Here is a 129,655-nt window from a genome sequence, read left to right as displayed (position 1 = left end):
TGAATTGAATTGAACAGGTGTTCCTAATAAAGTGGTCAGTTCAGTCAACTTGAACTAACAAACTTGGTTCTGTTGGAGTTTCTGGTTCACATTTTCTCTGAGTGACAGAAGTCTATGTTGATTCTGTGTGATTTGTTTGCATAGGAACTTAAAAATAAGATGTTCTTTCAGGAAGGCACCTGGATGTGGAGTGATGGTTCCAAGTTTATGTTTCATCACTGGGGCCTCGGTGAACCAAGCAATAGCGGTGGAAACCAAAACTGCATGGACATCAACTTTGCAGGTATTTATTACTGGGAAATGATTACTTGTAATTTTATTCAAGTAATGATATTATATTTTTATAATATCTTTGTGTCTGGTGGCTTAGTAAGTAGGAGTTTGTCCTGTAATCGGTGGGTTCCTGGTTCGAACCCCCACTCCATTCATGTCTGTTGTGTTTTTGGGCAAGACACTTCATCTGCCCTGCATGCTTTCTGCAACTGATCCAATCATGTCCAAGTCTTTGTCAAAGGTTTGCAGTCAGGATTTGTCTCTTTGTCTCTTTACAGGACGAGACCATGTGAATGATAATGTCTGTGGCGTGTTGCTCCCCTTCGTCTGTGCCAGACACGTCAAAGCTCTTCATGTCATTTAATCTGAAATGCCCATATGGCTTTCCTACTGGTCATGTCACTTCCCCCTGGATGTCAAGCCTTGATGACATCACTGCTGGAAGAACCTGATTTCACTTCAGTTGATCATTTAAATAAATATTTTCTTTCTATGAAATCTGATTGATTTAATTATAGGATTTAAAATATGTAAAAATTCCAATTAAGCAGCAACTTATAAATTAATTGGTAATAGTTCTAAATCTCAGCTATAACTTTATGCTGAAAATCATCAGAATATCAGTGCATCAGTATAGTAATAACAATCTATGAAATATGAACAGTTTTCATAAACTCTGTACCACCTGTTTTGAACAAATTCACTAGTGTCACAAATATTTTACACCTAATGAAACCTTGTAAAAATGTTTGTCATCATAAACCTCTGAAACACCAGAGCATCTTTAGTTAAAAATCTGTTGACCCAACCAGAATACTGCAGATGGGTCGTTATTAGGTTTTACAGCAGGACGATGATCCAAAACACACATGAATACAGACATTTTTCAGCAGACGGAGAATCAACTTCCTAACGCTGGAGATATGAGTTTAATTATGCTTGTTTTTAGTAGGCCTCAGTTTAGGTTCGATTTATACTCATGGTTTAATCAATATACAACTTAGTCAGTAGGGCTTTTTTCTTTACATATAATAATCATGATTTGATTAGAATCAGTCTATGTAGCGCAGTGTTTTATAGTACATCAGTTTAAGAGTTTAAGTAATCTATTCATCTGAAAAATGTTTCTAGTTCATTATAATCAAAGAAGTAGAAAACTAATCAGAAAATATTGAGTGTAATAGTTGTCTTAGTGTTGAAATTGCTCATGTCTGTTATAGGAGTTTAAAGATATTATATGAATCAAATCAATCAAAATCTGCTGTTTAATGTAGTAATGCACTGGGTCAAAGGAGAGTTCAGGAAAGCTCTGTGCAGACTCAGCAGCTAGTTTGGAGCTGTTTGAACAGATGAAAGTAAATTCTGTCCCACGCTCTTTGAGTAGAAAATGTTTCTGCATTGAATAGCACATCCATTTTTCTTAGCTTGGGAAAACTATGGTAAGGAGGTGTGAGAGGATGGCTTGGATAGAGGATAGATTCATTCTGTGACCTTTGGTAGAATTGTTTTCTTATAAAATGACACCTGCATTGGATCCGGGCAGAAGTCTCCCGCGTTGCCTACGTGCAGCAGATTTCTGCTGGGATGTAGGATGAGTCCACCTCTAAACGATAACATCAGAAAGCAAAAACACACCTTGATGTACTTTGATATAAAAGTAACTGAGCTAAGACAGTTAGTTTAGATCACTGATGTGGGACTGTTTTTTTCCTGGGTCGCACAGCGCTCTCTGGAGAAATGTCTTCATATTTTGCATTTTTCTAAGGTAATTAATGCTTTCTTTTAGATTTGGTTTCTAATGGCCATGTTGAGACATTACATGACTTATCGTGCAGCATTACTGTCCATTGAGTCAGGAATATCAGTGGTCAGAAAAATACCACAATCACGGAAAAATCAGAAAAAAGGACACAATGTTTAGCGGTTCAAAGCTACGACAGCCATAGACACAGCGCCTTGCGAAAGTATTCAACCCCCTTGAACTTTTCAACCTTTTTCCACTTTTCAGGCTTCAAACATAAAGACCTAACTGTCAGGATCTGTGTTTTTCTGTGTGTTTATTTAGAGTTTTCTGTGTCTCTGAGTCTCCGTGTTGTCCTGTCTCCCTTTGATTAGTCCCCAGGTGTTTCTCGTTCCCTGATTACCTCCTGTGTATTTAGTGTCACCTGTGTGTCTGTGTCTTTGTCGGGTCCTTGTCGTGTGTCTAAGCAAGTCGTGTGTTGTCGTTTGTCCTCGTATGTCCTGTTGCTACCAGTGCTGAGCCTCTGCCTTCCGCTCTGCTGTGCTGCCAGGATTTTGGACTGTTTTTTGGATTTGTTTGCACCTCGTTCTAATGATTAAATCTCCATTATCATCTCATCCTGGGTCTGCTGCGTCTGCCTCACCATTCACATCACCGCACTTCCATCCATCCATCCATCTTCTTCCGCTTATCCGGGGTCGGGTTGCGGGGGTAGCAGCTTCAGAAGGGAGGCCCAGACTTCCCTCTCCCCGGTCACTTCTTCCAGCTCTTCCGGGGGAATCCCGAGGCGTTCCCAGGCCAGCCGAGAGACATAGTCCCTCCAGCGTGTCCTGGGTCTTCCCTGGGGCCTCCTCCCGGTGGGACGTGCCCGGAACACCTCACCAGGGAGGCGTCCAGGAGGCATCCTGACCAGATGCCCGAGCCACCTCAACTGGCTCCTCTCGATGTGAAGGAGCAGCGACTCTACTCTGAGTCCCTCCCGGATGACTGAGCTTCTCACCCTATCTCTAAGGGAGAGCCCAGCCACCCTACGGAGAAAACCCATTTCGGCCGCTTGTATCCGCGATCTCGTTCTTTCGGTCATGACCCAAAGCTCATGACCATAGATGAGGGTGGGAACGTAGATCGACCGGTAAATCAAGAGCTTCGCTTTTTGGCTCAGCTCTCTCTTCACCACGACGGACCGGTACAGCGCCCGCTTAACGGCAGACGCTGCACCAATCCGCCTGTCGACCTCCCGGTCAGCAGCACACCATCCCCACTATAAACAGTGTTGGTGCTGTACTGCTTCCCCCCCCGAGACGCCGGATGGTGGACCAGAATCGCCTCGAAGCCGTATGGAAGTCTTTCTCCATGGCCTCTCCAAACTCCTCCCACGCCCGAGTTTTTGCCTCAGCAACCACCCGAGCTGCATGTCGCTTCGCCCGCCGGTACCCATCAGCTGCTTCCGGAGTCCCACAGGCCAAAAAGGTCCGATAGGACTCCTTCTTCAGCCTGACGGCATCCCTCACCGAAGGTGTCCACCAACGGGTTCGAGGGTTGCCGCCGCGACAGGCACCGACAACCTTGTGGCCACAGCTCCGATCGGCCGCCTCGACAATGGAGGCACGGAACACGGTCCACTCAGACTCCATGTCCCCCACCTCCCCCGGGACGTGTTCGAAGTTTTGCCGGAGATGGGAGTTAAAGCTCCGTCTCACAGGGGATTCCGCCAGACGTTCCCAGAAGACCCTCACAACACTGTTTGGGCCTGCCAGGTCTGACCGGCTTCCTCCCCCACCACCTGGAGCCAACTCACCACCAGGTAGTGGTCAGTGGACAACTCCGCACCTCTCTTCACCCGAGTGTCCAAGACATACGGCCGCAGATCCGATGAAACGATGACAAAGTCGATCATCGAACTGCTGCCTAGGGTGTCCTGGTGCCAAGTGCGCATATGGACACCCTTATGCTTGAACATGGTGTTCATTATGGACAATCCATGACGAGCACAGAAGTCCAACAACAGAACACCGCTTGAGTTCAGATCGGGGGGGCCGTTCCTCCCAACCACGCCCCTCCAGGTCTCACTGTCATTGCCCACGTGAGCGTTGAAGTCCCCCAGCAGAACAAGGGAGTCCCCAGGAGGAGCACTCTCCAGTACCCCCTCTAAGGACTCCAAGAAGGGTGGGTAATCTGAACTGTTCGTTCGGCCCGTAAGCACAAACGACAGTCAGGACCCGTCCCCCCACCTGTAGGCGGAGGGAGGCTACCCTCTCACTCACCGGGGTAAACCCCAACGTACAGGCGCCGAGATGGGGAGCAACAAGTATGCCCACTCCTGCCCGACGCCTCTCACCCTGGGCAACTCCAGAGTGGAAGTATGTCCAGCCCCTCTCAAGGAGACTGGTTCCAGAACCAGAGCCATGTGTCGAGGTGAGACCGACTATTTCTAGTCGGAACCTCTCGACCTCACACACTAGCTCCAGCTCCTTCCCCACCAGAGAGGTGACATTCCACGTCCCAAGAGCTTCTGCAACCGAGGATCGGACCGCCAGGGTCCCCTCCCTTGGCCGCCACCCATCACACAATGCACCCGACCCCTTTGGCCCCTCCCACGGGTGGTGGGCCCATGGGAGGGGGGGCCCATGTTTCCTCTTCGGGCTGAGCCCGGCCGGGCTCCATGGGTAAAAGCCCGGCCACCAGGCGCTCGCCATCGTGCCCCCCCTCCAGGCCTGGCTCCAGAGTGGGGCCCCGGTGACCCGCGTCCGGGCGAGGGAACACCAAGTCCAAGGTTTTCATTCATCATTGGGGTCTTCGGGCTGAGCTTTGTCTGGTCCCTCACCTAGGACCTGTCTGCCTTGGGTGACCCTACCAGGGGCATGAAGCCCCAGACAGCATAGCTCCTAGGATCATTGGGGACACTCAAACCCCTCCACCACGATAAGGTGGCAGCCCAAGGAGAGGCATCACCGCACTTCATGACACTAAAATTGTTACTATTTTGTGAAGAATCAACAAGTAGGACACAATTGTGAGGTAGAACAAAATTTATTGGATAAGCAGGTCCCAGGTACTGCTGTGGAGAATTTAAAGCCGGATTTGGATACAAAAAGATTTCCCACGCTTTAAACATCTCAAGGAGCACTGAGCAAGTGATCATATTGAAATGGAAGGAGTATCAGACCAAATCCACCAAGACCCGGCCGTCCCTCTAAACTTTCTTCTGGAACAAGGAGAAGAAAGATCAGAGATGCAGCCAAGAGGCATATGATCACTCTGGAAGAACTGCAGAGATCAACTGCTGAGGCGGGAGAGTCTGTCCATAGGACAACAATCAGTGGTACACTGCACAAATCTGACCTTTATGGAAGAGCTGCAAGAAGAAAGCCATTTCTCAAAGATATCCAAAAATGTCTGGTTTAAAATTTGCCACAAGTGATGTGGGAGACACAGCAAACATGTGGAAGAAGGAGCTCTGGTCAGATAAAACCAAAATCAAACTTTTTGGTCACAATCCAAAACGAAAGACAGCTCATCACCCTGAACACACCATCCCCACTGTCCATCATGGTTTGGGCCTGCTTTTCTTCAGCAGGGACAGGGAAGATGGTTAAAATTGATGGGAAGCTGGATGGAGCCAAATACAGAACCATTCTGGACGAAAACCTGTTAGAGTCTGCAAAAGACCTGAGACTGGGATGGAGATTTACCTTCCAACAAGACGAAGATGCCAAACATAAAGCAAAACCTACAATTCAATGGTTCACAAATAAACGTATCCAGGTGTTAGAATGGCCAAGTCAAAGTCCAGACCTGAATCCAATCGAGAATCTGTGGAAAGAGCTTAAAACTGCTGTTCACAAGCGTTCTCCATCCAACCTCACTGAGCTCCAGATGTTCTGCAAGGAAGAATGGGCAAGAATTTCAGTCTCTTGGTGTGTAAAACTGATAGAGACAAAACCAAACAACTTGCAGCTGTAATCGCAACAAAAGGTGGCACTACAGAGTATTAACGCAAGAGGGCCGAATAATATTGCAGCCCCCACTTTGCAGCTTTTTATTTGTTAAAAAGTTTAAAATACCTAATAAATTTTGTTCCACCTCATGATTGTGTCCCACTTGTTGTTGGTTCTTCACAAAATAATAAACATTTTAGATCTTTATGTCTGGAGGCTGAAAAGCGGCAAAAGGTTGAATACTTTCGCAAGGCACTGTAACAATGTTCAAGGGTTTCACATTTAACAGGTGAGAAAAAAGTTTTCATTTAAAGAAAATATTGAAAAAGTGCACAGTACATCAGTTATGGTAGCCTAACTGTTGCTAATCTACTATTGACTCTGATAACCTACAGTATATGCTGCACAGTTTGGTGTGTTTTGGTTTTGTTAGCACTGAAATAAGACAATCCACACACCAACTCATTATGTAGAGCAGGTGTTTAAATCAGCTAATCAACCACCGCAGGTGGTCAGGAGAAAACTAATCACAATTTAGACAGCAAGCCTGACAGCATAATGTAACGGACTAGATGTTCTGTTTTGGTGTTTCAGGTACATATTGTGTGGGAAATGTTTGCTTTTTGGTATCGCTTTCCCCTCATACGTTTGAATGTAATCTCTGCTCTATCTGCTCGTTGAGCTGTTGTCTGTCGGTTTCCCATGGCAACAGATCAGCGTTTAGGATAATGCTGACAGAGTGAGAAAAGGCAGAATGAAAGTGGGTTTGCCTAGTTTTGTTCTTCACCTGTTTATCAGCTTTATTGTGGCACACTGCAGTCACTGCAATTTCTTAAACAAACGACAAAAACTGAACTTATTCCCTCCTTTGTATGTAGAGCATGGCGATGTTTATAACAGTCATCAAACTGTGGCTCCTACAGCATATTTAAGACAAAATGGTTGAACAATATAAGAAAAATTTGTCCTTTCTTGCATCTTGATAGAACTAACAGAAAGAATCATCTCTAGACCTCTGTGACAGGATTGTCTTGAGACATAAATCTAGAGAAGGATCCAGAACCTGCCCTGTTTTTAACACAGGAGGACTGAAGCTGGTTTTTGAGTCTTCAGGATGGCCGAATGCTCTTGTCCTCTGCCACAGAGTCCTTCTGGCATGACAGATCCCACTTCTGACACCAAGAATGTGTTGAAATATGAAGCAGTAATTTGTTCAATGATTAATGGAGAGGCTGTTATGCTGCCATCTGCTGTGTCTTCTGAGTACTGCAGTTGTATTGTACCGTTCTGAGAAAGACAATAAATGAACGCACGTTGAAACGCCTGTTCTCTTCAGGTTATGGGCCCAGAGCGTCGCAAAAAGTTCTGTAAGTGAAGTTTTTTGAGTCAGATAGACGGAATTGTGGGATTCACAATGGATGATAAGATGTTTATCGACAAGCTGAGCGGACCAGAGAACTGGGCAACGTGGAAGTTTCAGATGGAGCATTTGCTAAAAGCTAAAGGACTATGGGGTAGTGATGGTGAGATGAAGCCTCATGAGGCATTGAACCACTTGAGCCAACTGGTTCAGAAAGGGTTCATTTCTTGAGGCTTCATGTGCACACGAAACCACCTACTGGCCAGGTGTATAATCACAGCCAGCTGTATCTTAACAGGTGTGATGCATTGAATTTTTGTCTATTATGGCTCTTGGGAATGACGTCACAAAAGGTGTAGGACGAAATCATTTGTCTACATAAATTATGTATACACATATGTGTATAATAAAATATTGTTTGAATGTATTCTCTGTGTGTAATTATTCCCAAAATAGTAGTGTCATGTGATATGGCATGTTGTGTAATAATGTTTTTCTGTGACTCTAGAAAAATGGCCTGGGCTTAATCAGGCAGAGGACAGTGAAAGTGCTTGTGGAACTAGGGAGGGGGTAGTGAATAGGCTAATGCTTGTGTAACTTGGATGATTTCATGCATTTTTATTAAGAAACAACAATTTCTCCACAGTTTTTGGTTTCAAACGATTTCTCTTTTTTGACACTACATGGATGAGGTGTTATTATTGTACCCCAACTCCTTAGGAGCACAATAAACACCTCACCTTTACAGAAAATAACAAACAGTGAAAAATACAGTTCCTCATAAGCAAACATAATGCATCTGCAAATGTTCAGTTCACCTTACCTTGTTAGGGCTTATCAAATCAAAATGTTCCCACATAGGGGAAATCCTCCTCTTTCTCGCTGGCTCCATCCATCCATCCATCCATCCATCCATCCATCCATCCATCCCCTAAACTCTCCAAACACCAAACTAACTGTCTCAAACTAAATAACCACTATCCAAACTCTGCTATCCAAACTATCAAAACTCTATCCACTCTCTCAACTGACCGCAACTCGCCTACAACAACCCACATTTTGAATGGAGCCTGTGGGGTTTCTAAAGCTGTCAAACCCCGCGCCAAACATCTGAGCCACTTCCCGAAGCAGTCACGTGGTACAGCCGGGCAGCGAGGCTTCGGACGTCATCGTCTTCGGCTCCTCCCCTAAATGAAGCAAGCCTCGATACGCGCCTCGAAGCCTCGGCACATCACGTAACATCACTACTATGGGGCATGCTAACGGAGACGGATATGCTAACTCCGGACGCTAGCGCACAAGCTCAGGAAGAATTCGAGAGACGGAGAGAAAGAGCATTTTCCATGTTAGTGCTAAATGTGAGTACACCCCAGTTGTATTTAATAACAAGCTGTCAAACTCCAAAAGAGGCTTGGGACATGCTAAAAGGACATTTTGAGAGAGACACTTTAGCAAATAAACTGTTCTTGAAGAAGAAATATTTCAGATGTGAAATGAAAGAAAAGGACAGCTTAAATGACCATTTAAAACGAATGAAGGAACTGACTGATCAGCTAAGAGCAATAGGTGCTGTAATTGAAGAGGAAGATCAGATTGTAACACTCCTGGGTAGCTTACCACCAAGCTATGCTACGATTGTCACTGCTCTAGAAACAAAGATGGACAATTTGACATTGCGGTTTGTTCAGCAAGCATTAATCAATGAAGAGCAAAAAAGAGTCAATGTTAATGATGTCTACAGTGCTGCTACGTCAGGTGGTGCATTAGCCATGTCAACACAAGTTCACAGAGAAATGCAGGACCATTCAAAAGTAGGGGGAGCTGAAAGACAGAGTTCATGGAGATGTTACAAGTGTGGCAAAGAAGGACACATAAAGCGTAACTGTCCAAGCTGGGAAAAACAAATCAAAAATCACAAAGCCAAAAATGCGGTATGTGAAAATGAAGAAGACCCATCTGAGAGTGCCTTTGTTGCAGAAAATGCAAATCTAACTGAAGGACCAGTACAAGATGAGTGGTTGATTGATTCTGGAGCATCAAAACACATGACCTGTGACAAAGAAATCCTTCAAAACTACCAGCAGTTTTCAAAAACACAGTCTGTAAAACTGGGTGATGGCAGGGTGGTGGAAGCTCAAGGATTTGGCATTGTTAAATTGAACATGACCTTCAAAATAAGTGATGCTAAACCTGCCACAATGTATGATGTGTTATACGTCCCAAAGTTGTCTGGAAATCTTTTTTCAGTGGGAGCTGCTACAAGAAAAGGAAATACAGTGCAGTTCAAAAACTCTCGGTGCTACATACGCGGCAAGGATGGAACTCTTCAAGGAATGGGAACACAAAGATCTGATGGACTGTATCAGTTGGATATTAAAGGATCTACGCCGGTCTGTCATAGTGCATCAAGTGCATCAGTAACAACTAATCTGTGGCATCAGCGCTTAGGTCACACCACCAAACTAAAGAAACTAGAAGCTCTGGTGAATGGAGTGAAATTCTCTACAGACAAAGAACTTTCTTTCTGTGAAGCCTGTGTGGAAGGAAAGCTCACAAGACAGTAAGGCAGTGGGAAAAATCCGTTCCAGACGTAAGCTGCAACTGATCCATAGTGATGTCTGTGGACCCATGCAGACTGAATCCATCGGTGGGTCAAAATACTTTGTAACCTTCATTGATGACTTTTCTCGCTGTTGTAAGGTTTACTTCATGAAACAAAAAAGTGAAGTCTTAAGCAAATTCAAGGAATTTGAGAGAACATTCTCCAATGAGTGTGGACACAAAGTTGCAAGACTGAGATCAGATAATGGTGGGGAGTACATTTCAAGTGAGCATGTTGTCACATACTAAGCTACCAAAGATGCACTGGGCTGAAGAAGCAGCAACAGCAGCCTACATACAAAACAGATTGCCAACATCTGTTCTGAAGCAAGAGACACCCTACCAACGATGGTCTGGTAAAAAACCTGACATGAACCATGTGAGAGTGTTTGGTTGTGTTGCTTGTGCACATGTTCCAGATGCTGAAAGATGAAAACTTGACAAGAAAGCTGTAAAGCTCAGGTTTGTGGGATATGCAAACAACGCAAAAGGATATCATCTGTTTGATGAAGAAAAAAGAAGAATTCTGATTCGAAAGGATGTCATCTTTAATGAGTCGGACTTTGACTGGAAACAGAAGGAGGAAGTTTCCTGTCCAGAGAAAGAGGTGATTACCATCACAGAAGAAAAGGAAACAACTGATGATGACGTCACTGTCGATGAAACTATTAAAAGAGGAAGCAGAATCAGAAAGGCTCCAAAGAGATATGGATATGACGAGTTTGCAGATATGGTGACTGTTGATCATTGTGCTAATGTGTGTTCTGTCATGGAGCCAATCACACTGAAAGAAGCATTAAAGAGTCCAAATGCAAAAGAATGGCAAGAAGCGGCTGATTTGGAATACCAGTCACTGGAAGAAAATGAAACATGGGACCTGGTGGATCTACCAAAGGACAAAGAGGTCATTGGATCAAGATGGGTGTTCAAAGTCAAGCATCAAAGTGATGGAGAAGTGGAGCGATACAAGTGCAGACTTGTTGCCAAAGGCTACTCACAGCTCTATGGTGCTGACTACTATGAAACGTTTTCGCCTGTAGTACGTTTTAGCTCAATTCGTACGTTATTGTCCTTTGCCATCCAGAATAACCTACATGTACATCAAATGGATGTTGTCACTGCATTCTTAAATGGACACCTGGAGGAAGAAATATACATGGAACAACCTGAGGGATACATCAAACCAGGTCAGGAGCATCTTGTATGCAAACTAAAAAAATCAATCTACGGATTAAAACAGTCTCCTCGTTGTTGGAACAAAGAGTTCACAAAATTCATGATGGATCTTGGATTTAAGCAGAGCACCTCAGATCCCTGTGTGTTTGTGAGGTCATCACAGGAGCTGGAGATGATTGCAGTTTATGTAGATGATCTGATGCTGATTACAGAGTCAACTGAAAGCATGGATGAGTTAAAACAGACTCTCCAAGAGCGCTACAAAATGAAGGACTTGGGTGAACTGTCCTACATCCTCGGCATCTCAGTTATTCAAGACAAAGCAAAAAACTGCATCTTTCTTCACCAGAAACAGTACATTGAAAATATTCTTCAGAAATATGGGATGGATAAAGCAAATCCTGTTGCAACCCCTGCTGACGTCAGTGTAAAGCTGAAAAAGGATGATGCTGTCAGTAATCCTGTCAATCCAAGCACATATCAGTCCATGGTTGGAAGTCTACTGTATGCGGCGATGACAACAAGACCAGACATAGCACAAGCAGTGAGTGCAGTGTCAAAGTTCAATGCAAATCCAAATACTGCACATCTGACTGCTGTGAAGAGGATTCTTCAATACCTGAAGGGAACTGTTAACCTTGCTCTAAAGTATGACTGTTCAGGGGACAAAGATTTGACTGGTTCTTCTGATGCTGACTGGGCTGGAGATCAAGACGACCGCCGTTCAACAACAGGCAACATATTTCTACTCAGCGGAGGAGCAGTGAGCTGGCTAAGCAAAAAACAAGCAACGGTTGCACTTTCAACAGCAGAAGCTGAGTATGTTGCTCTCAGTCAAGCAGCTCAAGAAGGAACCTGGCTGAGAAGATTACTGAACGATCTGGGTTTGGTCACAAAGCCCACAGTGATTCTGGAGGACAAACAAGGAGCCATTGCAATAGCAAAGAATCCGGTGGACCATTCAAGAACCAAGCACATAGATATTCGTTACCATTACATTCGTGAATGTGTGCAGAATGGTGAAGTCAAGTTAGAATATTGTCCAACCGATGACATGAAGGCAGATATCTTGACAAAGCCTCTTGCAAGACAGAAGTTTGAGTATTTTAGAAAAAAGATTGGACTTTTTCCAATGTAAATCTGTGATAGAATGTCTTGCTTTGTAGTTTTCATTATAAAGTTGACTATTTTTTGTTGAGTACAGCAAGACAAAAAGTAAACTATAAACAGAAAAGGACTAATACGTTAGTCTTGCAAGTTGAGTTAAAATTTATTTCAGCACTATCTTGTATCTTAATACCATTGTAAAAATTAAGTGGGAGTGTTGAAATATGAAGCAGTAATTTGTTCAATGATTAATGGAGAGGCTGTTATGCTGCCATCTGCTGTGTCTTCTGAGTACTGCAGTTGTATTGTACCGTTCTGAGAAAGACAATAAATGAACGCACGTTGAAACGCCTGTTCTCTTCAGAATGTGGTGGAAATTCCTTATCAAACAGCAAGAGAAACCACTCAAGAATTGATAAAGTTTCAACTTTATCTTTCAAGTGTTTTATTTGAAGGCAGTCAAAGGACTTTGAATCCAACAGAGTCTGGAAAAGCAGAGCAACATCTAACAGATACGTCCATTTTTAATACACTTCTGTTATCAGAGAGTACATTCCATACAAGAACACTGTTCTGGACAGAGAAGCAGAAGTGGCAACATCAGCCGGTTTGGTCCGGTTCTAATCAGTTCTTATGGTAAGTAACTCTTCACGCTACCAGGAAAACGTCCTTGGCCGAATCCTGGAAGATTCTGCAACAACTTGAACACTTTGTAAAAAAGTGACAAAAACGAGAACAGACAGTGACTTACTCAAAGATTTCCACTTCACAGACAAACAAACTGAAGGTATATAAAGTCTGTGTTTCCATCTCTGAGACATCCTGTGACCAGAAACTGCTGCTGGAACAGACTCTTCAACTAATCATCAAAACAAGGTGACATTTAAAGTCCTACTGCTCATCATGATGCTTTATGTCTTGATTGAGTTGATCAGCTTCTATGCACCACAAATCTGGAACAAACTGCCAGAATATTGCAGCTGAAACATTTAGTTCCTTTAAATCTTGACTGACACGTCACCTTTTAGAGTTGCTCTGAGAAAATCACTTGACTAAATGTAATGTTTCAATTGTTGACTGTGTGTTTTTATGACTGTGTGTTTTTGTGATGTAAGCACTTTGAAATGACTTTTTGCTGAAATCAAATAAAATTTGATTTTGATTTGTGACACTAATTATGAACTTTCCTAACGATTCTTTCTACAGATGGCTGCCGGTCTTGTCTTCACTCTGCTTCTTGGTCTGAGCTTTGGACTCTGGGATGGAGCTGATGTAAGTATGGAGAAGGACTTAAATGGAAAAGATGACTGGTATGCTGGGGTGAAAGTAGTTTTAAATTCTTGCTGGTACTATGAGAAAAATTATCAGTGGCTCATTGTGCAAACCAAAATAAATAAAGTCATAAATATTTTACTGTACTATAGGCTACCCGTATGGATAACACAGAAGGAGAAGCACTTCACAATGTGGAAAAGATATGTATTTTGGTTCTGCCATACAGGGTGGAAAGCAATTAATTCCATTTATATCAATTGCTGTAATACCAGTAAAACAACTTGTCTAATTTGTCCTTTAAGTTGTTTCCAAAACCCGAACTTTTAATTTTACTTGAATTTGTTTTGAGTGCAGTTACTCAGTTACATTTGAATTAATAACCATCAATGAGTAAAGATAAACATCAGAAAACACCAGAAACATTTTCTTTAATGAGCAGAACTTTGTTTTGCTCATCACAAAGTAACTGAAGTAAAATTTTAATGAGGCACATGACGCTTTTAATTTTAGTAACTACATATTTAAGTGCAATTTTAAAATCCAAAATAACTGTAGTTTTACTTGAGTAGCCTAATTTTTTTGTGCTATTTCCACTGGCATGTATTAACACTGATAATTTCATCTAGTAGCATCTGCAGTAACGTTTTATCTTCAGCATCGCTATCTTTTCTTTTGAACAAATGATAATTGTTTTCTGCACTTTTACCAGGTTTTTATTTCGCTTCAATTAAAAATTCACTGTCCCGCGGTGTTTTCCTGGTTTTTATTTTAAAGTCTAGACATGATAAACTATTTATTGTTTGTCTTGTCCCAGAGCAAGCAGCATTTTGTACGTTTGTATAGCACCTGTGTAAAGTGAAGAAACTTTGTTTTGTTGGGAATTTTATTCTAAAACTTTGGGTTTTCCATCCACAGGCATGTCAACTGGAAGGTGCGTGCTTCTTTTATTTTTGAAGTTTCTAACACCTAAAAGACAACAATATAAGATAAGAAACTTTTACATAGATCGGCTATATTGGGTCATCCTTTCAGCAAAAGTACAGGACTTAATTTCTTTACAAAGTAAATTAATAAATTGTTTAGTCAGTACATATTGTATAGAAACATCCCATCCCACAAGGTGGATAGGTCCCAGTAGTTTTTACAGAAGGCAGCTAGAAACGCTAAGAAGGCAAATTATTTTCTGAATAAAATATCTGAATCAGAACCAATAAATGTGTCATTTCAGAGGTTTTTCATCTGAATATATTTTGTAATAACTGTCATCTGATAAAATCTTTGGTTGAAGTACAGTATTTTTAGTTGACTATTGATTTAACATTGATTATGCTTTTTTCATAATTATTAATTGACATAATTCCCATTTTCATAAGCTGTAATTTGGATTAATTTATTATATTTTTAATGTATTTTTTACCATAATGTTTGATGAAGCTGAACCTCTTGACTGTGTTTGGTGTTGAAATGATGATGATCATCAGGTGGATGTATTTACTTTCTCTCTTAATATTTCCCAGTTGCCGACTGTGATGAGTGCACTCCTGGTTGGGCTTGGTACGACGGTCGATGTTTCCTGTATGTGAATGTCAAACAGTCCTGGGCTGATGCAGAGGTACAACAGATGTGATGGTCACAGCAGATTTGCTACATTAAAAAGAATGTAAATTTATTGATATAACACAATAAGATTCACCAACAACAAGGTTATAGAAACTGATTTCCGTTAAACAAATAGAACCATAATTTCTAAAGGTCGATATTCAGCTGCACCAACTGTCTCACTGCACAGAGGAAAGTTTAACCAGTGTTTGCCTTTTTCAGATATTGTGTCTCAAATTGGATGGAAATCTGGCCTCAGTGACCAGTAGAAATGAGTACGACTTCGTCAGAAACCTTATCTACAATGAAACTGGACAAAACACACAAACTTGGGTTGGAGCTCATGATTCAGTAGCGGTGAGAATTTAAAACCATATAAATAACTCTGTTTGGTTGATCACTTTTTATGTCAAGATGCATTTCTCATGGCACTTTTTGTAAATGCTTTGAGACGACCTTTGTTGTGAATTGTTGTTATATAAATAAACTGAATTGAATTGAACAGGTGTTCCTAATAAAGTGGTCAGTTCAGTCAAATACATTCCAGTTGATCCTGGTTATAACACGATGCAGTTAATTGCAGATTAGAATAGCAATTGGTCAACAGTTATCTCAGGAAACCCAGTTAGTTGTATTGAATAACTGACTATGCTAAACTCCCTCATGCTGAGGAAGCATGTGGCAACAGTGCAGAGGAATGAGAGGAGACCTCCAACAGAACCAGAACCTGCCTCTGTTTTCCACCGGCTGCTCTGACCAGCTGAGGGTTTTAAATATAAACGATCCAAACACAGTTCATGTTTTCTATAATGAGTGACAGAAGTCTAGGTTGGTTCTGTGTGATTTGTTTGCATAGGAACTTAAAACTAAATGTTCTTTCAGGAAGGCTACTGGATGTGGAGTGATGGTTCCAAGTTTTTGTTTGATCAGTGGTCCTACGGTCAGCCAAATAATTTTGGTGGAGTCGAACACTGCATGGACATCAACTTACATGGTATTAATTACTGGAAAATTACAATCTGTAATTTAATAATTTTGTATAAATGTATGTATCTGGTGGCTTAGTAAGTAGGAGTTTGTCCTGTAATCGGTGGGTTCCTGGTTCGAACCCCCACTCCATTCATGTCTGTTGTGTTTTTGGGCAAGACACTTCATCTGCCCTGCATGCTTTCTGCAACTGATCAAATCATGTCCAAGTCTTTGTCAAAGGTTTGCAGTCAGGATTTGTCTCTTTACAGGACGAGACCATGTGAATGATGATGTCTGTTCCAAGGAGCTTCCCTTCATCTGTGTCAGACCCCTGTACCCTTCTCATGCCTTTTAATCTGAAATGCCCATATGGCTTTCCTGCTGGTGATGTCACTTCCACCTGGATGTCAAGCCTCGATGACATCACTGCTGGAAGAACCTGATTTCACTTTATTTAAATAAATATTTTCTTTCTATGAAATCTGATTGATTTAATTATAGAATTTAAAATATGTCAAGATTCCAATTAAGCAGCAACTTATAAATTAATTGGAAATAGTTCTAAATCTCAGCTATAACTTTATGCTGAAAATCATCAGAATATCAGCGCATCAGTATAGTAATAACAATCTATGAAATATGAAGTTGTCATGAAATGGTGGTGTATGGTGGTGAGGAAAACGCAGCAGGCTCAGGATGAGATGAGATATGGCGGTTTAATAATAATCCATGAAATAAACACAGTCCAAAAACGGTCCAAAAGCCGGGCAGCACGGCCGAGCTGAAGCCAGGGCTCGACGCCGGTAGCAACCCGTAAACGAGGGACGAGAAAACAGACTGGGCACATGGAACGAACAAACGCCAAGAGCGGCAAATACCGACAAGGACCCGACAACGACACAGAGACACACAGGTGACACTAAATACACAAGAGGTAATCAGGGAACGAGAAACACCTGGGGACTAATCAAAGGGAGACAGGACAACACGGAGACTCAGATACACAGGAAAACACGGATCCTGACAGAACTTGACTTAATGCTGTGTTTTGATTGTTGATTCTATGTTGCTTTGTGTTTCTGTGTTTGTAATGATGTAAAGCACTTTGAAATGCCTTGCTGCTGAAATGTGCTATACAAATAAAATTTGATTGATTGATTAGCACCCCCACCCAAGCTATTGGAAACTTGGTGCTTCTAATTGATTTCAGCTTGTCTTCATGCAGACGTAGTCGTAGGTGGAGTGACAGTCACGTTTGGTGGTGTGGAAATATTGTAAAGTGATTTTTGTTGAATGTCACATTGATATATAATCATGAATTTACCTTATGTATGCGTATGGTGTGTGTGAGGGTTAAAATAAAGTATTTTTTGCATGAAACTTTTTCTATTTGTCTTAATAGGTGCACTCTACATATAAATTGAAAATTTATTCATTTTACACATTTGTACCAACCCCTGCGTCTACTTTTTACATAGATACTGTTCGGGTCAATTTGACCCGGCAGTCAGGTTAGTGCAAAAAAAGATTAAAAAATGTCCAATTTTAGCTTGGCAAGACATAAGGAAATACTTGAATATTCCCTCCTTTATCTCAATTAGATCCCCCCTGACTTTAAACCCAGACCTACCAACTTCTATTAGAAGTATTGGCCTATTGAACTGGTCTTGTTCTGGTCTGAATGATTTCTCTGATTTGTTGATTTCCGGTGCTATGAAATCATTTAATCAAATCAGGGACAAGAGCAACATTCCTCAGAAAGATTTTTATAAATATCTCCAGATTCGACATTTTATGGATTCATTATTTCGGTCCAATGCATTCCGTAGGGAACTGACAGACTTAGAAAATGTTCTGGTTTCCACCAATTCTCCTAAAGGTCTGATTTCCAAATTCTATGCATTCTTCCTCTGCTCTGTACCATCAAACTTTGACTCTGTCAAGCGCTTGTGGGAGCGTGATCTGGAGATGAAATTCAGCCCTTTAGATTGGCTTAAGATTTGCAATGGAACCTTTCCTCAATGCACTTCTATTTCTATACAAGAACAGAATTTCAAACTTTTCTATAGATCCTACTATACCCCTGTTCGTCTTCAGAGAATGTTCCCCAACCGTTCCAATCTGTGCTGCAAATGTTTGAGGCACAGAGGTACTTTTCTCCATCTATTCTGGTCATGTGATTTATGAAGGACCTTTTGGAGGGACGTACATTTGGTGATTGAAAAGGTTTTGGGTGTTCGCTTTTCTTTGTCTCCTGTGTTCTATCTTCTAAATGTTTCCCTCAATCATTTGGATGCACGTTCTAAATCCTTGTTTACAATTCTTCAATTTCTTGCCAAGAAATGTATTTTGTTACAATGGACTTCTCCTTCTGCCCCCACAGTAAATACGTGGCTCACACAGATATCTGTTATCCTTCCTTTGGAAAAGCTGACCCATGATCTTAATCACAAATCAGATACATTTTGACACTTTGGGGTCCCCTTGAGTCTTTTCTGCTTGGTCCCTAGGATTTTATTTTATTTTTATTTTTTATTATTATTATTTTGTTTTATAGCTCTATTTATTCTTGCCTGCTTTTGTTTCTCTGCTCTTGATGGCTGAGGGTTGACGTGGACTGGAGGAGAGGATTGACACCCTGTTTCTCGTGCATGTGGGGCATTTTGTTGTAGTTTTTTTTTTGTTTGTTTTTATGTGTGTATGTGTGTGGCGGCACAGGTTTCTTCTTTGTTCTTTATATTGTAACGAATCTAAAATTAATAGAAATAATATATATTAAAAAAAAAAGTCCAATTTTATATGTTTCCTTGCAGCTATGAACCATATTTCACCACACACACACAAACACAACATACAACACACATGCAAGCCCACTTTCTCACTATTCTCTTTACTTGACTAAGGAACTGCGAGAAAGCAGGTGTTCACACAACTTTTGACGGGAATCTTTTCTGTTCCTGTGGACAAACTCCACCCACTCTGAGTGACACTCAGCAGAAATGGAGGAAAACATAAATACTCTCTACATGACTCATTTGTCTTGATTTTAATCAGGGTTGAAAGTTTCTTTGTTTTATAGAGTATGGAAAGCACCTAAATAAGGAAAAAATAAAGGAAAACGGGAACAAGAGATATAAGGAAGCTGACGTCATTTTAAATGATCTTTTTAGTGTTTATGGAGGAAGATGACCTCACTGCATATTTGAGTGTTTATGGAGGGAAATTATCTCATTGTATTAATTTATGCACTTTGTGTGTGTTGGTGTGAGAAGTGTCAGGCCTGTGTGTGTATGCATGTGTCTTGGTACAGAAAGTGACAACAATGCAGATCTGTGTACTCATGTACCTATCTAACAGAACCATTGAGTTGTGTGTCTGAGTATGTGTGTTGCTGCAGCTGGGATCTGAGCTCTGTTATATATATATTTTTTGTTATTTTGTTTGTCTCAGTATTGTCTGTGTTGGCGGGTTGTGAATAAAATATGGAAGGAGAATGTGATGGAGCTGGGCAGACCCAGGGAATTGGAAACATTTGGGAAAGCAGATTATTAGCTTAGTTAACACAGTACTGGATGTACCAGAAGGGGGAAAAAGAAAAGAAAGAAAAGGAGGTGAGAGAGAATTTAGAGAAGCTAATTATTCAAGAAGGGAAACAGGTTACTGATGAAGTTCCATTAGGACCTTTGTTATGGGCCAGAGACCAGGGACGTGCTGAAAAATATGAGGAGGCAGGAAAAAATAAAGAGGGAGCTAGATTCTGGCAAAAGAATAAACTTAAAAAACAGAAAGAGATCCAGGAGAAAAATAGAAAGTACTGGTCAGAGCTGGCAGTGCTTTGGCAAGGGACTTCACATTTACAAAAGCATGGTGAATTTATTCAAAAAAGTCATGATCTTGAACCCCCTCCTTATAATTGTTCAACTCCTAGCTTGTATCCTGTTTTAACTGTTACAGGGGGTCCATGAGTCTTAGTTCAAACAATCCATTTACTTCAACTGGATCTCAGGGACCTTCTTTACCACAAACTCTGTCAGGTATCTCCAAGGGAACATCTAGTAGTCAGGGAGGCTATATACAGCCATTTCATGATAGAATAGAAAGAGAAAATGCCGTTGAGAGCACAACCATTTTACAAAATGTTGGGCCGCCATTTTTTCCAGTAATCCCTCCCGTTCCACCACTGCAGAGTGTTCCACCCAGAGGACCTCCCTCCAGGGAGTCCCCACCTCAACTGACTGGTAGTACAGCCCCTGTAATAGTGGAGGCTAATCTGCAGGGGCACTGGTTCCTAGATTCACTGATACAGCAGTTAACAGGGTTACAGAGTCAGCATTCAGCAGCATCACATGAAAAACCAATAGGAAGGGAATTGTCTAAGCACTCATTATCTTCAGGATGATTTAATAATAAGGATGAAAAGCTAGTTTTCAGGAATCCAGGGGATGAGGACACAGAGGAAAGGTATAGGGAAATTTCACCAATGGAGCATGAACCTGATGGGGGAGAACTGATAGAACAAGCTGAAGATGCAACTGAGCAAAAGTTAATGGAGTTTAATTCTGACAGGTGTTAAGGAAGAATAATTTATAAATTAACTTTGGAAAAAAGTTTCGCTCTCTCTTCCTCTAGATCCCAGGTACTCTCAGCGGGCGACGTGCGGCCACAAGGAAAAACAACAATGCGTGTTGACGTCACAGAATTACAGAGTTTAATCCCATACAAAGCAACGTATGACTCAACAACAAAACTGCAGAGGAACAGAGATATACATTCATTACCTTGAGACAGGAAAAAATAGAGAAAGAAAAAACAAAGAAAAGGCAAAGACGCGTCAAAGACAAGACAAAGACAAACAAAGACAGACAAGGACGCGTCTTTGGAGAGAGCTGATGCAAAAAAGCAAAATAGTGGCAGCTATCTGAATTATTACTCCTGTGCACGAACTCTTATACTGAAGGTGTGTCTTTCCTTTTTAATATATTCAATTAAGGCGTACCTCTGGTTGACCAACTGGAAGCTACCTTAGGCACTCAGAAAAACTTAGAACTCCCCCCAATTTACGCCAAAGATCAAAGGCCATTTGCTCTCCGGTAAAACAAAAGAGCCAACAGCTGCATCCTGGCCTTCTGGATTCTACGGTCATTTGGGTAAAGAAAAACATAAGATAAGATTTCACAGATACCTGTGAAATCCGAAGTCTCTCCCGTTATCTCTCCTCCAGGCTCAAGTGATACTGCCCTTCAGCAGATGCTAATTTTACGGCCTCCTGTGCTCTGATAACACAGCAGGAGCCCCAATTGAGAGATCCCCTCTGATCTGCATTTGGTTCCTGTAGTTTGAATACCTGCCCATCTGGTTTATTTTAAATCCTTAACACAAACCTGTTCAAAATTAAGAAATTTGTTCAAAATAAGAATGTTCAATATACCTTTTACACATGCCGTAAGATTAACTGTATTAAGCACTAAAAATAATCATTTTTCCTCAACAGTCCCCCTTTTGAGGTCTGAGACACACAGACCTCACAAAAAATTGATTAAGCCTTCTAATAGAGGAACCAAAAACTATGTAGTATACTAAAAAAAAAACTAAAAGAGTAGCCTAATTATATAACAGTCCCCCTATTTAAACAGTAAAAACTAAGAGTAAGAAATACCTATCATTTTAAAAATATGAAAAATCATAAAACTCAATTATCACAATACAACCAAAAACACAGTACAAACAACAGCCCAAAGTAGAAAATGCAAAAAATAAGACAACGATATATATATAAAAATTACTAAGAAATGCTCTGCAAACTTAAAAGACAATATTCGCCACAAAATTACAATTTGTCAAAAAATCATAAACACATAAAAATTACAAAATACTTTTTTTTTTTTTTCTTCTCAATTCAATGTCCTTTGATAGTCCCACAAAAAACAAAATATGAAGTCTTCGTCAGGAAATGATCAAAAAATACGCGCAAAAAAGAAACAGAAGTTCTTTTAGAGTTCGCAAAAACGAAAACACGCAATAAAAAGAGAAGTTAATGTTGATCCTCCTGTAGCCTGATCCTTCGTGTACCCGTCTTCCTCCTCGGTTGTAAACCTCAGGTTTCCACCTGAGCGTCCGTCGCTCACTGAAAATTGGATTATTATGCCAATATAACAGTGAGTTTTAAGGAGAGGGTGAAATCTCCTTTTCTCAATGAAAGGACATCGGAACAGGATTATTGTGCCTGTTCGAGCCTTTTAAGCCTTGAATTTCAGGAATATGAAGTGGTCGTGGCAGGAATCCCTGCTACACTCCCTCCTGGAACTGCAGATCCTCCTCGGTTCCTGGAAGTGCCTGGAGATGCTCCTCGTCCGAAGATTGAAGCTGCAGATCTTCTTGTATGTCTCGGAGCGCGCGTTGTGGCTCCTCGGCTGCTGTGCACTGACTCCAATGGAACCAGGTGTCTCCTTTCCCTTGTAGACGGACAGCATGAGACGTCCTCTCCACGACTCTGTATGGTCCGGTGAAGCGAGGTTCAGACCACTTTCTTTTGATGACCTTCAGGCGCACCCAGTCGATTCCTGGAACTGGTCCTGAGCCTAGACGTTCCTGTGTCGTCTGGTATTTTTGAACTTCCACTGCCAGGATCTGTCCGAGTCCGTGAGCTTCCTGAAGAACCTGGATTCTCATATTTGGAGGAAGAATTACTTTACCATTCAGTCCCCGCCAGAGTTTTCCACGGACCCTGACCATAGGAATGGCCTATAACATCTTTTGCAACTCAGTGTCCAAAATAACTTTACAATAAAAATGCAGCAAAAATAAACTCAAATCCACACAAACAGCGCTTTTCAAACACAACGTTCCACTCAGAGCAATCAGCACACACACACACAGAGCTCAGCAGATTCAAACACCACACTCCACGGCAGCAAGCTCAAAAAAATCGACACAAACAGAGAAATACAGAGAACACAAACACAGTTTCAGACAAATGTAAAAAACAGAGAGGAAAAAATAAAAAATAAGGCGCCGGCAACAAGAATGTAAGATGTATCATTTTCCCAACTGCACTCTTAGTCCTTAATTTTCTACCACAGAAAAAGGTGATACAACCTATTTTAGTCCTTTGTTTTCCACGAGTGATACAACTCGGTCCAATTATAAGTCCACTGGAGATGAGTCAAAATCTCCGGGCTGATTCAAGCCCAAACTACCTGAATACACAACTTCCAAAATTCTTTTTTAAAGAGGCCCAGGCATTGATCCTCCGGGAAAAGAACATAAATAAGAAACCCAGCTTTAGGACAGAGGTAACGTAAACTCCTTCTGCCTGGATCCGCCACTATCCCCTGTAATGTGTATTTATTCAAATTTCTAAACAACAGACTCTTTTAGGAAAAATCTATATACCTCTGTAGCTTCTAAACTATGTGTGGCCGCACACACCGACAACTATCAGCTCTGGCCCGGCCACACGGCGCTGCAGACGACCAAAAAGTAATTAAATAGTGTCTTACCGCACCGAACCGTCGGGCCGAAACAGATCGATCCGGGACGAACAGCCACCCGCCAAAATTCCAGAACCGGCACGAGCCCCCAAATGTTAAGGAAGAATAATTTATAAATTAACTTTGGAAAAAAGTTTCGCTCTCTCTTCCTCTAGATCCCAGGTACTCTCAGCGGGCGACGTGCGGCCACAAGGAAAAACAACAATGCGTGTTGACGTCACAGAATTACAGAGTTTAATCCCATACAAAGCAACGTATGACTCAACAACAAAACTGCAGAGGAACAGAGATATACATTCATTACCTTGAGACAGGAAAAAATAGAGAAAGAAAAAACAAAGAAAAGGCAAAGACGCGTCAAAGACAAGACAAAGACAAACAAAGACAGACAAAGACAGACAAGGACGCGTCTTTGGAGAGAGCTGATGCAAAAAAGCAAAATAGTGGCAGCTGTCTGAATTATTACTCCTGTGCACGAACTCTTATACTGAAGGTGTGTCTTTCCTTTTTAATATATTCAATTAAGGCGTACCTCTGGTTGACCAACTGGAAGCTACCTTAGGCACTCAGAAAAACTTAGAACTCCCCCCAATTTACGCCAAAGATCAAAGGCCATTTGCTCTCCGGTAAAACAAAAGAGCCAACAGCTGCATCCTGGCCTTCTGGATTCTACGGTCATTTGGGTAAAGAAAAACATAAGATAAGATTTCACAGATACCTGTGAAATCCGAAGTCTCTCCCGTTATCTCTCCTCCAGGCTCAAGTGATAATGCCCTTCAGCAGATGCTAATTTTACGGCCTCCTGTGCTCTGATAACACAGCAGGAGCCCCAATTGAGAGACCCCTTTGATCTGCATTTGGTTTCCTATAGTTTGAATACCTGCCCATCAATAGTTTATTTTAAATCCTTAACACAAACCTGTTCAAAATTAAGAAATTTGTTCAAAATAAGAATGTTCAATATACCTTTTACACATGCCGTAAGATTAACTGTATTAAGCACTAAAAATAATCATTTTTCCTCAACACAGGGAAGCAGAGACTGACGAGGAAAACTCCAGGACTAATCAAACAACACAAGACTTAAATTGTGATAAACAGAGAGGGAAAAAGCTTCGCCCCCTTTCAATTTCATTTGACTCTCCACGTCATTATAATTTATGATCTAGTCAAAAGCAAATGATTGCTGGGCAGTGGCCTTTGTTAGCTAGCGTTTATGGGGATAAATATAAGCCTTTTGCTTTTGGAGATGTGCAGGTCATTGTGGACAAATTGCCATCTATTGCAAGAAGTAGCACATTGTGGTTGGAAAAGCTAGATATTTTGACAAAAGGGCTAACCCTAGCACTGGGCGCCTACAGAGCTATTTTGGGCAGATGTGTCACTAGGACCACAGGAAATGAAATAGAAGTGTCTGTCCAGACACTCACATGTCCAGATGACACCAGATTAACTGTGGTACTAACTGCATTTGGATGAGCAATCAGAGAAAAATGTCCTTTACCTACCCTAACAGCTGTTCCTAAATTTCAGTGGGACCCTGACATGCATCCTAAAGAGTTCCTGGATAGGGCCATGTGGGCGTGGCTCAGATGATGAAGAATTTGGAACATTGGTAGCATCCATATCTGAAAGATATGTTAAAGATCATCTTAAATCATGTACTTTGTACTCACAGTTCAACGTCAGCCCAACTGTTAAGCCAGACCAGGGTAGATTTCCGTTAGAGCTGAAAACGGGAAAGGAAATCATTATTGATTTCACAGACAAGATTACACCGGTCAGAGGGTTCAGGTATGTTTTGATGTGTTTAGATGCTTATTCTGGGTGGCCAGAGGCCTGGCCGGCAAGGAAAGAAGACAGTAAAACTGTAATTAAATGTTTGATTAATCATTATATTCCTAGGCATGGTTTTCCTGAAAAGGTCAGATCTGATAATGGCATCAATTTTAAGAACCGTGATCTGCAACAGGTGGAAGCAATGTTGGGGCTCACGCATGCCTTTGGTACTGTATATCACCCTCAATCACAGGGTAAAGTGGAAAGATTGAATCAAACGGTCAAAAATATATTGGCAAAAATTTGTAAACAGACTAAAATGAACTAGGTTGATCTGTCACCAATTGCTTTGATGTCTGTGAGGTGTTCTGTTAATCAGAGTACAGTGAACCCTCGCTATAACGTGGTTCATCTTTCACGGCCTCGCTGCTTCACCGAGTGTTTTGGGTAGTTTTTTTTCACAGTGCATTGTGATCTGCGTCCTGATTGGCTAAACAGTCTCTGCGCTTCTTCTCTACCTGTGTGCCCATAATGTTACGGTATTTAAATATACGTAATACAGCTTGGCAAATTTTGGCAAATGTTTTTGCCCAGAAGAAAAAAGAGCGACAACAACTACCGATAACTATGTTCTTCTCTCGATAAAGCACACCTGCACCTCAGGCTTCAGAAGAAAAAGCCACTAGAGAGCGGAGTCAGGCCGCGGCGTCACAGTCAGAGGAACAGTGAAATACGTGAGTCACAATTTGTCCTTCTGCACTTCGTACTGATGATTAAAATGATTATTTTACTGTAGTTATTTGTAAGAAAGCGTTATATTTGTTAAAAAATGCTTAGGCCTGAAAACAGGTTTTGTTCTTTGGTTTCAATGTAGAGTATTTAAATATGCTGTATAATAATTGTAAAAAAATAAAGGTAACTACCTTTCATGGATTTCGCCTATCATGGGTTCTTTTCAGAACGCAACACCGGCGAAAAAAAGGGGTTCACTGTACAGGTTTCACTCCACATGAGCTCCAATCAGGAAGGCCGTTTCTTGGACCACTGACCAGACTACCTGGATTGACAGGTGACACACAGCATCTGACACATAAAGCATATTATGGTGAACTACAAACTCAGCCCAGGTCACGATGGTAGCCTGGGCTGAGCCAGTGTGATAGCTCATGATATTCTTCTGGTTTACAATGTCCCTGTTAAACAGCGCAATAAGCACATTTCCCCCGCTAACTATGAGGTGGTAAAGGTCCACGTCAACCAGTTACTTGCTTCACAGATTATTAGGGAGAGTAGCAGCCTGTATGCATCTCCCGTAGTTTGGGTAAGAAAGAAAGGTGGGAGTATTTGTATGTGTGCTGACGATAGACTGCTAATTAGCAAGACCCGAAAAGATTCTTTTCCTCTTCCACAAATAGAAGAGCCATTGGATGCATTGTCTGGCGCATGCTGATTTTCTACCTTTGATGTAGCTAACGGGTATAATCAGGTTCCAGTTGAGGAGGCAGATGGTCCAAAAACTGCCTTTTGTATCCCATTTGGGCTGTTTGAATGGAACCGAATGCCTTTTGGGCTTTGTAATGTACCTAGCACATTCCAGCGGCTAATGCAGCGGATCTTTTTTGGATCATTTGAAGGTGGTGCTGGGTTGACTACAAGAACAGGGGCTTAAAGCAAAGCTCAGTAAATTTTCCTTCTTTCAAAAAGGTATGTTACCTACAACATGTGATTTCTGGTGAAGGGGTTAGGAAGATTGAAGTAAAATTGAAGTCGTAGCCAAAAGGTCAACTCCCACAGATTTATTTCTTTGTGTTTAGTTTCTTCATTTTTTCTAGGGCTTTTCCCCTTTGCTTTAGAGCAGGGATGGGCAATCCTGGTCCTGGAGGATCAGTGTCCTGCAACTCTTAGATGTCTCCCTGGTCTAACACACTTGAATCCAATAGCTGAATCACCTCCTCAGTGCAATCAGAGTCCTGCTAATGACATCATTATTTGACTCAGGTGTGTTGAAGTACAGATACATCTAAAAGTTGCAGGAGCCCGTCCCTCGGGGCCTGGAGTTGCCCACCCCTGCTTTAGATCATCCTTGTATGTTCCTTGTATTTCAGCATCCTATGGTAATCATTCACCTTCCTTAAGTTTGGATATTATGTAAATAGATAGACCATCACGAACCACACTCCATACCAATAAGTGGCGGTAATGTTACTAACAGTTTGTTGCCAACCGCCAGTAAAACCAACAAGAAGAAGTTTAGATATTTGATGTCTTCCACAGCTGTTCCTTATCCAATAATCAATTCCTTTGAATTCAATGTCATTTTCTCTTTATCACTCAGTAGAAAAGGTCACTTGTTTTCAATTTACTCACATGGCTCAGCTCTATTTGCAGGTGTTGTGGTGACTTCTACCATTTGCATGTTTTATACTATACTTTAAACATTATTTTGTAACATCCCAAGGTTATCACTGGCCCCCTTTTAGGCCTCTTGTTACGTGCAGTGGTGACTGCATGCATGTTTCCCCATTTCAAGTTGCTGCTAAGCTCTTAAGCAGGTGCAGCTGGTTATACGCTGCCTCTTGACGAGCTGACTATAAAGCTAGGTGGGACAGTGACCTCAGGGTCAATTGGACAGCAAGTGAGCTGCAGCTTTGTGGAAATGTGTGCACTTGTTTTTTTTTCCCCAAGCTTGTAGATGATTGGGTCCTTGTTTATGAAGATGCCAGGTTCATGGCTTCTCCCAGGTTAGATTGCTGGAGAATTGTCTCTTATTAGAAACCCTGGATTTTGTTATTTACACTCATTTTTTCATTAGGTTTTTCCCTGTCACCTTTAAGATTCTTCCTGGCTTATTTTTAAATAAAACTTTAACAATGCTCTCCTGTTTTTGAATCCCATTCCCTGGTTATTTGTTACGCTCCCCCTCAAAACCCTAGACTGCATTGGGGATGTAACACCTTTTTAAAAACTTCCTGGACATACCCCTGCTCAATAGTCTTCAGGAGGCATTTCATATAAACATAAACAAGCATTAATACAAATTAAACCTCACTCAAATATCGTTAATTTAAACTAAAAAAGGAGTCTCTGTTTCGCTTTGATTTTTCTCACTTTCGTTCTGTTTCTCTTCTACTTTTTGCCGTTAAAATCACTCCATATCTGAGATCCATGAACCTGCCACTCTGCTCGTCACCGTGATGTGCATGGCATTGATTGTGTTCATGTGATCAGAACGGGTTTGCTTTTCCCCTGAGTGGCACCAGAACCTGCTGCACAATCTCTGACTTGCTTCTATCTTATTTGCGCAGCAGCAGCTTGCTTTGCTTCACTCCCACCTGTGTGCCATGATCCTCTGAGCATGGATGTGGCGCAAAGTGCACCGACATGAAATTATGCAGAAAATACAGATACCTGTTGAGGAAAGCTGTTACCATGGAAACAGATTTTATTCTTAAATGATTCAGTCTATCACCTCTCACCTAAAGTCTCTTCTTAGACTGAAACTGCTGCACATCTGTAGCACTACCTTAACATTTCACATACTGCGCTGCACCGTTATACTTTTGTCAATGCTGCCTTCAGTGAGTGTGGGAAACTTTGGTATCCAAGAGCAGGATCCATCAAAGAGTCGCATCGCTACCCCTGCACCGGAACATCATTAAGACTGCAGAAGCTTTCTAATTGTTTCCAAAAAAGGCAAGGTGAACACAGCTAATCAAAAGGAATCATCTCTAGACCTCTGTGAGAGGATTGTCTTGAGACATAAATCTGGAGAAGGATCCAGAACCTGCCCTGTTTTTAACACAGGAGGACTGAAGCTGGTTTTTGAGTCTTCAGGATGGCCGAATGCTCTTGTCCTCTGCCACAGAGTCCTTCTGGCATGACAGATCCCACTTCTGACACCAGGAATCTGGTGGAAATTCCTTATCAAACAGCAAGAGAAACCACTCAAGAATTGATAAAGTTTCAACTTTATCTTTCAAGTGTTTTATTTGAAGGCAGTCAAAGAACTTTGAATACAACAGAGTCAGGAAAAGCAGAGCAACATCTCACAGATACGTCCATTTTTAATACACTTCTGTTATCAGAGAGTACATTCCATACAAGAACACTGTTCTGGACAGAGAAGCAGAAGTGGCAACATCAGCCGGTTTGGTCCGGTTCTAATCAGTTCTTATGGTAAGTAACTCTTCACGCTACCAGGAAAACGTCCTTGGCCGAATCCTGGAAGATTCTGCAACAACTTGAACACTTTGTAAAAAAGTGACAAAAACGAGAACAGACAGTGACTTACTCAAAGATTTCCACTTCACAGACAAACAAACTGAAGGTATATAAAGTCTGTGTTTCCATCTCTGAGACATCCTGTGACCAGAAACTGCTGCTGGAACAGACTCTTCAACTAATCATCAAAACAAGGTGACATTTAAAGTCCTACTGCTCATCATGATGCTTTATGTCTTGATTGAGATGATTTGTGATACTAATTATGAACTTTCCTAACGATTCTTTCTACAGATGGCTGCCGGTCTTGTCTTCACTCTGCTTCTTGGTCTGAGCTTTGGACTCTGGGATGGAGCTGATGTAAGTATGGAGAAGGACTTAAAACAATGACTGGTATGTCCCTGTTGTGAGCTTTGGCTGACTGATGTAGATCAGATGGAGCAATCTGAGCCATCATTTGGTTGAAGTTCAATGAGGAAACTTTGTTTTGTTGGGAATTTTGTGCTAAAACTTTGGGTTTTTCCGTCCACAGGCCGGATGTCGACTGAGAGGTACGTGCTTCTTTTATTGTTGGAGTTTCTATAATCTAAAAAACGACAATTACTTTGTGAGAAATTCTTTAAAAAGATAGGAAACTTTTGCTTTAATGGGTCATCCTTTCAGCAAAAGTACAGGACTTTATTTCTGTATAAAGTGAATTAATAAATTGTTTAGTCAGTACATATTGTATGGAAACATCCCATCCCACAAGGTGGATAGGTCCCAGTAGTTTTTACAGAAGGCAACTAAAATAACTGAATCAGAACCAATAAATGTGTCATTTCAGAGTTTTTATTATGTGAATATATTTTCTCATAACTTTAATGTATTTTTACCATAATGTTTGATGCAGCTGAACTTCTGGACTGTGTTCGGTGTTAAAATGATGCTGATTATCAGAGCTACGTATTTACCTTCTCTCATTTCCCAGCTCCCACAGCACTTGACTGCCCTGCAGGCTGGAGTTGGTTTGACCGTCGCTGTTTCATGTTTCTGTCTAATGAAATGTCCTGGGCCTCAGCAGAGGTACAACAGATGTGATGGTCACAGCAGATTTCCTACATTCAAAAGAATGTAAATTTATTGATATAAGACAATAAGATTAACCAACAACAAGGTTACAGAAACTGATTTCCGTTAAACAAATAGAACCATAATTTCTAAAGGTCGATAATCAGCTGCACCAACTGTCTCACTGCACAGAGGAAAGTTTAAACCTGTGTTGCCTTTTTTAGAAACATTGCCTCCAATTGGATTCACATCTGGCCTCATACCACAGTACAGGGGAGTACAACTTCATCAGAGAGAATATCTTCTATGCAACTGGAAAACACACACAAACTTGGGTTGGAGCTCATGATTCAGCAGAGGTGAGAATTTAAAACCATATAAATAACTCTGTTTGGTTGATGACTTTTTATGTCAAGATGCATTTCTCATGGCACTTTTTGTAAATGCTTTGAGACGACCTTTGTTGTGAATTGTTGTTATATAAATAAACTGAATTGAATTGAACAGGTGTTCCTAATAAAGTGGTCAGTTCAGTCAAATACATTCCAGTTGATCCTGGTTATAACACGATGCAGTTAATTGCAGATTAGAATAGCAATTGGTCAACAGTTATCTCAGGAAACCCAGTTAGTTGTATTGAATAACTGACTATGCTAAACTCCCTCATGCTGAGGAAGCATGTGGCAACAGTGGAGAGGAATGAGAGGAAGACCTCCAACAGAACCAGAACCTGCCTCTGTTTTCCACCGGCTGCTCTGACCAGCTGAGGGTTTTAAATATAAACGATCCAAACACAGTTCATGTTTTCTATAATGAGTGACAGAAGTCTAGGTTGGTTCTGTGTGATTTGTTTGCATAGGAACTTAAAACTAAATGTTCTTTCAGGAAAACATCTGGATGTGGAGTGATGGTTCCAAGTTTATTTTTTCCAACTGGGCAGCTGGTGAGCCAAAGAATGATGGTGGAGTCGAACACTGCATGAACATCAATGTAGGAGGTATTTATTACTGGAGTTACACAATCTGTAATTTAGTCATTTCGTTTAAAAGTATGTTTTTATAATATCTCTGTGTCCAGTGGGTTAGTAGGTAAGCGTTTGTCTTGTAATTGGTGGGTTCCTGGTTTGAATTGGATCCCACCAATTACAGTGGATAATTGGTGGGTTCGAACTGTTGGAGACTTTCACGTCTCAAGTTATGGTTCGCCGATGCAGGAGATTCCAGAAGAATCGGTGAGATAAAATCAACCAAAGTTTATTAAAAGTACAAGATGTATCTTGGAGATCCACTTAAGTTTCAAACATGCATACAGTTACCCAAAGACAATCCCAGTGAGATCTAAAGTCCTTTGTCTGTGTCTCCTAATATGCAGCCCCACAATGACTGTCCTGAACCGCTCTGCACCCCCCTTTAGCTAAGAGCACGGTCATCCATTTGTTTTAAGGCCAGTAGTCAAAGAGTTTTATTGGGCTACAGAGCAAAGATGACCACATCGAAGCAAACATCTCTGATCAGTAACCACATTTCCTGACCTGGGACAAAGTTATGAAGTTTGCGACCATTTGTTTCACCTCCTCTTTGATCCACATTTTGGTTCCTGTCTTCTAGCCTGGTTAAGGCTGCAGTGTGCCGTTATCACTTCCCTATGCAAATCCATCTTAAAGGCTATCAAAGGCCAGACTCACCATGGGGGAGGGAACGCAGAACAAAGCAAGACCCCACTTGTAGTCTCCTTGTAATTTATCAAGGCAAATTCATGCTTATACATCAATGTAACATTCAACAAAAATAATTTTATAATAGTTCAACAGAACCCCCACTCCATTCATGTCTGTTGTGTCCTTGGGCAAGACACTTCATCTGCCCTGCATGCTTTCTGTAACTGATCAAATCATGACCAAGTCTTTGTCAAAGGTTTGCAGTCAGGATTTGTCTCTTTGTCTCTGCAGAAGCAGAACATGTGAATGATGAGGACTGTGCCAAGAAGCTTCCCTTCATCTGTGCTATACATGTCTAACCTTTCTCTTCTTATATCTAATAATCTGAAATGCCCATATGGCTTTCCTGCTGGTGATGTCACTTCCACCTGGATGTCAAGCCTCGATGACATCACTGCTGGAAGAACCTGATTTCACTTCATTTGATCACTTAAATAAATGTTTTCTTTCTAAGAAATCTGATTGATTTAATTATAGGATTTAAAATATGTCAAAATTCCAATTAAGCAGCAACTTATAAATTAATTGGTAATAGTTCTAAATCTCAGCTATAACTTTATGCTGAAAATCATCAGAATATCAGTGCATCAGTATAGTAATAACAATCTATGAAATATGAACAGTTTTCATAAACTCTGTACCACCTGTTTTGAACAAATTCACTAGTGTCACAAATATTTTATACCTAATGAAACCTTGTAAAAATGTTTGTCATCATAAACCTCTGAAACACCAGAGCATCTTTAGTTAAAAATCTGTTGACCCAACCAGAATACTGCAGTTGGGTCGTTATTAGGTTTTACAGCAGGACGATGATCCAAAACACACATGAATACAGACATTTTTCAGCAGACGGAGAATCAACTTTCTACCATGGTAATCCCATCGCTCAGACCAAAATCCTACAGAACCCCAGTGTGCTTAGCTGAATATAACCACAAAGAGAATACAGAACATACAGTAGACTGCTTAAAAATAAAGGAATGTCAGGACTCATTAAGTAAAAACCTAGATTTCTCAAAATAAATGCAATGTGTCTTAAACTCTTGTGGCTACGTTTACATGTTTGAAAGTTAACTAGAAACCTAAAAATGTACATGCCAAACTATTTTCAATTCCTTTATTTAAACTGCATTATTTTTTTATCATTCATCCTTCCATTGTCTACACCTGCTTGTCCTGGAAGGGCCGAAGAGGGCCTGCTGCACCTGGTCAGAGGTTTGTTTCCTATTAGAAGCTGTTGGTGAAAACAGCTACATCCACAACCTCCTCCTCATCTCAGGTCATCAGAGGCATTTGGCTGGCAGCCTTTGTTAACAGAGTTTTTCTCACTGTAAATGACACTTTTGCTGATATCTGCACATCTCTGCTGTGCACACTTCAGGGAACCTGTAATTCCATGGTTCTATTAAGGAAGAATAATTTATAAATTAACTTTGGAAAATAGTTTGGCTCTCTCTTCCTCTAGATCCCAGGCCCTCTCAGCGGGCGACGTGCAGCCACAAGGAAACAACAATGCGTGTTGACGTCACAGAATTACAGAGTTTAATCCCATACAAAGCAACGTATGAATTAACAACAAAACTGCAGAGGAACAGAGATATACATTCATTACCTGAGACAGGAAAAAATAGAGAAAGAAAAAAACAAAGAAAAGGCAAAGACGCGTCTTTGGAGAGAGCTGATGCAAAAAGCAAAATAGTGGCAGCCATCTGAATTGTTACTCCTGTGCACGAACTCTTATACTGAAGGTGTGTCTTTCCTTTTTAATATATTCAATTAAGGCGTACCTCTGGTTGACCAACTGGAAGCTACCTTGGACCCTCAGAGAAACTTAGAACTCCCCCTAATTTACGCCAAAGATCAAAGGCCATTTGCTCTCTGTTTCATCAAAAGAGCAAACAGCTGCATCCTGGCCTCCTGGATTCCTACGGTCATTTGGGTAAAGAAAAACATAAGATAAGATTTCACAGATACCTGTGGAATCCGGAGTCTCTCCCGTTATCTCTCCTCCAGGCTCAGTGCCTTGCAGGAGATGCTAATTTTATGGCCTCCTGTTCTCTGACAACACAGCAGGAGCACCATTGAGAGATCCCCTCTGATCTGCATTTGGTTCCTGTAGTTTGAATACCTGCCCATCTGGTTTATTTTAAATCCTTAACACAAACCTGTTCAAAATTAAGAAATTTCTTCAAAATAAGAATGTTCAATATACCTTTTACACATGCCGTAGGATTAACTGTATTAAGCACTAAAAATAATCATTTTTCCTCAACAGTTCCTTCTGCAGAATCCTAAGTAAACCTGGGTGATGGTTTATTCCTTTGGCTGGGATTAAGTACTGGATGCACTAACAGTAACCTTTATTTTTGAATCTTTAGCTCCTGGGACATGGAGGAGCCTTCTCTCTGCCAGTGAGCATACTGTCTCCCCAGTGTTGCCATCCAAAATGGAGGATGACAGAGAATGTCTGTCCTAGTTGTGGGGTTTTTAGGTCTCCATGACATCACAGGGTTTCCTTCCTGAAACTCCTCCCCTTCCTACTGCTGGAACCCAGGTTAACACAGTATATTATTGAATTATCATACAAGTCTTAATTCGGTCCTTCGTGGCTGGAGGGAAGGGTGTAGGAACGAGTTTATCATTGGGTGGAACATATATTGGCAACCTGACAAATCTGTAAATAGCTTGAGCAGAAATGTCATAAACAACGGCATCATCAACACATTAGTTAGTAATGCGTTACTCAACATGTGAACTAGGCTTTAGCGGGCACATCAACATGCAGAAGCCTATTGTGACAATTCTCCCACCCTCAACCCCCGCTGGGCCACAGTAAAATGGCCAAGACCGTCCGCAGTTATAAAAAGGTTGGGGACCACTGATTTACACTACCCTTAATATTATGGCTAATTTTATTCTCTAATGTTTGCAAACTGAATGGAGCTATTTTTATGTTAGACTACATGCTACTCTCATTCTACTGGTAGTATTGACATGCTAGTGACTCAATATGCTAGTGGTAGCCCTCATGCTAGCATTAGCCAAGTACCTAAGAAAGCATTTAAGCTCATTTTTTGATTTATGTCAGGTTCATTTATCCTAAACACTTTCAAACAGACAAAAAGAAGAAAGACAAATGATTAAATCTCAATCAAGGAGAGAAAGTAAGGAGGGGAAGTAAGGAGAGTGTTTATTTCAGCCTCCAAACTCGCTCTGACATTCCTCTCTTCCTGCTCCTCTTTTATTAGAATCAGGGAGCCCTGGTTACATTAGTTAGCAGCTGCTGGAAGGAGTGGGGCAAACAAACACCCATCTGCTAACACACACTCATAAATCTTTTCTATAAAAAGGTTGGGGACCACAAAGGTTGAGACCTCACCAGCACTAAGACACCTCTTAGTGCTGGTGAGGTCTCAAGGCAGTTCCCGTGTCATAAGCTTTGACCTTTAGCCTTTGGGTGTTTTTCTTATCAGGCCAGCTCTTAGTTTTGTCTCCAGAGTGGTTGGCATCTGCTTCCAATTTGGCACATTTATCAGCTTCCTGCAGACATCTCTCTCAAAAACACACATTACAGAAGAAAACAAAAGAATCTCACAGTCCTTAAAGTTAATTTTGAGTATATACTGTATATCTGGAATATTATTTCCAAATCTAACAATTTATTAATTATGTTTATCATACTGAATGGATTAAGTCAATGTAAATCAACATGCTGGTGATACCACAGATGGTACAGAGAACATTTAGGCCAGTGGTCCCCTAAGTCAGTCCTCAAGGGCCGGCATCCTGCATGTTTTAGTTCCCTCTCTGTTGGTAGTAACAACATCCTCTGCATGTTAATGTTTTTCTTAGGCCTTCTAATGAGCCATCATTTGACACAGGTGTTAAACCAGGGAGAGAACTAAAACACGCAGGATTCTGGCCCTCCAGAACCGATTTTGGGCACCACTGATTTAGGCTAACCTTAGCATTTTGGCAAATTTTACCTTATACACTAATGTTTGTATACTAAGTGGAGTAAGCCTATGCTAGTCAATAAAATAATGATACTCCACATGCTACTAAATACATTTTAGTTCACATTAGCACTCCTGCTAATTTTCAGCATCAGAACACTGGGTTCCAACCAACACACACGCTGCAGCAAGCCCCCTTTAAAATTTCTGAAATTTTAAATTTCAGAAATTTTCTAGTATTATCCTTATTATTCTTTTCCTTGCAGAAATACAAATTCGGGGTCCTGAACATATTCAAACACTCAAATTGTTCCCCGCATGAAATTAAATTATTTCAATGGAATCACAAGTGGGTGTGGTCAAACTGCTCTACAGCGCCCCCTAATGTGAAATCAGACATGCTATGTATCGTATAAATTTGAAATTCGGTTCTTTGGTACATTCCCTCCCCCACCCAAACACAGAAAAACGTCTCATGGAAGTATGTCTTAAAATGTTAAGGAAAACGACCATTTTGAGTCTGAGCGCAAACTTTCATTCAAAATGGTGCAAACGGCCATTTTTCACATTTATATTACTTGTACTTTAATGAAATCCTTGTAGGGATTTTGAACTATCGGCTTGATTTTGAGTATGCAGTTAAGGGATGGAGATTAAAAGTTATAAAAATCGTGAGTTTTTAAACACATTTAGGGGGTGTGGCCAAGTGGCAAACTTTGCAAGTTCTCTTCTGTTACTATATAATTCATAAGGACTTACACCTGTGTTTCAGGACATAGAAAAATATGAAGTTAAATCCTTCTGTCAACAATGGCCGGATGACTAGAGCATGTGGACGTGGCTGATCACGCATTTATTTTGAAAACCGACATGCAAAATGAAGCAGTCACGCGATTCATGCAATGCGATGGATCATGTGACTGGCATCGTTTGTTGCCAGTCACATGGTTTTTCGGCAAGACAACACAAGCAGTGAAGCGGGGCTTCATCTGACACGCCCCCTTTTTACTAGGTACATGCCTCGAAGCCTGGCTTCACATGGCTCATCACTAGCAGCATGTGTGCTGCAGCTTTGTGGAAATGTGTGCACTTATTATTTTTTCCAAGCTTGTAGATGATTGGGTCCTTGTTTATGAAGATGCCAGGTTCATGGCTCCTCCCAGGTTAGATTGCTGGAGAATTGTCTCTTATTAGAAACCCTGGATTTTGTTATTTACACTCATTTTTCATTAGGATTTTCCCTGTCACCTTCAAGATTCTTCGCAGCATATTTTTAAATAAAACGTATGCTTTTATTATGACATACCCCTGCTCAATAGTCTTAAGGAAGCATTTAAAAGAAACATAAACAAGCATTAATACAAATTAAACCTCACTCAAATATCGTTAATTTAAACTAAAAAAGGAGTCTCTGTTTCGCTTTGATTTTTCTCACTTTCGTTCTGTTTCTCTTCTACTTTTTGCCGTTAAAATCACTCCATATCTGAGATCCATGAACCTGCCACTCTGCTCGTCACCGTGATGTGCATGGCATTGATTGTGTTCATGTGATCAGAACGGGTTTGCTTTTCCCCTGAGTGGCACCAGAACCTGCTGCACAATCTCTGACTTGCTTCTATCTTATTTGCGCAGCAGCAGCTTGCTTTGCTTCACTCCCACCTGTGTGCCATGATCCTCTGAGCATGGATGTGGCGCAAAGTGCACCGACATGAAATTATGCAGAAAATACAGATACCTGTTGAGGAAAGCTGTTACCATGGAAACAGATTTTATTCTTAAATGATTCAGTCTATCACCTCTCACCTAAAGTCTCTTCTTAGACTGAAACTGCTGCACATCTGTAGCACTACCTTAACATTTCACATACTGCGCTGCACCGTTATACTTTTGTCAATGCTGCCTTCAGTGAGTGTGGGAAACTTTGGTATCCAAGAGCAGGATCCATCAAAGAGTCGCATCGCTACCCCTGCACCGGAACATCATTAAGACTGCAGAAGCTTTCTAATTGTTTCCAAAAAAGGCAAGGTGAACACAGCTAATCAAAAGGAATCATCTCTAGACCTCTGTGACAGGATTGTCTTGAGACATAAATCTGGAGAAGGATCCAGAACCTGCCCTGTTTTTAACACAGGAGGACTGAAGCTGGTTTTTGAGTCTTCAGGATGGCCGAATGCTCTTGTCCTCTGCCACAGAGTCCTTCTGGCATGACAGATCCCACTTCTGACACCATGAATGTGGTGGAAATTCCTTATCAAACAGCAAGAGAAACCACTCAAGAATTGATAAAGTTTCAACTTTATCTTTCAAGTGTTTTATTTGAAGGCAGTCAAAGAACTTTGAATACAACAGAGTCAGGAAAAGCAGAGCAACATCTCACAGATACGTCCATTTTTAATACACTTCTGTTATCAGAGAGTACATTCCATACAAGAACACTGTTCTGGACAGAGAAGCAGAAGTGGCAACATCAGCCGGTTTGGTCCGGTTCTAATCAGTTCTTATGGTAAGTAACTCTTCACGCTACCAGGAAAACGTCCTTGGCCGAATCCTGGAAGATTCTGCAACAACTTGAACACTTTGTAAAAAAGTGACAAAAACGAGAACAGACAGTGACTTACTCAAAGATTTCCACTTCACAGACAAACAAACTGAAGGTATATAAAGTCTGTGTTTCCATCTCTGAGACATCCTGTGACCAGAAACTGCTGCTGGAACAGACTCTTCAACTAATCATCAAAACAAGGTGACATTTAAAGTCCTACTGCTCATCATGATGCTTTATGTCTTGATTGAGATGATTTGTGATACTAATTATGAACTTTCCTAACGATTCTTTCTACAGATGGCTGCCGGTCTTGTCTTCACTCTGCTTCTTGGTCTGAGCTTTGGACTCTGGGATGGAGCTGATGTAAGTATGGAGAAGGACTTAAAACAATGACTGGTATGTCCCTGTTGTGAGCTTTGGCTGACTGATGTAGATCAGATGGAGCAATCTGAGCCATCATTTGGTTGAAGTTCAATGAGGAAACTTTGTTTTATTGGGAATTTTGTCCTAAAACTTTGGGTTTTTCCGTCCACAGGCCGGATGTCAACTGAGAGGTACGTGCTTCTTTTATTGTTGGAGTTTCTATAATCTAAAAAACAACAATTACTTTGTGAGAAATTCTTTAAAAAGATAGGAAACTTTTGCTTTAATGGGTCATCCTTTCAGCAAAAGTACAGGACTTATTTCTGTATAACGTAAATTAATAAATTGTTTAGTCAGTACATATTGTATAGAAACATCCCATCCCACAAGGTGGATAGGTCCCAGTAGTTTTTACAGAAGGCAACTAAAATAACTGAATCAGAACCAATAAATGTGTCATTTCAGAGTTTTTATTATGTGAATATATTTTCTCATAACTTTAATGTATTTTTACCATAATGTTTGATGCAGCTGAACTTCTGGACTGTGTTCGGTGTTAAAATGATGCTGATTATCAGAGCTACGTATTTACCTTCTCTCATTTCCCAGCTCCCACAGCACTTGACTGCCCTGCAGGCTGGAGGTTGTTCAACCGTCGCTGTTTCTTGGTTGTGAATTTTCAATTACCCTGGGTTTTAGCTGAGGTACAACAGATGTGATGGTCACAGCATATTGTCCTACATTCCAAAAAAAGAATGTAAATTTATTGATATAACACAATAAGATTCACCAACAACAAGGTTATAGAAACTGATTTCCATTAAACAAATAGAACCATAATTTCTAAAGGTCGATATTCAGCTGCACCAACTGTCTCACTGCACAGAGGAAAGTTTAAACCTGTTTTGTCTTTTTCAGCAACATTGCCTCCAATTGGATTCACATCTGGCCTCATACCACAGTACAGGAGAGTACAACTTCATGAGACATGTTATCCACCAAAAAACTGAAAGTCACACAACAACTTGGGTTGGTGGTTATGATACAACACAGGTGAGAATTTAAAACCATATAAATAACTCTGTTTGGTTGATGACTTTTTATGTCAAGATGCATTTCTCATGGCACTTTTTGTAAATGCTTTGAGACGACCTTTGTTGTGAATATTTGTTATATAAATAAACTGAATTGAATTGAACAGGTGTTCCTAATAAAGTGGTCAGTTCAGTCAAATACATTCCAGTTGATCCTGGTTATAACACGATGCAGTTAATTGCAGATTAGAATAGCAATTGGTCAACAGTTATCTCAGGAAACCCAGTTAGTTGTATTGAATAACTGACTATGCTAAACTCCCTCATGCTGAGGAAGCATGTGGCAACAGTGGAGAGGAATGAGAGGAGACCTCCAACAGAACCAGAACCTGCCTCTGTTTTCCACCGGCTGCTCTGACCAGCTGAGGGTTTTAAATATAAACGATCCAAACACAGTTCATGTTTTCTATAATGAGTGACAGAAGTCTAGGTTGGTTCTGTGTGATTTGTTTGCATAGGAACTTAAAACTAAATGTTCTTTCAGGAAGGCAAGTGGTTTTGGACTGACGGTTCCAAGTTTTGGTTTTCTAACTGGAGCCCCAATCAGCCAAAGAATGATGGTGGAGTCGAAGCACTGCATGATCATCAACTTACGTGGTATTTATTACTGGAGATACACAACTTGTAATTTAATAATTTTGTATAAATGTATGTATCTGGTGGCTTAGTAAGTAGGAGTTTGTCCTGTAATCGGTGGGTTCCTGGTTCGAACCCCCACTCCATTCATGTCTGTTGTGTTTTTGGGCAAGACACTTCATCTGCCCTGCATGCTTTCTGCAACTGATCAAATCATGTACCAAGTCTTTGTCAAAGGTTTGCAGTCAGGATTTGTCTCTTTGTCTCTTTACAGGAGTAGAGTTTGTGGGTGATGCTGACTGTGATAACAAACTTGCCTTCATCTGTGTCAGACCCCTATAACCTTCTCATGCCTTTTAATCTGAAATGCCCACATGGCTTTCCTACTGGTGATGTCACTTCCACCTGGATGTCAAGCCTCGATGACATCACTGCTGGAAGAACCTGATTTCACTTCATTTGATCACTTAAATAAATGTTTTCTTTCTCTGAAATCTGATTGATTTAAAATGTGTCAAAATTCCAATTAAGCAGCAACTTATAAATTAATTGGTAATAGTTCTAAATCTCAGCTATAACTTTATGCTGAAAATCATCAGAATATCAGTGCATCAGTATAGTAATAACAATCTATGAAATATGAACAGTTTTCATAAACTCTGTACCACCTGTTTTGAACAAATTCACTAGTGTCACAAATATTTTATACCTAATGAAACCTTGTAAAAATGTTTGTCATCATAAACCTCTGAAACACCAGAGCATCTTTAGTTAAAAATCTGTTGACCCAACCAGAATACTGCAGTTGGGTCGTTATTAGGTTTTACAGCAATCAGTCAATCAATCAAGTTTATTCACTCAACACATTTTGTCACCAATGTACAAAAACTTTGTCTTGTAACAATTCATCTACATGAGTGAAAACTGGCTGTTATAACGATCCCTTATTAGAGTGTGTGGCATCGTAAATATCTGACATCCTTGGAAATTTAAGTAGAAATCTGGTGATGTGTGAAGATGGGTTGCCACTGGGTCCAACTAAGGTCAAAGATCAAAGATGCCTTCCTGCTGTTCTGTGATACTGAGGAGTATTTCTGTGTGAGGCCAACTCAGAGCTTGTGTGCATTATGTCATTATGATTGTCTCTCCCTTTATACAAAATTGACAATTTGTTCACTTGACATTGGTTATTTAACACTAATTTGCACCAGAATCTTGGCGCTGTCAGCAGGATCCTCCCTGTGGCCACTGGGACATACTGAGCTACTGAAATATTGTCCTGCTATTTTTTGTTAGACATCTCAGCTAGTTTGAACTCTTCTGTTGTTTTCACATTGTGGGCATTCAACTTTTTACCAGTAGTGGGCACTCTTGTATGTTCCAGCCTCCAACTTTGACAGAGTACAGAGCTGTGTGGACTAAGCACAAAGACTATCATGGACACGATTCATGTAAAAATAAAAATAAAGCAAAGATTCTTTATAATTATCCTTTTAAATTATTTAAGGATACAGTAGTACTGGAGGGATATAGTGGGTAGTGGTTTAGTATGCTACCAGGCTGTGGTCTTTGGACTTGTTGGAATTATTATAATCAGTTTTTTGAATAGCAAATCAAGAGGACAGAGGATAAAGAGCTTGTTGGAAGAGAGTTCTTGTAAAGCCCCAGCTAACTGTGGATAAAACAGGAGTTACTGTTTAGTGCATAAGAACAAACAACAGTCCGAACACGTCACAAACTGCTTCATCACCAGCCTCTCCCACAGAGGGCTTTGTGAAGGAACACAATGTGCAAACTGGTTTGTTCACATTTGTGCACATAAAAAACACAAGAAACTGTTTTTACCATGTTTGAATCTTTTGACAAACCTGATGCTTTTTGTACTTTTCAGCAACTGAACATTAAAATGAATTATTTTTTCCTACATCTAACAAGATCTAATAAAATCCAGGAAAAATCTGACCGTCAGCAAGTTGAAGCCAGGTGCTTGGTGAATACATGACATGCAAACAACCCCGGAGAATGCAACAATTCATGCAAATATTTAATGGAAAATAACAGCTGATTTGATTCTAGTTAATATAATATGGTTAATTTATTAGAAAACCTTTTCTCTGGTAATATTTTCTCTTTACAGTTTTTAAAGACACCTTATTTTAGGAAGCTGTCATTAACTACAGATACCAACTTATATTTAGAAAGCATATGATGCATTTCAGTAGGTTGCAGAACCATCAGCTGCTGCTGGAGGCGTCGCTGCAAACCGTGGAGATTCTCACAGGAACAGATTTCATAAACTCATAGTCTTCAAGAAAAAAGGAAATTCATTTCTCTGCATTTCGGACAGTTTTAGAACATTTGAAGTTCTTCACACTCACCTCAACAGCAAGAAAAACAGACCAGAAGATTCAGAAACCTGCTTTCAGAACATCAACTTCTGCACAGGCTCTTCCTAAAATCTGAACATAAATGACCCTAAGTTTAGCTCTACATATGTAACAAGTGGACAGGACATAAACGTCTGACCAACAGTTAATATCAGGACTTCCTGTGAGGTTCTGCAGTGAAATCACAGCTTTTAGTTTTGACCCTTAAATGTTGCAGCTTGTTTGATTTTAACAATCAAACTTTAACTGTTACATTTTGACCACCAGAAAGTTTTGATGTTTTAGACTAAAGGAAAATAAAAAGCTTTGAAAACAGAAAACTCAAAATTAAAAGTAAAGGTTATTTTAAGGTAGAAACCCTAAAACAGGAAGTTGAGGTGAAGGCGTCTAAACGCTCAACTGAATGTTAGAAACTTCAGTGACAGTTTCTGTTCACATGATTCGATTCAGAAATAGCTGATACCAGTTTATTTTTTAAGATATTTTTGCTCTAATGGTCCTTATTGAACAATAAATTAACAGATTATTGGGTAGAGGTCAAAGTGGAAATAATCCCAGACTGAGAATCGAACCACTGAGCCACCCAGAGCTGAAAACGGGTCAGTTTAATGGGAAAAGAATAAAAAGAATGTGATGGCTACGCAGTCTTAGAGTTACACCATTTATGTTCGGCCCTGAAGCAGTTTTCTGTTTATTAATAGAGTCAAAAAGAACCTTTGAGATATGACAAGAGGCAGTTTGGTAACTGTGGAAATAATTTATTAACCAGAAGTTTGTAACAAAACCAGAGAAATAACAGACATTTTTACAGAGCAGAGACGGGTTCATCCGCCCATCAGGCAAAGACGATCTCTGACAAAACCAGAAGTTGTTCTGATCTGAATGAATCAGAAAGAAAGTCGACTTGAAAGATCAAAGGTTACATTTAAATTCAATATAATAACAAATAACAATAATAAATGGATAAAAATAAGTTAAAGTGGATCATCTGCCCGTTTCAGCTTGGACCAGACTAAAGCCGGTTTCTCTCTGCGGTCCTGAAGTTACGCCGTATTGGAGTACAGAGACTCTTCTGCAACATGGCTGCCAACAGCAACCCGAGGAACAGAGTAAACCACGTCGTCTGAAGGTCTCAGCGGATAGTCCGAGCTTCTGCTGGAGAAGCTCACCTGGGCGTAGGTTGGTCTAGTCAAATCATCTTCAGCCTGAAGAAAGAAAAGCAAGTGGTCAAGATGAGCTGCTGGTCAGAGCAACAAGAGATTCCTGATCATTAAACTGGATCTGAAAAACACAAAGCGGGTTTTGGACACCAAGGCACTCAGATCATCTCCATACCATTCAATCATCTTTTAAATTTATTTATTTTTGTCATGAATGAATGAATGAATGAATGAATGAATGTGAGTTTTTGTAAGTTTTCAGGTCAAAGTTCAGCTTACCTTGTCCAGAGGAAGAGCTGCCGTCGCCAGGCTGTAGACGCCATCAGCTGCAGCTGGTTTACTGTAGGAGGCGTAGCTGTAAACTGTGGAGATTTCCACTGGAACAGATTTCATCTCATCTCCTCTGATTTCTTCATAAACTCTGTTAGTCTTCAGGAGAAAAAGGGAAATTGATGCATCTTTATTTCTGACAGTTTTACAGCATTTCTGCTGAACTGTGAAGCTCCTCAAACTCACCTCAACAGCAGGAGTTTTCTTTGTTTTCACAGCAGGATCTGAAAAACAGACCAGAAGATTCAGAAACCTGCTTCCATAACCACCTTCTGCACAGGTTCTTTTTAAGGAGGAGTAACTAACTGAACCTCAACAGTCCTTGATCTGTCTTCGACCAGCTGAAACTGGGCTGGACTGAAACAGATGAACCAACCTGGACCTCCTCTTGCTCACCAGATTCTCCCTCCTCCTCAACTTGGGGGAACTGAAATGCTTTTGTAGAAAGCTGAGCGACATGATCTCCAGGTGAGTCCTGGGTTTTCACTGAGGTCTCCTCTCACTGAGATGTGTCTAAAAGATCTTGCTGAGGAATCATCCAGCAACCAAATCACCTCAACCTGAACTCCAACTCTGGTTGTTCTGGTCACATCCTGCAGACTGACCTCAGATCTGCTGCATGCTGGGCTCATCAGAAGGTGGAGAGTCACCAGAATCCCATCTGAAAGGTGTTGAGCGTTCAGGTGAGCTGATCTCTGAATCTTCTCCTCTTTCTGAGTCGGAGCTTTCATTCCAACTGCAGACTCTCTTTTTCCACCTGCCCACACTCACTCCACACCTGGGAATCCTGTGTGTTCGTCCTCTTCCTGCCTTCTCAACAAAGATCTATCAGACTAAACACCAGAACATCTCCAACACCTTCCACCAACATCAGTCCTGTCTGACCTGCAGCTTCAGCTCCTGAACGCTCAAACTTTAAGATCCCAGTAAGAACCAGTCAACCTACAATACCTGTCATACTTAAATTAGACTGAAATATTGAAAAAAAAACAAAAAAAAAACAACTTTGGAGTTTTGGTAAATGTTGCAGGTTACCATGGTAACCAGGTATCTGAGTGTTTATTCTGTTTCCTACCTTTGCCATGCTTCTGTGATCGGTTTCTGCAGAAAACCAGCAGAGCCACAGTTAAGATGATGATGATGAAGGCCAGAGCCAGACCCACAATCATCAGAACGTCTGAAAACAGGAAGTTATGTTGGGTTATTAGTGTTAATGTTGTGGGTTTCACAGCCCAGGAGACAAATATTCATCTCAAACATCCAAAACTGTTTTATGTTCCTAATATAACTTCATTATTTTTATTATATAAAGTGTGATAATTGTGTATTTATGAATTATGTGTTATGTTTCTAATATGTTTGTGTTTTTGTAATTAATGTTTTAATGATGTGGACCCCAGGAGGAGAAGCCATTGTTATGGCAATGGCTGCTGGGGATCCAAACAAACAAATCCTAAAAACACAAATTAGCATCAAACTGAGCATTTCTGTGGTAACAGAGTAAAAACTCTGCATGTCCAGCAGGTAGAGTGGTTGGACCTGGAGATGATTTATTGCCATCACTCAGAGCTGAATGGTCGGTGGGTGCAGAGGAACCTGAAGATGTGAAACTTGATGCACTGGAGCTGAAACTCCTGGTTGTTGCTGAAACATTTCAAACAAGTCAGACTGGAAGAAAAGACTACAGACTACAGTGAGGCAACGAATATTTCCTTCTGTGGAGACTCACTAGAAGTAAAATTTGCTGAACTGGAGCTGAAACTCCTGGTTGTTGCTGTTGTTGTTGTCAGTTTGACTGCTGGGAATTGGAAAAAAAGTTTAGCTCCAAATGAAAAAGAATGAATTTAAAATGAGCTGAGCTGAGAAAAACACATCCGTTGCTGGAAATAATCAATCAACAGTGTCATAATTTACATTAAAATAAAAGCAAGTTTCATAATATAAGTTCAAGTTATAAGGTAGAATGTTTTTAACACAAGCATTGTTACATATTTATCTTGGATTGAAGATTTAATTTTTATTTAATGGAAACTCACCGTCTGTAACGTTGATATAAAAGCCTCTGTATGGATCTCGGCCAAACGCCATGTCCAGGTAACATCGGTACCATCCTGAGTCAGACTGGGTCAGCGCTGAGATGCTCACATACAGAACTTCTCCTGAGGTTTCAATGCTGTATCTGCCTCTTTTAGCTCTGACTCCATCAGTCTCAACAAGAACTTTTTCACATTTTCCTCTGCAGAACCGTCGTTTTCTCCCAGAGTCTTTAAAGGAACAGGCGACTGTCACTGAGCTGCCAGCTTCTTTAAAAAGGTGAGGAACGTCGTTTCCATCCAACACAGCTGTTAAAATAATCATCTGTTAGTTTCTGATCCCATCATAATAATCTGATCACATTATTATACTGGGAGCTGCCCAGTTCAACCATGGATGAAATGTAGAATTAAAACTATGAGGTGATGAACTGTTCACTCAGTCATTAGTGACTGGATTCAATCAGACGGGATCGTTAACGTCTGTAGCAGCTTTCAGACTCACCTTCAGCAACAACCAGTTCAAAGTCCTGGTATGAATATCTGGATGAAGTTGTCCATAATCCACATCGGTACCATCCTGAGTCAGACTGGGTCAGTGCTGAGATGCTCACATACAGAACTTTTCCTGAGGTTTCAATGCTGTATCTGCCTCTTTTAGCTCTGACTCCATCAGTCTCAACAAGAACTTTTTCACATTGTCCTCTGCAGAACCGTCGTTTTCTCCCAGAGTCTTTAAAGGAACAGGCGACTGTCACTGAGCTGCCAGCTTCTTTAAAAAGGTGAGAAACTTTGTTTCCAACCAGCAGAGCTGTTAAAATAATCATCTGTTAGTTTCTGATCCCATCATAATAATCTGATCACATTAATCCCAGTTTCATACTGGGAGCTGCCCAGTTCAACCATGAATGAAATGTAGAATTAAAACTATGAGGTGATGAACTGTTCACTCAGTCATTAGTGACTGGATTCAATCAGACGGGATCGTTAACGTCTGTAGCAGCTTTCAGACTCACCTTCAGCAACAACCAGTTCAAAGTCCTGGTATGAATATCTGGATGAAAATGTCCACAATCCACATCGGTACCATCCTGAGTCGGACTGGGTCAGCGCCGAGATGCTCACAACAAAAACATGTTGATTGTTCCAATGAGATCCAATCCTGTATCGTCCATTTCCATCTGATGTTTCACGTGTTTCAATGAGAATGTTTTTTTCTTCACAGTTTTCCCAGCAGAAGATCTTCCATTCTCCAGATGAAGGAAAGGAACATCTAATGTTGATTTCTCCTCCAGGAACTCTATAAAAACGCTTCACAGGATCAGCGGTTCTGCTGTTGGTGATGTGCAGAGCTGCAGAACAGACCAACAGTTAATGTCAGGACTTCCTGCTGGTTCTGCAGTGAGACCACAGCTTGTTCTGATTCAGTTACACTCATGGGCCGGGTCCAACCGAGAGCAAAACTTCACATATCTGTAATAAACTCCTGATGAATTTCACCTTCAGCCCTCAAGCATCAAAACATTAAAACTAAGAAGTTCTGAAACGATCCGACTGAAAATGTGGAAAAATGATCAAAATTAGATGAAAATCTTAAATGTTGCAGCTTTAGTGTTCAGGAAGCAGAAACATCTCAACAACCAAACAATCTCAGTACTTTAAACATTCTCTTTAATTTCCTCAGTTTTAGACTGAAGGAAGAATAAAAAGGTGTAAAAACTGATAAGTCATAAAACATGAATATGAAGCCAGTCAGCTTCAGTTTTACTCTGGTTATTTTAAAACTTTACTTCAGCTTCCCGTTTCAAAGCCAACCAAACCCTCAGCTGCATGTTAAAGTTTCACTGTTATAGTTTCTATTTACATGAACAGAATAATAAATTACTGATAAAATGTTTCAATGTACAAAGAATAAAGAAAAGTGACTCACAGAGGCAGACGAGGCAGAACCAGGCGATGATCATGTTGAGACTCTAACGGTTCTTCTTTCTTTTATCAAGTTTAACTTCTTTAACGTTGTTCCTGTTCTAATGAAAATGTTTCCCGCTTCTGCTTTCAGCTGGAGCCTCATTTATTTATAACTATACAGCCTGACAGCATCACTGTGTCTTAATGCTCATTTACATTTACAAATTATTTCACACCTAAACATTATAATGTTTCCAAAACATTTGATTTAAAGCTGCAGATAGATGAGATAAATAAATAGGATCTGATACAAAACGTATAAAACTAAAATGTTTGTCACACAGAGTTAAAGGTTTAAATTTGTGTTTTTAGTGTTTTATGTCATTTTGCTGCACAAAAGTATTGAATAAACAACTTGTCTTCAAAATACAAGAATTTATGTTTAAAAAAATAACAACCCTTAACTTCCAGTTGAAATACTTTTGTAAATAAACTCTTTAACTAGGCTAGTAAAGTTCAACTAAACTATTAAGTAAAAACAAAAGATAAATAAGAAAAACTATGGTTACATTCACACTGCAGGTTTTAATGCCCAATTATGATTTTTTATAAAATCCAATTTGTTTTTGAGTTGTTGTTCACATTTCCAAATATATGCGACCTGGATGTGATCTGAATGCAAATGTATGCACAGTACAGGGCGCAGGAACGTTACACAAGAGCATGCTCAGTGTTTTGCCAACCGACATAAAATAAAGAAGTAGAAGAAGAAGTGCTCAGTGTGAAGTAAACATGGATGCTAATGATGCAGCATATCTTAGGATTTTGAAGTTGCTGTCTGACTGCAGGCAGCAAATTAACTTAATCCTTGTTACAGTCCGCCCTGGTTGTTGTTTTTCTTTCCGTTTGCACGAATCAGGATGCATTTGTTGAATGTTGAGGATCAATGTTCAGGTCGGATGAATGCGACCGGGTCGAACGGACTCAGCTCAGTACGTCAGATCAGATACGTATCGGATTTAGAACCAGAGGCCTGATCTGTGTTGTTCAGACTGTTCTGGAAAACTCTGCTACATTTAATAGAAACTGCTGTTCTGTGCATCGACAATTAATGAGGTTGTTCTTGTGTGTTTTGTCTTTTAGTTTTGCTTTAATCCGTTTTGTTCTGTATCTAAACATTAGAAGTTATAGTTTTGATAATTGTGTCAGTAGTAATAACTGGTAATTATTCTGTTGGAAATGTTTCTAATGTCTTAATCAGTAAGGTTAGGGTCAGGATGTGACTCAAGATGGTGTGAGTGAAAAGGGGAAGCTGAGTGAGACTGAAAGAGTGAGCAATGAAACGGAACGTGAAAAGATATGAGCATAAAGAAGAAGTTCATCAACTAACACGTTTCAGAACATCTATTGGTTTTATCTTTTGTTGTTATGTTTGGTATTTGTGCAGACTTGAACAGATTATGATTTGACTGTCTTGACTGCTGTGGGAGAAGAACTGAACTGACCGTCTGATGTCAGGGGCGACACACCTGGGAGTAACAGGAAGGAAACGGAGATCTTTGCAAAGATGTGCAGACCAGTTCTGGTGTGATGCAAAGACAACCAGACAGTCGCAGAACCACAAAACGGGAACTCCTCAGAGTTTTACAATAAACTAGGCTTATTACTACATAAACATGCCAAACAGCTAAACTTATTCATGTCATGTATTTATTTTTAAACTTAAGCTGATGGCACTGCATAAAAAAACTTATTTTGCATAAAATGTTTAACTTTTAACATAAAGAACAGAATTTTCATAAACAAAGTGTGTGTGAATCTTCTAGGCCAACTTCCACTTATTCTCTAGTTTATCTGTCATTGGATGGATGGAGGTTAAAAAAACTTAAAAACATCAGATCAGAGAAACAAATGTTAAAAATGATCTGACTGAATTAACAGGTTGAGCAACAAAATACTAAGTTGCAGGTACCATCATTTGTGTCCAGGCCTGTTTCAATAGTGTGGTTTTTAAATTATTAGCTTGAACCAAAAATCAAAATCAATGTTTGATTTTCAAAGCTTCATTTTAAGTACATTTTTATTATTGCTTTTGACAGTTTCAAGTTATTTCAGTGACCATTGTGGGTTTTTTTGGTCACTAACAAGACAGGTGCCAATAAATTTGTCAATAGAAAAGTAAACCAGGAAGCCAGCAGGGCAGATGAAACGGAGAAGAGCAGAAGATTGATTGTTTATTCTTTAAAATAAAGACTTTAATGCTTGGGATCAGTACAGTTATATCCAAACGCTTCCCTTGTGTTTTAAACCATAAACGTTTAGAAACAATTGGATATGAATGCTGTTTTGGGGAGACTTCCTGGTTTCTAATGGCTTTCTGAAGTCTGCTGCGGCGGTGGGTGTTGACCTGAATCATCAGATAAATCACCAAGAAGCAGCAACACTCCAGAACTCAGCGAATCCAAAAGACATTACGTCCCAGTTTATTACGTCCCCAAGGTATTATCGGTTCCAGGAGAGGAAGAGGAAGATTTCCTGTGGACTCCTCACTGGAATGAACCTTTAACTTATGTATTTAAACTATATCCTCTCCTATGTGGACCCGCATGTGTCTGTTTAAATGAGGCTTTTGGTAAAATCTTTTCCCACAGATATGACAGCCGTAGGGTTTTTCTCCTGTGTGGATCCTCTTGTGTTTGTTTAAATTTGATTTGTGGTTAAATCTTTGTCCACAAACGTGACAACCAAAAGGTTTGTCTCCGGTGTGTATCCTCTGGTGGATGTTTAAAGTTGACTTTTGATTAAAACTTTGTCCACAAATCTCACAACCAAATGGTTTGTCCCCAGTGTGGATCCGGATGTGCTTGTTTAAACTCGACTTTTGGTTGAATCCTTTCCCACAAACATCACAGCCGAAAGGTTTGTCTCCTGTATGAATTCTCATGTGTTTGTTTACAGCTGACTTATCACTAAATCTTTGACCACAAACATCACAAACAAATGGTTTTTCTCCAGTGTGGATTCTGATGTGTATGTTTAAATGTGACCTTCTGTTGAATCGTTGCTCACAGAAAAGACAACCAAATGGTTTATCTCCTGTGTGAATCCTCATGTGCTTCTTTAAATTAGCCTTAAGACTAAATGTCTGTCCACAGACATCACAAGAAAACGGTTTGTCTCCAGTGTGGACTCGTGTGTGCATGTTTAAATCTGCCTTTCGACTGAATCTTTTCCCACAAACATCACAACCAAAGGGTTTTTCTTCCATGTGGACTCTCTTGTGTTTGTTTAAATCTGACTTTTTGTTAAATCTTTGCTCACAATCATCACAATGAAACGGTTTCTCCTCTGAGTGGTTCCTCATGTGCAGATTTAAGCTTGATTTTTGGTTAAATCTAACTTCACACGCACTACAACTGAAAGGTTTCTCTCCGGTGTGAATTCTCCTGTGAATTTTTAGGTGAGACTTCTGGTTAAATTTTTGTCCACAGACGTCACAGCTGAATGGTTTCTCTCCTGTGTGAATTCTCAGGTGTCGGTTTAAAGAGTTTTTCAGGCTAAAACCTTTCCCACAGTCATCACAGATAAAACCTTTTAAATCAGTTTGGACATTCGCTGAGTCGACGTTTTTAGCCGAACAGTTTTTTCTTGAACTGTGTCTCTGTAGGGAGCGCTTGTTACCAAACTGTTGACTGCACTTGGAGCAGCTCAGCGACTTGTTGGCGGCGTTTCCTCCTGACTCGGCAGCTCTAGTTTCCTTCCAGTCATTCTCACTGTCCTCAGTTTCAGAGCCGGAGTCTGGTGGGTGTTTCAGATGAGAACCAGGATGGTTCACATCATCATCCTCCTCCTCTTCATCCCCACTGACCTCCGTCTCTGAAGAGCTGGAAGTGTCTCTGTCAGTGTGTAGGCTCTGGGTTCCTGCTGGACTCTGCTCCTCCTCCGTCCTCTTCATCACTTTCTGCTTTCATCTGGTCAGCTGAGCTGCTGGTTGGAAGATCTTCAACTTCTGGCTGATGAAGCTGCGAGAACAGAGGTTTATCTTCATCATCCTCACTCTTCATAAGAACCACAGTGAGTGGAAACCTGGTAGGATTGGTCTCCTCCTTCACACTGAGCTCTTCATCATCTGGGCTGCTCCAGACTTCCTCCTCTTCCTCCTTGATGTGAAGACGCTCTGCATCCTGCTGGTCTCCACCAGAACTCTGCTCTTCATTAGCTTCTTCTTTAACCACCAGCCTCTCCTCAGCTTCTGCAGAAAACACAGAAACACAACAAACACATTGTGAACAATGAGAGTTTAACATTTCTAAGAAGGTAGAACAGAATTAGTGGAAGAATCTGATTAACATAATCAGGTAACGATGCTGAGATTAATCACATATTGATTAATGAAGCAATCAGTAAACTGGAAAAATGAAGGAAGTTCTGAGCTATGAAGAAATAATCTACCAGAGTTCTGACCAGAACCAGGAACAAGAACCTGGACCGGCTGCAGATGTTTGGGATAATTTTAGGTTGATTTTGGATTTTCCTCTTGACCATGAACTGTTAACGGAGCTATGAATCCAACCTACAAACTTGTTTTTCCCTTCCTTATTTGTTTTTCAGAATAATAGCCTGAGATTTTTAAATATAGTTTCCTCCTTCTGCTCCAGTCTCTGTTTCACCTGAAGTTGAAGGTTAAACCATCCATTGATAGTAACAATCAGAGATGATGTTGAGGATCCATCACATTCCACTCACTGTAAATGAGTTTGGTAAGCAAACTATTACAGCATTAGGCTTATAAAATAAATCTCAAAAGTTTATGTAAACAGTTGAAAAGCAGAAAAGTCTTTGTAGTCATGGAGGAACAGTACAGCTTCTTCAGATGTTAGAAGTTTATTTTTGTAGATTTTCTAAAGATCAAGTGAAAAATCTCGACTCTCATTCATGTTTTGCTCAAATATTAGAGCCATTTATCCCACCTGTAGAGTGATCACTCCAACTAAAACTAATTAGAGGGAAACTCCAAACCCGACTGACGACTTTTAGACGACAAAAGAGACGATATTCAGTAAAAAAGGACTGGAAGTTTTGTTGTGTCTTAAGATCATTTTACAGATGTTAAATCACCAAGAACTGCCTCATGAGTAGATATCAACACATCCCAAGACTTTCTTCTTATTCTGTTTTCTTCATCTTTATTTTAATTAGTGCCGTGATTTCCAATGACAATACATTTTTCTTCTGAAAACTATCAAATCATCGATAATTCAGAAAAATCTAAACAATCAAACAGAATTTTGTTTGTAAAACATCTCATCTTTCCAACAATGTAAATTTTATTCTATAGCATTTTTGTAAAATAGCATAAAAATGACTAATTTAACTGGTCAGTGGAGGTCTATTCAGAGAACAGGACCTCAGTGAGATTGCCTGTATATAAAAGATGTTAAATATAAAGAGTTAATAAAATTGTATAGAGTTTTAAAGTTTATTGTAAGATGGTAATTTCACATTGAAATACCACAACCAAAAATATTATCTGTGCATAGAAAACATCGTGAGATAATTTGAGATTTAACAGTTAAGTCTCAAATCTCAATGAGTTTCCAGTACAAAGCCCAAGCCCTAGACTAAATGGCCTTTTAAAGCAGAACTTTAATTCATGTAAAAATTTTGATCGATTATTTTTAAATATATAGTAGAATATTATGTATTCTATATAAAACTTATTGTGTTACTTGAAAACAGAATTTTTCCTTTAATAAAAGAGAATCCACATATGATATATTGCTTTCTGAATCGACCAAACCAGTTCAAATCACTTGCATTTAATTATTTGGTCATTTTAAAGCCAATGCAATTATGTACAAAGCTTATAATGAGATCCTGTCTCTAAATGTCCAGTTTAAAATCAATGAAGCCAAATACGCGCTGCAGAGAAAATATATTACAATTAACCCAAGGTTCAAATAAATTATAAATTAACACTTTGTCCTGAAAAATGTTAACTGTATGATTTAAAAAGTCCTTATTGCGCAGAAGCGTGTTGGATGTTTGCTGCATTGAAAACTAAACAACAATGTGATTTAAGTTAAAAGATTTTCATAAAATGTTTTGCTGTTGTCGGTTTTTTTTTTTGTAAGAGGAAGGTGTGAATTTTAGCTTATTCATAATCTTTCCTGTTTATTTTTAGATGATTGTGGCCATGTTTTATTTGTTTTACTTCTTATGAAACTGGCCAAAGTACAGGATGTCGCACACGAATAATAACCATGTCTGTGGCACATATTTTAAAAAGGGGCTCATTTTTAAACCATTCTCTAACTTCGTGGCATTTTGATCAGGGATCGACGCAGCCCCCTACTCATTTAAAAACATCCGCCTTGCGCAGCGAAGGTCACCAGATAAACTGGCCACCAGTAGATCTGACACACCGTAACAAGCCTCAAATACAGACAGCAGCGTCACTAGTTCTCATTCAGGTAAACCCGTCATCTTCCTAAACATTCCTGCTAAACTATAACTAAAGTCCAAAGTGGATGTGAAAAAGGAAAAGCCACCGACCTGATGTTTCCATCTGAACGCCAGAGCTAAACGCAGGATCCATGTTTCTGCGTTTCTCCTCTTCTGCTGCTTCCAGTCGCTGTTTGAGCTGCTGTCTCTACATTTCCGGTGGCGTTTCGGTCTCCAGACAGACCGGTAAACCGTTACAGTTCAATTTGAACCCGCCTGACGACCAAAACCAGAAGAAAAGCCTCCGGTCACCGCGGCTGGAGTCTGCGCACTAGGAGGAGAGAGGCCCCAACACACATCAAAGGAGCAAAAACCCGGAAGTCCCGCCTACAGCTACGAGTTATTGTGTCCGCCATATTAGTAGGGAAAAGGCGAGCTATGTACACAACATTAGTAATCAAAAGTATTGCAGCTTTAACTGGTAGAAAAGTAACTCACCATGAAAATATGATTTTAGACGTTTTTAATTTATTTTGCTGCAAAAATATTTTATTAATATTGATTTGAAATGCTACAAAAATAAAGGATCTGTTATTTTTGGCTTAACAAAATTAATATCCAACTCTGTGTCGACCCGACTGAGCGTCCGGTCCTTGTGTTTGAACAAGAACGTTTCTCCCTGCAGAAACCCTCCATGCTCCATCCTTTCTGTGTCACTAACGTTTCCTCAGGAACTCTGAAGACTTCAGCTCTGCTGTTATTGACCTGCAGAGCAGATCATTGGTTAATAGCAGAACTTCCTGTTAGGTTCTGCAGTCTGAACTCAACATGTTTCACTGCAGAAACTACTGAATCATTCTGGTTAGATCATCATCGTTACCATGGAAACTCAACGTAAATCAGCCTGGTTTAACATGCAACACAGATGTTAATCTACTAACTTATTACCAAACTAAAGACAGAAGGTCAAGTAATAAAAATAACTTGTTTTTAAGAGTTTGAAAAGTTGCAGTTCAAGCACTGCGATAGAAACTCTAACAAGAACAGAATATATTTAACAATATCTGAAATTAAGAATCTTTACTTTCACTGACTGCAGAGGTCAGTTTAAGAAATAAGTCATTCTGTGCCTGAACTTTATTCCAGATTCCAGTTTTATGTCCATCCAGAACTCTGAAGGTTCTGTTCTCACGGGTCCAAAACAAAAGTGTATGATCCTTCCTCAGAGAAAACACTGGAAACTGTCAGGAAAGTTGAAATGTGATAAAACTTAAAGGGGCTTCATATAATAATTAATACTGAACTGAACGGGACAAAGCAGAACAGAGAATCCAGCCAGGAACAAAGAAAAGCCAGAAGGTTAAATACCTGGAAACAGGGTGAGAGATATATGAGGTTAGACAGGTTTGTTTGATGGTTTAAAGACCGAATCAAAGAATTAAAAAGTACTCACAGAGGAAGAAGCAGCAGAACAAAGTTAGACGAACGCTCATGGTGGAGCTCTGACGTTCTGCTGGCCTCTCTTCTGTTTCATAATTAAATAATTAAAGATGCTCCTCCCTCAAACACTTCCTGTTCCCTTCAGTTTCTCACCTGCAGATATCTGTAGCTTTACATCAACATCTTGTCTCACTGGAAAGGGGTCAGATGCTTATAACATTTTTTATTAAAAAGAAAATGATGAAAGGAACAGACTAACTCCTTTGAAGCGTTCGGCTGCAGTGAGAAAATAGAATGTGTTTATTATGAAAACATAAATAAATGTATTAGTATTAACATCAGTAAATTTGGAAAAATCACTAGATATCAAAATCTGATCTCCACTTCTGAACAGAACATGGACTTCTCTACGAAGTCAAACCGTCCAACATTAAAGATCCCAGATAAAGAGCAGCTTAAATAAACTTCCTTTATAGGTTGACGGAGACAGGAGGAGATTTATCATCAGTTGTGGTCATATTGTAATGTATACCTTAAAATAAACACATTTAAAACAAAGGGTTTTAATATTAGAAAATCATTTCCCAGTAATAATAATTCTACAGCTCAGAGTGAGGAGATTAAAATCTTCCAAATCATTTATTATGCTGAAACTTGGCAAATATAAAAAGCTCTGATCATCCTGCTTGACCCAGAAGAGAAAATGTTTACTTTGATTCAATGTCAGGCAACGAAAATTAAGTCTTGTTTTTATAGTATAAACAAATTTTAACAAGTTGCACAAGAGTCCAATGAAGGAAATTCTTTAAAATATTCTTACATGTACAGAATTTCTGATATAAAATACTTTTTCATATTCAGCTGATAATCACGCTGCATGAAGTCCTCAGTTTGTGACAGTTATAACCATCCAGTCAGTTTGTGTCCAGACCATGAGGCACACAGAAGTTTCTCCAGACACAAGAAAAAAGCAGCTTTGAAAAAACAAACACTTTTACTAAAAGCAGACGAGAGAAAGACATGAAGGACATTAACTCAATTACCTTGCAAAATTCTGACAAAAACATCTTTGTCCGTCACAACACAACAAAAATAAAAGTTTAAGAAATTCACAATGCTCAAAAAACATTTTTTTATATTTATATATCAATTTCATAGAAACAGATAAAAACACTGGCATTCTTGTGAAGAAACCTTTGATTAGACAGCAGCAGGCATGTAGAGTTTATAAAGTCTATTGCTGTAAGCTAGTAGAGAAAAGATGTGTACTGTAATATCCCACATGTTCTTAGCAACCTGTTGCATTGTACAGTTTAAAGAATCATGGTTCAAAAATAAAATGGCTAAACTTTAAAGCTTTAAACAGCTGTGAACATTTAAATCTGAACACTTTCTCCATCCTTGTGGACATTACTGTGTTTGATTAAATGTGACTTCAGGTTAAATCTTAGTCCACAGACATCACAGCCAAACAGTTTGGCTCCTGTGTGGAGGGTCATGTGTTTGTTTAAATGTGCCTTCTGGTTAAACCTTTGCCCACAAACGTCACAACCAAAAGGTTTGTCACCTGTGTGGATCCTCAAGTGTCTTTTTAAAGCCGACTTCTGGTTGAATCGCCGTCCACACACATCGCAGTCAAATGATTTTACCTCACAGTGGATCTTCATGTGTTTCTTTAAAGCAGACTTTTGTATTAAACGTTGTCCACAAATGTCACAAGCAAATGGTTTCTCTCCTGTGTGGGTTAGCTTGTGCAAGTTTAAATGTGACTTTAGGTTGAATCTCTGATCACAAACACTACATCTATATGGTTTCTCCCCTGTATGGATTCTTACATGTTTGCTTAAATATGACTTCAGGTTGAATCTTTGTCCACAGAAATCACAACCAAACGGTTTCCCTCCAGAGTGGATTTTGGCATGCTTGTTTAAGTTGGATTTTTGGTTAAATCTTTGTCCACAAACATCACAACCAAACGGTTTCTCTCCTGTATGAATCCTCATGTGTATGTGCAAGTATGACTTCAGGTTAAATCTTTGTCCGCAAACATCACAACCGAAGGGTTTTCCTCCCGTGTGGATTCTCATGTGCTTGTTTAAATTAGAATTCTGGTTGAATCTTTGTCCACAAACATCACAGCCAAAAGGTTTCTCTCCTGTGTGGATTCTCTTGTGTCTGCTTAGATGATTTTTCCAACTGAAACTTTTACCACAGTCATCACAGGTGAATAATTTGACATCACTCTGGACTTTCCCTGGACTTAGTGTTTTGACATTTTTCTTCCCTTTAGTATTTTTACTTTTAACTGCCCGGCGTGAAGCCCTTCCTGTTGAATGATGGGTCATGTGTCTCTGCAGAGAGCGCTCGTTAACAAACTGTTTACCGCACTCAAAGCACCTCAATGAATTGACGGCGTTTTCTCCTGACTCCTGACCTCTGCCCTCCTTCCAGTCAGTCTCACTGTCCTCAGTTCCAGATCCAGAGTCTGACATGCGCTGATGCTGGGAGTCAGGATGGCTCCCTTCATCATCACTGTCACCATCATCATCATCAAAATCATAGTCACTATCATCATCCTCCTCCTCTTCATCCTCACTGACCTCTGTCTCTGAAGAGCTGGACGTGTCTCCATCAGCGTGTTGATCTGGGTTCCTGCTGGACTCTGCTGCTCCACCGTCCTCTTCTTCATTTTCTGCTTTCATCTGGTCAGCTGAACTGATGGTTGGAAGATCTTCATCTTCTGACTGATGAAGGTGTGAGAACAGAGGTTTCTCTTCATGCTCACTTTTCACAAGAACGACATTTAGTGGAAATGGATCGGTCTGCTTCTCACTGAGGTGCTCTCCCTCCAGGCCGGTCCAAGGTTCTTCCTCTTCCTGCTTGATGTGAAGCAGCTTTGGATCCTGATGGTCCACACCTGGATTCTTTTCTTCAAGAGCGTCCCGATGAGAATGTAGATCTGGGTTCCTGCTGGATTCCTCTTCCTCGGTCTCCATCTTGTCATCCGAGCTGCTGGCCGGAAGACACCGGCCTTCTGCTTGTTTCTGATGAAGCTGTGAGAACTGAGATTCATCATCTGGTTCCTCCTTGATGCGGGGAGCTTCTGGTTTCTGCTGGTCCACAGCAGGACTTGGCTCTTCAACGTCCTCTTCTAGAGCAACCACAATCTGCGGAACATCTGCGAGCAACACTGAAACACATCATGTTCATTATAGACAACTGCAACTAGTCAACATTTCAATTTATTACAACTTAATTAGTGTAGCCATGACCACAGGCGTAAATCCAGCGGGTCGGGGGAACGGACCCCCCAATCTTGGAAAAGTCTAGAATTGTCCCCCCCCAAAAATAATTGAAGAAACATTTGCATTTAAATAATATCAATATGAAAAGGTAAAAGAAACAAAAAACGAAATAAATCTATCATTTATCTCAGAAAAAAATAAGAATAAATTTTCAGGTCCCTCCTCCATTATTAGAACAATGGTTCAGTCCAAAGTGTAGGAGGAGCAACAGCAGCTGAACGGCACCAGCTCAGTTAGAACCGCTGGAGTGAGGAGCTAGCTGTTAGCTGCTAGCTATTAGCTGTGGCTCTGCAGCACAAATAAAATACCCTCCAATAAGTAAATACTTACAGCAAAAGACATGTAAACATTTTATTTACTTTCACTGCTCAATAAGAAGAAACACATTAACAATAAAGATCAGACTGCAGTTCGTTATTTTATTACTTTGACTGAATCATGATAAGCTGCCTTATTAGCAGAACTGCTGCACTGCTTTCATAGACTTCAGCTTTTTTGTCAACGGTAGCAAACATCTCATTCATATTTAACTCTTTAACTTTTAGTTAAATTAGAAGAGTTTGAAACGGGAGGGAGGGGCTGAGCAAGTGGACCAGCTCAGAGTGGGAGCCCAGAACAGAAGAGAAAACTAAAAGTTATAACTTTATTTCTCACTGTCCTCAATGCAGAGCCTTTAAAACCACAAAATAAAATCTGAATATTTTTCTATATAAACCCTGCTGCTTTAAATGTTATGTTTAAGTTATAATATTCCCCAGATATTCATTTCTATCTACCTGTTGGTTCTCAGTCATCCAGGACATGACAAAACTAAAAAAGGCTTAAAAATAAAGCAACTTAACAAGTTATTATTTAAATAGCCCATAACTTGTATTATGAGCCATTTCAATAAATCAATGTTTATGAGGAATTTTATTGAGAGCAGTTACTCATTAAAACTTTTTTATTTAGAACCTTAAATGTTTGTAAAGGAGTAGCAGAGATTAGATCAAACTGAACAAAACTCAAATAAAAGCAACATTTGAATTTTAGTTTTATTTCTCAATAATTTGCTTACTGAGAATAAAACATGTTTAATGTGCATTACTAGTCATTTTTGGTCCTGCAGCTTGAATGTGGTTTAAAAGTTTTTAAACCACATTTTACGTTACATTTCACTGTAACTTTGCCGACCCCCCAAAATGTCTCTTAGGAAATGTTCCTGTTTATGGTTCCTCCAGTAATGAGATGGATTTACGCCTTTGGCCATGGCCCCTCTGGTTTCGAGAAGATGGAACAGAAACTGGTGCAGGAGTACTTTCTATGTTAAAGCAAAGATTTTATAGCGACACGTGGGTAGAGTATATTTTGTTAGTCACAGCTGCGATTAAGAGAGACTGAGGCAAATGTAGAAGGACGAGGCTAATCGTATCAGACAGAACATTAAAAACGACGTGGAGAGTTTAGGAGAAAACTGTGGACTGAAAGGAACAACGTGATCGATGTCGAAGCGTTGACCTCAGTCATGTTGCTTTGAGATGTTTGTTTTCACACACACCTTCAAGGTCCACAAGAATTTGATATGTCTGATTTTTGATTCGGAAATTATTCCGAATCAATAATTTGGATTATTGATCCAAAAGTGCTTTCCTCACTGACGGGGAAGAAAGCACTTTTCTCCTTAAAATTAATCATAATCAAAACTAGAATTCAGTCTTGCCAAACGAGGCGTAGCTTTCCTAATTTAATAAATTAAAGGATTTTCATTAGGAATGTAAAAAGCAGCTGTGATGGTTTGATATTCAATTACAATTTTTAATCAAGTTAATTTAAGGGTCTGAAATTAATCAAAATGATTGGATTTTAATAAACAATCATATTAACAAAATAAGCAACATTTTTAATTTAAAAACGATTTGGTGCTCAGTTATTACATCAACATATGAGCTCAACAACAAAGATATTCATAGTTTTTAGTCTGTTCTTCAACCATCACATTGGAGCAAAGTGTTTTTCTATCTGTTCATCTTTCCAGAGTTTCTCTGATCATTCATGGAGCTTCTTTAGAAATGCGGATGCTGAAATTAGTGTGAGCTGCTACATGTTTATGAAGCAGAAATTAACCCCCAGAGAGCCGAGACAAATGAGAAATGACAGCGCTGTTTGCGAATGTCGCTTGTGCGTCAGAATTACGGCCGTACCAGAAACGAGAATACATAGTTCTGACTCTACACAACAAAAAAGACATGCGATAAATTGCGCTGAAATTTTTAATGCGCTAAAATCCATGTAATTAGTTGAAATTATAAACAGTGACACAAACATCTGCTTCTTACTCTGGCCCCTGCTGGCTTGTGACTTTAATGGCTGCTGTGTGCTGGAAGCTGGTGCAACGAACAGCACGCCGTACTGACGAGCGTCATTCTGTGTGGTGGCAGTAAGACGAGGGAAACCTCGCCCTGATGCCACCCGCTTCCCTACAATGGCCCTCTGAATCTGAGGGATGTAGCGGTAATCCTTTTCCTCCTTTATAGCATACAAACACCACTTTCTGGATTTCCTGTTATACAGTTTCCGATATCTGAAATTAGATGTTAGACAAACAATAAAAACAAATGAAAATATTTATATCCAGAGTCTTTCTTGATAAGGTAGAGTAACAAATTATAAATAAAAAGTACTACATACTCTGCGGAGCCGTCGGGTTTTCTCTTGGGCGCTCTGTGAACATGGTGGTTGTAATCCAGGCCAGCCAGGAAGATCCGGGCTTCATAGACCGGACGGCTGAAACTGGAGCGTTTGCTGGCATACATCAGGATGTGGTTATGGAAAGATTCCAGCTCAGCCGTTGACCTAAAATTTCAATGAGACCCATCAGATCATATAAGCTTTTTCTCAAGGGCAATATATGTAGAAACACCGAATAATTAAACATATTCATACCTGAAGTGCAAGTACTTGTGTACTTCCTTAAGCCAGCGTTGATTCAGAATAATTTCCGATAAAGCCTGATGGGCCACGGACCCGTTTTCTATCCACGCCTTGTCTCTGCGTTCCCCAGACGGACGCTGACCGGCGTCCAGGGGCCACTCGTGTTCTCCTGTTACATGGTTAAGAAGGCCAGCCCACATCTCCTGACATTACAAAATAAACATAACAGTTTAAACTTACATTTATCAAATATACAATTTGTATAGTATAGTGGCTGCATTTTTCCCACAATGTTTCACTCTTGCTATTACAGTTATCAATGTGCAGTAATGAATACCAACCTCTAAACTGGTTTTATTTACCCCACATAGCAACAACAACTCAATGCTGAAGTGCTAGAAAAATTACATCCAGGATGTTTGGGTGCGACTCACATAAAAGTTATCATAGTTTTCAGTCATCTTGCAGCAGAACCAGAAATAATTGCAGATGTCTTTGATCCAGTGCAGCAGGATGGAACAACCCTTTTGCTGCCCTGCCTTAATAAACACAAATACAGAAATAACAAAATGAAATATTGAAGAAAAATATACAAGTTTGTCATTTTTGATTTCTTAATTTTAATCACAAGAAAGCTTACTGCATGCATCTTCTTGGCCAAGTTTTTGGAACCATGCCACATGTCTAGAGTGTGCAGCACGCCACTGTCCTTATACTTTCCTTTGACTGGGTCTATCAAATAACAGTATAACAGAAATGAAATTAGGAATACTGTTGCATTGATAGATGAAATCCTACGAGGTCAAGCATTTATTACCGTAATTTCCAGACTAGTGAGCACAAAGAATATGAGATAAACCCACAAGTTTTGAAAAGAAAAATAAAATGGTATGAATACTGGCCACGCTTGTCTATGAGCCACATCATGAGATATTTACAGACTTGTTTTTTTTACTTCTAATGGAATATGTCACTGTAACATACATAAATATGTACCATAAATGCTTTTTCAAAGCAGTGTCTGTAACATAGCTGCTTAATAAATAAATACATCAGCCTATGAAAGTCATTAATCACCATCTTTATTTTCCTCCTGTGCACCAAAACCACTTAAGTCTTCTTCAGTGTCAGAATTACTTCCTTAACCCCTTAACTCTCAACCCCTAAATCACCAAAAACGCCTGAAAAGGTAAACCTAAATTAAATCAGCTGCTGTTCTTGAACAATATGAAGTACATGAAAAAGCTTGGTCTCTTTATGAAGATGACAAGCTGAATTTTCTATTTTTCAGTCAAAAATACTTTAACTGTAAGTAGTTTGTAGCTATTATGTTTGCAACACAAAAGAAATTAAAAAATTTTGCTTCACCCAGATTTTTCATTTTTATTTCTTGTAAATGTACATTGAGTGTTGAATGTATGGACTGGAAAATACAATAAATCTGTAGAATAAAGTATTCTGCTTGTGGATCTCAAGACTGATCAAGATATCACAAAAAGAAATGTCATTTTGGACATGTTTTATTTTAGAGGATGTACAGCTGTTATCCAAGTGTCACAACTTGGATAACAGCTGATATATAAACATCAGATGACTGTAACTCCTCAGTGCTTCAACATACAGTCATCAACGAGGCTCTAATGAAAGATAATGAGCCGAGGAATCCTCAGGTAGACACATTATTACTGATAGTGACATTACTAATAATTATAGAAATAAAACAGCTTATCTGGGGAGGCAGGGGGGGTTTAGCGTACAGTCAGACCTCCTTCTTGCAATACGCTGTCTGTCAGTCCACCTCCCCGCCCCAGCACTCAACGGTACGCTAGCCCCCCCCCCACACACACCATTTCTCCTTTGACCCCCCCTCTCTCCCCGGCCCCCCTCCTTCGACGCCCCGCCCTTCTAACGGTGCCATAGATCCATAGATCTTCTGTAGAAACGCCGTCCACAATCTTCCCTAAACCCTTACAGTATAAAACTGTAGGGCTTTACACTGTAAAATCCTACAGTATGAAGCTGTAGGGTTTAGATTACAGGGTTTTAATATAAAACTAGGTTTATAGCTGACACATTAACCGGTCATGAGGGGGGCTCCAAACATTCGTCTCACTCTGTAGTTTGTGTTGTCCTGTTCTTCACGCAGCAGCTCCAGCCTTTCAAAATCCGTTGCACCATGGCAATGTTCAAAGCGTGTGAAAAACATAGCGGGTTGTGGTCTGGACTTACCGAATAGAGCGGATATCTGTGACTGTGAATCTGTGCAAACTTCAGTGAGTTTAACCTCCTGGTGGATTTGGTCAAAGCTCCTGATGAAGCCTTCCCTCTCCATCATCACAGAACGCCTCTGTGTCTCCCCCTTGTCAATGTTGACTATTGATAGGATTTCTTTGGTTTCATTCTCCATGATGGTGTAGGTGCAGAACTGAGCAGACGACCCAAGACTGTCCATATGACCATCAGCTTTAAAAAGTACCAAATGCACAAGAAAAAGATTTCTCATCAAAGCAGGAGAAACAGAGTTGCATGTGAACATTGCCCGAGGTTTTAAAATTGACCACTAGACTCACCAAGTACAACAACATTTTCCTTTGATTTCAGCCTGGAAACGACCTCAGCTCTGCTGCTGTCCCAAAAGTCCTTGATGGTTCCAACACAGTATGTGTCCTGTATTTTCAAGAAGGTTGACCAATCCACTGTTCCCATCTTCATAAACTTGAAAAGCAATGCAACTTTGGCATAGTTGTTGCCAGACAGGATGATATTTGAGGCCAAAAGGAAGTCGCCAGCTTGCATCCCGTCTTTGAAAGTGGGCTGGGAGTTCCACTCCCACACACAGTGATTGTTAGAACACATCTGGAAAACAGGTTTAAAAATATTTAGCTTTACTTTCTAACCATCACAACAATGATACAACAGAGAGCAGCGTTTCCTCTAGGACAGAGGTGGGCAACTCCAGGCCTGGAGGGCCGGTCTCTGCAACTTTTAGATGCATCTCTACTTCAACACACCTGAGTCAAACAATGAGGTCATTAGCAGGACTCTGACTGCATGCAGGAGGTGATTCAGCTGTTGGATTCAAGTGTGTTGGACCAGGGAGACATCTAAGAGTTGCAGGACACCGATCCTCCAGGCCCAGGACTAGCCGAGCTAGCAGTGTGGCCTGGAGCGTCATCGTAAAGCACGGCTCTGGACCGAGTTTGAGAGCGCGCTACCAGTAGGCGAGCGACTGCGTACAGATGAAAGCTCACACCTGGATAGTGTGCTGTGCTTAGGCTGACAAAGTCAATAATATTAACTGTGAGCCTGCAATTCCTACAGGCTGTGATCTTCTCGGTGCGGCAGGCGCTCTCGCTGGCTTGGCGCCCCCTAGGGGAAACACTGGAGTAGTAAATGAACATACCCACTGCATGATGACAGCTGTTCCTCTGGACTTGATCTGGACTTGGAATGGTCCAGTTGCCTGACACTCCACCAGTGTCACCGGGTCTTTAGCCGTACACACTGGGATGGGCAGCAGCAGATACTGAGCGAGTTGCACCAGACAGACATGATAGGTGATGGCTGCCGGATGATTAGTGATGTCATCCTCACTCTGGACTGGTTGGGACTCGGCTGACTCTGTGACCAGAGTGTCATGAACTGTGTCCTCCATGCCGACGGCCGGAAGAGCATCCAGACATAACTTCTGTTCACCGGCACCAGCAGTGCTGATTGAATACAAAAAAGCAATGATAAAGGAAAATTATTCTCATGAAAGATTACTTTTAGTTAGGAACTTACCGAACGCATAAAGGGGGGATGTAATCCTCCTCCTCCTCATCATCAGTGTCGTCATGGTAACTGCCTTCCTCCATGCTACTCCCTTCCTCTGAAGCTGAAACGTCTCCAGCGTCGTCCTGCAGAGGCCGGGTCCAGTCCCCAGCCCAGTCGATGCTATGAACCAAAAATATTAATCTGATACCAAAACGTCACATTTCAGGTTAAATATGTATAAATGCTACTTACACAGAGTTCTGAATGTGATTGAAGTCACTTTCATTGACGTCATCATGAGTGTCCAGCGATGAAATGCTAACAGCAAGAACATGTAGAAATAAAAGTGACATATAATCTTATCTGCCTGAGTTTTGTTTCTTTACCTTTAGTAACTTGAAGAAATTCTGTGCTTCGTCTTCTAACATTACCTACATTTAATTTCTTCCCCCTCAATGCAGAGCAAATTCTGAACATCTAAATTTACAAAGAAACATCCACAACTTTGCTCATTATTTGTTTTTAATGGTAGTCTACGGCGCCAATGCAAACGTTATTATACATCTCTGTAATTGTATGCAGGAACTAAGATTATAAAATCTAGATTTGCAAGATTTAACTAAATAATTCACAATCCTGCAGTGAATTTCAGGTCCTGATCTCTGTAGAAAATAAAATACTTGAGGTTAAACCATTAACAGATTTTTCTTCACACATTAAAATCTTCTTTAAATGATTGGCTCTGATTTTCAATTCACTTTTATAATTCTAAAATAAAACATACATTATAATCTGTCGCCATGACTACCGCTCAGGCTGACCCATCATAGTGAACTTGGCAATATGAGCTCCTAATATTTTCTCACCGATCTGATGATGAGCTGCCGACAGAACTGGACAGGGCGGCCTGATGGCTGACGGAAGTCAAAGCTCCAACTTCACATCTACAATAAACCAAACCGTACAAAATCTGTCAGGCCTGTTTGGAAGCTATAGACAACCTTCACCACGCTACACACTCACCTTATAAAGAGATGATCTACAGACAGTAGAGTATTATGTCAAACATGAGCACATTCATCAGAAGAAAAAAAACTCACAAAACACTAAACATTTGGATTACAAACAGCCAACACAACAGGCTAGGTGCTAATGTTGTAATCAGTTCTCTCATATTTTATTTACTTTTTGTAAATACTTCATTATATCACGATAATATACACAAATTAATTTCACTACTGACATCATTCTGAATCAAAATAAATGTTGGAACAACTAAATAAGACAATAAAATATATACTGAGTGTGAAAGAGTTGGCAGTGATCGCTAACATTACTGCCATGCTACTAGCTAACAAGCTAACTGTTAGACTTAGCAACAAGCTACAGAGTGAAAAGAGACTGGAGATAATGTAACCGTCATAGTTGTGTTGTTATTAAAAATAAATCCAGCAGAGATACTTACTTGTCTAGCAGAAACGTGGCTAACTCTGCATCGGATCTGAAGCGTTTCAGGTAGAGGAGCTCCCTCCACCTCAGAAAAGCCGCTCCGATGTTTATCCTGGTTTTATTCCGGGCTCGGTCCAGTTCTTTCTTTTGAGCTTGCTTTTCATCTTTGGACTTCTTCCGCCTGCCTCTCCTTGTTTTTTGAGCAGGTGCCGCCACTCGAGGAATTGGCAGTTTTCCTGCAACATTAGTTTCCCTGTCTGCCATTAGCACAGCTGCAGCACACCAGCAGTCTTGAGCTTGAGTGACGGTAAACACTGAGCGGGGGAAGGTTGCTGGGCAGCATGTACAGGAGCGTGATTGACACTGCAGAGACACCCCTCCTGGCTCTTACTAGTGGTGTATTTCTGCAAATAGCAGCAAGATCACTGGGATGAGCAAAGGGAGCTTGATTCTTTTTTTAATAGATCATCTGTCTCATATTCTACTGTCAGCAAATTTTGACAGTTTTAACAAATTACCTAAAAAATAAATTTGTATTAAAGTGCAGCTTTAAGTTATTAACAGCAATAGATCAACTGTTGTTCCCAAAGCTGTCTCAGCTAAACAGAAACTCAGAACCAGGCATAGCATCAATAAAGACAAAAACGAAAGAATATACAGAGACTAGTGATGTCATACTCGTCACTAGTGACGTCAGGAGCGGCCATGTTGAAACGCGAAGTCGTAGTTGCTCCCACATTCCCAGTGGAGAAAGTGATTTTTGATTTTCCCGCTCCAAGTAGAACTGGAACGCACCATGAGCGTGGAGCTGGTGCATTTCATATTTCACGGTTAAACGTTAGCCACTGAGTAAAAAATAAAACTTAAACTAGAGTCTACGTCTCCATCAAACAATCATTTACCAGCCAGGGGTCCAGATCCTCTGGACCAAGCAAAGAACAAGGACAACAAGTGGCTGGTAGCTCTGCGACATTAATAAGAATAATTTAATAAATTCTGCGTAAGATAATTGTAAACTGTAGCTGGCGTCCAAACAGCTGATATAATGAAGTAAAACATACTAACCTAATCTGTCCATCTGAATCTTAAAAGCAGCATCCATGTTTCTGTGTTCCTCTTGCTCTGCTACCTCCAGTCGCCGTTTGAGCTCCTATCGCTACATCTCTGGTAGCGTTTCTGTCTCCGGACCTTCATCTAACTGTTACTGAACAGCTGGGGTTCGGTTTTAATGCGATTAAATGAACAAAAACCAAAGAAAACACGACGGACGAGGCTTCAACTACAACCGTTATGCTAAAGAGAATTTGGCGTCTGCGCACTGGCGACTAGGGGCTGAACCCGGAAGTCCAGCCCAGGATCTTCTGAGTGAGCTGAATCCGCAGGCGCGTCAGGGACGTATGTCAAGAGCGACGCCATATTGTAAGTGGCATTATATATTATATATATATATATATATATATATATATATATATATATATATATATATATATATATATATATATATATATATATGATCAATTTAAAAAATATATATTTAATAAAGGATGAAAACCGTTCAGCCATGTCAAATAGTATATCAGTATTTTGTGTTTGCTTGTTTCATTCCACAGTTCAATGGAATTCAATTCAGTTTAATTCAAATATATTATTAATCCAAATGAAAATTAAATGTTGTAACTCACATTATCAATTTTTTAAATTAGGTATTATAGATGTGAATGGCTATGGGGACTGGTGGGCAGAAAGGCTCTCTGTAGCAGTCAGTATTACAGCAATTCTGAAGATTCTGGCTATAAACACTCTGTTGTTGTATGAGAGTCTCCGAAGAGGATCTTCAGGGTTGTCTGTAATTTTATTGATTTCATGAATAATCCTTTGCACCATCATCTCCAGATATTCCAGAGCAGAACCCAGAACAAAACCAGATTTCTTTTTTCTACTCTCACCTTTCATAATGTCTCAGTGCACCACAGATATTCTGACTAGAGATATTCTCTAGATTAGAAACTTTGGGGTCTATGTAATAATCATCTGTGAAAGCAGACTTGACCTTTACTTACTCTCCTGTTATCCACCTTAACGAGATACCAAACCCATCAGTCCATCCTATCTGGATTTACAGGGCTGAATTTCAACTGAATAAATAATATTAAGCCTTGAAATTAAATTGCTGTTTATATTATTTGCTTGTTTTTAATGTTGCTGTACATAGTTTATTCAGATGGAAAACTACGTTATTTTTTTTCATAAAGTGCCTAAAAGAGACCAACAATTAGCTAAACACAGGGATGCAAACAACTGATCTACTTACGATTGTCGATCAATGCTTTATTAGATTTAAATTAGTTCCATTTGATTAACAACGTCCGCTTAGACTTTTTTCAGTGTTGTAGTTTAGCCTCCATCCAGCAGAGGGCGATAATGGTCATCCTTAAGCAGAGTCAGTTGATACAGAAATAAAGATGGTGGGGCCATACCAGAACAGCAAAGAGAAATGGTCCAAACAGAGTCCAATCTGGGCTGCAATATGTACTTTATACGGTTCTGTTCATAAATATAAACAACAAACTTCTTAAGTTATTAACTTAATAGCACTAATTCAGCTGAGCTACATGGCAGAGCAGCATCAGTGTCAACTTCTTAGCTAAAAGCAACTTGTGCTACGAAGGCCAGGATATGATGACAGAAAAGCAAAGAAGACAACTGAGAAAAATTGTGACACGGAATAAAAAGAAATGATGCCAATAAGCACAGTTGACTTTGTGGGCTTTTATTAGTTAATCCAGTTTGTGGAGCAAAATTTTAATATTTAATATAACACAAATTGCTAGAGCTAACACTATTAGCAGGAGCTAAAGCAAAAATCACTAGAGGATAATGAATGAATGTCTAAAGTTACAATGAAGCATTTTTAAGTCTTCGTAATATGACGTTAGTATATCTAAGAAAATGTTTTGATCCTGATGTGAGCCATAATTTAAATATAAATTCAATTTAGCCATATTTAAATTTATAAAAATTAAGCCTATTGTATTTTTAATTTATTTTTAACATCTGAAATAAATGCTTCTCAAATAAAATCTATTGCTACAATTAATCATGAATGCTTTTATAACAACTTAAACTAATTGAAACAAAGAGCTTATCACAACAATAAGGTACATTTCAAACATTGTAAGGTAAAACATTCATGGATCATAGAAAATCAAAGATATTACAGTCCTTTAGGTAGGAACTCTTTTACTGCCTGATTATTCCCCTCCTGTGTGAATTCTCATATGTCGGTTAAAATGGGATGTCTGGGTAAATGTTTCTCCACAAACAGCACAGCCAAATGGTTTCTCTCCAGTGTGGATCCTGGTGTGCACATTTAAATTAGACAACTGGCGAAATCTCTGACCACAGACATCACAACCAAAAGGTTTTTCTCCTGTGTGGATTCTCATGTGCGTTTTTAAACTTCCCTTTAGGCTGAATTTTTTCCCACAGGTGTAACAACCAAATGGCTTCTCTCCTGTGTGGATCCTGATGTGTTTCTTTAAGGTCGACTTATCGCTGAATCTTTGTCCACAGGAATCACAACCAAACGGTTTGTCTCCTGTGTGGATTCTCATGTGCCTGTTTAAACTCGTCTTGTCACTAAAGCGTTGTCCACAAACGTCACAACCTAAAGGTTTGTCCCCCGTGTGGATCTTCATGTGTTTGTTTAAATGGGACTTATCACTGAATCTTTGTTCACAAACATCACAACTGAACGGTTTCTCTCCGGTGTGAATCCTGGTGTGAATGTTTAAATGGGACTTTTGGCTGAATTTTCTGCCACAGACGTCACAACCAAACGGTTTCTCTCCAGAGTGGATTCTCATGTGAACATTTATGTTGTTTTTCCAGTTAAAACTTTTACCACAGTCGTCACAGGTAAAACATTTAACCCCTGTCTGGATGTTCCTCAGCGACTCAACACTTTTCTTCTCTCTAACAATTTTCTTGCCAACCAAACAGCCTGCAGGTCTTGCTTTTGAAGGACAGGTTATGTGTCTCTGAAGCGAGGACTTGTTGAACTGTTGACTGCACTTGGAGCAGCTCAGCGACTTGTTGGCGGCATTTCCTCCTGACTCGGCAGCTCTAGTTTCCTTCCAGTCATTCTCACTGTCCTCAGTTTCAGAGCCGGAGTCTGGTGGGTGTTTCAGATGAGAACCAGGAGGGTTCACATCATCATCCTCCTCCTCTTCATCCCCACTGACCTCCGTCTCTGAAGAGCTGGAAGTGTCTCTGTCAGTGTGTAGCTCTGGGTTCCTGCTGGACTCTGCTCCTCCTCCGTCCTCTTCATCACTTTCTGCTTTCATCTGCTCAGCTGAGCTGCTGGTTGGAAGATCTTCAACTTCTGGCTGATGAAGCTGTGAGAACAGAGGTTTATCTTCATCATCCTCACTTTTCACAACAACGACATTCAGTGGAAGCAGACACAGATCGGTCTCCTCCTTCACACTGAGCTCTTCATCCTCTGGGCTGCTCCAGATTCTCTTCTCTTCCTCCTTGATGTGAAGACGCTGTGCATCCTGCTGGTCTCCACCAGGACTCTGCTCTTCATTAGCTTCTTCTTTAACCGCCAGCCTCTCCTGAACACCTAGAAAACACAAAAACAACGTGAAAAAGTTTAGTAAACAGAATTAAAAACTAAAGAACTAAACTCCATCCATCCATCCATCCATCTTCTTCCGCTTATCCGAGGTCGGGTCGCGGGGGTAGCAGCTTCAGAAGGGAGGCCCAGACTTCCCTCTCCCCAGCCACTTCTTCTAGCTCCTCCGGGGGAATCCCGAGGCGTTCCCAGGCCAGCCGAGAGACATAGTCCCTCCAGCGTGTCCTGGGTCTTCCCCGGGGCCTCCTCCCGGTGGGACGTGCCCGGAACACCTCACCAGGGAGGCGTCCAGGAGGCATCCTGACCAGATGCCCGAGCCACCTCAACTGGCTCCTCTCGATGTGAAGGAGCAGCGGCTCTACTCTGAGTCCCTCCCGGATGACTGAGCTTCTCACCCTATCTCTAAGGGAGAGCCCAGCCACCCTACGGAGAAAACCCATTTCGGCCGCTTGTATCCGCGATCTCGTTCTTTCGGTCATGACCCAAAGCTCATGACCATAGATGAGGGTGGGAACGTAGATCGACCGGTAAATCGAGAGCTTCGCTTTTTGGCTCAGCTCTCTCTTCACCACGACGGACCGGTACAGTGCCCGCTTGACAGCAGACGCTGCGCCAATCCGCCTGTCGATCTCCCGCTCCCTTCTTCCCCCATTCGTGAACAAGATCCCGAGATACTTAAACTCCTCCACTTGGGGCAGGACACCCCCCCTGACCCGGAGAAGGCACTCTACCCTTTTCCGGCTCAAGACCATGGCCTCGGATTTGGAGGCACTGATCCCCATCCCGGCCGCTTCACACTCGGCTGCGAACCGCTCCAGCGAGAGCTGCAGATCACGATCTGATGAAGCCAAAAGGACCACATCGTCTGCGAAAAGCAGAGATGAGATCCTAAGGCCACCAAATCGGATCCCCTCAACACCTTGGCTGCGCCTAGAAATTCTGTCCATGAAAGTGATGAACAGAATCGGTGACAAAGGGCAGCCCTGGCGGAGTCCAACTCTCACCGGAAACGAGCCCGACTTACTGCCGGCAATGCGGACCAGACTCTGACACCGGTCATACAGGGACCTGACAGCCCGTATCAAAGGGCCCGGTACCCCATACTCCCGGAGAACCCCCCACAGGGCTCCCCGAGGGACACGGTCGAACGCCTTCTCCAAGTCCACAAAACACATGTAGACTGGTTGGGCGAACTCCCATGCACCCTCCAGGACCCTGCCGAGGGTGTAGAGCTGGTCCAGCGTTCCACGACCAGGACGAAAACCACACTGCTCTTCCTGAATCCGAGGTTCGACTATCCGACGGACCCTCCTCTCCAGGACCCCTGAATAGACCTTGCCAGGGAGGCTTAAGAGTGTGACCCCTCTATAATTGGAGCACACCCTCCGGTCCCCCTTTTTGAACAGGGGGACCACCACCCCAGTCTGCCAATCCAGGGGAACTGCCCCCGATGTCCATGCGACATTGCAGAGTCGCGTCAACCAACACAACCCTACAACATCCAGAGCCTTAAGGAACTCCGGGCGGATCTCATCCACCCCCGGGGCCCTGCCACCGAGGAGCTTTTTAACCACCTCGGCGACCTCGCCCCCAGAGATTGGAGAGCCCAACCCAGAGTCCCCAGGCTCCGCTTCCTCAGTGGAAGGCATGTTGGTGGGATTGAGGAGGTCTTCGAAGTACTCTGCCCACCGGCCCACAACGTCCCGAGTAGAGGTCAGCAGCACACCATCCCCACTATAAACAGTGTTGGTGCTGCACCGCTTCCCCCCCCTGAGACGCCGGATGGTGGACCAGAATCGCCTCGAAGCCGTACGGAAGTCTTTCTCCATGGCCTCTCCAAACTCCTCCCACGCCCGAGTTTTTGCCTCAGCAACCGCCCGAGCCGCATGCCGCTTCGCCCGCCGGTACCCATCAGCTGCTTCCGGAGTCCCACAGGCCAAAAAGGCCCGATAGGACTCCTTCTTCAGCCTGACGGCATCCCTCACCGAAGGTGTCCACCAGCGGGTTCGAGGGTTGCCGCCGCGACAGGCACCGACAACCTTGCGGCCACAGCTCCGATCGGCCGCCTCGACAATGGAGGCACGGAACACGGTCCACTCAGACTCCATGTCCCCCACCTCCCCCGGGACGTGTTCGAAGTTTTGCCGGAGATGGGAGTTAAAGCTCCGTCTCACAGGGGATTCCGCCAGACGTTCCCAGCAGACCCTCACAACACGTTTGGGCCTGCCAGGTCTGACCGGCTTTCGCCCCCACCACCGGAGCCAACTCACCACCAGGTAGTGGTCAGTGGACAACTCCGCACCTCTCTTCACCCAAGTGTCCAAGACATACGGCCGCAGATCCGATGAGACGATGACAAAGTCGATCATCGAACTGCGGCCTAGGGTGTCCTGGTGCCAAGTGCACATATGGACACCCTTATGCTTGAACATGGTGTTCGTTATGGACAATCCATGGCGAGCACAGAAGTCCAGCAACAGAACACCGCTCGAGTTCAGGTCGGGCGGGCCGTTCCTCCCAACCACGCCCCTCCAGGTCTCACTGTCATTGCCCACGTGAGCGTTGAAGTCCCCCAGCAGAACAAGGGAGTCCCCAGGAGGAGCACTCTCCAGTACCCCCTCTAAGGACTCCAAAAAGGGTGGGTAATCTGAACTGTCGTTCGGCCCGTAAGCACAAACGACAGTCAGAACCCGTCCCCCCACCCGTAGGCGGAGGGATGCTACCCTCTCGTTCACCGGGGTAAACCCCAACGTACAGGCGCCGAGATGGGGAGCAACAAGTATGCCCACTCCTGCCCGACGCCTCTCACCTTGGGCAACTCCAGAGTGGAAGTATGTCCAGCCCCTCTCAAGGAGACTGGTTCCAGAACCAGAGCCGTGCGCCGAGGTGAGACCGACTATTTCTAGCCGGAACCTCTCGACCTCACGCACTAGCTCCGGCTCCTTCCCCACCAGAGAGGTGACATTCCACGTCCCAAGAGCCAGTTTCTGCAACCGAGGATCGGACCGCCAGGGTCCCCTCCCTTGGCCGCCACCCATCACACAATGCACCCGACCCCTTTGGCCCCTCCCACGGGTGGTGGGCCCATGGGAGGGGGGGCCCATGTTTCCTCTTCGGGCTGAGCCCGGCCGGGCTCCATGGGTAAAAGCCCGGCCACCAGGCGCTCGCCATCGTGCCCCCCCTCCAGGCCTGGCTCCAGAGTGGGGCCCCGGTGACCCGCGTCCAGGCGAGGGAACACCAAGTCCAAGGTTTTCATTCATCATTGGGGTCTTCGGGCTGAGCTTTGTCTGGTCCCTCACCTAGGACCTGTCTGCCTTGGGTGACCCTACCAGGGGCATGAAGCCCCAGACAGCATAGCTCCTAGGATCATTGGGACACTCAAACCCCTCCACCACGATAAGGTGGCAGCCCATGGAGGAGTAAAGGACTAAACTAAGACTTCAAATTAAAACCGGTAACTGAGTAAATTTATTTATACAGCAAATTTCAAGACATTCATCAAAAAAATTGCTCAGAAGTCAGAGCATTAAACATTACCTTGTCCAAATAGTTAAAAGTTGGGTTGCAACTAATGATTATTTGAATAATTGATTTTTCTACTTATTATTCTGACAATTAATTAGATAACAGAGTTGACACATTTTGCAGATTTTAATTTAACCATTTAAGATGTTTTTATACATTGGAAATAGATTTAAATGCAAATAAAATACTTAAATAACAAAATAAGCATTTTATTCCCTAAAATACAATAAAAACTTTCTCCTAACATCAACATGTGAACAGCTCAGCCCTTTCTGCTCAATTGAACATCAATACAGTGTAGTGATGATCTGGGGATGATTCCACCTGAGGAGTTCATATTTACAGAAATATGTTATTTTTAATCTTAAATGCAAAAATGAATATGTATACAAACATCTATAGATATAGATCAATATATGTTTTAACTATTTTGATGAATCAAGGAGGTTCCATTGCTTTACACCGCAATGGATTTTATGCCTTTGGTTCTGATGCATCATAATTTTGCCAGTTTACTGTAAATTCTGCCAGATTAGAGGCAGAAGGTAAACCTCAGTCTTCCTGATGTAAGGTATTGGACCACATTTCCTCCAGCAGCCTAAAAACAGATTCAAGAAACTGACTGTAAATCATCGGTTGTCAAAGCGGGAAGGAAACGTCCTTCTGTCGGACTCCAAGTGACACATGGTCGGGTCAAAATGTTCATTTCAATCCTCAAAGCTGCTGAGGTTCGAAATAAACGGACATCCCGCTAAGCTAAGACACAAAACAAAGGCTTCACAGGGTAATACTAACCTGATCTGTGCGGCTGGACCAGGAGGCTGAAAGCGGCGTCCATGTCTCTGTGCCCGTCTCCTTCTGCAGCATCCCGTCCCTGCTGGACCTGCTGTCCCCACATCTCTGGCGGTTTCCCCCTGCAGACGCTCCGCTGACTGTGACTCAGCGGCTGCAGCTCAGCTTCAACCCGCCTGAATTCCTCCAGGTTTCACCGACTGCTGCTGCTGCTCCCTAAAAGCTTTATTAACTCCCAGAACAGAAGCAGAACCGAAGACAGTACACGGACGAAGATCCGGCTGAGTCCCCTACTGATGAGAAGCTGGAGTCTGCGCACTAGAGCCCGCAGGCCGAAAAACCCGGAAGTCCCGCCTTCATCAATCATAATAGCATTTAGCGGGTCCGCCATGTTGTAAGTGGCATGTTCTCATTTAAACCGATTTGACAATATTTAGAAACAGTTTTCCCATCTTGCCTTAAAATTATGTTCAACTAATTGCACTAAAAAGTAGAACAGAACAGAACAGAATAGAATTAAAGTTTTATTAACTTATGCTCAGTAAGTGAAAACATGATACTTAGGGGTCATAAAATACAGACAATTTAAATCAACTTATTAAACAACAACAGAAAATAATCAAGTAAGAGCCATAATCTTCATCAGCACAAACTAAACCTCAGACAGTGTAAAAACAGAAACAACAATCATTTTTGTTCATTTCAGCCCAATGATTGTCACCACCAGTGATCCGAATAATATTAAAGAAATATAAAGATATTAAAGAAATATCTTTTATATATATATATATCTCGCCCATTTCCATCTTGTTCCAGTAGCCCATTTGTCATCAAGGTGCTCTGGTTCCCCAACACCTGACACAGACCTTGTTTGGCCGGGCGACGTCTGAGCCGGCATGTTATGCATTTTTGTGTCTCTCATGGTATGAGGTAGGCAGTAGCTTGAAGGGTCTTGCCTAAGGACCCAGACTGGATTCGAACCCTGCCCTCTCGGGTGATATACCGATGCCTTATCTATTGAGCTATCCAGCCAGCTGGAACAACATCAGACATCTCAGTCCAGAAATGTGCAGTCCTTGGCACAGCCAAGATACTGCGCAGAACCCTCAAGCTCCCAGGCCTCTGGTAGAGGACCCGAGCTCAGAGGATAAGAACCACCCGCGGTGGGTGAGAAGGGAATTTTTTTTTTTTTTTATATATATATATATATTTATATATATATCATAACATGAATTTTTGCTTCATGTTCTAAAGTAAAAAATGAAATAACTTAAACTCGTCTTGTGTGTTACTAAAGACCTAAAACCTAAACATCTGATTGGTCGACCGCAGCAGCAGAGAAATCACCTTTTCTATTGTATTTTTTGCCTCCCTGAGTCACTGAGTCTCCAGTACTGAGTGGTCTGTAAAACATGGTCTGGACTTGTTTTACAGACCTCTTTCCATCCGTAATAGTAGGGAAAATTATGCTGCACTTTGAAACCATAAGTTAGGGTTTTAAATCAACTGATGATGCTGCAGTTTTCTTAGAACAAGTTAAAGTTGAGTTAACTGAGTGAAGCTTATGGCTCTACAGGACAGAACAGTGCTGAAGGAGTTGGTGTTATGATTTGTACTTCCTGCTTAACTTATGTTACAGCTAAATATGGTGAAGGTGTTATTGCACATGCACTGTCCAACATAACAGCTCTTAAGGATACGCAAAAATCAATGAAAATAGAAAAACAAACTTTCCTCAGGAATTAAACACAATTGTTTTTCTGCTGCAAAATTTCAATTCAAGCAAATCAGCAATTTATCTTCATAAAAAAACAGCTTTAAAAATATTCCAACTTTAAAAAAATCTAATCTGCGATTATAAGCAGCTGAAGCAAATACAGAGTAAAGACTGAGGCTCAGTTTCTAAATCCAACTTTCTTCTGGTTTCAGATTCACTGAACAAACTGCAGTCATGAGATCCAGAACCTGAGTCCAGAACCTGAGTCCAGAACCTGAGTCCAGGGTCTCATCTGGGCTGTGTGGGCGTAGAGTAGATCTGGTTCTGGTCTGTGGTAGCAGGACTGAGACTCTGGTAGGTTGAGTCCTGAGAGGAAACGTTCTCATAGCCGACGTTCTGAAAGAAGAAATAATAGTTGAAAACATTATGGAGCGAAAGAGTTTGTTCCAGTTTAAGAAGGAACATTTTTACAATAATCTACTCAGGTTTTAAGATTTTACTGAAATCAAACTATTAATTTGTACAACCTTCTGCGAACTCTCTTCTCACAGCTTTATATTATTTTTCACTCTAATCAAAGAGAAGAAAATCACCTCCATCTTTATTCCATCGTCTCCTCTCCTCCTTGAATCTGTGAAACAAAAAGTTTTATTAGGAGAAAATGTCTGAAGCCCAGACAAGGCTGGAAGAAAAACATGAAATCATCAGATGGATTCAACAACAAAACTCAACACGTTATAAATATGGATGATCATTTGAAAACAGTAAAGTATAATTAGAAATTACTTTGATGTCAAAATGTTTAAAGTTTTCCTCCATGAATAAATTTCTCCTGCTGTCATTAAAAATCAGCGATTTTAAGGCTTTTCTACGTCTTTAGCAGACAACAACTGTGGAAGAAGATTTAATCTTAAATGAATCACAGGTGACATTTTCCAGTCTATAAAATTAAACCAGTTTGTTGCAAAATAGAATTCACTTAATTTAGAATTAGTCTCAGAGTAAAGTTTGGTTTAGTCTGTGGCTTCCTGTGGTTCCTTTAACTGACTGCTGGTGTTTGTTGGTGTCTCACCTCTCAGAGATCTTCTCCTGCAGGAAACCAGTAGAGCTGCTGGGATCAGAACCATCATGGCAGCCAGAGTCACACCAACGACCACAGGAACATCTGCAGAGGGTCAACAAGCTGTTCACACTGACACCTGCTGGTGGATCACGGTAAGGAGCACAGACTCTATAGGGGGTTTAGACTCATAATGTTTTAGTGTTTGTAAAGTTTCTCTGTAGAAATGTTTCATCCAGATCAAAGTTATTTTCTGACAGTAACATGACATCACACTTTTGTTCTGATGTTTCTAAAGAAAATGAATCATTTTTAAGTTTCTTTCTGAACATTAAAACATCTGTAGAAAATTATTTTCACTTCCAAAGATAAACAAAAGTCCAGATGCTACATCAGCTCAGAAGGTAAACAGCAGATACATACATATTATTTATTACTCACAGTGACTGGATGGGAGCTGAGGTGCTGCAGGAGTGAAGACTGCTGGAAAAAGACCAAACAAGACTGAAGATTGGTTCTTAGCAAATCTGCAAATCTGTTAACATTTCCCACAGCAGCTCAGTGTTGAAGCTCAAACTGTTTCAGTGTTTGAATTCTATTTCAAACCAATCAATCAAGTTTTATTTGTAAAACACATTTCAGCAACAAGGCAGTTTAAAGTTCTCTACATCATAAAAACACAAAAATCAAAAATTTAAACAATAACTTTTTCCAAGTGCTGTCATTACACATCAAAATGTTGGTTAGTGTTGCATTTATTATTATTAAGAGCAATTCTTAACAAGTGGGTTTTTGGTCCAGATTTAAGAGATCTCAATGTTTTGGCTGTTTTACAGTTTTCAATAAGTTTGTTCCAGATTTGTGGTGCATAGACGCTGAATCCTGCTTCTATTTAAACTCACCATCTGAGACGAAGACGTTAAAATCCACATATGAATTTTTTCCAGACAATTCTTCAAATGGTTGATAATCTTTTTGTTTTGTCCCTACCTATTCCTATATAATTTGCTCTTCTAAATCTCTGGATAGTTCTGCTTGCTAAACCTACTACCTGGTTTATTAGTTCCTGTGAATCATGAGCTCGTGGTCTGTTGTCTCCTTCTAACCACTGCGGTTTCATTGTCTTTCTTCCTGTGAAACACTAACTGTTTGCTCTTCTCTTTTCCTTTTTGCTGTGCTTTTTTAATAGTTGCCTTTAATCATGTCCCACATCATTTTGGTATTAATTCTTTTCTTTTTATTTTATTTTTCACATTCCTGACTGTTCCTTTTTTTTCTTCAAGTTTCTTCCTTAACTATATCTATTTTTCTTTCCAGCTTTTAGATAATTTTTTTCTCTTATTTTATTTATTTATCTATTTACCTATTTAATCATTCACTTATTTATTTGCCAATACTCTATATCTTCATAACCTTCTTTTTTCTCATTTTCTTGGCTTTTTCTTTAGTTTTTTGTTTTATTTCATCCTGTAGTTCTAGCAATTTCTATTTATTTAATTATCCTTAGAACCCATAATTTACTATCCATTTGTTCAGATGTTTTTATTTTATCAGGGTTCTGCCTTTCAATAACCTTCCAATCTTTACACTGCAGTTCATCTTTTGGTTCACACTTACTGCTGTTTTTTTTTTACCCATTTTGAACAATTTAGTCTAGTTCATCAACACATAGGGTGCTCTAAAACTGGGATTTTTATAGCGGGGTAACAATTGAAAACACCATTTGTGGTAATCCTCTCTTCAACTCTTGCAAGTGGAGAATTCTTGCTTCTGCATCCACAATTGGTTTGTTACTTACAATCCCACTAGTTTATATGAGATAAAATACCAAATGGTATTTATACCTCCAATCACAAACACACACACACAATCATACCTTTTAAGGAATTTAAGTATTTACTAGCAGGACTCTGACATCCTATCAATCACACTTTTGTTATGGAATTTAAGCGCCTGTTCTTTGCAGGACTCCGTCATCCTCACAGGTATTAGCCAGGCCTCGTGTCCCTCAACAGGACAAGGTTTTAAACCTTGCTTTTCATTTACGTGTTAGAGCCTAGGAGTCACACGGTTTATTAACGATGTTGTCAGCCTTCAAGCAGGCTTTCAGCACGAGGCTCCGTACACCTCTTTTAAGGAATTTTGCGCCCGGATTCCGTCGTCCCTCATGGATTTTTGTGCAATTCTATGGTACATGTTAGTGTCTAGAATTTACAGGGTTTTCTTTTACGCACAATGACCCTCAGTCACTCGTCGTTTTTAAACAAAATTCACTTACCCCTGTTGTCTTTCCCCCCGGAGTACCGTCAACTTTCAGATTCCAGCAGGCAGGTCGAGCACCAGCCCTGGAAAAGGATCTGATAGACTCCCGCTAAGAAGTCCTCCGTGCACGGTCTTACTGGGGTCCACCACACCTGCTGGAATCCTCCAGTATGCTGGTATCCGGGTTGAAGGACCAAGTAAATGTCAGGTTTAAGCATCCTAAAACATCATTAATAACACAAAGAGGAAAGACAAAAGAGTTAGATTTCTTATACTCGCGAGGAGAAAGGACAGAGATGTACTCAGTTACAATCTCTACCCGCTCTGAAGAACGTCCTGCCGCACCCTCTCTTTTTATTTTATTCGTTCCCTAGTTACATACATCTTGCTGAGCAATTATCTGCTGAAACCGGCTGCAACCGCTCCCTTACTCAAAACATTCAAGTTGACCGCTTCCTTCAGTGAGGCCTTCTTAAATATAATGATTTGTAGTTTATATAGGTTATTATTTTAATTCTATCAGTGTGAACATTTCCTAGGTCTCTGTGATTTATCTGATAATGTCTGATCATTTTGCTGTTATCTTTGAAAGTACAGTCTCTGTTGACTGACTTAGCCAGAAGTCTCTGTGGATTAGCGCTCCAATAGTAAAATACAAAAAAAAAAAAGTCTGTTGAAGCTACATGTCGTAAAACTAAACACAAAGTTCTTTTTTATGAATGATTTCCTGTTCATCCATTTTTTCAAATTATTCCCACTAATTACCTCAGGTTTGTGGTTTTTCCACTCAGTCAGTTCCTGCTCTATATCCAGTAATCGCTCCTCTCAGAGTTCACTCTTCCTGCTTCAGCTCATTATAGATCATCTTTTGTCATCTGGTTTTAATTTACATTGAACTTTTGTCTCTGAAACGTTTTGTCTGCACTGACCAGCTGTCTGACTGCCTGCTGACTGGAACCCGACCCAGTTCCTGATGGCCCAACAAACTGTTTGAACTTAGTGTTAAAGCTCATTTATTTCCCTCAGAGAGCATGATGGTGGATCTGTGTCTGTTGTGTGAATCATCTACATAAAAAACACAAGAACTGAAGAAAAATCTTCTTTTAATGTTATTCTTGCTGCAGAAGCATTTAATTTTCACATGATTTTACAAATTGCTAGAAAAAGAAGCAAAATTACAGATTTATCATCTTGCATGAATAAAATCCTTCCAGTGAATTTCACCGAACCCAGCTAAAGATTCAGAGAGGAGGATCCGACCTCCAGCTTCCATCCACTGCACTAAAACATCTCAGCCTAAAACACAAACAGAAATAAAAACAACAGAAAAAGGAAAACCAGCAACAAATGACAATTATTCACAACAATTTAAGTATCTGATAACAGAATAATGTGCAAAAATAATTTGACAGAGAAAAAAATGCACAGTCAGATTGGCATGTCAACTTCCTTCTTGCCCTCGGTGAAGGCGGACGCTTCTTTACTCTGCTCCCTCCCTGCACATGCCTGCCCTACTTGCTCTGTTTTTGTCTTATTACTTAGAAACTGTTTAGTACTCATTACTTTTTACAAATTTAGAGCACACTTAGAAAGTCCAGGGATTACTTACTTACTTACACTGATCTGGCAACCCAGAACAGGGACTAGAACTTAGAATCCAGAAAAACTACCTTAGCAGCTACTTTTTAGACTCCTATTCTTCCAAACCAGAAAAGGAATTGGACCAGAGGATACTTACTTATACTTACCCTGACTAGGAGTATCTAGTTTATTTACTTTGGATCAACATTATTAGCTTTTTCTTCTTTTGCTCTTTCTTTTGGTTTGTTATTTTGTTTGTATTTAATTTTAATTCCTGTAAAGCACTTTGTATTGCCTTGTTGCTGAAAAGGTGCTATATAAATAAAATTATCTTTACCTTTTGCCTTTTAAAGTAATTTCAAAATTAAAGAAATAGAAAAGATTTTACCACAAGGTGGCGGTAAAGCTAAAGCAGAAGAAGCCGACTATTCAACCCATAAAGCTGAGAGAAAGTTGAATTGTTTTAAATGCTTTATGTTGCATCACTTAAATTTTTGAATCACTATAATTTTTATAGATTGATTTGAATTGAAAATGTGATTGATTAAAATCCATAAACTGTCAATTGTATTTAAACACAAAATGTTTTCTCCAGAAAATAAAGTAAAAATCTGTTCAAATTAATCTCTAACACAATAACTGGTATTATCCTTTAATTGTATTTTATTCTTCAGGCAGTTATTATCTTTGATGAGCAGAACCAGAATTTAAGTTTGAATCCAAAGTTTCATTTGGGTCATAAAAGAATTTACAGGTAGATCTGAAAAATTGGAACATTGAGCAAAAGTCATATTTAGGAAACTCATGATGCAGAACTTAAGCAATATTCGAATTTTCTGAGAATTGGGGTTTTTATTCTCTGTGAAACAAAATAATTAAAATGACAAGAAAAAAGATTTGAAATATTTATCTCTGTGTGTCACAAATAACTACGAGTTTCTCTTTTGAAATGAGAGATAAAAAATGTAAATGTTTTTCACAATATTTAATTTCTCTGCGATGTGATTGTATATGAGCTCTTTTACTTCTGGTTGCTGCTGGCAGGTTCGATGTTCTCATAAATCAAGTCTCCAGAGGGTCTCCGCCCAGAGGCTAAAGTCTAGAAATAATAATAATAAAACAAACTGAGCCTTCATAAGTCAGATGCAACATTTTGATCCAGTTTGTAATATTAGAATAAATCACCTCCATCTGTTGGCTGCCAGAGCCTCTCCTCTCCAAACCTGTGGAGCAAATACTTCTTTATTGGGATGAATTATTAAAATCACAACTTAGATCAAAAAACGTTCATTTTATAAATAGAAAAACAATAAAGATAAAAAAAATCAACATCATTCAAAACTAATCCGAAGTATTACAAAGCATCTAAAGTAACGAGACAAAAAGAGGATGCCATGTGCAGAAAGTTTGGGTTTCCCTCTCAGCCTGTTTCAACACTTCATCTATAGTTTTATTTTTTATTATTTATTCTTTTGCAAATCATAACAGAAAACCTGTAAACATGAAGAGAAGTGTGTTGGCTGCTTTCTCACCTCTCACAGATCTCTTCCTGTAGGAAACAATCAGAGCTGCTGATAGCAGGATGATGATGACGGCCAGAGTCACAAAAATCAAAGTCAGAGGAAGATCTGCAGAGATTAACAAGCTGGTTTTTACTGACACCTACAGGCGGATCATGGTAGTGACTATGGACATATCAGGCTTAATAATTCTTTCTTCAAGACTTCAACCAAGGTAACAAACTCCTGGTTGTGCTGAAAGTCGACCTCCGGTGTAAAAGTCTTTATCTGACACTGAACTGATGTACCTCTAGATGTTGCTCTGTAATTCTGGTCCAGAGGTGACGGATCAGTGGTTTCAGAGGAGACTGTTGGATAAAAATACATATTGATTGAGAATCTCCACAAGGTTTATATATGTGTGTGTTTGTGTGTTATTTCAAACTCACTGTCTGAGACGAAGACGTTAAAATCCACATATGAATTTTTTCCAGAGCTTAAATATGAAAGGCATCTGTATCGTCCGGAGTCAGACGTGGTCAGATTCTTAATGGTGACATAAAAAACAGCTGAAGATTCGTGTTTGTTATGTCCAATGTTGTATCTGCTGCTCTGAGCTCTGACTCCATCGGTGTAAACAAGAATGTTTTCTCCTTCTTCACATTCTCCTCTGCAGAAATATTTGGTTTTTCCAGAGAAACTGAAGGAACAGGCGACTGTCAGTGAGCTGCCAGCTTCTTTATGGAGGTGATGATTTTTGCTTCCATCCAGCAGATCTGTTAAAATAATCATCTGTTACTTTCTGATCTCAGCATGATGCAGTCTGATCACATTAATCCCAGTTTCACACTGGGAGCTGCCCAGTTCAACCAGTCTGAAGCTGGAAGAGTTAAACCAGCAGAAACTGGATTCATCATTTTATCTCATCAACAATATTTAATTCAAAATTTAAAATCACAAAATCATTTCAGAATAATCCAGTTTAGCTTTGTGTAGTTTATATGCATCGATAATTTAGCTCAACAGGTTTAGTTTCATGTTTTCCTTCAACCAACTTCAGTTTAAGACGAACTTCAGCAGCTCTGTGAGCCACTGAAATGTTCTTCATTTCTTTGGGAACAAAAAGCAGCTTTATTAGAAACTCACCTTCTGCAACAACAGCCATGAATTTATTGTCTGGAGGAAATGGAGAGTCAGTCAGACCACATCTGTACAGTCCTGAGTCAGAAAAGGTCAAATTGGAGACTCTTACAGTTAGATTGTAAGACTTGTCATGAACTCTTTCAGAATATTTAATGCTGCTTCTTCCTCTTGCTGCTTTATTAGATGTTGTGTTAAGAAGAACGTTTTCTCCTTGACAGTTTTTTCTGCAAAAAATCCGCCGTGGTCTTGATGAGAGATCAAAGCATGTAATGATAAGGTTTTCTCCAGGTAGATAATAGAAATGTACAATGTCTTCTATAGATCTGTTGTTCCCAACCTGCAGAGCTAAAAGAAAGAAAGAACAGCTGATATAAAAACATCAATCTCACATTTTCTACATCCAAAATAAACAACAATAATTTCTTGTTATTCTTCAAGCCTACAGGCTGTACAATGCCAGGTGGACAAACAAAGAAAAAGAATAATTTACTAAAATCACCTCAGAAAGAACAGAGTTCATCTGAAACCTGCAGGTTGTTCCTCCAACATGCAGCTGAATTAAAAACTAGACCCTCTAAAAATCCTGTGTGAACCTAATCTGAACCCACAGATTAGGGTTCTGTGGGTTCTGTGTAAGTTCAGCTCTCTAAACATACAGAGAGCTGAATGTTCAACACGTCCACCAGAGGGCGCTAGAGACTGGATAAGGAACAACAGACAGATGCAGATAAATATCTGAACTTTTTAATAGAAACATTTAAACAGCCAGAAAATGACAACAGTTCTACATTAACATAATGTAACCCGAGTGTAAATTCTAACTTCCATTCTCTGGCTTTTTCCAATCTCTTATCTCCTTTATCAACATCACAATAGTTCTAATATAACATCAGTAACTCTCACAAGATTTACTGAACAGCCAATCGCTGTTGAGGATTAGGGTCACATGTGTTACCGCAGCTTATCTGTTAGTTATATTAGGTGGAGCGGGGAAGTATGAAAGATTAGGACATGTGAGATATTTGTGTGAGATATAAACTGCAGATCTTTCCAGGTTTGATGGCGAGCTGAAGGTCCAGGCCTAGAGCCCAAGAAAAATTGTACTTGTGGTGCATGAAGACTCCTGCTTCTCCTGCCAGGCTGGTAGGAGGCTCCTTGCAGTCAAAGACAATTTTTCCCCACTCTGATCTGACTTTTGTCCTGCACCAAGCACTTTATAGTTAATTTGCCTGGGACCTCTAACCAACTCCAGCTTGGTTGGATGAACTGAAGGGTGTGGGTTCATTGATTATGGAACTGTGGGATTGATTAATTTTGTTTCTTTTTTTTGTTTATTGCATTTTATATGGCCATTTGGATGTTTTCACTGATGTTGAAATCGGCCTAGAAATCAGAAGAACTTAATCAGGTTCTGCTGGAACCAAAACCCAAATCAATCCCTGGATGTATGAGAGAATCAGGAGCTCAGCAAAATAACAGATGAATGTTCATAGATCTGAGTCAGCAAACAGGATTTCAGCTTCTTATAAAACACCAGATCAGAATGCATCACAGCAGCATTAGCATCATGCTAACCAAAAGAACGTGAGCTTCAACCGTTCTCAATTGATTATCAGTGAAGAATAAATGACAGCAGCTGATGGATACAAACACTAAACACAAGAAAAGAGCAAAATGGCAGCAAAGACTAAAACACACTGAAAGTCAGAAGCTGTATCTTACCGACCGTCTGCAAAACCTTCTGCTTTGTGATTCAAGATGGAGAATTTGGTCTGAGCTTTCCCATGACTGACGTCGCAATCATTAACTTTATCACCATTGTTATTGGAAAAATATTTATCGTTCTTCCCTAGCAACCAGACATGATTGGCTGTCTAGCTGCAGTCAGAGGCGACAGTCTGCAGAACCAGAACAGACCTGACAGGATTCTGTTGGAGAAATTTACTGTTGAATGAGGAAAATGTTGTGAATAACTCAGATTACATGTTGGGCTTCACTATAAAGAAATATTTCCCCTCCACATGTGAGAGGACAGCGCCCCAGCGCCCCCTATGGACCATCCGCCTATAGACTCTGGACTTGATTTGACAGGAACATGAAGCCGACGGCTCAAACTGCCCAGCTTCTCATTTTTCAGATGTAAGTTTGTGTGATTCTTCAAGACGTCTTAATAAATGTAAACTTCTGCACATTATGACCAACTGCACCAAAACGGAACCATTCCTGGGCTGATAAACCTCCTGACTGATATTTTACTATCAACCAGATGATTCACATTTTTCTTAAATTGACTTTCTGCTTTTTGATTTAGTGATAATGGAAGTTAGAGGAAGTACAGAACTGAAGTTTTTATTCTAGGTTCCTGTTTTTAACATTTAATAAGATGCACTTATGATTACAGAAGAAGATAAATCATTCTTAGATTACTTCCTGAAAGAAGCTGCTGAGTGAACAAACATTCTAGTTCAAGTTTAAAAAATAAAAAATGGGCTGAGAGGAAAGTTTCCACAGAATTACCAACATTCAGCTAAAATGTTTTGGGTCGGGTCACCCAGAGTTCTGGTCCAACGCACATATAAAGAGAAGACGATCATCCACCGACTCTCAGACCCAAATAACTAATTATCTGTTTTTATTACTGAAGGAGAAAACCACAGAAACCAGTGGATTCACTGGGAGAACATGGAAACTATCGGAACCAGAACCGTTCTGCTGTGAGGAACCGACCACTGCTCCAGCATGAAGCCAGGAGGAAACTTCCAGGGTTTATCAGTGTTTCCCTGATTCACTTTCTGTGTCCTGATTATTATTTTTGAAGGACTGAAAGTTACAGAAATAATAATAAAATAAACTCACAGAGGATGAAGAAGCAGAACAAGATGCGACCGGCCATCATGCTGAAGCTCTGATGGTTTCCTGATCTTTCTATCGAAGCTCTTCTTGTCCAACTGAAGCAGGTCCTTTTTTGGATGTGTAATATATCACGACTCTTGTGCTCTTCTCACAGTTTTTAATTTCCTTCCTTAAACTTGACCCATCAGTTCCTGTTCAGGCTGGGCTGAAACCATTTAAGTTATCACAAGTCATTTCTGGTTTTGCTGTAAAGTCTTAGTTCTCACCACTTTAAATAAGATCAGTGTGTCTTTCTGTTTAATGTTTTATTTCAGGCCTTTTATATTTCTTTACTTTCTGTCTTCCATTTTATTTTTCATCTTCCCTTCACCTGCTTTTTCACACAGAGCTGTTCATCTCCTCATTTCCTTCAGCTCTGCTCTCTTCCCTCCTGCTTTGCTCTTCTGGTTGTTTTGAATCTTCCATCTCTCTGCCTGTCAGCCCCTCAGTTTCTATCTCCTCTCTGGTTCCTTCTGTTGCTCCCTCCGTTAATCTGCCAGTTTCCTGATTCTCTCTGCATGTTCAAGGTTATCCTGCAGCTATTAGGTTTACGTCCTCTTTATAAATTATTATCAGAGACTTGGCTTGCATTCATCTCTGCAATTGGATCCTTCATTCATCGCTGAACATGACACTTTTCCTGAGAAAATGATGTTTCAGTTTAAAGGCAGAAGCCAACATGGCCTCCAAGAAGGAGGCGGAGCCTGAAGAGTCAGTAGATGGAAGAAAGATCTCACAGATGTTAAACTGTATCAGATGGTTTACGCCCATCCATCTGACTGCAGGTCACTGGGTAGAGTAGTTCCTCTGGCGATTGGAAGGTTGTGGGTTCAATAGTCACATCTGGCCTACTGGTCACCCAGTTATGAATGTGCAAAACTGGGTGAATGTGACTTTAGTTTATGACTAGAAACACTCTATAAAAATTCAGACCATTTAAAATCCATATTAGAAACCACTTTACTAATTTAACTTCTGACTGCATTTTGAAACCATGTTTCTCAGTAGGGTGTACTCAGGCTGTGGTCATACATTCTTTGGCTGTTTCAGGGTCTCTCTCATTTTAAATCCAAATAATCTTCCGCTGGCCACGCCCACAACTCAATGTTACACTCACACATGAAAATGGCTGCAAATAAATGCTAAATTATACAACTGTCCATCTTGGAAAAGCAGAAGTGGAGCCTCCTGCACAACCAATAAGAGTGCAGCAAATGGTTTGGTGAGTCAACAAAAAAACACTTGTCTTTTCCAGCAGCCATTGCACAGCGCATTCAGCAGTAGAAACAGCTGAACAAATGTGCTGGAGCTCTGCTTGGGTTGCTTGGTAACAGGTTGTCTTGGCTTGGGTTGCTAGGTAACAGGGAAGTGCCCATAGAATGTTACTAAAAAATTGGGAAGTTTTCTAGACACCAAAAAATATGAACTTACTGCCAAGAATCGTCTGGGTGTTTTTAAGAGCTTTGTCTGGTTTTAGAAGCAGTAGAAACCCAAATGGAAGTATAAAAACAGAAAAATGTGAATTTAGCACAATATATCCTCTTTGAGTACCTTTCTAACCAAGTGAAGAAAAGGCCGTGTGGTGAGTGCATGAGACCTGAAATCAACTCTTTTTATTTCATGTCACAAGAAAGTCTCCAAATCCTGCATAAGGCCATCAGATCCTGGACAGCGATTTATTGATCCATTCTGTTAACTCTGTGATGTTTTCTGTGGGTAAAGTTAGAAATGTCTCCATATCTGCTCCCAGTGGTCAGATGTCAGGTGGCTTCAGATTTTCCCATCAGTTTAAAATAAAGTCAGAGATAGAAAACATGGTGTCACCAACTGCAACAGTACAAACATCTTTTATAACATTACATTAGCAACATATCAATAACTGTAGTTATTTATACTTGTGCATAAAAATAAATTTTTTATCAACTTGATTTTACATTGAGAAATTTTAACTAAGTGTTTAGAAAGAAAATTAAACAGTTTTGACTTTTTTCCCAACACATGGAAGAGACAGCTGGTTGTTCCAGTTTGAATCTGTTTCTATCGTCTACATGGACATTTTAAAATGAATTTTAATTAATCTGTCAGACAGGAGTTTCTCTGTGAACCTTGGAGAATCTGTGTCTTCTTCAGCTTCATTTACTTTTGGAGTTCCTCAGGGATATATTCTGGGGTTGGTTTTAATTTCTACCTATATGTTGGATTTTTGATCTTACATTTTCAAAAAATCCCTAAACTAATAAACGTCCTCTACACATCTGACCTGCTAACTGTCAATTCTTTATTAAAACAGGCATTTAAATAGTTTTAGACTGTATGCTGTTATATTTATGCATGTTTGAACTATAAAGTGATTTGTGGTTTTTGACCCATGAAAGATTTTATATAAATAATCTTTTTTTTCACGTTAGCTTATATTTTTCATATTTTTTCATTATCCCAGCACTGAGCTCTTTTACAGAAGAAAAATAATTTTAGCATTTTAGCATTTAGCATCGGATCCATTTCCACCCAGACACCATGATGTGAAGCAGTCTGTAGGGTCAACCACAGGTGAAGCAGCTCCGTCTGAATCATGCTGCTGGTGATGCTTGTAGGAGCTGCAGCTTCTGTTTCTGTGTTTTAGGGTTTCAGCTCCGCTTCACGCTTCCTGCTGATCTGTGAGGATAAACATGGCTGCCGCAGAGCTGAAGCTAAGTTATGGTGGAGTAAAGCGACTCATCATGGCTGCTTCCATCAACCCGAGGATCAGCGTAGAGAACATCAGTCATGGTTCCACAGGAAGCTCTGGGACGAGACGCCTCCTTCCTGCTGGAGAACTTTACTTCTGCATAGACGACCTGAACCGAGACGTCTCCGGCCTGAAGGAAGAAAAGAAACGTGAGGAAAAGTTGGAATATAGAGTAAAATTAATGACGTTTAAAGGAACTTAGTGATTGTTCCAGATTTGTGGTGCATAGAAGTTGAATGCTGCTTCTCCATGTTTGGTTGTGGATGTAGAGCAGAACCAAAACCAGAACCTGAACCTGAACCTGAGAGGTCTGAAGGTCTGAAGGTCGATCCAGCAGCAGCAGATCTTTAATCCGTTCAGTTATTTATAAACTACCAGCAGTAGTTTAAAGTCTGTTCTCTCAGTGAAGGAGTGTAGAACTGGGTGGTGCAGAACTGGGTGGTGTAGAACTGGGTGGCCTAGAACTGGGTGGTGTCTCTGTCCTCCTGGTTCTAGTCAGAACTCCAGCAGCAGCGTTCTGGACCGCTGGTTTGTCAGTCAGACCTGCTGCAGGAATCAAAGCCACTAAAGAGAAACTAAAGTTTCTCTGATCTGAGACTTCAGGCCTGGAGATTTTCCTCCGGTGGTAGAAGGCCGACTTTCTAACTGACTTTATGTGGCTCTGGAGGGTCAAGTCAGAGATCAGATCAGCTGAAATCTCTAGTTTTCAGCTGGAACAATTAAAGCTGTGTGCTGATTCTAGATCTATAACTCTAGATCATTCCTCTTTAAACCCAAAGATAATAACTGCAGCTTTGTTTCTGTTCAGCTGGAGCATAATGGAAGCATATAGATATTCAGTAGGGGGATCCCTCTGTCTGCTCCAATGAGAAGTTATTGAAACAAAGTTCCTGTTCTTTAGTTGGGACTGGAACCTCTTCCTGCTTTGATTATCTCCAGATCGTTCTCCTGATTCTTTGGTCTTTATGGTATTTTTGTCCTCTGATGTTCTTAAACAACCTCAGAGACCAGAAACTCTGGACTCTGTTTATTAATTAGTAAGTTGTGTAACGTTAAAGAATGTGGAAGATAAATGTGGTTTGAATGTTTCTGTAAGGATCTGCTTACCGGTTGCTGAGAAGTGGTTGCAGTTCCAGAGCTGCAGCCTCGGTTGGTTTCGGCTTCTGTTGGTTTGGTGTTTGTGGTTTCACTGTAAGCTGAGTAGATTTCCACATCAGCAGATCTCCACTCATCAGCTTCCTCTGTGATGTCTTCATTCATTTTGGAGTTCTTCATCAAAAGAAGTTGGTTTTTATTCATCTCAGTTTCAAAAATAATTTTTAATTGCTTCCAAAATGTTTTCATGCTCACCTCAGTAGCAGGAGGATTCTCTGTTTGCACAGGAAAAACTGAAAACATTTCAGAATTTAAACTCTGTTTGTTTTCTAAATCTTTTTTCTATAGATTTATGGGTTCTGCATTTCCATTCTTCTCTAAATTCACAAATTTTCCTCATCTATGTTTTCCAAAGTTCATGGAATATTTCAGCTACTGGTTTAAACTACAGACTAAACACACACAGTAATTCTAACATGTTACTTTACAGCAAACTACATTTATAACAACATCTGTGTTTTTCATGTGGCTTGTTCAGTTTACTTTGGACCGATGTCTGACCAACACCAGAATCATGGAGGACCCTGATGAACGTCAGATGATAATAAAGTTGTTTTCAGTGTTTCAGGTGTTGCTGATCTTTATGGTCTCCATGCACCTTGAAGGTTGGTGAATTTATATCAGAAACATTTGGATCTCTGTCATGTGGAGCCACCAGAATTATAAACCCAAATGTTCTGCATATATTCGTCTTTGTGTGAGTGTGTCGGGGTGAGTGTGTGTGTTTTCCGGTGCCTTACCTGTGTGATGTTTTTCAGATCTTTCTCTGCAGCAAACCAGCAGAACCACAGACGACAGGATGATGATTATAACCAGAGTCAGAGCCACAAACCGCAGAACATCTGCAGACCCTGTTGGAGGAGAAACATGTTTGTTACTCTGGGTTTCATGGGGAGCTTTGGTTCTGGTACTGAGCAACAGGTCCTTGTGTCTTCCTGCTGAACGCATCTGAAGCATGCAGACTGTAGAAATAATTACAATAATGGAGCTTCAGTTCAACATTAGATGTGATGTTTTGATGGAGAGATGAGCTGATCACCATTTTGACGTCTGAGTGTTACAGAAGGACTGAGCTGAAGGTTTTCTCCATCACTCACTGTGGTTTGGTGAATCTTTAGATGTTGAGTTCTCCTGATTCAGACCAGAGGTTTCAGAGGGAAGTGAAAGTGTGAAGCTTCCTGAACTGGAGCTGAAACTGGTTCCAGTTGATGCTGTGGAGGCTGATGGGTCGACTGCTGGGGGACAGAAGATTTAGTTAAAGATGCTGTAAGAGTTCTGGTTTAGCAGCCGAGCATCGAACACGGAGACGAGGATACAGAGCTGCTGGGTGCAAACTGGTGAAGTGAAGAAAGTAATTCCACTGCAGCTTTATGAAATACACCATCATCAGAAAACCTTTCTGTCTAACAATGTGCTTTTTCTAAATTCATGTTTCCTTTTAACTAGTTTTTTTAGTAATCCCAAATTCAGTGATGTTCAGAAAGTTTTATCTTCTTTGTAAAAACTCACCAGTTCTGACAGCGACCTGAAAGTCTCTGTATGAACTACTGGAACCAGTTCCATCCAGTTTACATCGGTACCGTCCAGAATCAGACTGGACCAGCTGTTTGATGGTCACCAACAGAACTGCTCTTGATTTTTGTTCTTCATATTTCATATTGTATCTGCCTCTGTCAGCTCTGACTCCATCAGTCTGAACTAGAACTTCTTCTCTTCCACATTCTCCTCTGCAGAACAGTCGGTTTCCTCCAGAGCGTTTAAAGAAACAGGCGACTGTCACTGAGCTGCCAGCGTCTTTATAAAGGTGAGGAACTTTGTTTCCATGAAGCAGAGCTGTTAAAATAATCATCAGTTAGTTTCTGTTCTGAACTTGGATCTGTTAATGCAGCAGAAACTGGAGGAGAAACTCAAACTGTTCCTGATTCCTTCAGTTCAACAGAAACTCACCGTCTACAACAACCAGCCTGAAGTCTTGGTATGAAGCTGATGATGAAGAGTCGCCCAAACCACATCGGTACCGTCCTTCATCAGACCGGGTCAGCTCTGAGATGCTCACATAGAGAGAAAAAACATTAGCTCTGGATTCTTTAACATATTCAGTTCTGTATCTTCCTCTCTGATCGGTGGGTTGTCTTGTTTTAATCAGGATGTTTCCTCCTTCACAGTTTTCCTTGCAGAAGATCTTCCAGTTTTCAAACAGAGAAACACCACAATGAACTCTGACCTCTTCTCCAGCTGCTCCATATATATTATTCGGTGCATTAGCAGAACTGCTGATTCTGTCCTGCAGAGCTGCAGAGAAGAGCAACAAGTTGCCGTTATTTCTTCCTGTGAGAAACCGCACTGATCACAGTTCTGCTCATAGTTACAGGAAGAAAATAATATTTACTGTGTTGTAAAGTGTGAGAGGCCAGGCTCAGAAATAAAACGAGCATAATGTGAGAAATACGCAGTTTTAGATTCACATCAACGAAAACAGACAAAGAAAAGTTAAACTCAGATATAGAACATCTAGAAGTCATGCCAGTAGAAGTATCTAACCTCCAGAAGACGACATACGGTCAGAACTTTAGATGTTCCTCTGTGGGATACCACCAGGTCCAGTCCTGGGCCCCCTCCCATTTCACATAACAACAAGCTCCCACTGACTCAGATTAACACAGGAAATAAGATTAGTTACCATAACAACCCAGATGATAAACAGCTCTACATTACGATGTCACCGGGTGACTCTGAACCGTCCAATCACTGAACAGACGCTGAGAACAGAGAAATGTGTGGATGTGCCAAAAAACAGACAAAGCCTGCATAACACTAATGTTTACTATGGATACAAAATGTCTTGCACATTTAATTTCTTCTAATAAGCTGCAATAGAAGTAATATTGCTGCACATTTTGCAAAAAATTGTTTGAAAGTTGTAACATTTTGAAAAGGAAAAAGCTTACAAAGCTGGCAAGGTACCAATGTTTTGTTTAAAAAGATTTACTGTTTAGTTAAAAAATGCTTCCTGGAGAATCATTTTCACTTTTTCTCTTGAGAATCACACTGACTGATCATTCTTAATGAAATGTTGTGAATTGAGTTTATAAACTGAACATGGAAATTGCTTCAAGACTTAAAACAATAAAATGAGATGCAACAGCTTCAAATTTAAAATGTTGCAGCTCAGCTTTTGCTCACTTTTTCTCACAATACAGAATGATCATAAATTGTTTATAGTTTTTTATTTTTTGGCCTTTTTGCTTTGCACGTTTGCTTCAGTTTCTTCATGTTTCCAGCAGATGCAACCTCAGAGTTCTGTGGTTTTGTTGTGAGACATCAGCAGGATTAACGATGAGAGCAGGTAAGATGATGCAGGTTGGTAATAAACATCCCACAACAAACAGCAACATTTCCTGCCTGAATAACTCTGGAGCGAAACGACCAAAACAGCAAAAGTACGAAACGCTGACAGGCCAAAATGAGCAGCAGCGTTTAGCAACCAGAATGGACCCAAAAGTTCAGCTGTGTTGGAACAGTTTGGCTTTAAATATGCAGATCAGAAACTCAAGAGCAACTAATACAGGAAGTGACTGGAACACATTTTACCTAAATTTAAACAAATGTAAAAAGTTCAGTAGCTTTAAGTCCTGCTTCACCTGCTGCATGGAGGGAACATTTCCTTCTTCATGCTAACCGTGATTTTATGACGACTTTGGACAGATTGTGTATTTTAATACCTGCAGAATTAGATAAGTTTTGTCTTCATTCAATTATTCATATTTAATTAAGCTTAAAGGAATGAAAATGAATATTCATGACTCGATTTGTTTCACACTCTGAAGAAGTTTCACTGATCTCACTCAGCAGATTAAACTGGAGATACTCAGACGTGATATTTTTAAATTCTAATCAAACTTTCAGACATTAGTTTCATTGTGTGGGGAACCATCTCTGCAGTCACTCAGAGCCGAAACACTTTCAGAACAAAGTTTCATGTTAAAGACAAATCTTTAAAAAGATGAACCAACTGATCAGAATGAGGAACATTTACTCACAGAGGAAGAAGCAGCAGAACAAACTGAGCTGGATGTTCATGATGAAGCTGTGATGATCTGCTGCTGCAGGTTTTCACACGTTTTGCTGTTGAATCGAACGACTTCCTCCTCCAGGCGTGATGCAGAGCATCTCTTCCTCTGCCACCGTGAGCCACATCCACACCGAGGCTCACGATGCTTTCAGTGATCTGAGAGGAAAATGGTCTCATCTCAAAATCATTTTTTAAAAAGTGGATCAGAATCCAACAACTAGTTAAAAAGCTTGTTAGACGGGATGTATTTAAATGCTGGAAAGGACACAGCTTGTTGTTTTCTTTAGACTCCCCTGTTTATTACCTGTATTTGTAAAAATAATTTTTAAAAAGTATTTATTTATTCTGGGTAACCAGAGGAGTCACTCAGTGTTTGTTGGAGTCTCACCTTTCAGAGTTTTTCTCCTGCAGGAACGTCTGCAGAGGTGCAACAAGCTGGTTAACACCGACACCTACAGGCGGCTTGTGGAACTACAGCAGACCGTATGGGTCAGCACTGGCACACTCCCTGTGGACATGAGGACATTGTTTATACTGGATCTATTCCCAAAATACAGCCAAACAGAGTCAGGAGGTTTGCTTTGTGAGATGTTTTTAGATTGAAAATAACTTTCTAACATAAGGTAACAGAAATAGAAAAAATCAAAAGGAAAAACTTTTGACCAGTGGAGGCAGCAAGTTCATGAAATTATACTATAGAAGAGAGAAGGATTCTGAATCAGTGGTAAAAATAGATAGCATGATTATTTATCTGTTGCCTTCACTGAGGTTGGATGTCAGATGTTTAATTTCCCTTTGAACCAGATGTGTCGATGGTTTCAGAGGAAACTGAAGGTGAGAAACTTCCTGAACTGGAGCTGAAACTGGTTCAGGCTGCTGGTGTGAACGTCGACGTTTGGATTCTAGACTCGACTCAAGTTACAATAAATAAATACATCTAAGACTTCAAACCCATATTTAGATTAAAATGCATCAATTTTGTCATCTTTATGAAGACAGTTTACTTCATTTTCAAATAAAAAAGTGAGAAATTTCACTGGTGCCAAATAATCGTTTTAACAGATCTGTGACTTCATAGTCTGTTTTTATTACAGTTTTATTCTATTTGCTATTTTTTAACTGTTTGTGTAATTATGAAGCTCTGTTCATTTTAAAGGTGTGAAACAAACAAATTTGACATTAAAATTTAAGTGAGTTAATTTTTCGGATTGCATTCCTCTATTTTGCCACCGCAGGATAATATTGTTTCGTCATGACTTTTATTTTTTATGTTTCCACCTCTGAACTGCCTTGTTGCTGAGATTTGCTGAAGAAATAAACTTGCCTCATCTTTAGCTGGACTTTGAAACAGAATAAATGACGGTGAGGAATCTAAACATCAAAGTTTAATTTGTAATAAATGTTTTAAAACGTCAAAGACTTGAAGGACTCAGGAAGAAAAATCCCAGTTTGCTGCATTTTATTTACAGATGGGAAACAAAATGATTGGAATAAAAACAAACATTTTCAGTATGTAAACTTTGACCTCTTCAATCATAATCAACAATTCCTAATCACAACAACTAACTAGCTAAAATAAATCTATAACTTTTGTTTTATTCAGAATCACAGGGAGAAAAAACAAATAAATGCAGAGAAACATTTACTAATGTGTTTAGTTCATTCGTATTTCTTCAGGTTCCTGATTCAGGGAACAAACTGCAAACCTGAGAAACCAAATCCAGTCTGAATCCAGTCTGAATCCAGTTTGAATCCAGATTGAATCCAGTTTGAATCAGGCTGCCATGTTGACTGTAGAGCTGATCTGGTTCTGGTTCCAGGTGGCAGGACTCAGACTCCTTCAGGTAGTGGTTCCCATGACGATGTTCTGTAAACACCAACAAACAAACAAACAGGTATTTTCTGTTAGAATGACAAACATCAGCTGGTTCTGATCCGTGTTTACAGAACTTCACTCTGGATCTCAGCAGGATGAACCGTCTCACCGCTCAACAACAATAAAAACAACAACAACAATAAAAACAACAACAACAACAACAACAAAACAACAATAAAATCAACAACAAAAACATCAACAATAAAAACAACAACAATAAAAACATCAACAATAAAAACAACAACAACAATAAAATCAACAACAACAACAAAAACATCAACAATAAAAACAAAATCAACAACAAAAACAACAATAAAAACAACATCAACAATAAAAACAACATCAACAACAAAAACAACAATAAAACCAAAAACAAAAACAACAATAAAAACAACAACAACAACAATCACTTCCAGGACAACAGAAAGCTCACCTCCACATTTGGTCCATCTGAGCTTCTGAAACCTGAAACAGTTTAACGGTTAAGTTCTTCCATAAACAGAATGTCGCCTTAAGCCCAGATTTACAGCCTGTTAACTTGGTTTCTAATTTTAGGAAGAAAAAAGAGGAAATAATAAAGAAAATACTGAAATCAATTTGATCGAAGCATCAATAATATTCACTATGAAAACAGTTTGGATAATTAAAATCCTAAAAGCATTTCTAATTTTGTTGTAGCTTAAATTTTCTGGTTGAATTTAGGATATTTTTGTGTTTTCAGGTGAAATAAAACATTCTTACATATAGCTGAGCATCTTCTTCAGTCTCAGAGCCGTGGTCTTCATCGGCCTCAGCTGCTGCTCTGGTGTTGGGGATTTCATGGTAAACCGCGTAAAGCTCCACATCAACACTTCGCCACAGTCCGCCCTCCTCTCTGGTGTTCTCGTAAAACGTGGCCGCCTTCCAGACGAGACCAGATGTGATTGTAGTTTTAGTGAGAAATATTTTAGGAAGCATTTAGAAGTTCTTCATCCTCACCTCAGGAGTTTCCTCTGGTTGCTCAGCAGGAGCTGAAAAACATTTCAGAAGAAACTCAGGTGATGAAGGCATCCAGAATTATTCTGGGTTTGATCAAAGAAAAGTGAAATAAAGAAAAACTGGATCTGGATCCGCCTTCATTTGGAAACAGTTACAGAAACTCAAAGCAGTTCTGGGTCCTAGTTACCATGACAACAGAAACAAACCAGATGATCACTTTGTGTTGCGTCTAACATGTTTGTAAGTTTTCATTTAAAAGTCGTGCTTTTGTCCTAAATTATTCTTGAATTTTGGTCAAGGGGCCGTAAAAAAGATAAATACACATAAATACAAAAACACAAGAATAATTAATGACTTCAGATACTGGATTGAAAAGAAAAATTGAACAAGTGTGGGTGTGTGTGTGTCTGTAGGGGTGTGTGTGTGTGTCTGTAGGGGTGTGTGTGTGTGTCTGTAGGGGTGCGCAAGTATTGGGGTGTGTGTGTGTGTGTGTGTGTGTCTTACCTGTCTGAGCTTCATCAGATGTTTTCCTCCAGTACAGCAGCACAGCCAGAGCTATGATGACGATGATGAAGGGCGGAGTCAGGACCAACAGCAGAAGGTCTGCAGAGGTTTTAGAGAAGATCTGGTTGGTTTGGTGGCACCGGCTGCTGCTATCACAGACCAACAGCGCCCCCTAGGTGCTCTCTCAGGCCTTAGTATCAATACATCTTTTCAATAAAATTAGCTTGGCTTGAAATGATTAATCAGATTAATTGTGATTAATCGATTATTAATTGAATTATTTGTCCATTTGTATTATTTAATTAGAGCCTGGATTATTAAGCTAAAATTATGGTGGAAAAAAATCAGCCACTGACCTTTAAAAGCAGATTTCTGATAACAGGCAACCAAAAAATTAACATTTTGAATAAGTAATACATGTATTTTTATGTATTTATACCAATATTACATAGCAGTCTCTATAAATCTCTTACTGCTGTTGGGTTGAGTGCCAGATGCTCTCTGCATCCCCTGGCAGAGATTGGTGGTTTCTGAGGAAACTGAAGTAGTGAAACTTTCTGAAGTGGAGCTGAAACTCTGTGTGGTTGTTGGTGTGAAGGTTGATGGATCAGGTACTGGAAAATAATCAGAGACAACCTGGATTTAATATAAGGAGCTATAAACAGAGGCAACAGAATAAAGAACAGCCTGGAAAATTAGAACTATGGGCAGATATACAAACATCGTCTCTCAGTCGTTTCCTCATATTTGAAAAGATATAAACCCAAAAAAGGACCCAATAGAAGAATCCATTAGAAATATTCACAAGATTATATTTTCAAAAACTCACCATCAGTGACGGTGATGTAAAAGTCTCTGTGTAGATCTGAGCGAATCGTTCTGTCCATTTTACATCGGTACCGTCCGGAGTCAGACTGGGTCAGCTGTGTGATGGTCACCAACAGAACTGCTGATTTTAGTCTGTTTTCATATTCAATGCTGTATCTGCCTCTGTCGGCTCTGACTCCATCAGTCTGAACCAGAACTTCATCTTTTCCACATTCTCCTCTGCAGAACAGTCGTTTTCTTCCAGAGTCTCCAAAGGAACAGGCGACTGTCACTGAGCTGCCAGCTTCTGTATGGAGGTGAGGAACTTTGTTCCCATCCAGCAGATCTGATCAAATAATCATCAATAATCATCAGTTAGTTTCTGATCTCAGCACGATGCAGGCTGATCACATTAATCCCAGTTCACTAGAGTCTCAGTTTGATCATTCCTAAGGGGAAACAAGAGAAGTCATCCAGTTGCCTTCTACCAAAGCTCTTAGGATTAACTCCAGTTTCACCAGAGTTAAACTGGGAACTGCCCAGTTCAACCAGTCTGTGACGGGAACAGTTAATCAAACAGAAAAATTCATCTAAATTCACTGATTATCTTACTCTATAAGGGTTTGTAGTTGAACCTACTTTGAAAATGTGGAGGATTAAAAGCTGATTTTATTTTTACAACTTTTATTTCAGAGAAAAAAAACTAAAAAGAACAAAATAAGAAACAAACATGGTTGTGGACACGACCATCCAAAAACAAGATTAAGGTTTATGTCATTTGATTGACTGAAATACTCATCTGTAATGTTTTCAGCAAAAGAGCAAAAACCCAAATTTGTGTTGGCTGATTTGAATTTCACACAGATTTAAACAATTCATGTTCTCTCCAGAAAAGTTGATTAAATTTCCCAAGACCTGCTGGTTTCTAACAGGTCCATCAGCACCGGGTTTCAGTTCACCAGTAACCAACATTTATCAGAGACTCACCGTCTACAACAACCAGGCTGAAGTCCAGGAATGAAGCTGGTGATGAAGAGTCACCCAGACCACATCGGTACTGACCGGCGTCGGACCGGGTCAGCTCTGAGATGCTCACAGACAGAACCGAGAATGTTCTGGAAGCTTCTCTAACATATTCAGTTCTGTATCGTCCGATCTGAGCTGCGTCGTCACTCGTTCTGATCAGGAGGTTTTCTCCTTCACAGGTTTCCCTGCAGAAGAACTTTATTCTTCCAGATGAGAGAAAGCTGCATGGAAAAGTTGTGTTTCCTCCAGAAACTCCATAATGTGACCAAGTTTCAACAGATCTGACCTGCAAAGCTGCAGAAAATAACTGTTAATATCAGATCTTCTAGTAGGACAACAAGCTGCATTATTATCATGAACAGAACAAAGTTCAAACAAACATTATTCACTGCTGGAACACAACATTTTTCTGTCTCTTCATAATAAAGAATTTGTTCAGATTCAGTTCAACATGCGGTAATTAAAATGTTCAAACAAGAGGAAAGATTCACTCACAGCTCATAGACTAAAACAAGAAAATGAATCAAAAGCTATTTTTACCAGTTGTTGGTTTCATAAAGCTGTAATTCTTACTTTTTAAACACTTTTCTAAACACAATGTTTATAGTTATGATTTTGCTTTGTAGATCCTTACAAATGAGGATCTATTAAAGCTACTTAGAAGGAGAATCACAAGTAGTTGAAATGATGACGTAACAAATTATTAAACTGAACTTTAAGTTTTGTTCTCTTAAATCTCTGGAAAACTTCATGAATTTCAAACTGAAGATCCTCAAATTCACTTCAGATCAGTTTCAGTGTAAAGTCTCATCATCTTAGGATTAACTCCAGTTTTACCAGAGTTAACCCTAACCCTAACCCTCTCTAACAAATTTACAGGAAGCACCAAACATTTTTATTTTGGACTGAAAAATACTTCAAATGGACTCACAGAAGAAGATCAGACAGAACAAACTGTGATGGACGTTCATGTTGCGGCTCTGATGGTTTCCTGTCTCCTGACACGACTCTTCAAACACCTTCCTCCTTCAACGTTACACTCTTCCTCTTCTCTGATCCTTGTTGCTTTGCTTCAAACTCAAAACTGCCAGCAGGGGTCACTGTACTGCAAGTCTTTAATGAGAAAAGTTGTTTCTTGAGACAAATTGAAGTTAAATCCCGGTTGGGTTTGGCTTGTGTGCTGCTGCTGGAGGAGAGACGAGCCGCTAAATGGTCGTTTCCCAGTATCAGCTATCGATTCTCTTTTGGGTCTGGGAAAGTGCCAGTTAACTTTCTCTTTAGCGCTATGAAATATTTGAAAAGGGAAATTAAAACCATAAAGAAAGAAGAAGTGAAAAACATCATTTACGGTTTCTTTCTTTTTTTATTGTCCCACAATGGGGAACTTTCTGTGGAACAACAGCCAGTAGGCTCACATAAAGATAGAAATATGCAAATAGAATACAAAATACACAGATATTGAAGAGAAAGGGAAAACATTCAACATAAATATTATGTAGTTATAAAAAATAATATGTTCCAGTCCAAAGGAATGTGTAACTGAGTTGATTAATTTAGAAAAATGTACAAAATGTCCAAGTTTGTTTGAGTATTAAAAAGGCAGATTTCCTATTTGTGACAGTAAAAACTGTAACAGTATAAATGTTATCCAGAATGAATAAAGCTGTGAAAATACCAGCAGGGATGTAAAGACTTTGGGAGCAGAAATGGTTCTACAGTCGGACAGTTTCATCCTTCGTCAGTGATGCTATTTGTCAGCCATCTTTACTGTGGGACAGAGGAAGAATCCGACCAAACCAGGTCTGTGAGGCTTCAATGATGCAGCAAAGATACATTTGATGAGTTAGACTCTGTGGCAGCAGAAGGTTTTCGGGCCCTTTGGGTTCAGTGTCAGCTCATCTAAAGCTGTTCATGTAAAAATGCCTCAGTTATGGTTGTCAGACATGTTGACATTAAAAACCAGTCACAGCACCCCGAAGTGAAACTCTCAGAGGGGATGTGTCACCAGGACAGATACTGCCTGGATGTGGGAACTTCTGAGGTAAGTAGAGCTTAATAAAAATGGCTCAGTGTCGCTCCCTTGTGGTCGGGCAGAACTCTGCTGTAAGTCTCTCAGCCTGCAGACTCAGCCTTATTGTTTGGCTCCAAGTCAGAGTTTCGTCTTTTCTTCCTCCTGCGTTTCTCTTTATTACATCAGTCTGTACTTTTATCACTAAATATTCTGCACAATATAACCTTATGCTGTAAATCACCAAAAGATGCTCAAGAAACACAGTAATTAATAAACTACAACTTTTTTCTAATTTTAATCTAATCTTGGTGGTTTTCCTCAGTCACAAAAAAATCTGTCAAAAAAACATTCGTAAAGTTATTACAAATCTATGGGGCAATGTTAATATATGTTTCTAAATCCAGAAATGCTACATTGGACAACAAACTATAAACTCAAAAGGTTCATTTCTTTCCAGAGAAAAGGCCAGACTCTCTAGCACCACCTAGTGTCTACCTGTGCACTTTCCTGACATCATACATGACGCAATAAAACTGCAGCGATTTTATGGACAGGAGTTAGAATATCTGTGTTTCTTTTTCAACATAAATATGATGCAAAAAAAAGTATTTCCACTGCAGTTTTGCGCTGTACGCTAATTCTCTGATCTCCCTCAGATTTTCTCTCTGCGCTCGCAGTTCAATGAGTACAGTCGCCTAGCAACCGTTTCAGCCAATGGGAAAGAAAGATGCTTGTTTTTGGACCTAATATCACTCTGTCATCTCCAGTTTCTAAATCAGCACAGATCAGGAATGAATCTTAAAGACAGAATTGAATATAATTCAAGCAGGGAGAAATGATGACGTAACAGAAAAATAACAGAGTGGCTGAGTTTGTTCAGAATCTCTGCAGATATTCACCAGGGAGAAAAACACAAACTTTTCACAGGATTTAAACTGAAGAGGTTTTTCTGCTGCAAAGTTTTAATTCAAGCAAATCAAGAATTTATCATCATAATAAACCAGAAACTTTCTGAAAATCCAATATTTTAAAGCAGCTGCAGCTCAGAGTAAAAACTGAGGCTCCGTTTCTAAATCCAGTTTTCTTCAGGTTTCAGCTTCATAGAACAAACTGCAACCCCGAGTCCAGAACCCGAGTCCAGAACCCGGGTCCAGAACCCGAGTCCAGAACCCGAGTCCAGAACCCAAGTCCAGAACCCGAGTGAGTTCAGAACCCGAGTCCAGGGTCTCATGTGGGCTGTGAGAGTGTAGAGTAGATCTGGTTCTGGTCTCTGCCGGCAGGACTGAGACTCTGGTAGGTCGGGTCCTGAGAGGAAACGTTCTCATAGTCGACGTTCTGAAAGAAGAAATGATTTATCAAAGCCTCAGCGTTTGTTCCAGCTTGAGAAGGAATCCACTGTCAGGCTTTCAGGTTTTTATTGAAATAAAACTCAGAATTTGTGAAATATTCTGCAAACTGTCTCTTCTCACAGCTTTATATGATTTTCCATTTTAAAACAAAGAGAAGAAAATCACCTCCATGTTTTCTCCATCGTCTCCTCTCCTCCTTGAATCTGTGAAACAAAAAGTTTTATTAGGAGAAAATGTCTTCTAAAGATAAGGCTGGAAGAAAAACATGAAATCATGTCAAACAACAAAACCTTTCAGTCAGATGGATTCAGCTGCACAGAAACATCAGACAGAAAACATGATTTAATGGAGTTAAATAAAGAGAGAGAATCATAATTTGGAGAATAATGGGAAACGTTACAGTGTGTCATTATTTCATTTTGGTTAAACCACAGGGTCCAAATAATAGCTTCAGGCTGCTTTTTAAACTCATTTCCTTGTAAATGTAGTAAGATGGTGCCTCCTCCCCACCTGAGCACCAGGTGCATCCCTGGTTGGTGGGCGGGGCAGACGGCTTTATAGTGAGGCAGGCTGCTGCTGAGGAGTCTTTACATGTCGGCTTGTGTTCTTGATCTGATCATCTGAGATCGTCAGAGTCGTCTTACAATCAGTGGCTGGGATAGTGGTTGGTTTTGGGTCTCTACCTGCCGTGCGTTTCTGCGGCGCTGTAGCTCTGCTGGCGTTAGCGGCTCAGCTGGAGGTTGTTGCGGCGGGCAGGGTCTCCCTGGCTCCCACCTGATCCGCTCCCTCCTGGGTAAACTGCCTGATGTTTAGATTATAATCTATTTTACCTGGATCTACAGTTTAATGGGTTTCCTGCTTCAGGCACCTGATTCTCTGCACACTGTTTGAGCTGCATCGCTCTGGACGCTCTGCTGTCTTGCTGTTGATGTTGCTGCTTGGGCAGGTGCTGATGTGGCAGTGCCCGCCTCCTCTGACCGGACCTGGATACTGACAGTTGTTCCACTAAATGAAGCGTGTTGGCTTTGATTTGGTCTCTTTTTGTATTTGCTGTGTTGTATTATTGAATTTAATACAACACATTTAATGCGTTTTTCCCTTTTGTTTGGTTTGATTTACTAATTTGATTTCTTTTGCATTGCATGTTTTGTTTTCTTGTGGAATAACATTAATTTTCTCTTCACACTCCATTTTTCTTCCCAGGGATTGAGTTGCATGTTTTTGGTTTTTTGAAATATTTTTTAAAGAATTGTTAATAAAATATTATGTAGGACTCAATCTGTGTTCTGGTCCATTTCATGGACCTCAATTTGTCCAGTTAAAACCATCTACCAACTGGTGTTGCATTTTATAAATAACTTTTTAAAGACTCCCACACTAAGCGACAGAATAAAGTTTGGTTTAGTCTGTGGCTTCCTGTGGTTCCTTTAACTGACTGCTGGTGTTTGTTGGTGTCTCACCTCTCAGAGATCTTCTCCTGCAGGAAACCAGTAGAGCTGCTGGGATCAGAACCATCATGGCAGCCAGAGTCACACCAACGACCACAGGAACATCTGCAGAGGGTCAACAAGCTGTTCACACTGACACCTGCTGGTGGATCACGGTAAGGAGCACAGACTCTATAGGGGGTTTAGACTCATAATGTTTTAGTGTTTGTAAAGTTTCTCTGTAGAAATGTTTCATCCAGATCAAAGTTATTTTCTGACAGTAACATGACATCACACTTTTGTTCTGATGTTTCTAAAGAAAATGAATCATTTTTAAGTTTCTTTCTGAACGTTAAAACATCTGTAGAAAATTATTTTCACTTCAAAAGATAAACAAAAGTCCAGATGCTACATCAGCTCAGATGGTAAACAGCAGATACATACATATTATTTATTACTCACAGTGACTGAGGTGAGGTGTTGAGTTCACAGACAGAGTTGAAGTGTGAAAATAAGTTAAAGTCTCTAAACTTGCTGAACTGGTTCTGAACCTCGGAGGAGCTGTTGGTTTGGAGGCTGGCGGGTCGACTGCTGGGAAAGACCCAAACAATCTGGACTCAAGATTATTGACTAAGGAAACAGCATAATAAAAACTAAGACATGACATGAAGTTATTTACACAGGAGCACCATAAAAACATTTTGTCAGTAAGAACTCACCGTCTGTAACTTTGATATAAAAGTCTCTGTATGGATCTCGGCCAAACGCCATGTCCAGGTAACATCGGTACCATCCTGAGTCAGACTGGGTCAGTGCTGAGATGCTCACATACAGAACTTCTCCTGAGGTTTCAATGCTGTATCTGCCTCTTTTAGCTCTGACTCCATCAGTCTCAACAAGAACTTTTTCACATTGTCCTCTGCAGAACCGTCGTTTTCTCCCAGAGTCTTTAAAGGAACAGGCGACTGTCACTGAGCTGCCAGCTTCTTTAAAAAGGTGAGAAACTTTGTTTCCATCCAACACAGCTGTTAAAATAATCATCTGTTAGTTTCTGATCCCATCATAATAATCTGATCACATTAATCCCAGTTTCATACTGGGAGCTGCCCAGTTCAACCATGGATGAAATGTAGAATTAAAACTATGAGGTGATGAACTGTTCACTCAGTCATTAGTGACTGGATTCAATCAGACGGGATCGTTAACGTCTGTAGCAGCTTTCAGACTCACCTTCAGCAACAACCAGTTCAAAGTCCTGGTATGAATATCTGGATGAAGTTGTCCACAATCCACATCGGTACCATCCTGAGTCGGACTGGGTCAGCGCCGAGATGCTCACAACAAAAACATGTTGATTGTTCCAATGAGATCCAATCCTGTATCGTCCATTTCCATCTGATGTTTCACGTGTTTCAATGAGAATGTTTTTTTCTTCACAGTTTTCCCAGCAGAAGATCTTCCATTCTCCAGATGAAGGAAAGGAACATCTAATGTTGATTTCTCCTCCAGGAACTCCATAAAAACGCGTCACAGGATCAGCGGTTCTGCTGTTGGTGATGTGCAGAGCTGCAGAACAGACCAACAGTTAATGTCAGGACTTCCTGCTGGTTCTGCAGTGAGACCACAGCTTGTTCTGATTCAGTTACACTCATGGGCCGGGTCCAACCGAGAGCAAAACTTCACATATCTGTAATAAACTCCTGATGAATTTCACCTTCAGCCCTCAAGCATCAAAACATTAAAACTAAGAAGTTCTGAAACGATCCGACTGAAAATGTGGAAAAATGATCAAAATTAGATGAAAATCTTAAATGTTGCAGCTTTAGTGTTCAGGAAGCAGAAACATCTCAACAACCAAACAATCTCAGTACTTTAAACATTCTCTTTAATTTCCTCAGTTTTAGACTGAAGGAAGAATAAAAAGGTGTAAAAACTGATAAGTCATAAAACATGAATATGAAGCCAGTCAGCTTCAGTTTTACTCTGGTTATTTTAAAACTTTACTTCAGCTTCCCGTTTCAAAGCCGACCAAACCCTCAGCTGCACTGTTAAAGTTTCACTGCAACAAATTCTGTTTTTCTGTTAATAAAAAAAAGTGACTCACAGAAGCAGAGGAGGCAGAACCAAAGGACGATCATGTTGAAACGTTTTTTTATCAAGTTTTTCCTCTTTTACAGAAAATGTTTTAACTCTTCCTGTTCAGCTCACTTCTTGTTTTGCAGCTTCATTTGGGTAAAACATTGAGGTATCAACATTTTCAGATGTATTCTTACTCTAGCATTTTATATATGATGCATCCTTCTGTACCAGCAATGTATCCCATGATGCATTGCACCAACAGTAATTTAAGATTGTGTGCAGAAATTTATAATCTTTAAACCTCAATTAATTTCCCATACAAAGTAGCTTTAAGATGCTTTTAGGTGAGAAAGTGACCTGGAAGCTTCTTCTGTAGTCAGTTCATCCAGAATGATGCTGGTCTGAAAAGTTCCTGGGTTTTTGGAGCAGCAAACCTGTGTGTGTTTACCCGCTAACTGATCTGCCATCTTCCACTTCCTGTTATCTGCTAGTAGCTGCTGACATAAAGTGTTTATGTAGAGAATAACAGCAAGTACCAGACTGTAAAACATTTTATCTTATTTATTTATTGTTCATGCAGAACGTTCTAGGTTTGGATGCAGTTTCCTTAAAGCTCCCACTAATCTTCATCCTCATGTCCTGCCATCCTCTTCTTCACTGTCTCCTCATTTTCTGCTGCTTCTTATGTTATAATTTTGTTTGTTTCTGTTACTTTTGTCAAAACTTTTTCAAGAACTTGACGTGTTTTGTGAGTTCCTCTTTTTTACGGCTATAGATTGGTGACTCATTGATGAATTATTCTGTCAGAGCAGACAATTCTATAGAATCTAAGAAAGGATGAAAAGAACAGAAGTAAAAAGAAAATGTACTTACAGAGGAAGAAAAAGCAGAGCAAAGCGTGATGGACACTCATGATGAAGCTCTGATGGTTTCCTGCTGCAAATAAGCCAATAACTTCCTCCTCCAGACAACATAAAGCCTGAACCTCCCTCTTATTTCTCTCTATTTTTTTTTACCTTGCAGCCATTTTTATCACCTTACAGCAACACTGTGACACCATCAATGCTTTAAGCATGACTGTTCATTTAAATGGTCTCTGAATTGATTGGGAATGTTGGTGTGGAAGGTTGTTGGTTCTTTATGACTCCGTCTCTCTACCAGTGACCACAGGAGACACTCCCACCCTCTCCACCCCCCAGTTATCCACAGCCCTGCAGGGATCAGTGGGTTTAGCCAACAGATGGATACATTTCATAATGGAAGACGTTAGACCTTCAGACCAGTCGTCTCTCATGTAATACTCAGATCTTCAATGTGATTAGGAAGCGCAAAGAGCTGCTTCTGCAGAATTTGAAGAACAAACTACACCGCTGTGTGATGCAGGTAATGTCATAACTGTTAAGGATGTGATGAGGAAATTGTACAAACTGCATAAGCAGTAAAACACTCCACATACAAATGAAATGTGTGTGTACGGATCACCAGGCGGATCAGCTTCCCTACACGTTCGATTTCTGAGACTTCAAGACTGCATGGTATTCACAAATGAGACGATGCGTTCAAGACTGGTGAAAAAAGATGGGATATCTGAGGACTAGGGAGAAGAAGAGCTTATACCAGACTTATGTATCATAAATGTACCAGATTTATTGTACATTTCACCCCTACATTAAACAGCAAGTTACTGGATTCTAAAAATAACTTTATAGGCTGCACTGTTGAAATAATGTAATTTACATGTTATGGTTCTTCTTTCCCTGGAAAAATAAAAACTCCAAAGGGTTTGGTTGGTTTGAACCACAGCAGCTGGAGACGGAACAGATGTTGAAGTTTTGGTTCCAATCAAATCGAGTCTATTGAACTACAAATAAACATCTGAGTTCATCTTCAAAAATCAAATTTAGTCTAAACTGGATAAAACCAAAAATCTAAATGCTAATTATTCTTAAAACAAATTTACTTTGGCATCAGTTTGGACCAGATTAAACCCAGAACAGTAAAATAATCTGATCAACATTCTGCATTTTGGCAGAAACAAAACATTTGTGGTTCTGTTGGTGAAAACGGAGCAGCAGCTTCTCACAGTAAGAACACACTGGAGCATAACTGTCCTTTCAGATTTTATCAGCAGACATTTAAACCATCTTCATTTTGTCCTGGTACAGCAGTGGCCAAGAACCACTTTACCCATTTAACACTCATGGACTAACTAACCTGAAATTGCCCCACAATAACAAATCCTAATTTATACAACCTGAAAATGTAAATATTAATCTCTTAAAATGATCCAGGATTAGTTGAACATGTTGGCCTATTAACTAAAATATTTCTGTTTTTGATCAAACTCAATTACTTAAAAAATGCACATCTTTTATTATAATTTTCACTGATGGGTTGATGATCCATTCTGCAGTACAGAATGGATCCTCCAGAACATTCTGGACTCTACTCAGGGCTAACTTTGCTGAATAATTGTTTATCGCATGGTGTTTGACTGGTGTCAATATAGATAAAGTCTCACTGTGTCCCTATTGGCTGTAATTTAAAAAATAAAAAATTGAGGCGAATCTGGATAATTTCCCAGGAAAGTTGTGAAGGAGGAATTTAAAATAATTTTAAAACTTAAGAATGAGGAAGAACATGATAACATCAGTCCTATTGTGGTTGTCAAGAGCAATAAAAAGGAAAATTGGAGATGTTGAAATGGTAAAGATTTTGAGATGGAAACCTATTGGTAGTTTGTAAAAATGAAGAACAAAAGAATAAGGCTTTAAATGTGGATAATATCTGTAAAAACAAAACAAAAAAACTGTGTTGAGAATAAAATCATGGGAGAAAATAAAAGAATTAGAGTGATTTATGGATCACAGGTGTCAAACTCCAGTCCTCCAGTCTCTGTCCTGCAGGTTTTAGATGAGCCACAGGTACAAAACACTGGAATGATTTAGGGTAATGTTACTATAAGTTTGTTGCCAACCGCCAGTAAATCCAACAAGAAGAAGAAAACGAGGCATTTTGGTCCATGGGTCCTCCATTACATTCTGGAGTCTATTCTGGCAAAGTTAGGAAGGCTACCTTTGTCTGAATAATTGTTTATCACGTTGCGTTTGACTGGTATCATTTTAGATAATGCCACATTCTGTCACTATTGGCTGCAATTAAAAAATATATATAAAATTGAGGCGAATCTGGATAATTTCCCACATGAAAGGAAGGAGAGCGCAGTGTGAGAGCCGGAGAGAAGCACAACGAAGGACCTAATCTGGACCCTGGACATTTCTCCATGCCACTCTTTGAGCCATTTATACCAGCAGAACTAAAGAAGGCTCTAACAGGTGATCGTTACCTTAACCAGCTAAAAATAAATGCCGTGCTGCCGCTGAGACAGGCAGCACGGCAGGAGGCTTTCTGAGATGCTAACAGGAGCTGTACTGCCTGTGTACCGACATCACCGATACGACCAACCCCATGGAGGTTCGGTGTCGGTGGTAATAAATAGCCTAGGTCACACTTTGAGCTGACGTCACAACAAATAAACGGTCATTTACGTGCAGTACCGTGCGGAGCACTAGGGGGCGTCTGGAGAAAGGCTGTGTTGCAGTAAACATGCCTGCTGCTGTGTTTAGAGCTGATCCTTCACAGCATGGCTGCTGGCAGAGCCCACATCCACCTGAAGGGAGGAGTAGATCCAACCAACCAGAGGAGATCCTGACCTCTGGAGGTCGTTCTCCTCCAATCACCTGCAGCCTGAAGAACAGAAGATAAAAACCATAAAATCTCCTACACGTTCTCAGGTTTGTGGACCGAAACTGACTCAGAAAAGACTCAGAATAATAAATGAGCTGAATCAAAACCAGGTGTTCTTATTTTAAACTGTTGCTCTTCTTCTGAACTTCCAAAGAAATAAAAGAAAACAGAAGCAAATGATTTCCATGCTGAAGTGATCTCAGAGTCTGGTTTGATTCTCAGACATCGTGAACTCTGAGGTTCAGAAACCTTCAGCTCAGCCGCTCCAGGTTAGGAGGAGGAAAAAATGTTTTCACACCTGGTGCTGAGGCAGCACAACACTGTGAATTCCAGTTTTCCCACACTATTCAGAACTGGAGCCAATCAAAAGTCAAACAGGATTTCCATTTCCTCGTATTTAGACCTGCTCCCTTCGCCATCATACATGCAGGTGGGAAACTGAAGCCTTACGTTGTGCTGACGTGTCTGCAGCCTCAGAGTTGTAGAGTTTGTTGTTTTCAGCTCCTGGTGTTTGTGCCGTCACAGTAAACCAAGTAGATTTCTACAGACCTCCACCTTTCATCGCCCTCTCCGACATCCTGGTCCGTTCTGGTGGGCTTCTCAAGAAGAAGAGGTTTAATTTAATATCTTTAGTTAGTTTCTGAAGCATGAAACGTTTCACCTTCAGCTCAGTGTCAGAAGTTTCATCTGTTTGGACGAGAAATCAGAAAAAAACATTTCAGAACAGGTTGAGAGATGACATGTAAGAATTCACATCAAACCCTAAACTTCTTGAAAACCTCTTAGACATTCTTTAATAAAAAAAATTTGGTTTGTCATCAGGATGATACATGGATCATTTAACAACTTTAAAGATACTGGCTGTTATGTTAAACCTGTCATGTTGGGGTTTAGGTTTCTAGCCCACATGCAGAACACCACAGGAGACCAAGAATCAGTTGAAGATATTTATTGTAAAACAATAACCCAGTAAAGATGCTGGCGTGGTTAGGGTCCAAACTGGGGGGAATGCTGCTGACTGCAGAACAGCGAAAAGGAAATGGTGAGTTCAATGGCAGCTGGGAAACAGGATGTATGAGAAGGGAAAATCAGTTCTTACTTTCTTGTAGTTATAGTCTCGGATTGAGAGGGTGGATACTGCGGGTTCCGGATGGGCAGCAGAGCTGAGCGAGGTCCAAAGGCTGGGAGATGGCAGGTGGAGGGCGGACAGGTAAGTTCTGGATTCAACGATGATGGAGGGAAGGGTCCAACAGGCAGCCGGAGGAAGTGAAACTGGAGAATCTTGAGATCCGACAGATGAGGAGGAAATGGGAACTCGGGCCACCTGTGGGAACCACCCACGGCGTCACGAGGAGGGCTTAATCCTAAAGCCACAACGGAGATCTCTCAGGGAGGATCCAGGGAATGACGAGAGGAAACACCTGAAGAGCACAGAGAACAAAACGACGAATTACTCGAGAGGGAACTCTCGTTCAGAGGAACGAACTCGGAGACTGACTCCGAGGGGCTCAGAGTACCTGTTTGGTGAAAACAGTCCAGCGTCGAAGTGGTGGCTGTCAGCGTCTTTTCACCTCCAGCTGATGATGAGAAGATCATCGTCAGGTGTGCAGAACTACAGGCACGCCTCCCCCGGGAAACCAGCCTCTGGCGCCATCTGGTGGACAGCCCGGGAACCACCAAGAGGATCCAAAAATAAAGAAAAACAGAACAAAAACCCCGGAACCCGACAAAACCATGTAAAAACCAGAGTCAGAATAATCCAGATGTTGTGGATGAAGTTGTTTCATCTGACACAGAATGAGCTTCACTCAGAAAACCTCTAATATATTTGGATCAATTATTATTCATTACGGACTGCACAGCGACGCAGGTCCAGAAACCAGATGAGACATTTCCGTCCGCCATGGCGCCCTCTGCAGGCCATTCTGTATATGACAGGTCATTTCAAATCTAAGAAAATCTGTTGAATCTGTTCACATCTGATGATCATGTTCCTCATCTTCATGCATATCAGATTAAATTTAAATGAGATCATTCCTTTCTGTTTGGATTTTATTGTTATAAATGCATGAACTTGTTTAGAGACATAAAAACATCTGATTGGATGTGGATTGACTAAGAAGAAATGTATAAAATAAAAGAAAGAACATGTTAAATGTGATCATTTGAGGGAGGGAGTGTTAAGTAAAACTGATTTAACTCAAATCCTCTGTGAGCAGGAAGGATCTCCAGTAGCAGCCAGTCTTTGGTGGAGTATGAAAAGGCCTCTGACTGAAGCCTGTTTTGACCGTCATGACTTGCTAACATCTCGACATCCAGAAGCAGAGATGATATTCCTCAGCAACATGTCCTGTTAGCTAGCTCTGCTAATCCACCTCCTTTGCTTTAGCCGCTCCTCTTTAAACGTCTGTCTGGGCAGAGAGACGCTGGAGTTTGGGATAACAATGAGACGGTTGAACTTCCTCCTCCTCTATCTGCATCCAGGAAGCCTCCATTTCAACTCCTCTGGAATTTGAGGTCAAAGGTCAGGTAATTTGAGCTTTAGAGATGCTAACCAGCTTCGCACAGTTGTTAAAACAATACCTTGTTACCATGGTTACACATCATAACTATGTGGGAGTAAAATAAAAGTAAGAATCCTTCCGGCTGCCCAGCATCCAGAACCAGAGGGAACCAAAGATTTAATCAACAAATGAACTGAAGCAACACAGGACCATGCTGCCACCACCAACTACCCACTTCTCATGTCACAAAGATCTGCTCTGTTTGTTCAAACCAGTTCTGCTCAACTTTCAATCAGATCAACAGAGAAAATGATTTTATTTTCTTCTTAAACCAGCTGTGTGTGAATCCAGGCAGCGAGGGGTTAACAGATGCCAGGATTAATACAGACAGAAGAAAAGGGGAGGAGGGAAGTTCACGTCATGTTTAACCTTTGATTTAAAAAGCAACACATGAGAAAAGAAGCAGCAGGAAACCCATTCATCATGACTGTTGCTCTGATCTGCTTCTTTTTCCTCTGTGAGTACGTTTTCTTTTCCTTTCTGACAGAATCAGATAAAGATCACAGGAGCTTCAACTAAACCACTTTTAGTGATCCGTGTTCGAGCAGATCCTCGTTTCTTTCTGCTCTGCAGAGAGAAGGAGGAGCACAGAGCGCTTTTATCAGTTTATCAATCTGAAGATTTTAATTTGAGCTGGAACTGAACCGGCGATGAACGAAATTAATCTGCAGCTGAACTCAGAATAATGTTAGAGTTAGTTTTTGTTCTTTAATAAGAAGTCATAACTTCTCCTTTATGAAAGCACAAATTTCAAATAAATGTTACTTGAATCGTTTCCCAAAAAGATGAAATGAAATTCATCGTCTGAAAAAATGTTTTCGATGTTCTGATGGTCTTTAAAACAACATGGGCCTAAATTTTAAATTTCATCCACAACAAAAATATGTAAATTAAGCCAAAATGCTGGAAGGCAAAGCAGAAACATTTATCATTAAATGCAAAAAGACCAAAATTAGATAAAAATCAAATTTGAAACAGATTTTAAAATATTTAAAAAGCCGCTGAAGCAGAACAGAAAATCCTCCAGGATTTAAAGCCAAACAGAAAACAAGTTTGGAAGTTTTTCAAGTCGTCAGATGAAAAAACGTTTTTAATCAGTGAATCGTTCCAGACAGAAATATCTATTCCATCCGACCGCGTTTCTATAACCAATAATTAACCTTCATGTTCACTTCGACTTCACAGCTCCAGCTCCAGTTTAACCATTAAAATATTTACCATTTTAAAACCAGTTGGCTGTATTATTTTAAAATTATGGTGTTTATTAAAAATTCATATTTTTAAGAGAAATGAGACACTCAACATTCAAACTTCCTCTATAATGAACAAACTGGAACAGTTTGTTCAAAATCATCAAAGAAAAGCTGCTCAGCCTGTAACAGGTCATCCTGACAAAATGTACAAAATAAAATGATTTATTTGTTCATAAATTAAAAGAATGGAATAATAGATAAATGCCACTGAAATCCATCAAAATGCGTCTTCACACATTTTTTAAACTTAATTTCTATTATTAAGTGTAACAGTTCATTTATACATCATTTCATTAAATATTATTTGCTACAGACTTTATTGCTTCTTTGATGTAAAAATACATTAAATATTATTTCTGTCTTCCATCGTATTAAACCTCCAACAGAAACAAACGTTTTTTATTTCTGACTCAAACTCTGAAACTGATCAGAAATAAAAAATGCTGCAGAGAAATGAACGTTTTTACAACCTGAACGTCTCCGACACTCACTGCATAACTCCACCTTTACATGCAGGTCTGGATCTCCAGAACCGATCAGTTTGCCTGATTATCGCTGGACTTATTGGATCTGAAGGTTCTGCTGGTACCCATCATAACTGCCGGTTATTAGTAATAAGGTTTTATGGCGACGATCGTTTTGATTTGGTCCAAAAGGTTGAGAAAACAGATGAATGGAGACAACGTCCTGCCAATCCGCACCATAAACATGTTTTATGTTTGTCATGTTTCATGTGATGCGGTTAATATGTTAATATGTTGAACAGTAAAGCTCAGAGTTATTCATACGCAGGCAGATTTTAGTCCAACTCAGAAGTTTGTTTCTGCTGTGAAAAGAGAAGCATCTCTCCACATCTAGAAAAATAATCATTAGTGTCGTGTTTTTTATTTGAAATGTATTAAATTTGTCGGAAACGATCTTCAGTATTTCCTTTAAAATCTTTTCATCGCAGCAGCTTTCTGCTCATTTCCTCTGGTATTTATCTTAGACGATGAGCTGCAAGGCTTTGAGGTGAAGCTGTTCTTGTCTTCGCCATAAAAAACATGACAGATGTGAGTTTTAGTCGCTTCCATTTCTGATCGTGAAGAACTGAGCATCATTCTGGGTCCTTCTTGCTCTGTGTGGTTCAGGTTTCACTTCTTAAAGGAAACTTTGCTGCAGGTCGGAGAGAGTTCATGTGGGTAAATCTGGAGCAGATCTTGTGGTTTCTCTCAGCAGACACTGATCTCGTTTCTCTGCAGCTCTGCAGATCTCCAGCATTCCTGCTGCAGTGAATCAGTTCACTGGATCAGCAGGAGACGATTTCTCTGGACATTGTGGCTCTTCTTTCTCTGGAACCAGGAAGATCTTCTGCAGGGAAAACTGTGGGAACGGAAACGTTCTGATAGAAACCACAGAGAACTCAGCTGAAAACGGACGATACAGCATTGAATATGTCAAAGTTCACGGATCAAACATTTACAGCTTCTCTGTGAAGATCTCAGCCCTGACTGAGTCTGACTCGGGTCGGTACAGATGTGGTTTGGGCCAATCCTCAGAGTCCTACCAGGATTTCACTCTCACTGTTTCAGGAGGTGAGTTTCTGATTAACAAGTCTGATTAATTCAGCTCCATTTCCTTCAGCTCTCATCAGCGTCTTGCTCCTGCTAAAGAAAATCCTCCCCGCAGCATGATTCTGCCGCCGCCGTGCTTCAGTGTGGGTGTGTTGTCCTCAGGGTGTCGGTGTTCTGCCACACATGAAGCTGTTCTCCTGTGAACAGAACCTCAGTGAACACCAGGTTCCTCCTGCATGAAACAGCTCACAGCTTCCACACTGAAACTTTGCGGTCGGCAGAAACTCTGAAACTTGCGGCGCACAAAAACATTCAGGTTTATAAAATCACATGTAAAAGTTTCACCATAAACTTTACAGTTTATAAACATAATAACGGATTTTATTCAGCAGGCGCCACAAGGCTGACATTAACAAAAACTTAACATTTTAAAAAGCAAAATAAAATGTAGGGAGTCAAAACTGAAGGGATGTGTTGATCAATTAAAATGAAAATGCAATTTAAAAAATCTAAATCCTCTAAATCTTCCATATGTCTCTGCCATCTATCAGTAGATAAGATGTCAACATCCTCCGTTTCAGTTTCAACTCCTTTAACCTCGACACCAACAGATTCATGGAGTCTCAACTTCAGTTCAGGAAGTTTCACACCTTCAGTTTCCTCTGAAACCACCAATCAGTCGACTGTGAGCCACGAAGAGAAGGAAACGTCTGACGGTAAATCCAAACACTCACGTTTACTCTGATCTGGACTCTGTTTGTTCCCAACATGTTCTGCTGAGGGAGTCCAACAGAAAAGCAGCTAAATTTAATATTTTGATTTTATTCTTCTAGCTGTGTCTCTTATTTTGAAATGTAAAAACTCTTCAGGGCCTCCTGACTGCTGTCTCTGTTTGTATCTGAAGAAATGTTTGCCTGAGCGATGAGACTGATGCTCTGTGTGAAACTTGTAGAAACGTCTGCCTGGTTCCTGCTGGCGGTGGCTCTGACCGGGGCTGGCATCCTGTTATCTGCGGCTCTGCTGGTTCTCTGCAGACGGAGGTGTCACAGACTTCTGACAGGTAAACAACAGGAAACACATTCTGTGGTTCAGGGCCTACAAACCCAGAAGAACAGGGTGAGAGATCAGCAGGGGGAACCATGCTGCACTGAAGGCTCGTGGGAACCAGAGCTGCCTTCTGCAGCCAGGCTGTGAAACATGGAGGTCAGCTGATTCCTGGACAGGAAGTGATGTCGATCGCCTCCCAGCGCTGCCTTCAGGGGACCGCCTGGTGCAGAGGTCAGGCCCGCGCTGCCACCATGAGGCGCAGACATGAGGGTGGGTGTGTGAACGTTGTTCTGGGTTCATCACTTCCTGTGTGAAAGAAGTCAAAGGTTGCCGCCGCCCGCCGTCTTCGTGGGAAATTAAAAATAACACAAAATCTAATTTGTGTTCAGTGAACGGGCCTGTTCACCCAGACAGCATGATGCTGCCACCACCATGCTTCACCATCAGGATGAGGTTCCTTCTCTGAGGAATTTTATATGAATACATTTTAATATTTATCTTATAACTGTTAATATGATCAAGTTTATGGGGTTAAAAAAAAATCAAACTTATCATAACATCAACATTAAGTTCTTGCAGAATAAAGACCAAAGTCTCATCATCCTCCACCTGTTTGCCACGTCACTTCCAGCTTAAAGTGAAAAATAATGTTTTAATTTTATAACTGATGGAAAAGAACCTGAGCTCTGCATCAGCCAATCATCACTCTGCAATCAGGTTTCATGAAGGCCGTTTAAAACCGCAGAGACCAGCAGTCTAAACAAGTAGCTGGTTGCCATGGTAACGGTACGGTTTCAGTATGCATCAGTTTTGTTAGCATTTGCTTCCTGGTTTCACTGCTTGGTGCTTAAAACAACCACAGAGGAAACATTTACACAGAGTAAGATCTCAGCAGGAACTCTATGAAGACACATCACTTTTAATAAAGAAACAGAAGAAGAAAAGAGGATTTATATGAAACAAACCCATTTTACAGATTGAAGAGTTATTCTCTGTAAAACGGACAGCGCTCTGCCAGCAGGAGGCGCTACATGTTGATGCCGTTTGGTAATTAATGCAGTTTTATGTAGATTCATCATCTCACCTGTTTCTAAATCCAGTCTGGTAAATTTTTGTCAACTGATTACTGCTGCATATTAAATATTTTTGTTTGTTTTATAAACTTGATCTAGACTTTATTGATGTATAAAGACTCAAGTGGTAAAAGCTACCAGCTCATGTTCCATTTTTAATGCAGAGTATTAAATACATACTGCATTTTAATTGGTGTGATAAGATATGAGTTTTACTTTTTAGGCCACATTTTTCCACAATCCTCACCAGCAGGTGGCAGTAATGAGGCATTAAGCTATTTGCCAATCGCCATAAAACAACAAGAAGAAGAAAAACAATCACAGTCCATAGAAGACAGCGTCACACCTAGCAACGGGGTCAATCACACCTAGCAACGGGTTCGACCACACCTAGCAACGGGGACGACCACACCTAGCAACGGGGACGACCACACCTAGCAATGGGGTCAACCACACCTAGCAACGGGGTCAATCACACCTAGCAACGGGGTCAATCACACCGAGCAACGGGGTCAATCACACTGAGCAACGGGGTCGACCACACCTAAATGGGAAGTATGGAGTAATCAGTGAAGAGTCTCCAGACAGAGGTGGTTTTTTGTTTCCTTAATTTTAATGGGCCTTTCAAAATAAGAGCCTCTATCACTCTGGGTTGAATCCGTTTACTGATCAGGTGATTTGTGTCTTAATGGCAGGAATGAACGTAATCAAGTTTTTATCCATTATGTCAGTAAACTTTGATGTCTCACCTTTATCTGTGATTTTAATTTGTCCAGGTGTAAAAACCACAAGAGGCTCAAACAGAAGAGACCAGAAGGTAAATGATCCAGTTTACAGACGTTTTCTCTTCTGGAAAACAAAAGATTTAGTGAAATGTTACTTGTTCTCTCAATCACTATGTGTATAGAACAAATCTCTGCACTGTAAAAAAAAACGGCCTCATTTTACGGTAAAAAACTGGCAGCTGAGTTGCCAGAAGTTTACCGTCTTTATACGGTAAAAGTCTGGCAACCAAAACTGCCATTTTTTTACCGTATTTCTAAAATACGGTAAAATTCTGGCAACCAAAGCTGCCAGTTTTTTACCGTATTTCTAAAATACGGTAAAATTCTGGCAACCACAGCTGCCAGTTTTTTACCGTATTTGCTAAATGCAGGATTTCACCGTATTTTTGAAATACGGTAAAATTCTGGCAACCACAGCTGCCAGTTTTTCACCGTATGTTGTAAATGCAGGATTTTACCGTATTTTTAATATACGGTAAAATTCTGGCAACCACAGCTGCCAGTTTTTTACCGTATGTTGTAAATGCAGGATTCTACCGTATTTTTAAAATACGGTAAAATACCGTACTTCCTAAAATATTTTTAAAAAAATAAAATGTGGTTTTGCCGTAGTAAATACGGTCATGCTGACTGAGGCATAATATCTACATGAGTGAAAAACACATCCAGACTGTATGATATATTGACATTTTATTGTAAACCCTCCCCCCCAAAAAAAACTTATGGTAAATTACTGGTCTCTGTTCCTACCAGAATTTTACCATACAAATTATAGTACAACAACCAAGGAAGTGTAACTTGTCAAGCATTTCTATACAGAAAGTTATAAAGAAAATAATTTCTAATTAAACAAAAATACAGATTACGAGTAATCCACTTAAAGAAACAATTTCTATTTAAAAAGTCAAGTTAAAAAAAGAACTGATTCTATTTTATGTCCAGTTTCCTCACGGTATTACTGAGATCTGGAAAACAAAAACAAAACAAACAGTATGTGTCCACATAAGAGATAACATATTGTAGAAGACAAAATGGTGATAAAAGGATTCTTGTTCTGGGTTGAGAGTCACAAGTCGCTGAGATCAGACGTTGCTCAGGATGGTTGTAGTCTTCCCAGTCACAGGTTGAAATTGAGACTCGCATGTTGTCAATCGGGTGTTTCCTCTCTGCTGGAAAACAAAAAGAAAAAGTTAGAAAGATGCACTACATGAACATCTTATTCGCTTAAATGTTTGTTTCACCTTTGTTGACTTGCATATGGACACAGGTACTTCAACCAGGTGGTGTGATCATTTCTGACTGAAAATTCAGTAGTTAAACCTTTGTTTGTTGTCAACAGGTGTGATCCTCTGGTCTGCAACCAGACAAAATACACAAACTAAAACCAAATATAACTGTTTTAGGCAATTTATGAAATAGATACTCACCATTTATCTGAGTCTCATGAAGGCCAATAGGTTGTCTTCAACCATTTATGTAAGTTACATTTCCTGCAAGCTAGCAGAAACAAAGCTGTAAATGTGAACACTTTTCATACAGGCAAACAAATTGATACAGCTGAGACAATTTATGCTAGGTTAGTTTTTCTCAGTCACTTTTGGTGCATTTCTCGAGTCATTGTTGGCATTTACAAAACAGTAAGCGCATTTCTCAAAACAATTTGTAGAAACAGGAAAAATAGCATTTGTTTGCTTTCAAAATCCTTAGTTCAGCTCTTAAAATCCTGTCTGTTAACATATCAGTGACTCAAAATAATAAGTTATAGTCTCTCTATGTACAGATAAGACAGTCAAATCGATTAGTCATGAGAAGAGACTACAAAAGGATCATTTACGCCAGTGTTTCTCAACCCTGGTCCTCAACGCCCCCCTGCTCTGCATGTTTTAGATGTGCCTCTACTCCAGAACAGCTGATTCAAATGATTGGATGACAATCAAGTACTGCAGAAGCTTGTTAATCATCCAGAGATACAATTCAGGTGTGTGGCAGAAGGGAAATACCTAAACCTGCAGGACAGGGTGACGCTGAAGACCAGGATTGAGAAACACTGATTTACGCTTTTGCTATAATTTATTCATGGACCATGCCATGGTGATTCAGAAAGAAAAAGACAGAAATGCAGAGAACAAAAAAAGTAGAAAAGGAGCCACAGGACAATCTCCTCAAGGAAAACTGTACAGTGCTGTAGAAATTACATTACATTTTAATTTCCATAGTCACTTTGTTCCTTAACTCCACTGAGGAATCTTTTTTCCTCAGTGGGGTTAAGGAATGAACAGTAGGGTGGGAGGACCTCCATCAGCATCATGTTGTGGGTCTCAGCCATGTCCTGATGTTGGACTGATGGAAACTGGCAGATGTCCTCAGCCTCTTCTGACTCTTCTTCTGCTTTCCTCCCAACTATTTCCTCCTCAGCCTCACTCCTCTTCTTCTCTCTGGCTGTTCACTCTGCCCAGATACTTGTTCATCAGTTCTCAGACATGTAACATTGTGTTGTGTTCTGACTATATAGAGCATAATGTTGCCAACTGATGGTTCACAAGATGCACCTCCAATCTGTTTCAGAAAACTGGTTGATCGTTGGTTGAGCTAATGGTTCATACACTGACCTGTTAGAGAAACTCAGGACTCACTTGGGAGCAATTTACCAATTCAGGACAGATTTAGAAAATAATAGAATATAAATTAATTAATATATGATTCACATTATGACAACTTTAAGACTTATGCATGTTAAGACTTACACAATGAACTGATGCTATTTTGGAAGTTGAGAATTCAACACAGACACGTTGTTGTCCTGTTGTCCTCATTTTCTGTATACACCCTTTATCCTCCGGGTCAAAATGACCCGTCTTCAATAAACCCCCAATATAAGCAGCTTAATTGAATTTTAAACACCAAATTCTATCTTGTATATTGTCACTCACCACAAAATGTGTGAATACTTGACTTTTCCCTCTCCACTTGAATTTCTATAGCTTAAGAAAAAAAATGTGCAAAATGAGTTTCGAATGCATTTTTATTCATCACAGTGACTAATTTTCTTTTACTTTTCTCCAGTGAACAAGAGGATGTACAATACAAAAATATGAAAAATAACATAACCCATTCAACTAATTGGCACATGTAGGGCAGTATGCAAGTGCACAGCCTTTGCAGATATATTTCTTACACCTGCAGCACACAGTATGTGTTTTACAGTCTGAGGGCAGAACTGACATCTCTTCCTCTTACTTGGCTTAGCTGAGGAAGTGGCTGTGGTAGATGGATCCTCAGGTTGATCAGGAGCTGCTGCACTCTGAATAGCTTTCACAACTGCTGCTGAGGCTTCTGTGTGGGGGACATGCTTCCTTCTTTCAATGAGTGGAGTTACAAGTGCCTTTCCTAGCTGCTCCAGGAACACCCTCTTCTTGTTGTGCTTATGAGACATCCAGGTTGGGTTGATCTCTATCCAAATCACAAAGGCATTGTAGGAGGACACATCAATGATGTTGTGGAAGATGACCAGGGGCCAGCGGGCAGTCATTCTTCTGCAGCTATATGCTCCAATCACCTTATCTAGGTTGTCCACACCTCCTTTGTTTCGGTTTTATTCCAGGATGATGATTGGCTTCCTGTCCTCACGGTCACTAATGTCGCCGTCTTTGTGCAGTGTGCTCAGAAGAACTACATTCTTGTTTTTCTTTGGGAGGTAGGAAACTAGAGTGGTGGTGGGTGTGAAGGCAAACTTTGAGGAGAAGACCTCTCTCTCCTTTGACCCAAGCAGTGCAGGTGGGAGCTCAGGCTTGTTCTTTTGAACTGTACCAACCATGGTGATCTTCCTCTTCAGGAGCTGCTGTCCGAGTTCATAAGAGTTGAAGAAATTGTCACATGTCACATTGTGACCCCTCAGTCCCTCTGTCACATCAAGCACAACTCGCAACCCCTGGTTCTTCTCTGGGCATCCACTGGTTGACTTCCCAGTATAGACTTGCATTTTCCAAGCATAGCTTGATTCAGAAGCCACCCATGACTTGATCCCATATTTTGCTGGCTTGCTGGGCATATACTGCCGGAAAGGACAACAACCTTTGGACAAAAGACATTAGCATCAGTGATTAGTATCAGTGTCACAGAAAACAGTCAAAGAAATCAATAGTGAAAATCACTTTTATTACAAATATGAAAACAGATTACCTCTAAATGGAACCAGTTGCTCATCCACTGTTACATCAGGCTCTGGATTGTAGAGGTAGGGCAACCGCTCCACCCACTTGTCCCATACCTCTCTTATGGCTGCAAGTTTGTCTGTCATACGTCTTGCTGGTCTTGATTCACGGTCATCAAATCGCATCAGTCTTGAGTAGGTGTGAAAGAGTTTGACTGGCATTGTGGCTCGGAAAATTGGCCTTCCACTCTCTGCTCACTTCTGCTACTGATTGATCTGAGACACAACTAAAACTTTGTAACATTTTATGGTTTGTAAATAACTCTGTGACCTTGATTTCAACTCCATTTGCCTCACGGGTCATTTTGACCTGAAGACCATCTTTGTACCTTTTTTTGTACAGCTTACATGGAAATGAGAATAAAAGCAACACTGAACTTTTTCTATTGTCTGGGCCAATCTAGGAAAAGTCTTAAAATCTCAAGTTAAAAAAATTACATTTAGGGGATTTTTTGGGGGGGGGGGGGGTTTAACACAGTGGCGGGTCATTTTGACCCGAGGACAACAGGAGGGTTAACATATTTTGATCAAGACGATAAAAGCAAATTACAATTATAAAAGCATAGAAGTGTACATAACCAGCTACATGATGTACAAAAGCAAAACTTGCAAAACTAATTGTTTTGATGTGCAGAAGTGACACAGTAATTTGAAGATTGAACAGGTAGTTTTAAGAATTTCAATTCTGTTCTGAGAGATGCACCCAAACTGAGAAAAGCTGTAAAATATTAATATTTAAATTCTCTTATCTTCAAATCCTTCAACTGTCATGGACCCAGTGACTTTAGTGCAAGTATTTTGGGTGTGAGAGTCAAGAGGTCAAAGGAAAATATTAAATAATATCTCTGATGCCAAGCTTTATACTTCTAAGTATTACCAAAATATTGAAACAAAAGCTAACATGTTCTTCAGAGATTTAACTTGCATGCATGAACATTTCACACTCAAAGTAATTCAAATTAATTATTGAACCAAACTTGGAAAAAGTTGCTTCTGCCATTAACAATAACTTTAAGCACATGTAGTCTGAAGTAGACCAGAAATATAATCTATGCAGCCGTTCCTACAGAAACATTAATGGAAGTGTTGCATCTGTGAAGATTAAATGTTCCATATAGTAAAAATATCTAGCTGCAGTGCATGTACATAAACAGCATGGCTCAGAAACTACACATTTCTTTGTCAGTTGGTTAAAGTTAGCTAACTTCAGTTGAAACCGTGAAAGGGACTCACCTGTGATGTGTTGCCCTTCTCCTCCTGAACGTGCAAAAATAGCAGAAATTTGATTTCAAAGACAGTAGCAGCATCTTGACAAGGACCAGGCCTACTGGGCTCTCAGCACCCTAGTTAGCAACCTTAGTTAGCACAGTGACTTTACTGTGTTGAGTTCAGGACACCACTACAGGAACAGAGTTAAAAGAATCTTGCTGCTGATGCTGAAGGATCAAGCAGCAATGCAAACTAGATAATTATTTGTTTACATGACAAATAACAGTCTCCATTTACTGTAAACCCTACTATTTATCACAATAACAAAATGAAAAACTCTCTAGACCAGGGGTCCCCAAACTACGGCCTGCGTCATTTGGTCTGGCAATGCCGGATCTGGCCCGCCTCCTCATACCAGAGAGCATTCAGTGTATTTTTTCATATATTGTATTTTCTGGTTTGTGGATTTCTCTTCAACCACCAGGGGGCTCTTGAGCAGATGTTAAACTAACTTTCCCTCAAATATATACTAGTCAGTCCCAGTCACCGTTTCACTCACGGTTTTTTCCATTTCCATTCTGGGTAAAAATCTATCTAAAAGCGACCGCGAATGTGTCGTAGTCAGCAACCCCCCCCCCCCCCCCCCCCCCCCCCCGTCGACAGTTTCAAAGACAGAACAGCCCCCCCCCCCCCCCCCCCGCCGACAATAAGTTTCTAAGGTATCTTTCTCCAAAAACTAAGACCGGCCCCCGAGCAGAGAAAGGAACAGCTATGTGGCCCTCGCAGGAAAAAGTTTGGGGACCCCTGCTCTAGACTATTCTCTACTAATAGCACAATATTTAAAACCAAGTGTGGGATTTGTGAAACTTCAATGATGGGTGACTTTACAACTTGTATGATTTTGGATAACACTAGAATTGTTCTTTATTGAAGTTTCACAAATCAGATAAAGGTTTTACAAATCCCACACTTGGTTCTAAATATTCTGATATGAGTTGAGAATAATCTAGTCCAGATTTGAAGAGTCTAGGTGTTGTAGTTTTTTAGCTAGAGTAAATTAAAGATGCTGATTGCAGTGAAAAATTAGGTGGAATTGCCCTTTAGCCATTTCCCAAATTGGAAGCAGCAATTGGAAACCAACTTCAGCTTCATTCAAGCAAGAGGGGCTAACATACAGTTCTCTTAATGTTAATGATCAAATGCTCTCATAAATGATGGTGGCGTTGGCTGTAGGAGTTTGCTTTGCAATCGGTGGATCGCCAGATCGATGCCTGGTCTACTGCTGAGATTTCAGTTTGGTGTATTAAAGGCATTATTAAAAAAGAAACCAAAATATCACACCAGCATTCTGTTCTTTGTAAAAAATTATTTTGCAGTCTTGTTTACGCTTTTACATTGTAGATCTAAACATCAGCAAAATTTGTAATTTTGGCTGATTGCTACTGTTAAGTTTAGGGTAATTAACTGCTGGCAATATTACAATTTTTTAAGAACTTTACAATTACTTATATTTTTACACTATATTTCTGTATTTTCTACATTCGTGACTGTCACAATTATTTAGGATATATGTTTATTCAGTTATGATAATGCCATGTATTTTCTACGGCAGTATAATGCTGTGAATATTCTGGTCAGTAACTGCTGGCATTTTACAATTTTTTACCGTAAATTTACTGACTTTCTTTGCAGTTTCGACTTACGGTAGTTCCATGTAATTTCTACGGTAATGCAATGTTTTTGGATACGACGGTCAAAAACTGTTGGTTTTTTACAGTTTTTTACCGTAAATTTACTGACTTTTTTTACAGTGTGGCTAAGAATGAAAGTTGGATTATTTTTGCTTTTTTTTCCATTTAGGACGATGATTGTGGAAATTCTTCATCTGGGGATTTGATTTACATGAATGCAAAACCTGTCTGCAGGAACAAGAAGTAGATGTGAGACTGAGGAGATGAGATGAGACCCGGATTTAAACCCAGATTCTGCTTCACGCTCTGAAGCTGCAACCCAATAAAACCTGGAAATGTGTCAAACTACCGGCAGAGGAAAATGAAGGAACGAACACGGAGAGTCAGTGAGAGGGAGGATTTGGCTCTGGAAGGATTTGGGGGAATTGCTTCCATCACTGTTGCTGCTGCTTCATTGGGACTATTTCTATTTGCTGTTTGTTGAACGTCTTGTTTTCTATCAGTCGTCTTGCGGTTTTTGGTCCTGAGCAGCTACTGACGAGTCCTGACCGACACGGCAGAACAGCTTCAAGAGGTCATAGGAACATGTGGTGACGTCACGCAGTGGGAGATTACATGATCATCATAAAAGACATATTAACATTTAAGATGGCCGACTTTCTATTTGTGATTTCTTATTTTTCCCTTTATCTTCTTTTTCATTATTTTCTGTTTAATATTTTTCCTTTTTGTTCCTTCTTTTCCTTGTTTTTCCTTTTTCTCACAGAAAATGGCCCTGGTGGGCCACCATGATTATTTATAGATTATGTGAAGATACACAACATATCAGAGGACACATGTTTATTGTTTAAACAATAAAGCACAGAAAATACAAGAATTGGAGTATCTGTGTTAAAAAAAACCTTTTATTACTACTATGTCAAAGAAACTGGTAGAGATGCGTTACCTGGCAACCGATGGGCGGAGGGTGATGTGGTAGTTTAGTTTTCTCAATGTGACGCTGTGAAGGAGACGAGACATGTTGAGCTTCCATTAGCATCCAACAGGAAGGTTTCTTCTTCTTCTGTGTAATGAACAAACACCATATGCAGTATTTCATATGTAATAAGTAGCTAAGTGTTACTTAGCTAAAAAGGCTTTTAGCTAGCTAAGGGCTAAATAAAGGCTCACTAAAAGTTGGATTTTAGCTAGAACAATGATTAAAAAACTTCTGCACGGCTTATAACAGAGATGTTTAGAACATCACTAACACACTAATGTTTTATTTCTTTCATTATGTGCAAGGTACAAGTTCCTGGCAGAAATTACGACAGAAACACAGGATGTGCGTATCAACAATGAGCCATTTTAGCTAGCCAAGGGCTAAATAAAGGCTAGCTAAAACCTAGGATTTCAAAATAAACTTATATAAATTTAGTTTTAGCTATTTTTACAAATAACATTTTA

At 40.2% G+C, this 129,655-nt stretch overlaps 8 protein-coding genes and 2 long non-coding RNA genes across 25 annotated transcripts; 1 reads left to right on the top strand and 9 right to left on the bottom strand.

The window, feature by feature from the left end:
• Nucleotides 1-21,513: 21,513 nt before the first annotated feature.
• LOC116718802 (uncharacterized) lies at nt 21,514-23,820 on the bottom strand. The gene is made up of 2 exons (XR_004338997.1): nt 22,976-23,820; nt 21,514-22,917 (listed from the first exon to the last, which is right to left on the bottom strand). It is a non-coding gene; the product is annotated as an uncharacterized LOC116718802 (long non-coding RNA).
• Nucleotides 23,821-43,957: 20,137 nt separating this feature from the next.
• On the bottom strand, nt 43,958-110,010 carry LOC116718600 (polymeric immunoglobulin receptor-like). Of its 9 annotated transcripts, none has more exons than XM_032560730.1 (10): nt 48,674-48,986; nt 47,760-48,095; nt 47,249-47,554; nt 46,747-47,052; nt 46,440-46,508; nt 46,250-46,354; nt 45,786-45,887; nt 44,897-44,934; nt 44,660-44,809; nt 43,958-44,425 (listed from the first exon to the last, which is right to left on the bottom strand). In XM_032560730.1, the coding sequence occupies exons 1-10, from the start codon at nt 48,705-48,707 to the stop codon at nt 44,264-44,266; spliced, it is 1,608 nt and encodes a 535-aa protein (XP_032416621.1). In that variant the 5' UTR covers nt 48,708-48,986; the 3' UTR covers nt 43,958-44,263. The 9 variants fall into 9 exon arrangements, with proteins under 9 accessions (XP_032416621.1, XP_032416627.1, XP_032416663.1 ...); XM_032560736.1 differs by having other exon boundaries at nt 46,440-46,505; XM_032560772.1 differs by lacking the exons at nt 46,747-47,052; nt 47,249-47,554; nt 47,760-48,095; nt 48,674-48,986 and adding exons at nt 107,718-108,023; nt 108,229-108,564; nt 109,951-110,010.
• Nucleotides 50,873-55,428, bottom strand: LOC116718661 (zinc finger protein OZF-like). The gene is made up of 2 exons (XM_032560846.1): nt 55,207-55,428; nt 50,873-52,903 (listed from the first exon to the last, which is right to left on the bottom strand). The coding sequence occupies exon 2, from the start codon at nt 52,604-52,606 to the stop codon at nt 51,227-51,229; it is 1,380 nt and encodes a 459-aa protein (XP_032416737.1). The 5' UTR covers nt 52,607-52,903; nt 55,207-55,428; the 3' UTR covers nt 50,873-51,226.
• LOC116718590 (uncharacterized) lies at nt 52,983-69,279 on the bottom strand. Of its 2 annotated transcripts, XR_004338957.1 has the most exons (15): nt 69,021-69,279; nt 67,972-68,359; nt 67,373-67,450; nt 66,759-66,824; nt 66,534-66,686; nt 66,154-66,460; nt 65,321-65,606; nt 64,980-65,213; nt 63,391-63,482; nt 63,185-63,289; nt 62,763-62,953; nt 62,508-62,672; nt 61,760-62,400; nt 61,199-61,200; nt 52,983-52,992 (listed from the first exon to the last, which is right to left on the bottom strand). XR_004338957.1 is itself a non-coding variant. In XM_032560713.1 (14 exons), the coding sequence occupies exons 2-14, from the start codon at nt 68,217-68,219 to the stop codon at nt 57,912-57,914; spliced, it is 3,984 nt and encodes a 1,327-aa protein (XP_032416604.1). In that variant the 5' UTR covers nt 68,220-68,359; nt 69,021-69,261; the 3' UTR covers nt 57,142-57,911. The 2 variants fall into 2 exon arrangements, 1 of the variants encoding a protein (XP_032416604.1); XM_032560713.1 differs by lacking the exons at nt 52,983-52,992; nt 61,199-61,200 and adding an exon at nt 57,142-59,725 and having other exon boundaries at nt 62,156-62,400; nt 69,021-69,261.
• LOC116718645 (zinc finger protein OZF-like) lies at nt 70,705-77,215 on the bottom strand. Its single transcript, XM_032560810.1, has 2 exons — nt 76,915-77,215; nt 70,705-72,582 (listed from the first exon to the last, which is right to left on the bottom strand). Exons 1-2 carry the CDS (start codon nt 77,015-77,017, stop codon nt 71,207-71,209), a joined length of 1,479 nt encoding a protein of 492 aa, XP_032416701.1. The 5' UTR covers nt 77,018-77,215; the 3' UTR covers nt 70,705-71,206.
• LOC116718733 (uncharacterized) lies at nt 78,153-80,311 on the bottom strand. The gene is made up of 4 exons (XR_004338980.1): nt 80,130-80,311; nt 79,701-79,793; nt 79,222-79,259; nt 78,153-79,024 (listed from the first exon to the last, which is right to left on the bottom strand). It is a non-coding gene; the product is annotated as an uncharacterized LOC116718733 (long non-coding RNA).
• On the bottom strand, nt 83,839-89,158 carry LOC116718706 (uncharacterized). Its single transcript, XM_032560906.1, has 7 exons — nt 89,030-89,158; nt 86,177-86,518; nt 85,480-85,806; nt 85,339-85,398; nt 85,064-85,159; nt 84,717-84,754; nt 83,839-84,630 (listed from the first exon to the last, which is right to left on the bottom strand). The coding sequence occupies exons 1-7, from the start codon at nt 89,067-89,069 to the stop codon at nt 84,553-84,555; spliced, it is 981 nt and encodes a 326-aa protein (XP_032416797.1). The 5' UTR covers nt 89,070-89,158; the 3' UTR covers nt 83,839-84,552.
• Nucleotides 90,648-97,124, bottom strand: LOC116718664 (polymeric immunoglobulin receptor-like). 2 transcript variants are annotated; one of them, XM_032560864.1, is made up of 8 exons: nt 96,989-97,124; nt 94,896-95,240; nt 94,458-94,781; nt 94,046-94,180; nt 93,689-93,799; nt 93,144-93,181; nt 92,901-93,062; nt 90,648-91,923 (listed from the first exon to the last, which is right to left on the bottom strand). In XM_032560864.1, the coding sequence occupies exons 1-8, from the start codon at nt 97,026-97,028 to the stop codon at nt 91,756-91,758; spliced, it is 1,323 nt and encodes a 440-aa protein (XP_032416755.1). In that variant the 5' UTR covers nt 97,029-97,124; the 3' UTR covers nt 90,648-91,755. The 2 variants fall into 2 exon arrangements, with proteins under 2 accessions (XP_032416755.1, XP_032416749.1); XM_032560858.1 differs by having other exon boundaries at nt 94,046-94,183; nt 96,989-97,121.
• On the bottom strand, nt 98,465-103,452 carry LOC116718679 (uncharacterized). The gene is made up of 9 exons (XM_032560875.1): nt 103,143-103,452; nt 102,173-102,505; nt 101,208-101,531; nt 100,852-100,992; nt 100,379-100,477; nt 99,875-99,906; nt 99,638-99,796; nt 99,330-99,361; nt 98,465-98,887 (listed from the first exon to the last, which is right to left on the bottom strand). The coding sequence occupies exons 1-9, from the start codon at nt 103,180-103,182 to the stop codon at nt 98,851-98,853; spliced, it is 1,197 nt and encodes a 398-aa protein (XP_032416766.1). The 5' UTR covers nt 103,183-103,452; the 3' UTR covers nt 98,465-98,850.
• A 5,786-nt stretch (nt 110,011-115,796) lies between the features above and the next one.
• On the top strand, nt 115,797-129,083 carry LOC116718712 (uncharacterized). 6 transcript variants are annotated; one of them, XM_032560943.1, is made up of 6 exons: nt 115,797-115,845; nt 117,883-118,215; nt 118,746-118,910; nt 119,147-119,254; nt 121,091-121,131; nt 128,444-129,083. In XM_032560943.1, the coding sequence occupies exons 1-6, from the start codon at nt 115,812-115,814 to the stop codon at nt 128,474-128,476; spliced, it is 714 nt and encodes a 237-aa protein (XP_032416834.1). In that variant the 5' UTR covers nt 115,797-115,811; the 3' UTR covers nt 128,477-129,083. The 6 variants fall into 6 exon arrangements, 2 of the variants coding, with proteins under 2 accessions (XP_032416834.1, XP_032416822.1); XM_032560931.1 differs by having other exon boundaries at nt 128,379-129,083; XR_004338977.1 differs by having other exon boundaries at nt 118,776-118,910; nt 119,147-121,131; nt 128,379-129,083.
• Nucleotides 129,084-129,655: the final 572 nt, after the last annotated feature.

This window comes from Xiphophorus hellerii, chromosome 1 (genome assembly GCF_003331165.1).
Source record: "Xiphophorus hellerii strain 12219 chromosome 1, Xiphophorus_hellerii-4.1, whole genome shotgun sequence".
Lineage (NCBI taxonomy): Eukaryota > Metazoa > Chordata > Actinopteri > Cyprinodontiformes > Poeciliidae > Xiphophorus > Xiphophorus hellerii.
Note: the sequence above shows the minus strand (reverse complement) of the source record. Positions and strands in the feature narration are given on the sequence as shown.

Excerpts from the sequence above, each read along its gene's own strand:
- LOC116718590 (XM_032560713.1), bottom strand. The coding sequence starts at position 68,219 with ATGGCAGACAGGGAAACTAATGTTGCAGGAAAACTGCCAATTCCTCGA. Across the intron at positions 65,214-65,320 it reads GGAAAATGTTGTTGTACTTG|CTGATGGTCATATGGACAGT; the intron begins GTGAGTCTAGTG and ends TACTTTTTAAAG. Across the intron at positions 62,401-62,507 it reads AAACCCGACGGCTCCGCAGA|ATATCGGAAACTGTATAACA; the intron begins GTATGTAGTACT and ends ATCTAATTTCAG.
- LOC116718645 (XM_032560810.1), bottom strand. The coding sequence starts at position 77,017 with ATGTGGGGACAGCAGGTCCAGCAGGGACGGGATGCTGCAGAAGGAGAC. Across the intron at positions 72,583-76,914 it reads GGTCCAGCCGCACAGATCAG|GTGTTCAGGAGAGGCTGGCG; the intron begins GTTAGTATTACC and ends TGTGTTTTCTAG.
- LOC116718600 (XM_032560730.1), bottom strand. The coding sequence starts at position 48,707 with ATGATCATCGCCTGGTTCTGCCTCGTCTGCCTCT. Across the intron at positions 47,555-47,759 it reads TGAACTGGTTGTTGCTGAAG|CTCTGCTGGTTGGAAACAAA; the intron begins GTGAGTCTGAAA and ends TTATTTTAACAG. Across the intron at positions 44,935-45,785 it reads ATCACAGAAGCATGGCAAAG|ATCCTGCTGTGAAAACAAAG; the intron begins GTAGGAAACAGA and ends TCTGTTTTTCAG.
- LOC116718679 (XM_032560875.1), bottom strand. The coding sequence starts at position 103,182 with ATGAACGTCCATCACAGTTTGTTCTGTCTGATCTTCTTCT. Across the intron at positions 102,506-103,142 it reads GTTCTGTCTGATCTTCTTCT|CTTTGCAGGTCAGATCTGTT; the intron begins GTGAGTCCATTT and ends TATTTTCTGCAG. Across the intron at positions 101,532-102,172 it reads CAGCCTGGTTGTTGTAGACG|ATCTGCTGGATGGGAACAAA; the intron begins GTGAGTCTCTGA and ends TTATTTGATCAG.
- LOC116718664 (XM_032560858.1), bottom strand. The coding sequence starts at position 97,028 with ATGAACATCCAGCTCAGTTTGTTCTGCTGCTTCTTCCTCT. Across the intron at positions 93,800-94,045 it reads TAAAGATTCACCAAACCACA|GGTCTGCAGATGTTCTGCGG; the intron begins GTGAGTGATGGA and ends CTCCTCCAACAG. Across the intron at positions 93,182-93,688 it reads ATCTGAAAAACATCACACAG|TTTTTCCTGTGCAAACAGAG; the intron begins GTAAGGCACCGG and ends AAATGTTTTCAG.
- LOC116718706 (XM_032560906.1), bottom strand. The coding sequence starts at position 89,069 with ATGATGGCCGGTCGCATCTTGTTCTGCTTCTTCATCCTCT. Across the intron at positions 85,399-85,479 it reads TAACGTCTTCGTCTCAGACA|TCTCCTCTGAAACCACTGAT; the intron begins GTGAGTTTGAAA and ends TTTATCCAACAG. Across the intron at positions 85,160-85,338 it reads TTACAGAGCAACATCTAGAG|ATCTTCCTCTGACTTTGATT; the intron begins GTACATCAGTTC and ends TAATCTCTGCAG.
- LOC116718712 (XM_032560931.1), top strand. The coding sequence starts at position 115,812 with ATGACTGTTGCTCTGATCTGCTTCTTTTTCCTCT. Across the intron at positions 119,255-121,090 it reads GTGTCACAGACTTCTGACAG|GTGTAAAAACCACAAGAGGC; the intron begins GTAAACAACAGG and ends TAATTTGTCCAG. Across the intron at positions 121,132-128,378 it reads CAAACAGAAGAGACCAGAAG|GACGATGATTGTGGAAATTC; the intron begins GTAAATGATCCA and ends TTTTCCATTTAG.
- LOC116718661 (XM_032560846.1), bottom strand. The coding sequence starts at position 52,606 with ATGAAGAGGACGGAGGAGGAGCAGAGTCCAGCAGGAACCCAGAGCCTA.